This window comes from Pelodiscus sinensis, chromosome 6 (assembly GCF_049634645.1).
Source record: "Pelodiscus sinensis isolate JC-2024 chromosome 6, ASM4963464v1, whole genome shotgun sequence".
Lineage (NCBI taxonomy): Eukaryota > Metazoa > Chordata > Testudines > Trionychidae > Pelodiscus > Pelodiscus sinensis.
Genome location: NC_134716.1, coordinates 107,929,516 through 108,052,861, shown reverse-complemented (window position 1 = coordinate 108,052,861; position 123,346 = coordinate 107,929,516). Strand labels below are relative to the sequence as shown.

The 123,346-nt window shown below is 42.4% G+C and overlaps 1 protein-coding gene and 1 long non-coding RNA gene across 4 annotated transcripts in view; both read right to left on the bottom strand.

Moving 5' to 3' along the window:
* Positions 1 to 2,541, bottom strand: part of LOC142829977 (uncharacterized) — a 20,566-nt gene extending 18,025 nt beyond the window's left edge. The window contains exon 1 of the long non-coding RNA XR_012904959.1: positions 2,402 to 2,541. This is a non-coding gene — a long non-coding RNA (uncharacterized LOC142829977). The remainder of the gene's footprint in view (positions 1 to 2,401) is intronic.
* A 44,390-nt stretch (positions 2,542 to 46,931) lies between these two features.
* On the bottom strand, positions 46,932 to 114,371 carry NPR3 (natriuretic peptide receptor 3). 3 transcript variants are annotated; one of them, XM_006116523.4, is made up of 9 exons: positions 114,137 to 114,371; positions 113,355 to 114,022; positions 104,215 to 104,337; positions 100,606 to 100,772; positions 66,464 to 66,599; positions 61,753 to 61,847; positions 56,784 to 56,919; positions 54,778 to 54,865; positions 46,932 to 51,478 (listed from the first exon to the last, which is right to left on the bottom strand). In XM_006116523.4, the coding sequence occupies exons 2-9, from the start codon at positions 113,995 to 113,997 to the stop codon at positions 51,367 to 51,369; spliced, it is 1,500 nt and encodes a 499-aa protein (XP_006116585.1). In that variant the 5' UTR covers positions 113,998 to 114,022; positions 114,137 to 114,371; the 3' UTR covers positions 46,932 to 51,366. The 3 variants fall into 3 exon arrangements, with proteins under 3 accessions (XP_006116585.1, XP_025037178.1, XP_025037179.1); XM_025181393.2 differs by having other exon boundaries at positions 113,355 to 114,371; XM_025181394.2 differs by having other exon boundaries at positions 54,778 to 54,862; positions 113,355 to 114,371.
* Between the last annotated feature and the right edge of the window lie 8,975 nt (positions 114,372 to 123,346).

The following is a 123,346-nucleotide window of genomic DNA, read 5'->3' as shown; positions in this document are numbered from 1 at the left end:
GTTCTGTACTCTGGTTAGATACATGGTGATCACACATAAAAGTAAGTACATGCTGTACTTTGTGCTATCTTTTGCACATGGCACACATTTCTGTTCTCCTCAAAAGACCTAGTTCTAGTCACTAATCATAGTCTCTTTCATAACAGTCAACCCTTGGTTCCTACTCATACCGTAGGATTTCCATCTACACAGCTGTCTTCTGAAATTAATAGTAGTTATTATTATCTAGTACCTTTCATGAGAGCAACTCAGCATGCTTTTCTGAGATTATTTAGCTATCAGCATGCCTGTGAGGAAGGTAATACATTATTCCCATTTTACAGATTGGGAAACCGAGGGACAGATGTTAAGTGACTCTCAAAAATACACCAAAACTACTGGCTTCTAGTCATGCCCTGAAACAACTGTTCCTCCCCTTGTTAAGATCTGTTATGCCACAAAGGACATGTCAGGATCCTTGGTGCCTCCTCTGTGTAACCAGATCATTCCTTGAAGAAGTGATTGTGATTCTATTTAACACCACTAGCTCTTTCTATTTCACCTGCTCTAATCTAGAGATTGGGTATCCAGCGTGACCTGAGATGCAGGACTAGGTAATGATTTGTTTGGTCTACATTCAACCAGGGCAATTAATCTGGCCACCTTTTCACATAAGGGCCACCATGTCCCAGATTATCATTCTCACCAGCACCACTGTTGTCAAGAGGTGGCTGATGGAAGGAAAGTTCGCCACAGCTCCTCCTTTGGCAGACTGAGGCTTCCTTTCCTTGCCAGGCTACTGCTCACTCATTCAGACAGGAGTCCTTACAGGAGGGCGGAAGACACAGACTCCACACGAGAGACAGACGCCACTTCATAAAAATTCTGGTGTGTTGGGTGGGGGGAGAAAGTTGGGTCAGTATCCCCACTTCTGGGATTACAGCTGCTAGGGGGAGGAGTTAGCAGGCCAGTCCCAACCCAGAGGTAGACAGGGAGGTGGTCTGCTAGTCCTGTAGTGGGGGGAGGTGCATGTCTTACTGACTGCTGGCCTGAGGTACAGATGGGGCAGCTCACTGCTTCCTTTCTGGCCAGTAGGGTGAAGGGCTGATGTTAAGAGTATGGTGATTAGAAGACCCAGCTTGGCTGGCCCCACAATGGCCTGAGATATTGGCTGATACCACCGTGCCAGCTGGTGATGAGCTATGAAAAGTTGAGGAGACAGGCAAAAAACCGAAGGGGGAGATAATTGTCTTCACTGCCCCATAACAAAAGACACTCACAACCTCTAAGGGTATGTGGATCCCCACTGCTATCTCCTCAGTGGAGAGTGGAATGGTGCTGGTTGCCATGGCTGGCAATGGTAGGAGCTACTGCAGGGCCCCTCCTGCCTAGCAGCATGAGATTTTTCCTCCAGAGCCACAGCACTGACAGGGTGGGCACTCATAGCAGCAAAAGACTTGTTCTGCTCAGGTGGTAGTATAGAGTCAGGCAGTTTCTTCCTTCTCTTCCAGCTATAGGAGGCCCTCATCTCTGGATCAGCAACTTTCAGTTCACATTTTCAAGTTTTTGCTTGCAACCAAGTGGGCTAGAAATGTAACTTTTAAAATAATATAGTTTAGGTTCTTCCATTATCATGGGCCTCCGGGAATTGTTAAAAAACAACTATTACACCTCAAAGACTGAATAGTTAAAAGAGGCTGATAAGAACCACTAGTTTGCACTAGGAAAGGAAGAGTACTAACGCCAGATTCTACACAGACATCAAGAACCATTGGCTTCTTCATTGTTTGATAATGTGTGAGCCATCCAATATCGCAATTTAGACCATTTGCATGAGAGTTAAACTTGAGAATAAAGTGGAGTTCCAATCCTTCTCTGTGTATTTGGCTTCTGGAATTGGTCTGAAACAAAACAGAAACTTGTAGATCCCTTAATGACACTCATTAAGGGTGGTTAAAGTGTTCCCCAACAGATTTTTGTGTGTTGCCTTTTCGGATATCTGATTTGTGTCCGTTAATTCTTTCCTGTAGGGACTGTCCAGTTTTGTTTTTTTTTACTGTAGTTACTGTTTAGCTCTTTTTTGTTTGGAATGCACTCGTTAGCACTAAGGAGATATCAGCTGATATATTTAAGGTGAGGGTCAAGTCTTTTGTTTTGGATTTTGTCAGTCATTTGGCTGAACTGCTCTGTTTGAGTTTACTTATTAATAACGCTTTATGCTAGGCATGAGGAGAAACACTTTAAGGAGGTAAACTACAGGGATTAGTCATCATACAGCAGATAGTTATGTCAATATTTACCAAATAAAAGCTAATATTAATGCAGCAATAAGAAGACTGGTATTAAGCTTGCAAAAGTCAAAGAATTCAAAGCCAAGGTTCTATAACATAAAATAACCCTAAGTCACACAGAGCAACATTACCTTTAAGCTGAGTTCCCAGGAGACGTTCATATGCCACCCAGATGATTAGCAGAGCACTCAAAGCCGTCAGCATGTGTTTTTACTGATGATGCACATCCACACATCCTTCCTTGCACATAATAAAATTAAGTCCACACAGATGGAAAAATTAGAGGGAATATTGCAGAACAGTCGATTACAGTGCAAAAGAAAGCAGCAAATAACCACCCTGGGAACTCCAAGTAATTGACAAACCTGTCACTCCCTACTAATCCCTTCTTGTCTCTTTTGCCTGACCGCCTCTCACTGCTCCTCCAAGGAGTCCAGCCTTGACCAGCATTTTGTCTGGTTCTCCTGCCGTTGTCCCCAGACCTTCTTTCTTGCTGACCTTTTCCCATGGAATGCCCTCCATGAACTGATCTGCAAGGCTACTACCATTTCTGCCTTTAGATCCCTTTTCTAACCCCACTTCTGCCAAGACATCAAACCAATGATAGTAACTGGGAAGAAAACCCAACAAACCAACCTCCCAGTATTTCTGAGTTTGACATGATTCAGAACTATCAATCATTAACTTATGTAATCATATGTTCTTATAACTTGCCCCAAATCCTACCATCTGTTATACTCACTAATTATATCTTGTCTTGAAATAGATTTGTAAGTTTCTTGGGGCAGGGACCATGTCTCTCAATGTGTTTGTATTGCATCTAACATAAACCTCATTGCATAAACCTCATTGTCACAAGTCCCTTAGAGAGAGAGAGACTTATTTCTATTGTCCTACTCACCATAGCATGTAGATATGTCATTACTTTAAATGGGCTACATTTTGAATTTAACAAATTAAAAGCCAAAAGCAAGTGTCAAATTAAAGCATATTAAGGAGATAGATTCTGCCACTGGGCATGTACAACCAGACAGGAAAACAAAGAAGTATAAACTATTGAGAAGTGAAATGACTTGTGAGGGCTTATTTTAGGGTTTTATAGTGCTGCCCTTTACCATGTCTGAATGCCTTCCATGAAAAATTGACAGCAACAGTAAAGTTACTGGTGACCTGAGTTTCACTTTGCGAGTATTGTTGCTCCATGATAAAGAACAAACAGAGTTTTTCAACAGCAGATCACATGTTAATAAAGAGATCATGTTATGGATATCTCCTCTCCTCTTCTTAATCGCATGCACCACATGTCCTCTCATTCACAAGTTCATGGACCACCTCAACTTTTATCTGTCATTATAGAGATCCTGCAGCAACAACTACATGAAAAAAATACTATTAGGAAAATGTGCATTTTTAGCTTTTCTAATGTAAGCAGGAGAACTGGCACATATGACCAGCTTACTCTCTGTGGACCACCAGCAAGTGCTATATGGACCATGGGTTTGGGAACCTGTGATTACAGAAAATTTCTGCGTTGGTGTTATCATTGGTGGTTTTTGTAATGAGAGTTGGTAGCATTTATAATGACATGTAGGATGATACAGCAATTCTGAATTTTCCAGGCAGATTGCTGTGTGGTTGGCATCAGAGCACTGCACAGATACGTAGACTCCCTAGAGCTGAATTGCTGTGGATAATTTCACCACTTGTAAAGAAGCAGTAGAGAAGATGAATGTTTGTTTGTTTGAGTCTTTAATGACTATAAAGTGTTATCTTAACTAAATGAGGGGAGTTATTTACAATCTCAGAGCATGGGAGGACAAGGAGCAATGGCCTGAAACTAAGAATTGAAAAGTTTAAGCAAGACCATAGAAAAAGGTTTTTAACTCTAAAGCAATAGCATCCCAGGAAAGATGACTAGGACAGTGTCATTACAGATCTTCATAAACAATTTAGATAAGGCACTAGTGAGAATGATCTGTGGTAGGAGCTGGACTTGAATACACAGGAGTAACACTAAACAACTCAAGTGAGGATTTTTTTCTGATGCTTCTTCCTATGAGGTTGTCCAGCATATTTCAAATATACAGCAGCACTTTTTTTTTGAAAGACCAAAGGGCAATAAAAATAGAAGAAAATGAATAGCCAAAGGCATATGTATAGGGCCAGATTTTCAAACCTGCTCAGCACCCCTCCTCACAGCTCTAATTGAAAATAATGCCCCAGTTATGGGTACTAGGTACATTTGAACATCTGGCACTTACTTAGGGGCCTAAATGGGAGCCGTTGGGTGCTGAACTCTTAAAACTGTGGACCAAAAAATTTATTCCTTCACATGTGTTCTAGCAACATTTAAGTATTTGATTTAACAGCATACCAGAGAGGATTATAAATAAATGGGAGGGGGAGAATGATTTGTTTAAAATAACGTGTCAGTACCAAAGCCAGAATTAAAACTCATTGGTTCCTGGACTGCACCCTTATGTTCATTCTTCTGCTGGGTATAAAAGCACATTAATGAAATATTAATGCACCCAGGCCCAAGCAAATTACCATATTTAAGGAAGCAACAGAAGCTTTTCAGCACATTTACAGAAAGTTTCCTGTATAAGCCAGGACTCAGGTATTTTATTTTCTACAGAGCAATCCAGCTTTTCCAAATTCAGTTAACTACACTTTGCAGGAGCTGCTGTAGATTTTCACTGATGTAAGTAAGATCAGAATCCATCTCCTTGAATGATGGATTTGGGGTTGTCCAGCTCCATATAAGGTGATATACCTTTTGTCTGTTGCCATATCTAATAAAAATAATTTGGTGTGTAATAAGCATACCTCCGGATTAAAGGAAAAATCCTTATAATGAAACAAATTAATCCCAGGTTTACTCCACTGACTTTCCAAGAGTTACAGCAAGGGGTGGATTTGGTCTCTAACTGCAGAGTATACTGCTATCAAGGCAGAAAGGACTAACTTTCTGATGTGGCACAAATCTTTAGTGATTGTGGTATGTGTCCACCACTGGAGAAAGCGTAAAACTAGTCCCCCTAGTGTACTGTTGCTGTAAGAGGTGTAGGGTCTTTTAAAGCTGCTGTAGCTATTTTGTTTTCCCTAGGTCTATCTTATTTTATTTTTACTATGTCCACCCTAGTTGCAGATGAGAAGAAATTATTCTTTTATGTTGCTCTTGTGAGCATTACTGTGAGGAACGGACACAATAACAATCCAACTGATCATGCAAAAGTTCTTAAAGGAGGATAGAACCAGATACCATTTCACTCCCACTAGGTGAAAGGAAGTTGTTAAATATTTAAGTTATTGTTATAGAGTAAAATAAATCTTTATTCAGAGATTTTTTAATACTGACATATTTTTTTAAAAATGAAATCCACCAAATCGTCTCAACTTTTGTGTTATTGTGAATATTACGTCTACCACCCTAGAATAAATACTTCTTAGCTAATACAGGATTAGATCACATATACAACATATAAGACACTGGTGCCCAAACTTATTACACAGGAGGGCCTCATAAGCCTAAAGCACAACCCTGTGAGGGCCAATCAAATTCTACACATTATAATAAAATTTAAAGTCACCCATATTGATTTATATTTTAAGTTAAGCTTGTTTCATATGTATTTAGATAGGTTGTTTCTATGTACAGTATTGTCTGTTTACACACTTGTATAAACTAAAATGATACAAACATGCCCACACAACACTCATGAATTAGCCGTTAGTATATTGTGTTAAAGTGGGCCAAAAGCCTTATGAAATGCTCTGGTATGCTGTTAACTTATCCCTGATATAATGGGAAGAGCCAATAACCAACTTTTATATTTGCAAGGGATTTTTAAACATTTTAAAAATTCAGTTCTACCTATTGGTATTACACAAAAAAATTTATTGTGTAATACCAACAGGTGGAACTGAATCTGGGACCTCTACAGCTTAGAACAGGCGCCTCTACACTGCATGAGCTAAAAGCCAGCTGGTGCTCAGCTAAGACTGTAGAGTAAAATCTTTTTTTCTCTCTGAAAAACCACTACATGGGACAGTATGCCACACTCAGCAGGTGTGTGGGTTACAATTGCTCATATAATTGCCTCAGTTACACTTATAATGAGTTAGTGTGCTGTGCCTTCAGGGCCCAGGGTGATAGAGTTGCTTTATTAATAGTCATAGTTATGATCTTCATGATGAGAATAAGTCATTTGAATAAAACTAGCTATCCCTTGGATTACTGTTTTATTGGAAGGTCACTCTAGGACTTCTTTTTGATTTAGGGGTAGGTTGGGGATACTAAAACTTGCTGACATAGGGCCAGATGCTGCATTCAGCTACCATTAATCCAAACCACCTCCACAGAAGTCAATAGCTATTCCTGATTGACATGGCTGTTTCTGTGTGTGGAATCTGGCCCCAAGCTCTGTCTAAGGTACCCTAATTTACAGTATGGGACTGAGCATGGGTTTTGTAACAGACAATAAGGAAATAGTGTTTATATTTCAACGAAGAATATAAATAGGTGGTCTAAGCCAGGGTGTTTTGTGGGAGGGTAATTCATAGGGTGACCATCCATCCCATTTTTAATGGGACACTCCCATATTTTAGCTCTTGTCTTAAAAAAAAGAAAAAGAAAAAAAAAGGGCAAATTGTTGCACCACAGGGGCCTGTTGTTTAAAGAGCCAGCTGGGGAAAGCTGGGGCAGGCTCTTTAAACGGAACCCATGTGCTGGGCAACCTACATGCTGTCCCTGGTGTGCGCTATTGCCAGTAGCCCCTGAAAAAAATCCAAGGGGTCTCTCACACTGCTGCCAGTTTCCCCGCAGCAGTGCCCCCACACAGACAGCCCACACCTCCCTTGTGGCAGCAGGTAAGGTAGGTAACCTGGCCCCAGAGATCCTCCACATTCTCTCACCTCCCACCCCCAGCCCCATACCTTGATTCCTGAGTCCTGCACCTACCCCTCATGCCCTCCCCCCCACACTCCCAGTTTCCTGCCCTGAGTCCTGTACCCCCCCACCCAAGCCTCTTTTTCTTCTCCCATACCCCCAGTCCTGACTCCTGCAACTCCCCCTCATACTATCAGCATTCATACTACCAGCCCACACTGTGGTAGACAGCAAGATGAGGATGAGGCAGGCACTTCTAAAAGAGCAGTAACCGCTTAATTGTAAGTGTATATTTTTAATTTTTTAACCTGTTTTAGTTATAATAATGCAGTGTCTTTTTAATGGGGCTCAGTCGACTTAATGTTATTTTGACCATTTGTACTGCATAGTTCTGATTGATTGCCGTTGAACTTGCTTAAATCCAAGCAATTTTACCAAGTGTCCCATATTCGACATAGGGAAATACTGCCATCCTCGTAATCCAGGGGTTAGAGAAAAGGGATCTGTACTAAGAAGGATGAGTGTGCAGGCAAGGTGTAGGGATAGGTCCGGAGACAGAAAAATCGGCACTGGAGGAAGGGCCAGTGGGGTGATCTCTCTTTGGAAGGTGGATGTTACGGGGTCTGTACAAAAGCCTGCACTGAGGATGAAGGATGTTTGTGGATCTGCAGAGAAGGGACTATGGACTGGGGAAGAGTTTGCCTAGATGTTGGTGGAGGAGGCTAGTTAGAGGCCTGGACGAGGGATCTGGCCTGGCCATAAAGCATCTCCACTGTAATTTGTTGCTTGTAGTGTAGCATCCTGCCTTAAGTCCCAGTTTGTTCTCCCCTGCTATCAAACATACCGTATGCCATATAATTCTAAAGTAAAAGCCATCCCAGTATTTGCAAAAATAACTGTAAGTATTGAAGTGGCAAAATAAACACCTAGAACTTCAGCAACGGTGAAGTGTGGCTTTTCTACATTACTTTGTAACATGTGCAAGGCACATAAAAGCCCTTTACAAAGAGCCTTCAAGGAAGAAATGATTTCTTTCTTTCTTTCCTTCCTTTCTTCCTTCCCTGCCTATGTCTTATTACTAAATGGGAATTCCAACCACCACAAATTATTTTTAGGAGGATATTTTGGCTTTAAGTTCTTTCAAATGCATTTCTTGGAACTTGCCAGTTCTATAAGCAACAGGTTTGCCTAACCCACTCTTAAATTGCTATCCTCAAACATGGCTAATAATACCTGGAGTTTTTGGCATTCAAGATGCAAGCCATCTGCTAACCCTTTCTCTCTACATTCTCTACTTAGCATAGCTCAAGTAAACATATGGTTTGTATATTAAGACCCTCTGAGTCTTGTCTTGGTCATATCTCAGAGAAACTCCCATCAGTTCTCAAGAAATCTTTCTGGTCAGAGACTTCCGTGTGAGGAATCATCCATTCTATTGCATTGCATTGTAGATGTTGGGAAATGTAGACTGTGTTTCAATAAACTGATTTGCTATCTTTGACTGTGGTAGGCTTTATTCTTACAATTATTTCTTAGATCATATATCTAGGTTGTTTAATTTAGAAGAGGTATTACGTGATGAGACTTAGGATGCAAAAAGCTGAAGTTTCATAACAGGTGTATTGCATTATAATCTTTTGGGTTGGATTGTACAATGCAGTGTATTCTAATATCCTGTAACAGATCCTTAGCTGGTGTCAATCAAAGTAGCTCCATTACTTTTCATCAGCTCAAGGGTTTTTTTGTTTTTGTTTTTGTTTTGTTTTGTTGACTTATTTTACTCTTAAAGTTAAAAAAAATAACTCTAAAACATGTAACACCAAGATCCACGTGAGAGAAGCAAAGCAGATAAATGCCTCCTGTCAAAGTGACATGTCCAGTATTAGAGAAGGTAAGAATATAAACCTGCATTGTGCAGGTTTATAAGATGCAGTCAATGGCACATGCTTTTCATGCTCTACACTAAAGCTGATGGTCGTGTTTCATGAATACATGGGCTGCAGCTTGTTTATGCTTCTCGGGGACAAGCAGGGTAAGACTAAGCAAACATTCAGCCTGTGCGTGGTAAATTATATTAGCAAAATATAAGCAATACATTCCTTGGAGAGCTTTCCTTCCCAATTGGCATTTAGTGTACAAAGAAACAATTGAGAGAGAGAATGCAAAGAGTAGTTGCATGAAAAAGAAAAGAATGTGAAACACAGCTTGCATGTAGTTTTGGGAAAAGAACAAAGGCTAAATTTGGGTCTCATTTACTCCCTTGCAACCCTTTGAACTCAGTGGGGTTGGATGGATGTAAGTAAATGAATTCTGAATTTGACCCACTGGTGGACTCATTTTGTACAGATGTAAAAGATGACCTCAGGTGTAGGAGCAACAGCATGGTAAGTCAAATAACCCTGTCAGCTCCTCCACATCACAGCCGTTGCTTCTGGGGAAAAACAAACAGCTGCACAGACCCACAAATCCAATCCCTACTGTGCATTTGCATCCATGAAGATCCCACCCCCTTGGCTGGGGAACTGGCATAGATCTGCAGGGCCGGGGAGTCCTGGAATGGAGGAAATCTGCCCAGTATACATGCACGCCTTTCATGCATGGAGCTGGGTTCCAGAGCAGGAATGAGAAATGTGGGAATGGGCAGATGGGGGGGTGGGGAGGGGGGTGGAAGCAGGATATGAGGGTTCATTGCTACTTGAAACTTCCCGGCCTCCACTTTATGGTCCCAGCTGCTCAATGCACTTAAGCATGGGCTTAAAATTAAACATGTATTTAGGTGGATTTAAGCACATGCATTAAGTGCATTGCTGAATGGGGGCCTGTAAATTGGTATTGGCTTGAAGCAGTTTCTGTGTAGTGGCATATATTGAGGAAGAGGCAAATTCCTTTAATCTCTCTGGGTATGTCTAAACTATAGAGACTTTCTGGGATACCACCAGTATCCCAGAAAAGCTCTACCACATCCAAGGAATGTGTCTGCTTTTCCAAAAAAAATTCGGAAAAGCAGAACTTTTTTCGGCATCTCTGTAAACCTCGTTTTATGAGGAAGGAGGGATGTTCCAAAAGAGGGTTTTTGTCCAACATTTGGCCATGTGTAGACAGGCCAAATGTCCGAAAAGCCTCTTTTGGAAGCAAAGTGGAAAAAGATTGCAGTTCGCAATTTGCTTATCTTTTCCCAACTTTTCTTTGTAGTGTAGACACAGCCTCTGTCCACCTGAGCAGTGCCCTGCCCATGTGCTAAATGGGTGCTAGGTAGATGGTTTACTGCTTGACAAACACACTACTTAAAATTGATCCCAATGTGGTAACATTAGCAGTCGAAATAGGAACATAGGAATTTCCACACATCAGAACAATGGGCCATCTAATCCAGTTCTTTGTTTTTGAGACAAGCCCTGGCACTGCTCTAGCTATGTGCAAACTAGGCAGCTGCCTAGTGGCAGGGTGCAGATTTCTGGGCAGCTGCCTAGAGTTGCAGACCTGTCCCAGATGCCTCTGCATAATGATGGAAGAACAGCTGAGCCAAATCTGTGGCTCTGGGTCTAGGAGGAGAACAGGTCTTACTGAAATTTTGCCTAGGACAGCAGATTGTCCTGAGCAGGCTTGTGGATGCCAAAATGAAATGGTCTGAGGAATGTACAAGAAATAATGCAGAATAACCTGCACACATGGAAAATTTCTCCCTCAGACCCATTAGTTACAGATTGTCATTAGAATGGTGTTTTCAGCTGACTCACTGCACATGAAGAGGCATGATGCATTGCATTTTGTTTTACAAAGCCCTGCATACATTCACAGTGCTATAGAAATCTTTAATAGTCAGAAACTTACTAACCTACATCAATGGCATCAGCTTAAATACTCCACAAGATGTGCCTTTTTCTCATAACTAATTTTGGTTTTAGCAATTTTCTTGTTATAGTAGTTTTTGCTGGAAAACCTAGAAGTTAATTGGTCAGTAAACTTTACCGCGGTTAGCATCAAACATACAGACCAATTTTAATGAAGCTGGGAAACAATCCATGTTTAGAAAACACAGAGAGTCTCTCAGAACTCAGACTAAATCATTAGTGCTGAAGTCAGGTTAGTATCAGACTCTTGATCAGGGATTTAGTGTACCGGTGTTTTATTTATATTGATGGTAGATTCAAGTACTATTGACCTTCCACATTAGTATACTACTCCCAATTAGAATGAACAACTGGGGGGGGGGCTTGTCCTAGTAAACTAAGAGGGTGAATTTGTTTTGGCCATCACATCATAGCAGAAACTTTTCAGATGATATGGCCAATACTAGAAACAACATCACCCAAGAAATCTCTGTCTTTATTTCCATTGTTTTTTTCTGTGTCTTTTTTTTAAATGTATGATGTTTGCAGTCTTAGAGGGGTATCCATGTTAGTTTGTAACTTTCAAAACTATGAGCAGTCAGTTCTATTGCACCTTAAAGACTAACAAATTTATTAGGTCATGAGTTTTGGTGGGTAAAACCCACTTCATCAGATGAGTTGGAGTGGAAATTACAAAATCCAGAGTATATATAAGAACAAAAGAAGTTACCTGTCAATTGTATCCACTTCATAAAGCTAAATGCTACTAAGTTTGGGTTTAAGTAAATTTTTAATGCTGCTGAGAGGTGTTGCAGAGGCAGCCTTGGAGCTATTCAAATAACTAGCAGAGTATGGTGGGGTCTTGTCTACAAAGAGGGGGGGGACCAGTTGGTGTAAATCAATGTAATTCCATTGCAGCCAATGTAAGTGGTGTAAATCAATGCAATTCCATCTCAGCCAATGGGATTATACTGTTTTATACCTATGCGGAATTAGCCCCCTACTTTGAGGCCTTTGGCTCATTTCACACAGGATATAAAACAGCTGTCAGAAGGAAGTGACTATTGATCACTAACATGGACCACATGCAGACTTGTGGCCTGGAGGTGGGAGGCCCTGTGTTCCATTGCCAAGCCCCAAGGCACTAGCCAGTTCCCATTCTCTTTCATTCTTAATTTGAAGAAAAAAATAGTCTGCATCTGAACTTTGTTCTTGGTTTGCTGTTGATCAACTCCAGCTGAGTTACCTTTTAATCTCCGCTTTTCCTGTATTTCATCCACTAACTAATGTATACAGATGTTCCTTCTCAACTAATTCCCCAGTTTGCACTGGTTTTTCCAGTGAATTTTCTTAATATGTTCTTTGAAGGAAAATTAAGGAAAATACCGAAGGCAGTTAGCTGCTGTCAATTGACATACTACATACAATTCTTGTTTAGCATGTTATAATTTTGTAGGTTATTTGCTTACTTAAATTAAAATGCTACAGAAGCCATAAAACTACATGAAAGACTCATTTTGTTGGTAAACACTGGAAACTACAGAATTGCTGTAGTGTCAGATTGGTAAAGGGCAATTGTGTTTTTCAATCTGCTTTTCAATTGGCTGTTTGCTGAATTGAACCAGGATGTGGGGCTATCAGAAAGGGAAGGCCAGGGCTATATAAAGACTGTTAGTAAGCAATTAGGGAGCCTTGTGAACAGAGCAGCTAACAGGGAGTTTCATGAGAGAGTTTAGAGGGGGAGTTGGAAGAGGGCTAGATACACTTGGCAGTCTTTAAAGCTTTTAACCTAAGCTAAAACCAAAGTTACCTCATTTAAATAAAAACCCTATCAATAATCTAATTATCTGTAGGAGAGAATGCAGGCAGAAGCCCAGCAGCAGAGTAGGGGCTATCCTGTTTATTGCATCCACTGTAGCATATGTAATTACCTGCCTTGTGGGTGAGTGGCGTATGTGTACAGTCACTGTAAGAAGCTCCGGGCCCTCAGAGACTGCGTATGGTCTTTGGATGCCAGAGTGGCTGAATTGGAGGAGTTAAGGGAGACAGAGAGGTACATAGATTAGGCTTTTCGGGACACTGTAAAGCTGTCCCACCTCCAGTCAGACAGTTCCTGTGTTGTTAAGGAGGGTAAAAGGCTCAGGGAAGGAGAACATATGGAGCAGAGGAAACCAGTTTGGACCCTCCTTCCAGATGATGTTGTTGTATCCTCTCGCACTGAGGATACCTCTCCTGGGGAGGAAATTCCAGTCATTAGGAAAAGGCAGATGTTGGTGATGGGGATTTGATCACTAGAAACATAGACTGCTGAGTTTGTGATGACTGGGAAAACTGTATAGTGAGTTGCCTGCCTGGTGCAAAGGTTGTAGATCTCGCGAGACATCTAGATAGACTTGTGTGTAGTGCTGGGGAGGAAGTGGTGGTTGTGGTACATGCTGAGCTGCAGTTCATCTGCACATCTGACACCATCAGCTCAGGATTAAACAAAGACTGTGAATGGCTAGCCAATTACAAAAGTAGTTTCTCCTGTCTTGGTGTTCACACCTCCAGATCAACTGCTTGAAGTGGGCCTCATCCTCCCTGACTGAATTTACCTCATTATCTCTAGCCTGATTCTTGCCTGCATATTTATACCTGCCTCTGGAAATTTCCACTACATGCATCTGACGAAGTGGGTCTTTGCCCATGAAAGCTTATGCTCCAATACATCTGTTAGTCTATAAGGTGCTTATGGAGGGGTGCGGCGTCAATGTGGCCCTCCCCCGAGGGCCACGCAGGGTCCTTCCCCCCTCCCCTCCAGCTTCCCTCACCTGAGGTCTTGTCCTCTTCGTGCTCCGCGATTACCCCAGTGTCCTGCCCCCAAGTCTAGCAGGGTTGGTCCACGTTCAGTCAGCAGTGAGTGGTGCCCACGGGGGGAAGGAGGGGTTCGGGCCCGCCCTCACTCCGAGCCCCGACCCAGGGCCCTAAGGTCTGGGGGAATGCGCTAATCCCCTCAGTCCTGGTTGGTGGGGGACGGAATCCCCTCAACACACCAACCCCCCGGGTTTCCACACCCTGCCCTGGGTCGCTTCCTACCTCCCCCGCCGGGCTGCCGTGACGACTGGGTCTCGAGGGTCTGCACAGATGGGGGCCAAGGTGCCGCTGTCCGCCCGTCCTCCTCCTCCCGGCTGCGCATCTTCCTCCCCTTGGCTCTGGCGGCGGCGCCTCTTTTAAACATCCGGCTGCCCTGACGTCCTCCGTAGCGGGGCAGGCACGCCCCCTCCGCTGGAGCGGCCAGCCCGCCAGGGCGCCGGTGCCGGTCGGCGCCACGGGCCGTGTCAGCTGGGGAAGTGGCTGGGGAAGTGGCGGCGGAGTCGAGCGCAGCTGGTCGGGGCTGCCGCTCGGCCCCGCCCACGGCAGAACAAGCCGCGCAGGGTAGGAGCCAGCGCGGGGCTGCCACTTCTCCCCAGCAAGCCGGGGACCTGGTTAGTGCGGGGCGCAGGGGCTGCCCCGTCACAGTGCTACAGGACTCCTTGTTATGGTACATGTAGGTACCAATGACATAGGGAAGGGTAAGAAAGAGGTTCTGGAGGCCAAATGTAGGTTGCTAGGAAAGAGATTGAAATCCAGGACCTCTATGGTACCATTCTCTGAAATGCCCCAGTTCCACATACAGGGGGCTAGGTAGGCAGGCAAAGCTTTGGAGTCTCAATGCATAGATGAGACAATGGTGTAGAGAGGAGGGTTTTTGATTTATTAGGATCTGTTCAGAAAAGGGCTACATATGAAGAGAGATTAAAAAGACTTGGACTTTTCAGCTTAGAAAAGAGGAGACTAAGGGAGGAAATGATAGAGGTCTATAAAATCATGACTGGTATGGAAAAAGTGAATAAGGAAAAGTTATTTACTTGTTCCCATAACATAAGAACTAGGGGATCACCAAATGAAATTAATAGGTAGCAGATTTAAAACAAACAAAATCAAGTTTTTCTTTACACAGCGCACGGTTGGCGTGTGGAACTCCTTGCCAGAGCATGTTATGAAGACCAGGACTTTAACAGGGTTCAAGAAAGAACTAGATACATTCATGGAGGTTAGGTCCATCAATGGCTATTAGCCAGGATGGGTAAGAATGGTGTCCCTAGCTTCTGTCAGAGGCTGAGAATGGGTAACTGGAGAGGGATTACTTGAAGATTCCCTGTTCTGTACACTCTCTCTGGGGCATCTGGTATTGGCCACTGTTGGAAGTCAGGACACTAGGCTATATGGACCTTTGGTCTGACCCAATATGACTGTTCTTATGTACAATGAATCCTTGAAACTGTTAAAGTTAAAAATCATGGGCCAAATTCTACTGACTTTCACCAGTTTAAATCTGGGGTTACTTCACTGATTTCAGTGGACTGATGCCAAATTTACAATGGGCCAGTATCATGTACTGCATTATGTTATATGTAGCAGCAGCAGATGGCACAGAATTAAGCAATGTTTCCATGACATTGTACACACACTTCCTCCTTATATGCTCTGAGTTTTTGCCTATGTAAGGTTGTTTATTAAAGTTTCATAAACATTCTTGACTACTTACTAGTAACAAATCAAATAGCGACTTCATAAGAGATTGTTAAAGAAAGAGTAAATATCAAGGGAGGTCTTCATGTTTAACTCAGGTCAGTCTTGTGTTGTCAAGTTATTCAAGGTAATATTTTTCTCCAGTGCAGGAACATACTTTCAGACTTCCTGCTGTGCTTCCTCCCTTCCTCCCCACCCCCCAAAAAAGCACCCCTGCATAGGAAGAAGAGCAACAATTTCACTTTGACATGTGGTTTGCAAAGTTCAGTTACTGCTGTTTATAACAAATCCTCTTTGGTTTGACTCCTCTTGCCATGGACTCTCCACTTGTGAAAGAAAATATGGAAATCCAAATATACAGTTTCAGGCTTGTTTTTTGCCCACTACAAAAACAAGCCATGGCAAAGTTTAGCTCTTTTCTGCTTATCTCAGCTGGATGCCTGGTTCCTATTTGCAATACCAAAGTGAGGCACAGTAATTAAGCATCATTTGTTCTAAATTTTAAATACATTTCCACTTTTCTTCTATTTAAGGACGACTTTGTAATTTATCTAATTTAAAGCTCCCATTGATGTCTATGTTGCAGCATTAAGCCTTTGGACTCAGTTTAGGTCTGCACTGCAGTTGCAGGTTTCATTACAGCTCAGAGAGATATATCCAAAAAAGAGAGATTTTGCAGAGTACCAAACATCATTAGGGTTAAGCCTGTGCCAAAATCGTAGCCATTGTGACTTCACTTCTGTTTTAGCTGCTCATGCTAGATTAAAGGTAGTGTGGGGATATCTACGTGAGCTGCAGTCACACCGGAGTGTAGCTATACCTTCAGGTAGCAGCTTTGTCCTTATGTGGAAACAAAGGAATATATGAGATGAAACATTAGGGATGTGAACATGTACCCATTTACACAATTAACCAATGAGCCCGGGCTCATCAGTTAATCCTAATGGTTACATGCAACACCCTCCCCCCCCACACACACACTGCCTCTGTATCAGAGGAGGGGTGAGGCAGGTGCTGCCTCCCCACTTCCCATGCTGCTGCTTTCCACAGAGGTAGCTGGCAGGGGGCAGGGGAGAGCTGGTGCTCCTGGGAAGCTGGCTTAAAAGCTGGCTCCCCACAAGTTCTGGCTCCCACCCTACATGTAAACATGTAATTGCTGTACATTTCCGTGGTTACACATTTTATAAAAATAAACACATTTTAACACCCCTACTAAACATCTGAATGTAAAGGCAACCTTCAAATTATTCTGACAATATTGTTAACTAGGTTTAGGGAGTATCTTTCAGAAGAAGTAGGTAAGAATGTGTGGATATGTGTCTAACATAGTTATTGAAATATTTGCTATGGTCTTTTATTATGATTATTTGTATTACACTCTAGCCCTTTGGCTTCGTCAGCATTTGGAAGTAGGGGTGTGATTCCCAACTCGCATCAACTTACTCCATATGAGCACTTATTGAGCTAGTGAGTTAAAAGTAGTAGCGTAGCACGAGGACTGGCAGTTCATGCTAGTTACTGTGAGACGTATCCTGCCAGGACCTTGTGAGTATATACTAGGGGGCAGCTAGGCCATGCTGCTGCTCACCATGTTTGCCCATGTGCCATTACTCTGCTATTTTCAGTTTGGCGAGAGTTAGCAAGAATACTTCTACAAAAGCGGAGACTCTTACCCCTCCCCAAGTGTCGTTATATCCATAAACACCTCAGCCAGTCGTATGGGGCCCCATTGTGCTAAGGAGCCATATGTATCTATTATAAGAGTTGGTAGTTCTTACCTCAAAGAGCTTTAATCTGAATAGTCAAAGACTGTATTATTATCTCCATTTGTAGTGAAAGAGTCACAGAGATTAAATGACTTGCCTAACGTAATACAGGAAGTCTGCCAGAACAAGAAATTAAATCCTGATTTTCTGAATACAGTTCAGTACCTTCACTACAAGACCTTTCTTCCCTGCTAGACTTATCCTTACGACAATTTTTGAGAGTCGATATCTAATATCTTCAAATTGTCAGGTCAGATGATGCAGCCTTAGTTTAGAAAAGCATATTAAAGGCCCATATGCTAAAGTCCTTTTCCACCCTACTAAGAAAAATGTCTATCAACTTCGTTGGGAATTTTGCCAGCATAAAACCTGCGGTCTTGGATATATTATGATCTTACAAGAAGTAATAGCTAGTCTAAAAGTTCTGAAAAATTGGAATATTAATTTCTGTAACTGAAATTTCATGCTTTACTTTACATTTTTACTTTCATGCTGGTAAATACATCTAGTTAAAATATTGACAAAAGGAATATTGATGGTAAATGACAATATTGAAGGTTTTTTTTCATTTTCCAATTAGCTCTATTAAATCTACATCAATGCTATAGTTTTCAATTTATTTGCTATGTGCATTATTACCATTTTGACTTGATTAATCAAGGTGTTTGCTAAAAGCCACATCTGTTCTGTTCTGAGATATGGTACCTTTTAATCATGACAAAATGCCATAGCTGAAATTAAATTGTTATATGTTCCTTGTGTGATAGTAGATATTCGTAATACCCACTATAGTATTGCTAAGTTCCAACTTCCATTCTAATCAATGTGCAATTGTTCATAATTTTTTCAAAGTAATTTTGTTTGACTGGAATTTTCCATTCTTGATCTTAGTCCCAATGTGATGTTTTGTGTGTGGTGCTGGTGTTGCTTTTTGAATAAAACTGAGGGGTAAAAGCCACTTTTGATTTACACCCGCATGAAAAATTACACATAGCCCCACGGGCAGCCCCGGCTCCAGCTGGAGTAAAGCGGCAGCTCCACAAGGCCTGCTCCATCTGGGACAGCCTCATCAGAACAGCCTCACCTCATGTACCCCAGCTTCAAGTGAAGCAAAAGGGCAGCTGCCTGCCACCGGGAACCCATCAGACTACTGGCTGCTGCCACCGCCTCTTACCTTCCGTTCCAGCAGGAAGGGGAGCAGTGAGTGCTGCTTTGAGGCTCTTACAGTGACGTGGGTGGACCTAACATTGTTAGTGTGCAGCCATGCTGGAGCACAGGTTAGAGGGATACTAGTTTCGAAGCGTTGCATGTTCCCCTGTCCCTACGCCCTGTTTGGCTTGGGGGTGGGGAAGCAGCAGGACTTCTGCAGGCCAGATCAACCCAATTGATGGGCCGGGTCCAGCCTGTGGAGGCCCTTTTGCCCACTCCTGATCTAATGGGTAAGCATAGGAGTATGAATCAGGATTTCTGTGTTTTATTCTCCAGTCTCCCATAAATCTGTGTATCCTCAGGCAAGTAACTTCCACTTTTTTAAAATGAATCTGTATCAAGTGTCTTTGTGCATTTTTTGTTTTTCTCAGGGCACGTCTACACAGCAGGGCTACAGTCGAATTAAGCTACGCAATTTCAGCTATGTCAATTGCATAGCTGAAGTTGAAGTTCAGCAATTGCATAGCTGAAGTTGAAATAGCTTAATTCGGCTTTTGGTGCTGTGTCGACAGCAGACAGTCAAAGGTCCTCGTGAAATGAGGGTTACCACGAGTCAGAGTAAGAAGTCCTCCAGCACGACATTATTTCGAAACACGGGCTTGTAGTGTAGACACACTCTTTGTTATTTCAGAATCATGCCAGTTATTCCAAAATAACGCAACTATCAAGTGACCATATTTGATAGATATCCCATGGTATGTACGTTCATGTTCATACATACAGGAGAGCCGACAAGCTCTGCTGGCCCCTAGACAAGGTGGGAAGGGCAGCTCAGTGCTCCCAGAAGGGGTGGGGCCTGGGGAACAAGGGACCGGTGCAGTCATCCCTCAGTACTACTTAAAGTGCACCATGTGGCACTCCAGTAGTGATTTAAAGGGCCCAGGGCTGTAGCTGCGAGTCCCAGACCCCTGCTGGACCCTGAGGCAAATCCCTCCTTTGCCCCACCCATCAGTGGGCTAGCATACATAAATATATTCATGGTACCAAATCACAGCATGCAGCTCTGTTACTTTTACAGGATTGGCTGGCTGCACCTCTATCCTTCTCTATCCTTTTTCCTCATTTCTGGGTACAAAAGTGCTTTTACCTGACTTGAGGTGGCATTTTGCAATTCTCTTCCTCTTAAACCAAAACCAGGGCTACAGCACCTTGCGGATTAATTGTTTAGTGACCTGTATGTCTGACTAGGTTTAGACATCAGCAGTTCTTCCGTTAGGTGCCAGTGATCAGTGGTGCATAGTGACCTACCAGCTTTCTTAAAAGTATTGCTTATTTAGCAGTAGCAATAAACCTAGAAAAAGATTTTTAAAACAATACATTGTACATATGCCTGTGTGTCATATGCAGAGTCCTTCCACCCCATAACGGTGACCTAGGCAGGCTTAGCTTCTCCTGAGGCTCCTGAGGCTCATTTCCCCCCTGAGATTCCTCTTCCCCTGAAAGAGTGACCCCCTTTAAACCATGCTAGCTAGGATCTTTTCTTTGCCTGAATTTTCAGACCTTGCCTTTCATTTCCTGGTCATAGGCTGGCGGGAGCCCCAGAGACAAAATCAAAGCTAATAGTTCTAATGGTTTTCCTTAACAATTCAAGTACTTGCTGATAGGTGGCTACCTTGAGCCATTCTTCTCTTTCCTTCCTGTGTTTCAGACAGCACCTTCTTGATATGGTGTGTACACAACACAAAGCCAGAACTGATAAAATAGGTAGGTGAACCTTATGGGTTGCACCTGGATGAGAGTCAGGACCTGAGAAGGCCTTATGACTGATGAATCCCAACTGGGGGAAGAGTGGGGCTAGGCTTATAAAGAGAGGAAGTTGGTGGTAAGATGAGGCTGGCAGGGAGGAGTTTTGCAGTCACATCCTAGGGAGGAGTGATGGTGGCTAAGCACAAGTGGGAATGGAAGCTCTGGGATTCTGCCTAGGGCTACAGACTCTTTCAAGAAGCCAAGTGGGGAGGGGTCAGAAGAGAGAGATGAAAGAGCCCAGGGAAACAGCAGCAGACTTGGAACTTGAGCAGATGATGGTTGCTGAGCATGGGGCCCCAGAGTAATTGGAAGGTCTGGATTCCCCTAGGAAAATAGGAGAGTTGGAAATGGATTAGAAGAGACCAGTAGAGAATTGGCCAGTGAGACTTTGAGGTCCTGAAAGGGGAGGACTATACTGACCTGACTGGAGGATGGACTCACAAAGAGAGAATGCTCCAAGTCCAGAGAGAGACCATAGCATGAGTCTCTGAAGAAGGGAGTGCCAGACCAGGTGACAGCTGATCCCTAGGCCCAGCCATGAGGAAGCTTCACAATCGTGAGTGTCCCATTTTGTGCCTGCGAGTGGGGAAGGGAATGGGAAAGGGGGGCAACTGCCCCAGGGCCTGGTAATTCAAAAGAGCTTGGGGCTTTTGACTGATGCTATTGTGGCAGCTGGAGCCCTGGGCCTGTTAAATTGCCACTGGAACCCCATGTGCCCCAGTGCTCAAGCTGCCTGGGGGAAGTTAGCTCCCGCCCTGCCCCTTCACCCTCAGGCCTTGCCCCTTCTGGGGGTGCAGAGTTTGCCCCTCCTTCCCCCCGCCTTGCCCAGGGCCTCGTGAGGCTCTTGGCCCCACTGCCATTATACCTCTATTGAGTAAAACCAATAGATTGATACAGTAAACACCTCAATAACCAGGCCAACATACAGCATTGATACACTACTGGTTCAATTACATCCATATTTGCCACAATTTCACATTTTATCATTATGTGAGCTTCTCCAAACTTCCTGCCCCCCAAGAGTTTCCAGTGTGAACATGAAATGAGCAGCCAAAGGGTGGGGGAGGAAGGATACTGCATACAAAGGAGATGGGAGTACTATCTTCATTCCAGCCATCTCCTCCTACCTAATGCATTGGACACTGAACTGTCCAGACACACAGAAGAAGGTATGTTCATTCTGTGTAGTGGGAACTAGCTACTGTGAACTGAGACTATGCTCCTAACAGAGCTCACCCCAGGATGATGCAGCTGCATACTGACTCAGGGCTGTTTCTTATTGGAAGAAATGACCCTTTGTTAGGAAGGGAAAGCCAAAAATACCAGTCATGGTTATGTCTAGACTACACGCCTTTTTCAAAAAAGAGCGTCTAGTTTGCATTACGCAGATTGAAAAATTGATCCACTTTTTCGAAAAATAGCATCCAGACTGCTGGATGCTCTTTCAGAAAAAAAAAAGGCACCCAGAACAGCTTCTGGCAGGGCATTTACTTCCCAGTGCTGCTCCATTTACTTCCCAGTGCTGCTCCATGCCCTTTGCAGAGACGTAGGCTTAAAGGGATCCCCCTGGACAGCTGTTGCTCTGCTCCTGCTTCTGGCTTGCCTATCTCCTATAGGGAAAGCAAAGCTGCTGCAGTGCTTGCTCTGGTTGCCCTGCTTTCTTGGACACCACAGCAGTTTCTTTCCTGGTTGGTTTTTCTGCTTTTCATTGTGTTTTTGGCCATGGAGCTGGAGCTGCCCCTGGTCAGGCGATGGCCCCATGCTGCCATGCTGCAGCTTTTGCTGCATCTTGATGACTCAGTTATGAAGCTCCTGCCCCATATGGACCTGGACCAGAGCTACGAAACCTTTGTCCAGGATGTAGGAGCTATGCCCTTGCCTCCAAACTTTTCTGGGGGCAGGCAGATTTGGAGGCATGAGATGAATTCGGACTGGTGGGACCGGCTCATCATGGAGCTCTGGAATGATGAACACTGGCTCCGTAACCCGTGGATGTGGAAGGCCATGTTCCAGGAGCTGTGTGCCTGGCTCGTTCCTGCTCTGCAACACCAGGACACCCACCTGCGGCCTGCCATCCCCCTGCAGAAGTGAATCGCAATCACCCTTTGAAAGCTGGCCACCCCTAAGAGCGACCGCTCTGTGGGAAACCAGTTTGGCGTGGGGAGGTCTACCGTCGGGGCCATTTTGATGGAGGTAAGTCAATTTTGGGGGATAGGCCCTGCTGAGTAGGAGGGCTGCCAGTCAAGGGCAGGTTGGAGTGGAGTGGCACTTGAGGTGGCTTCTCTGCCAACCCTGTGTAACTACCACCAGGTGGATTTGAACCTGGGATCTCTGAAGCAGAATATAGGAGCCTCTACCATCTGAGCTAAAAGCCAGCTGGCTCCCAGCCCATGCTGTAGAGATCTCTTGGTCTTAACTGTTGCTGTGGTCTAGGTACCACTTGCATTGCTCAGTAACCACACTAGGTGGGTGGGTTACACCTGCACTGATGAGGGGGAGGGGGCATCCTGAGAAGGGTAAGGGTGGGGAGGCGAGGGGGTGGGTTCTCATCCCAAGGTCTTAGGTACCCTGTCTAACTCCCTGGTTTCTGACTGTCTATTTGTGTCTTTCCGCAGGTGGTGAGGGCCATCAGTGTGGAGCTGCTGAAGAGAGATGGTAAGACCTGAACACCATCATTGCTGGCTTTGCTGGTCTTGGCTTTCTGAACTGTGGAGGAGCCCTCGATGGGACACACATCCCAATCCGTGCACCGCCCCATCGAGCAGCCCAATTTATTAATCGCAACGGCTACTTTTCTGTGGTGCTGCAGGCCCTAGTCGACCACTGGGGCCAGTTTATGAACATTTGTGTCTGGTGGTCAGGACGGGCACATGATGCCTGCATCTTCCGCAACTCGTACCTGTACCGCAGGTTGCAGGAAGGGACATTTTCCCCCACAGTGGGACCTCACGTTTAGGGATGTGCAGATGCCAGTGTGCATCATGGCTGTTTAACTTTGACACCCTAGGCGACTGCCTAGTTCGCCTCTATGGACGGGCCGCCCCTGCATAAAGGCAAAGACTCCCCACTTTGCCCCAAGACCACCTCACAAACAAACCAAGGAAGCCTTTGACGGAGGGAGTATTGCTCTTGAGAGCTGAAGGGTTTTTTTTAACTGAAAGATTTATTACATTTTGAGAGCTGGAGGAGTAACTTAAAAGCCTATCTTGCAATATATAAATGCATGGAGGAGGCCATTAGTGGTCAGCAAACTTCCAAAGTTTTGGCATTTCTGTTCATTTGGATAAGTATCAAAAATTTATTTGCTTCTGTTGAGCTTATCTGAGTTAACAAATCCCTTGTGTCTGCAAAATTGGGCTGGAAATTTTGCAAGAAACAGTATCTGTCATCTACTTCAGGCAACAGGCAGAAATTGCGTGAAATGGGGTAAAATTTTCAGACTCATTAAGCTCCTTAAATTAGAGTTGGGCTTGTCTCTGTGGTGGGGTAATACATATTCAGGGTGGTGTGATCTCTAAAGTGCACTAATGTGATGACGTTAATTGATATGGGTAGACACTACTGGTGCACACCACGTTTTCCCTACAATGCTTTAATGTAGTGCTGTTTGAAATGACCCTGCACAGATTTCTGGATACATGCTTGGATTAATAGTTTCACCAACTCCTGTACTGCCATGTCTTCACTGCTGTTGATTTAGCTATTGGTGCTACAGAGGCATTGCAATGGCACTATAACTCCATAGTATAGATCAGGGCTACTCAACTTTGAAAGCCCCAGAGGCTACAGTGATACAGCACATGCCAAGGGCTGCAACTGAAGTGTGGTTGCATATACATGCAAATAGATATGCAAATAACTTCTTTCACACTGATGGGCATGAATACAAACATTAAGGCAAGACTACACAACACGTGGGCCCCATTTAAGTCAGTTCTGCTAATATTAATAAAATGCAATATTTACCCGATGTCCACTCATATGACAGCACTTTTAATGAGCAATGTCAGTCCAGGAATTTAACTACTAAAACACATATCTATTATATGGACTACTTTTTTGTTTTGGCTTCATAATTTTAACAAATTAAACAAACTGCTTCTTATTAAAAAGAAAATTGCATACCAATTTTTTGGGTGTTTAGCTTGAAGCTTCAGGTTGTGCATTTCTTGGAGTAATTTTACTGTAAAAAGAAAAGTTTCCAAGCCAGAGCACTCCAACCTGTGGCAGGCAGGAGCTGGGCAAGTGAGGCTGGTCATGAGAAACAAAAAAGGACAGGTGCCTGGGAGCCCCATCCTGTATTCCCAGCAGGGCTGATGTCCCCATGCAGGAGTCATCACTCCATGCAGTATGGAAGCAAGGCTGCCCAGCTGTGGTGCTGGACCCAAACAGGGCCAGTGTGAGTGAGCCAGTCAGCACCTCTCAGGCTCTGCCCACAAGGCTTAGCAGCTGGCACTTACCACAATGCTCTGGCACTCCTGGCTCTTCCTCCCTGGGGGCTAGAAATGCCAACTCTCTGTACCTGTCTGTTCCAGCCATTTGCTTGCATCTTTCAGTGCTCTCCCTGCGTAGGAGATGCCTTGCCATTGCAGAGCATGTTCCCAGTGAAGGCCATGTTTAAAGGATCCCACCCATGGGCAGCGTGTTGGCCCTGTGTAAACCCAAACTTCACCGCGGGCTGCAAACAAATAGGCTGTGGGCCGCATGCAGCCTGCAAGCCGTGTGTTGAGTAGCCCTGGTGTAAATAGATATTTTCATGGTAGGAACTCCATGTCTTCAAGTCAGCTAAGTCAATGAAAGTGCCCTGCCATAGACCTCATTGTGTCTACCTCAGGGTTTAGACTGGCATAGCTGTGGTGCATAAGGGTGTGGAAAATCCACATGCTTTCCAGCATAGCTATGCCCTTTTAAATGTAAAGTGTAGACAGGCCAAGGATCAATCAATGATTGCTGTACCTTCAACAGTTGAAAGGACCTTGGAGTAGAGTAATTACTCGTTTAACACGTGCCCGCTTAACATGTTTTTGCAATAGCATGATTTTTTTTAGGGAACGTTTTTCGAATAACACAATCGTCCTTGAAATAATACAAAAATAATCAAGTGGCGGACTATTTCGCATGGCGGTATAAGTTGGTGAAAATAGTGGTAATACTCATGAGTGGATGAATCCACGTGGTCACAGCACTCATCCTTTCACGTGTTTATCTTTGTGTTTTAACAAACCGCGGTGACTTGTGTTGCTAGATGTTGACGTTGACGACCCAGTACCAACAAAAAATTGACTTTGCCACCACCACCTGAAATACAACCCCCACCTTTTCCATTATTTTTAATGGGAAAATTGACCCTGCATAGCATGTTTTCACTTAGCACGAACATTTTCAGAAACACATCTATAGTGTTATATGAGGAATTACAGTATTCCTTTTATGCTCCCAGAAACTTACCTGAAGGGGATGGGGAAAATAGTCTTTGACGTTGTTTTCCAGAAGATTCTGAACTCACAGATGATAGATTCAGTTGTCCCCAATATGGAGGTCCAAAAGGGACCATTTTTGTAAGAAATCTTAGAATCAGGATTGCAGAATAGTACTGATGACTAAAAAAGGGCGTATCACAATTAGCAACTTGAAATTCATGTTCTGTGAACATTCTGCAATATTCACATAAGCTTCAAGCTTTCGGCAAAAATTTCTGCCACTAGACTGCTCATGGATGTAAAAATAAAAGGAAGGTGAAAAAGACATAGCAAACACATTTAAAAAGTCATATAACTTGCAGTAGAGGCCAATTCAAGTTCTATTTTTTTTCTAAACTAACTTATCCAAGGAGCAGGCTGAAGGGTGGAAAAGGATAGAGAACATTGGGCCCAATTCCTGTGCAGGGCCATTCTGAGTCATTCACTTGATGCCCAATCTAGCATCCACTGAGATTGGTAGAAATGCTCTCAGGGTACGTCTGCACAGCAGTGCTATTTCAGGATAACATCCGAAATCCTGAAATAGTGTTCTCTGCGTCTTAACAGCATGTCCATTATTTTCAAATACATTCGACATAATGGCCGCCTTGTTCTGGCTTTATGTAAAACTTGTTGCATGAGGACTAAGGAAGATGCCAGCATAGTGATTTATTTCAAAATAAGCAAGGTGTAGACTGTGCCAAACTTTGAAATAAGCTATTTTGAAATAAGTTACGCAATTTGTGTTGCTCAAATTGTGTAGCTTATTTCAAGGTATACGCTACTGTGTAGACGTACCCTTATTGACTGGAATGAGTGTTGGAGCAAGCCTTTGGTGAGGGTGCATAAATGAGATTCATACGATTTGTCTCCACAGTTCATTTGCTGATTGAGACTTTGTTCTTTTACTCAGCACCAACTTAGACCACAAGTTAATCTCCTTCCCAAATGTTTCTACTAGAAACACTCTCCTCCTCCTTTAATTTGGTTTTAGGTTTCATACATATCTTTGTGGGCAGATAGGGAAACCAGGATTGGGTACAGGAAAAAAGGAGAAAAGGTAGGCAGGAAAAAGGGAATAGCACACTGGGAATTTCCCACATGTCCAATCTCTCCTCCATGAAAGGCACCCATTGATTATTGAAAAACGCTTGCAGGGTCATCACGTTTGATGTCACCTAGCTTGATTGGCGTAGAAGCTGGATTTGCAACCTTTTCCCATGACCTCAAGCATTAAAAGGGTCAAAATCTTTACCATGAGTATAATTAGAGGTGGGGATGAGTGGCGTGTCCTTTTCCCCCAGTACTCTGAATAATGGATGTATGAACTTGAGGTTGTTCTTCAAAGGTCTGCCAGAATCTGACCATTTGCTAGACAAAATAATCCATATTCACTTGTGTGGAATTAGGCTCATGAGAGTCAACATGTTTAGCTATAGTAAGTAATCAAAATGCAATAGTTGACAAAAGCTGATTTCAGCAAGAAAAAAACACTTGATATTTACAGGCTTCAGAGAGGTAGCTGGGTTAATTTGGTTTTGGCTAAAACAACAAGGAGTCCAGTGGCATTTTACAGTAACAAATGTATTAGCTTTCAGGAGATACAGTTCATTTCAGATGCTAGAAGAGAAAAGGAAGGGATACAGAGATGGGAGTGTGATATCAGTGCTAATTAAATCACAGTAGATGTGGCTCCCCTCCAAGAGTGATGAGGTGAGTGTACCTGCAAGGGGAAAATACCTACTGTAAGGTGAGAACCATTTCATGTTTTTATTTAAATACCTTTTGATGGTGTCATATCATTTAATATCTCCTCTGTGTACCAAGTATGGCTTCAGACTGTGTGGTATAAATGATGGATAGCAAGTGGCATAATTATCAATATGGATCACCCCTGTGTAAGAGTGATTTCCTGTGATGGTATGGGTACAGTATAAGGAGTGCTTTGCCACTCATCCACCCTGCTGCTTGCAATACACTGAGCCGTGGTTGCTTTTCTGGCCATTCTGAATGTTGTTAGATGGCATAAACTAATTAATATCTCAGGCTGCTCTAATGAAGAGCAAGGGAATGGGTGTTAACAGAACAGTACCAGGATCTGAGGCATGCATAGGCCAGATTTAAGCTTCCTATCCACACAGATTTGTGACTTACTCTCTGTTCAATGTGGCTGCATGCAGGTATCTGGCCCCTAATTATCTAGGAGCTCGAATCTGTGAGGTGCTGATCCCACTCACTTCCTATGGTCATTAATAGTCATTATGGGTTCTCAGCAGCTCTCAAGTCAGTCTATAGGGGCCTAATGCCAATAGCTCCCAGAGATTTTCAAAATTAGTGTTTCTATTGACACCTTGGATAAAATACTATTATGAATAAATAGTGAGTTAAATAGGCTTAAGACATAGGTGAGATGCGAAGATGGATGCCACAGCCACAAAGAGACGCTTAATATTCTGAAATAGTAGTGCTTGTTCTGAAGTGAATGACCAGCCTCAACTACCGGCATTTTTACGGGAATGTGACAAAGTGCAATTTAAGTATCATTTAAAATAATTTATGGAGTGGAGAAATATGGGTAAAGAAACAGTTTAGAAATGCACAGCTGAAAGATGTGAAATCATCTGTCAACTTAACTCATGATATCTCCCAGCAGTACAACGCAGTGGTGTATAGCTCAGTCTTAAGCAGGCCTGATGATGAGGTGGGGGAGGGGAGGAGAAGTGGCTGGTACGGGATGGTGGTCTAGGCAGCACTGAGGGCTCTCTGCCTTCAGCCCGGTCCCCTCTGGGACTATGGTGCCACTCCCCTCTCCCCACATCTTGCCAAGAAGTCCAGAAAGTCTGTCAGACGCCCTGGTCTTAAGCCTTCTGTTTCGTACATAAAGCTCCCTATCTCTGGCTTTCAAAGTAAGTAGGCCCATGGGAAACTTCTGTCTCCCATTCATTCATAAGTTTAGCAAATGATAGAATTGTAGTAAGCATTATACCTCACCAGAGCACATATTGACTTTTTAAGGGCCTTCACTGTACCTATATTTCCACTGATTTCAACTCTGTTTATGACAAAATTTCACTCCTAAAAACCCAAAGTGCTTTGCATCAGTCAAACAATTCTTCTACTACAAATCAAATTAAGGCTATTGGCCCATTATGTAGACTGAGACTCCTCTATATTCCAGAGATTTTACATTGGGTGTAAATGTACACTCACGTCACAGTCCCTTTACACTGCAAGAAGGTACCAGCAGGTAAATCTGGTTTGAACCTAAAGTTTCCAAAGGATGCATGATGTAAGCCACTTCTGAATTCACAGATTCAATTACTTTCTGGAGGTGACATACAAAGTCTGTTGCAGAGACAGGAACTATTCCTTAATTTCTTGTGTCTAAGTCTGGTGAGTTAGCCACACAACTATTTCATTTCAATTAAAGTGAATGAAAAAATTCCTATTTTCCTGAATTGTGCTGTATCCAGCTTTTTGTCTACAATAGTTTACTAGAGGAGGTGACAAAATTACCAATAACTTAGCCAGACATCATGACTGGGGAAATAAAGATATCGTATGATCTAGATTTACAGGTGAGAAAACTGAAGCACTGAGATTAAACAGCGTGTCCTAATTCATAAAGTAAGCCAGTGGAAACACTGAGAATGGGACCAAAGTATCCCGAATACCACTGTCCTGTTCTAATCCACCAAGTAGCATGAGAGCCTGCTACTCACATCAGTAGAGTGGTATTTTTGAAAACTTCTCCAAGAGCCCATTATTCTACAATGCAGTTTGTCATCTGGCAAAAGAAGGTGGGCTATTAAAACAAGGCCGATATATCTGCATGGCTATTAGGGAAAAAAGTTCTCCAAACACAATATACCATGTGAAACTGTATTTCATATTGTAAATTCTTCCTGAGCACCTCCAGGGAATTTACTGCTGTCAGAAATATCTGCTCTGCACATGAAACAGAACATGCTGTTTTGAACAGTACTGTTTCTGTGTTAGGGCACTCTTGTAACCCCTTAGCTACTATGCCTCTTTTATTCCACTTAATGTTCCATCTGTCTGGTAGGAACCTGCTATTGCTTGCTGAGATTCAGGGCATGCAGTTCTGGTGGAATTTTGCTGCTTTACCATTAGTGGTTTCATTTACCACCTCTATTTCTGAGACCTAGTAGCAACCAAGAGTAATCTAACACACTACTTGCATGAACAGCAATCTGTGCTAAGTGACACTGCAAAGGACCAACAGAAATAGTTTGTCTAAGGGAGTCAGGCTTTTAATAAAGGCATGGCAGAATTACCTTCAGTATGTTCAAGTATCTCTTGGGGTGGTCTTTTTAAAAACAAGAGATTGTCTAGAAAGGTTAATCTCACCAATTAGTTTCTCAATCTTTAAATTGTTTTGGATTTTGGTTTGTGTGTCTTTATAACTGAATGTAAGGGCTTCCTGATCATTTAAACTATTAAATAGCTAGAAATGTATTCCCTTATTGCAAACTGTAGAATAGCTAAAGGAAAGAATGTTCATTACAGATCTAAATATAATGGGTCACCATTTATTATGTCCAAGCTCTTGAAACTCTCTCAGGCAATTGCTAGTTTTGTTTTAAAACTAAAACTGCTGCCCCCCGAGGGTGTGTTCCACCTGCCCAACTCCTAGTCTTAACATGTTCCAGCTGCAGGGTAGTGTTGGCATGTTTGAATTTCTAACTTTTTAAAGTGGGAGTAATATTTATGACACAAGAAAATGTCACACCTCTGAAGTATGTAACTACCTTTTAGTTTTTGGAGAAAGCTCAAGATGAACACCTGAGAAGTGTATTTCTTTTCTTGGCAACATGTGACCCAGATTGAGAAGTGGTGGGGTTTTGGGTTTTTTGGGTTTTTTTTAATGAATGGAATGCTTTTCTTTTCTTGTAGGTATTTAAAATAAGTGATCTTAATGGATCACTAGGTTGAATTCACTGTCCACGCAACTAGACTCAATTCCATTGACTTCAAGGAAGTTATTCCCACCTATCCCTAACCCATAAATCTGCATTCACATAATAAAGAAAAATGCAAATGGAAGTACATTATTCAGATCACAGAGATTTTAGCGAGTGAAAGAGCATGTGGTAAATCACTAGAGGTGCAGTGCAGGTTGATAATCAATTAAATACACAAGCAAAAGCTGAATGTAAAGTAAAAAAAAATTTCAGACTAAACTTTACTTTACTCCACTCCTGCTTTGCGGCCTGGGAGAAGATTCCTCCACCTCTCTCTGCATTGGAGAGCTAGTTACATAGGCTAGGTATTATGGAGATATATATGCTATTGGGCCAAATTAAGCAATATAATGAAAACTCACTATATGGTTCTCACATTATCATTTTGCCCTAGGAATCTAAATGAAGGAAAGGCAAAGCCTGGAAGAATTTAAGAATATACTTTCAAAATAATTTATTTCCTGAGCTCCTTCAGACTGTTCCCTTTTCCCTCCCTAGTCTGCAATCAGACATTTTCATCTGCATGAATCTGAAAAAGCATGGAGTGCTGTTTCTGTCCTGGAACTACACCAGATGAACATCTGGACCGAGCCAGTAGGTGAGATTGATGTGTTTGTATTTTTTCCCCAAAATATTAATATGGAGTTGAGTCCAGCACTAATAATAATAAAAAAAACCCTACCACCGCTTTCTAAAATATCAAACTCCATAGACTGTGGAACCTCACTAGACAAAAGGATGAAACTCTCTGGCCTTTGTCCACACACAAGAATTGTACCTCTTCAACTCCCTGGTCTGGCATTCTGGAGGGAGTTATATCAGTAGAGGTGCTTATGCTGAGCTCTACTGGTATAAGGTACCTCTATTTCCGGATCATCATCCACACTATGGTTTGTACCAATTAAACTACTTAATCAGAAAAATCACACTGAAATAGTCAAACTAGTACAAAAACTATAGATCAGCCCAAAGTCCCGTGCAGCAGAAGCATAACATTCCTTTAAGAAATCTTTAATGGCATGTAAGGCTATTTATGACCTGTCCAATAAACTGCAAAGACATTGTGAGTTAAATATTTGTGTTAGCTGTAACTAATAACTTAGCTGTTTGGATGTATTTAGAGGTACTTTCAGTTTTCCACACCTATATCATTATGCAGCTATGTAACATTCTGAAGTAATGCACCACAGCTGCTGTGAAATGTGGGATAATTCTGAAAAATGCATTTATATTAAACATTGATTCATATGTATGTGGGGTCTTGGCCTGAAACAAATTAGTGGTGAGGCCAGCTCAGTGCCTTAAAAGGAAAGGACATAAGCATTTCCCTGAGTTTTTCCTCAGGCTGAGAATTGGAGTGAAATCCTGGCCCCAAAGAAATCAATGAAAGTTTTGTAATTGGCTTTTGTGGGCTCCAGATTTCACCACAGCCTCTCTGAGAAATCTTTTCACAACAAATCTTGGAGACAATGAGGTGAGAATAGAACTGAAAGGTATGTTTAGGTAGACTGAGTATGTCAAATGCCCGTCAATTTTAACAAAACATAAGTTCATTTTTGACTAGGTGCCATGATGAAAGCCTGAAGAGATTTTCAGAATGTTTCAAAATACATCATGGCAGGTGATGGATAGCCAGTCCAGATTTGGCTTTAATATATTAATCCTGTATGGAGAAAATTCACTCCTGCTTGAAGAGCCAGCATAGGGTATGTCTAGACTATATTGTTTTTTCAAAAAAACAGCCCTTTTTTGAAAAAACTTCACCTGCATCCACACTGCAATATTGTTCTTTTGAAATTAAATTGAAAGAACGCAGGGGGGTTTTCGACATTGGTAAACCTCAAATTATGAGGAAGAATGCCTTTTTCAAAAGAGATCTTTTGAAAAAAGGCATGTGTAGACGTAGAACAGGGACATTTTTTGACAAGAGAGGCAGTTGAATAAAGCACAGGTGGCCTGGTGGCCATTCTGTGAATAGCAATCAGGGCTTTCTTTCAAGAGAGCGTCCATACAGTCTGGGTGATCAGGTAGATCACTTTTTCGATCTGGTTTTGAGATGTGTTTGCTCTCTTTCAAAAAAAAGCTTTTTCTAAAGAAACTTGCAGTCTAGACGTACCTATTGAGTTTCTGGGCTGGATTCTTAAAGGTATTTAGGTGTCTATCTGTATCACTAGTTTCTCAGTGGCATTTTCAAGAGAACTTAGATGACTAACTCAGGGAGGTTAGGCACACAGATGCTTTTGGACATCCCACTGGGTGCCTATATGTATCTTTAAAAATGTGTCTCTATGCCCCCCCAGAATTTTCAGAAGGATCAGCACGCACAATTGAAAATGTCAGGCCAAAAAGATAACCACTCTCATTTTGGCACCTAAAATAAGTGTTCAGATTTTCAAAGTAGCTTAGCACACTGTGAGGGGATTTTTGAAAATCTGGCCATAGTTGTCACAGTGGCAGTGCTTGAGTGCTACGCACCTTTAAGCACTTAAGTCTGACATTGAGCTCTTTTAAAAACCATATTTAGAGGGGTTAAGTGGAACATAAATGGTTGCATAGGTCCTGTGCAAGCTCTCTGCATGGGGTGGGGGGAGAGGGACTTTCACCAAGAAAGCGTAATTGGCTAGGAGGAAGTAGACTTCTGATGGATCATTATTTATTATCTGAGTACCCACAGTGGCAGAGACATCTCCTTTGGGTTTCCCTTGCCATTTCTGGCAAAAAGCCCTTCCCATGCCAGTTCTTATGAAGATGCGTCAGCACAGTACCACTGAGGTCACTCTTTTCCTTTGTTCTTCTTTTTGGCCCTCTTTTTCAAATTAAAAACTGTTCTAGAGCTAACCGGATTTTCAATCATCTAAGTAGGGACATTGTATTTCCATGCATTTCAGATGTGCGTGTTTGTTCTATCAAAGGAAGAACTAATAATAACATTTTCACTACATCAAAGTTGAAGCAGAGGAAGCCATTTCAACGAATTAATCATATTCCAGTCCTACTCAGCACTGTTTATAAAGAAACGTAGGTAGTTTATGTGTGTAATTGTTCTAAGGAGTCAGTTTGCATAGTTAAAATAATCAATGACCATTAAAAGAAATATTTAAAATGGAGGTTTAATAAACGAAAAATGACAAAGAGTAAGTTACTAATCTAACTTATCAATGTGAGGGACCTTTCAGAATTGATCAGAGGTTTATGGGTGGATTGCAAAAGCATGCTTAAGATACCAAAGCATCCAGCATGTTTTTGGGAAGTGGTCTGTATTTAATGGCCTGCTTTGTTAGAAGAACTAGTAATCAACCCAATTTGATTTGTTAATTTATGAACCATACAGAAAAGAACTAATGTATGCCATGGAAAAACATGAAATTCCAGCTTCGCTATGATGAATGGCATTTTTGTAGTTCTGTTTGTACAAGAGATATTAGTAAAATAATCCTGAGTTATACTTTTGCTTTTCCCATTTTAATTCTGGCCTACCTGATAATGGCCACTATCCAAGGACATAGAAGAGCTAGATTCAGTTATGTTACAGAGGTGCTGGTAATGACTCCATGGTTGGGGATGTTGGGCTTTTTAAAAAATTTAAAGTGCAAATAACATTACATTTATTTGTTTCATAAGAAGAATGCAGTGTCTCTCTTCCAAATTTACTCCTGTGAATAAATATTGAACTTGGAAGATTTAAATACATCTGTTCATTGAGGGCGCCCATTATTCCAAAATAACAATGAGAGCGTCTACACATCAATTCCGTAATTTTGAAATAAATTCAAAATAATGGACAGCTTATTCTGACTTCTGTAAACCTCATTCCATAAGGAATAACACCTATTCCAAAATAGCTATTTTGGAATAGCAGTAGTGTGGATGCTACATTGCTGCTATTTTGAAATAGCTCTTCCCCAGGGCATTCAAAATAATTACTCCCCAGTGTCTCATGGGACTCTAAATCGAGGTAGCATGTCCACATTAGAGAAGCCTGTCTCAGACTAATTTTGAGGTGTCTCTGTAGTGTAGACGTGCTATTTTGAAATAGCTATTTTGAAGTATGTCTTCTGGAACAGCTTATTTCTAAATAAGTGTGTAGACTTACCCTTAGTGTGCATTAAAATAGACTTTTTTAAAAGAATGTAAGAAATCACATTTGAGTTTCATTTTTACTTAGACCCTTCTAACTAACAAATGCTACTTATTAGCTCTGTAAATTTTCCCTATGATTGAAAACTCTGGGGCTAGACACATGAAGAAAGCCAGGTTACAATTAAGCCAGGTTATTCATAGGTGGTGTTAATGACCATTTTAATTACATTCAGTGCCAGTTCAACATAAGCCCTGTTGTGGCATCAAATGGGAACTCCTATGCATCGGCTTTTGCACCCCTCAATCCACTCCAGCTCTCTTAACTCTCATCCAGAACCTGCACCCCAACCTCCTACCAGAGGTATCTCCTGCACACCAAGCCCGTCAGCCCCACCCCAGAACTTGACCCCCCAGTTGGAGCCCTCACCCTCTCTTGCACCCCCAATCACTTGCCCCAGTCTGGAGACCCCCTATGCCCCGAACCTCTCATTTTTGGCCCGAACCTCTACCTTGCCCCCACAGGCCTGTCTGTATTTCGGGGGGGGGGGGGGAGATCAGTGGTCCTGGATAGGAAAAAGGATCTGAGTGCAAGACAAGAGAGGACATGTGGGTCAAGTCAAACAACAGACAAGAACAAGGAAATAAGGAGACAATGTTGATCACCAGGATGGGCAATGGCCTCAGCACATCAGCATCCTAACTCTTAGCAAGTCTGCTATGACCTGCTCTAGTAGCATAGCATCTAGACCTTCTACCCAGTCATTCTGCCTTTGCAGAGCCTATTGAGAAAAAGAAACTAAGATGAGAGTGAAATTCCTGTGTTTATGTGAGAGCTATTTAATGGAAAGAAAGTTTTGCTGCCATACCTTCCTGTTTTCAGAAATTATCCAGCCTTTTGCTTCCTAATCAAAAGAAACATGGCAGCATGCCACAGAAATTAAATTTTGCTTCCAGAATGTAGCCCCAACTGTTTTCAAAACCTGTTTTGTCTTTAGAGATGCTTTCACAAGGGAAAATAAGGCTGAACAGGAATACATGAAATACATTCTTGGTCCCATTAAAGTCAATGACAAAACTCCCACGGGGCCAGGATACATACTTTGTGTTCAATAACTGAGTGCAATCACATGGAGGAAATATTTCATAAAATTATACTTTACCACTGATGTGTATTTAAATCAACATAAGAACACTTGTGTGAATGTAGCATACTATTTTTTCCTCAACAAAATATGCAATAGGCAGTCCCAGAGGTTAAATTAAAGGGATTCACTTTCCTTTTTGGCTGGGGGAGCAAGCACTCCCTCTCTTCTTTTATAAAAGTAAAAGGCCAATGAGAAGTGAAAGCAAGACTCAGAGTGCTCTGGAAAGTAGGCTGCCTGGCTTTTCTTTTGAGAGATAATAAAATATTCATTCTTCTTAATTTTTTAAAACTAAATATAAAGCAAAATGTCTTAAAGTCCAGAGAATATGTTTTAGAAACAAGAGAAGAAAGAATCAGAGATGTAGCTGTGTTGGTCTGAATCTGCACAAATAACGAGAAATCCTGTGGCACCTTATAGACTACCAGATTTATTGGAGCATAAGCTTTTGTGAGAATAAGCTTTTGTCAGATGCACGAAGTGGATCTTTACCCATGAAAGCTTATGCTCCAATAAATCTGGTAGTCTATAAGGTGCCACAGGACTTCTTGTTGTCGAAGAAAGAGGATATCATACGCTTTCTCAAAACTGAACTTCTTTTTATAACCACTGGAAATTCAGATCTTCCTTGATCTAAGAAGGTATTTTAAATTTAATGAATAAAATGGTAACTAAATGTCACATATACTAAAAATTTAGGCTTTCCTAGTGCAGCAGTGTTGTAATCACCTTAGCAGCAGGTGATTACAAATGCATCAAGATTTCAGGTGTATGGGAACTTCAGCCCATGCTTTTGAAAGTTCAGGGCAGATGAGATTCTGTACAGTCAAACTGGCAAACTCTCCAACTCTCTCTGCTTTACTCTCCCATATGAACCTCAGGAGAAGCCTCAGGAGCCCCTTTGTGTATAGGTCTGAGGTAAACTGAACTAGAATCCATGAGCAAATCTTCAGACTTCTATCCATAGTACCCAGCCAGGGCTGGATTAAGGGGGGTGGATAGCTGGGCAGCTGCCCTGGGCGCCAACCTATGGGGGACACCTGATGGCAGCTGTAAGGGGCGTTGCATGCCCAGCCACATGGCGCCCCTTAGGGCTGCAATCAGGTGCCGTGTGCCCGGGGCTAGAGGCTGTGCAGTGCCCCTTAGAGCTGCAATCAGGCGCCTTGCACCTGATTGCAGCTGTAAGGTGCGCAGCGTGCCGGGGGGGTGGGGCCACACATGCGCCGTGTGCCTGGGGGCGGAGCCATGCATGCATTGTGCGCCCGCTGCCTGGGGCACAGGAATGGCTCGAGCCGGCCCTGTACCCAGCTACAGGCTTCACTTCACTACCCCCTTAATGAATTACCCTCATTTGTTCCTATTCCTATTGAAAGTGGAAGCAAATACTGCATATCTCTCTCTCTCTCTCTCTCTCTCTGAAGTTACTATCATTGTAAATGCAAACTGGGCATGTATCCTGGGCTCTCAATTTTCAAAAGTGATTACTGATTTTGGGTATCCTCCTTGAGCACTTTAAAGAGATATGACTTTCAGAAAGTCTGACACCTTACTTCTGACACCTTTTTAAGGAGCTTCTAGTTGAGAACCCAAAAAACTGATGTACCCAAAGTCACTAAATGCCTGTGAAACATAGTCCCTAATTTGTGTAATCAATTCTGATCAATTTTACATGTATTTCATACTTCAGGATTTGAAAATTGTTTTCTATTTTTTTATTCAAAAATAAACTGGCACTTCCAAATATGCAGATTTGGTCATAAACTCCCAGATTTTGCAAGTGAGAAGTAATATATGCAGAACAGGACACCCTCTGGACCCCATCATTCACTGTTAGAGGAGAGGGATCTGCACTTCTGCAGGTTTAAACTTGACTCCTTGCTGGTCAAGGGCTGATTTATATGAGTACTACCAGATACAAGCAGGTTTGCTTAATCCCCATAGAATGTAATTTAAATCCTGATGAATGAGTATGCAAAAGATTTAAGAAATAACCAAACATAAAAAGCCAAGCCCCTAAGCTATGCCTGGATGATTTGCACGCAGCCCAAGCATGCATGAAAAACCCAGGTTTTCTTCATAGCTCTTCCTGAAGAAGAGCTCTGTGTAGTTCGAAAGCTTGTCTCTTTTACCAATAGAAGTTGCTCCAATAAAAGGCATTACCTCACCCAACTTATCTCTTATGCACAAAAATAAACATTTGTGTGTGATAATGTTCATTGGTGGGAATTTGCATGTCCAAAAGATATGTGCTAATTCTGTGTGTGTGTGAATCTATATCTATATCTATATCTATATCTATATCTAGGCAGCCCATTACTCATGATGAGGACAAAATTGTTGCAATTCTCACTTTTGGCTCTGCATATGACTCCGCAGTCTGAATCCTGGTGCACAGAGTCAGCCGCACTGAGGACATGGGAAATCTGCATCTATGATGTTTGATAATGCAGCTCTGCGGTGCCTTTCATGTACAGCTTCGAGATAATTTTGTTAATCCTGCCCATACCTGTCTCATACTGATCTTATCAGAGACCAGTGACTGTAGTACTGAGCCATTTGCTCAAGTTTGTTGGGATTCATGCCAAGCCGCTGGGCACCGCTCATTAGATTATCTTTGAAGTGCGTGTATGGAGGCCCTGTCTTTCTTTTGTCCTGACTCCGCTCCCCAGGCAGCATCTGTTCTTGGAGTCGATGGTCTTTGTTTTTGATGATATGCCTGGTCCACCTAAGTTGTGCTCTCAGTAGCATTTCCTCAGTGGTGGTGATGAGACTTTAATATTGGCAGTTCTGTCCTGCCACTATTGATTTATGCCTCTGGTTATTATTGATGTGAAATTGCTCAAGCTGTTCTGTATGACATTCCTTTAGAGTCCAAGATTCAAATCCATACAGAAGAGATGTTAGAGCTGCTGATCTCATAGGTGACATATGAGGGGCACATGCCCCCAAATATCATGGGTGGGAGGAGCAAGGGGTCAGCCAGCAACCAGCAGGGAGACTAGTTGGGAATGGGGGAGGGTCTGAAGCCACAGAAAGGTTCTGCCCCCTACAACATTTCCTGACAGTGGCAGGGCAAGTGGAACATTGGCCCTAGCTTGTGCTCCTCTAGCTTCATCATGCGGGGGAAGGGTGAAACCATCCCATACTCATCCACGGGAAGCAAAGTGATGCCAAAGGGGGAGCAAAGTGAGCTGGGGCCACATCGCTCCACTTGCCCCACTACAGCCAGTGAGTGCAGGAGAGAGCGGACTCCTGCTGCCAGTGTTGGTCCCCGGTCCCACTAGTCCCCGGGGTCACATTGCTGTAGGGAGGAGGAAGAAGCAGGGCAGAGGTGGGGAGAGGGTGGAGCAGGGGCAGGTAAAGGCAGAGTAGGGATGGGGAGAAGTGGGGTCTGAGGTGGAGGGTGTTGTCCCAGCCCTTCCCAGGATGGGGGAGGTCACATGACTGATGGCCCCCTCTGCCACCCATCACTAGTCACCTCTGACCACTCCCTAGAGCAATGTAACCCAGAACTGTAGATCTTCAGTGTGGGGGAGAGACCAATGTATTGGTTAAGATCTTTTGTTTGCCTTCCCTTGCCTGTATTACCTGCCGCCCATGGAGCCAATCCTGCTGTACCCTTTCTTTGGCCCCAGCACTGATCTAGCTGCGTCAACAATCAAATGTTTAAACTGGCTCTGTTTTTCTCATGGGTGCCAGTGTTTGGGGGGCCTGAAAAAAGCTTGTCATTTAGTGACTGCTGAAACTGCACCTGATAGCTGATGTGCTTGAGCTTTGTGTTGTTGAACATTATTCGATTAAATTTGGAACACTTGTGGGACACTTGTGCTGTGAAGGGACTAGCTGCAGGTTCAGCACTGCTCTTACCAGTTTGTGGTCTGTCCAGCCTTCTGCACCATGTATGGATCTGGTAATTCTGACATTGCAGCTCTCTCATTGGCAGGTGACAACCTACTCAATTAGGTGCCAGTGTCTGGACAAAGGGTGCATCCATTTTGCCTACAGATAGGGTTAGTGATGAGCAGACCATGTTCTGTGTATTTGTTCAAGAGGAAGAGTCCAATGATCATATTTCCCACTCCATCTTATCCTATCCCCCCTCTCCCACCACTGCTGTCTCTTCCAGCTCTACTGCTAAAGTCTCTTAGAAGGATGAGTTTGTTAAAGGTAGGAGCTGATCTGATGATGAAGTCCAGACCACAGTAAAACTGCTCCTTGCTTTCCTCTGGTCTGGTCTGTGGACTGGCCTGAGTGTTAAACCGTAGGAACTGCCTCTGTACTTCAATGCCCGGACTCAGATGTAGCTCCACAAACTGCTGCTCAGCCTATAGTCAGGCCTGAGCTTATAACTATTTGTCTGTTCGTTGCACCGCCCTGAACTAGGGCTGTGGCTACTGAACTTTATAACTGTTTGCCTGTTTGTTGCCCTGTCCTGACCCAGGAACCGGAAATTCCCATTTATCCTAGTCACTGTAGGGCGTCAGTCCCCCCGCCACCTCCACTGACCTGGACTGTTACAGTAGGATATTCTATCATTGCCCTGTATGGAAGTTTTTACAGCTGTCTGTAAAATATATAGCCATTGTAGAACTTGGAGTTGTGGGTTAGATGGACTATTCGTTTCATTCATTATGACAATTCCTGTGTTCCTAATACATTTAATGAGCGAAAGCCATAGCAAACAAACTATTCATTTCTCAGTTTATTGCCTTCTTGGTAAATGCATGTATTTCTGATTGAACATAATGGAAGCAATACAGCCCTCAATAGCGGAACACACCCTTCTTTGGAATAAGATTAATTCCTAGCTAGTCATAGAAAGACCTGCACAATTTCTTTATCCTTTAGATTAGAAAAAAAAAGGCGACATTATTTCCATGTTGCTTTCAGGAATGTTTTACCTTAGCTTCACAATTACTGAGTTCCCTTATTGGTAGAACCAGACATCCATACACAAAACACAGGGGATCTTGTTTCACATTGCCAGCGTAACCCAACTGACTTTAATGAAGTTACTTCTGCTTTGTACTGCTTAAAGTGACCTCTGGCATGTTTACTTAGTATTTCTTTGACATGGAAGATCAGTGGTCAGAAACATCAGTTAGCAGATTTTCCTCATGATTTTTAAAAATCAAGAGCCAGTTAATTTTAAAGAATTTTAAAGTTTCAAACTAAAGTTTTAAAGTTGGAATTTGGAACCTAACTGATAAAATAAGGTTGCCTCACCCATGGGAGAGAGGAAAAGCAATTAACAAGCTTCCCTTGTCAGAATGTGCTGTCCAAAACAAGGAACACCACTACATACCAAAAAAAGCAACATTCCAGAACTGCTACAGGAAAGGGAAGGAACACAATTTTGTGGGGCACGTTATGATTTCTCTGTCAATGGTATAAAACCTAAGATTGTTGATATTCAGTGTTTTCATGAGTTCTTGTCACTTCCTGACGTACCAAGTCCCTTTTGCATTTAGGCCCCTAACCAGCAAATATTTTAGGTGTGTGCTTATTCTTAATTTTGACTTCATTGGGATTATTTATGTGCATAAAGTGGTTTGGTGGCATGCTGCCAGATGTTTGTGACTGTTAAATGCCTTTATTATTCTTGTTCGTAGACAGATGGTGATTAAATAGATAAGGAAAACGGACCTGATTATGAATGCATGCCACCTTTGCATAACTCTATTAACTTGCTCCAGACTTACTTCTGAATAGGTGAGCCTAGTATCCAGTTCTGAGTTTGGGGGGAGGTTAAACCACCCGGGAGATGAAATTTAAAAGTATTCCTGTTAGATAACAATGTGATAGTTCTTTTTTTTTTACTCTCCTATCTTTTTGAGTAACAAAAGTACCAAATGCTGCACAGTAGGTTAGCTTTATTTTATATCAATTCAGAGTTAAACAATTCTCTTTGGGAAGCCTTGAGACTAACTGAGAATGATAGGAAATCATTTATCACAATGACAACATACTCTGGCTTCTGTGTGGTTTAACTACATCTGGGTTTCATGAGTTCATGTTTGTGTTCTCTCGAGCCCTATGGGAAAACATATTTGGATATATTTCCCTCCTTGCAGTATAGATCAGGATGATGCAATATACTTGTGGGTTTTTTTTTTCAAAGAGCTTCTGCCTTTTTCATTCTTTAACATGTTTATTTCATAGTGAGCTCGGGGTATTTCCTAGTCTGTCAACAGCATCTTGCAAAGTCCTCTCACAAACAAATTTATAATTCAAAATGCTGCATGGAGATAGTTTCCTAAGCCTTAAGGAATAACTGCTTGTAAACATTTGTCACTTTTTTTCATACATTCAGGAAGCAGTTAACTCAAACTAATATTAGGAGATGGTTAACATATTTTTGATTAATTTGTAATCAATTATTACAAAGCGGGGGAAACAATATAACTTACTGGAATTTTGGTTGCTGGTCACAAATTGCCCAGCATCAGATTATGTATTGATAAAACAATGTCATCACACCATCTGTTCTGCACACATTTGTGCACCATGGCCAAGAAGTGGTATAAATCCCTTTAAAATGGTGAAGTGACAACAGCTAAATAGTTTATCCGAAGCCTGATTTAGCAAAATACTATCTGAGTTATTCAGGGCTCAATCCTGAAAAGCCTAAATTTCATGCTTAGTCCCATTGGACCACTTTTTCAGGGGTACTAGAGATGAGTGCAATCATGTTATTAGGACATCTTAATCTTCCCTAATCCTGAGGTTGATTGGAAAGATATCATCTGCAGCCCTAGGGTAATTTAGAGCACCTCATACTTATTCCAAATCATTCTCAGCTGTCACAGCCCTGGGGCCATTTCATAGTCTGGGATTGCCAGGCGGGGTGTTGGCTGCTTTCTCATGACAAGCACAGTTTCTGCAAAACTGGGTCTAGCTATATCATTTACCTCCTCACTGTAACTACATCTACCACATTCTTGGACATTTCAGAAGGATGTTGGGGGGAAAGCTTGGTATGAAGGATGAAATCATGTTCAGTATGTTTCTGGTATTCGGAAAGTGGAAGATGTTTTGACAAAGCATTGTCTGTGATTTTAATAACAGAAAGAGAAGATTACTAAGGAGGTAAAAGAAAAGGTCCTAATAGCAGAATTGGAACATGAGGTGGGAGCGGGATTAAAGATGCTTACATAGGTATCTAACCCCAAGTAGTCCATTGGGCTACAGAGGCTCTGAAATCACCAAAGGTTTACTGTTTGTTCTGACATGTAGGGTTGCCAGGTGGCCGGTTTTGAACCGGACAGTCCAGTATTTGAGCTTTCTGTTCGGGAAACAAATCGAGAAAATATAAATGAGAAAATATAAATGTCCGGTATTTTCTAAGTAAGATGTAATGTAGATTGTAATGTAATGTCAAGTGTGTCCGGTATTTTTGTTGAAACCATCTGGCAACCCTACTCACATGTGACAAAATCTGAAATTATATATTGAGCTAAAAATTGTTTATTTTATTGCATTGTGGATTCCTATGCAATTTCCAATTAAATAAAACCAGTATTGTTTTCAGAAAACTGGGAATGTTTTTAGATGTTCAGGAGTACTTTAATGTGGAAATCAGATAAGTGATAACTAAGGATTCAAGATCTTTATCTCAGTCACTTAAAGTGCTGACACAAGTGTCTGTCTAGAGGGTGAAAACTAAGTTCAGCAACAAATCTCAGGGAGAACCTGAAGTGAATACAATGGTTTCTGTGTCTCTAGTTTTTCATGTCAGAAGAACACAAAAGTCATGGGAATTCCTCACAGAGACCTGAATGAACCTTTCTAATCTAACAAAGTAGCTAAAATATCACTCTAAATGTAGGAAACTACAATTTAAATAGTGAAAAACAGGCAGTAGTTTAAAACATCCCCTTTTAAAGAACATTAAAACAAATCTGCTCTCATAAGTGAATAAGATATGAAACTTTGCTGAAAAATTCCTCATGGATTTATAAGTTGCTGTAAATCCCAGCAGAGATGGATTTTGAGCTTTAAACCTGTCCTAGGTACACACATCTGCATAGTACAGTGAACATTTGGGAACTGACATCTTCCCATAACAAAGATACCTCTGATTCTACCTGGATGTTTTTATCCCGTGTTAAATCACACATGAGTGTAGACTTAAATACATATTAACAGTTATTTGCTTTAGGAAGAGAGAGTTTGTAGAATACAGTGGGAATGTAAAAATTAAATGGAGTTATTCTGAAATTAGAAAATTTGTACAGCTTTCTTTTGTGTCCCTTTAACTATGCACATTCCTGAAAAAATGATTTAATGTTCATTGTTTGGAAAGTATTTTGCAAAAATATTTATTTCTCTCATTTTATCCTTTCTTTGGCACTAAAGCAAAGAACAGTAATTATTCCAGTCTATAATACCATTCAGAATTTTTATTGTGCAATACTCTCAGATGAGCTGATACGATTTCCTGTCAGAGCATAGTACAGTTTAAAAACAGGGCCTGAATTTGTTCCTATTCTTCACACTAAGAAATAACATAGGGCTTGATCAAAAAGCTACTGACCACAAATGAAATCTTCCATTAACTTTCATGGGCTTTGCATGAGGACCATGTTATGCAAATAATCTCCTTGTAGAGTAAATTACTACTCATCAGAAAGTAAGCAGAACTGGGCCCTTAGGTTATAAAATATTCTCCTTTGAGTTTACCAGGGAAGTAAAATTTCCAGGGGGGTTTTCTGCTTCTTCAGTGCCTGTGTTTTGAAGGCAGAACTGTATCCTACAACTAGGTTCTCTTAATTACACTGTTAGAGTTGCATGGTTAAAAATAGAATTGGTCAGAAAAATAAGGATTTTTTTCCTAAAGAAAATGTTGACTTTTCAGAGAAATATTTCAATAGAAAACTGAAATAATTCAATTCAGAATGAAGCTATGGTACTATGAAAGTTGTAGATTTGGGATGCTTTGCTCCTATTCTCTTCCTTTGAATGGATTCTCTGGCCAGACAATACACTATTTTCTCCATCCGGATGAAGGACATATTGGGAAATGTCCTACTGCCAGAGACCTAGGGTTACAACCTTTGAAATGCACAGAAACAAAAGCATCCCCACACACATGAACAAGCCTGCCACAACCTCTACCTCAACTCTGCTCCCTCCTCTCCTCTTAGCTGAACACAGAATCTTTTAACATTCGACATCCCAGTATGATCATGCAAATCTTTAGCCCCATGTAAGGATAACTGAGCTGGCATTCTATAGGAATGTTACAAAATTCTCTGGGGCGGCGCTGACCATTGTGTAGGTTAATGTTTTGTGCAGCACTTTTTGCATTTACAGAGAGGGAACTGTAAAAACACAGCACAGTAAGTGCTTTTACAGTTTTTGACTGCCATGTACCTTTTTTGGCTGGTTGTTCAGTGCTAAAGATAATAAAATAAATATACAGCATATTTTCAATGAAAGATTTCATTTGATTTCAGTGGCTCTTGAGGTATGTGAAGATGTCTTTGCCTCCTCTTTCCATTGTCTTGTTGATAGTGTATGGTTGTTATGTTAGGTACACTATGTTCTAGCTGGACATGATCGTTTAACAGCATATTCTTGACAGTACATATTATTTAAGGTCAAATCGTCAATGGTGGCCCAGGCATAGTTGAAGGCTGCAAGATTACAGTGTAGCTTTTCATTTTCCCTCAAGGGTGGAAGAACAGAGTTCAGAGAGAAGGCAGCAACATCTGGGAAAATTCAGAATACCCAAATCAGGTTTATTTTATCTTCCTAGTAAGAGTAGATGAAAATAATCCACATGATAACATACTACAGTGGATCACATATTGAATGAGTCAACAATGTGATAAAGTTACAAAAAAGGCTAATATTTTGGAGTGTTCTACTCCACTTGGCACTGAGTAGACTAAGCTGGAGTACTATGTACAATTTTGGGTGTCACATTAAGAAAGACGTAAATAAATTGGAAAGATAACAAAAATGATAAAAGGGTTAGAAACCACGGACAGGTTTAAAAAATCTGGGTGGCTACGTCTAGACTACAGCCCCTTTTTCGGAAAAGGGATGTAAATTAGACGTATCGCAATAGCTAAAGAAGCGGGGATTTAAATTTCCCCCGCTTCATTAGCATAAAAATGGCTGCCGCTTTTTTTCCGCATGGAGCTTTGTTGGAGAAAAGCGCCAGTCTAGACGCTGATCTTTCGAAAAATAAAGCCTTTCCCGAAAGATCCCTTATCCCTTATTTCATGAGGGATAAGGAATCTTTTGGAAAAGGCTTTATTTTTCGAAAGATCAGCGTCTAGACTGACGCTTTTCTCCGACAAAGCTCCATGCCGAAAAAAAGCGGCAGCCATTTTTATGCTAATGGAGCGGGGGAGATTTAAATCCCCACTTCATTAGCAATTGCGATACGTCTAATTTACATCCCTTTTACGAGCAAGGGATGTAGTCTAGATGTAGCCAAAATGTTTCCACACCACTGTGTATGTTGTTAAGAAGGTAGACCAGGAGTGACAGGATGTCCTGATAACAGTATTTTGAAGTCCCAGAAATAGTGACTGAATTACTCTGTCCCAGTGTCAGAGATTTGATACATATCCTGGAGTGCATTCTTGGGGGAAAAAAATCTTCAATGCAAGTTTTGCCTGACTGCAAAATTTTTCATGTAAGAGGTCTAATAGCCAATTGATTTAAATAATTGAGTCTGTATTTTATATCTCATTGGAGAATCCAAGAAATGTATCCAATATTTTAAATTTATTTTATGTGTTTATCAAAGACTTTTTTGGACTTTGAAACAGTTATCTTTCTCCTGAAGCAATTAAAATGAATTACTGAATTTATTTAATACTTCACCTTTGATATCTCCTAGTCATTATTATAATTAAAGTTTCATTCGACATGTTAAAACCAGAAGACTCTTTTTATCATTCACACTACACTCTGATGGCTCCAACTTTAGAGACTAAGAATAAAATCAACAGGTTTAGAGAACAGAGAAGGAAAACGTGCACTATCACATTTCTATTTCTTTAATGGGAACATTTTGTTATAATTTGGATATGTGACATTCTTGCCTCCTTGACATGTTTACAAGAAAATGTACATAATTAAAATCAGTGGGCATTGATGAATGTAGATATTTTAAATGGCCAACTTGTAAAAGAAAGAAATACATTACACAAATAAAACAGAGGTTATATCCACAGTCATGAATACACGTTCTCCTTTACAAAAAACAATAAATAAAATCACATTATATGCATATAGTTCTACTTACATCAGTACAATATACTGTGCAGCTTTCCATTTATTTTCTACTAGACTGATACTACATTTCTGTGTTGTCCAGTATTTTTACATTGATAATGAATAGTATCACCCCAAAAAAGGGGACAAAGATAACTACCACAGTCTCTATCCTGAGTCCTCTTGGTTTTGTGATAATTGCATACTAGGCACAAGGAACACAGCAAATTCATCCCATCACCTTCCTCTCAGTATTCAGCTTTCTATACTTTTAGATGGGCCCCAAACACTCTTATTTAAGTAAGCACTTCACTTAAGTGGCAAGATTCACCACTAGTAGAGGGTCAGCCCAAATCCTATGGGTCGCCTAAATTTAATTGAAGCCATATTTTTAAGGTCTTAAGTGGAATTTAATTGGTGAAAAGGCCTTGGGCTGGACCTCTGAGTTTAAGTATAAAATAATATTGCCCACATCCTGCGTAGAAAGCAAGAGCTTGATCCTGCTCGCATTGAAGTCAGTAGCACATCAATGGGAGTACAATCAGTCCCTGAGTATCTTTCTCCTTTTTCCCTAAACTCAATGTGCAGGTATTCATTTACTCTTTCTTCCCAACACACCTTTCCACCTGGAAGCTTTTACTACATTAGAAGCCATTAACACTTGCCAATCATTACCCAACACTCATCCCAAGTATGTACTAAATTTAAAAAAAAAGCTTTAATGATCTTGTGTACTACTCTGTGGTAACTGTCACATTTGCTTTTAATGGTGCCTCCTATAACAATGTGGAAAAACACCCATGCAAGTGGTTCATAGGGAATAAGGTGTCAAAGAAATTAACCAGATCCTCGGCTGGTACATATCAGTGTAAGTTTACTGAAGTCAATGTAACTGTGCCAATAAATGTCAGCTGATTATCTGGCCTAATGTTTGTAAAACCTGTGGTCACAGACTTTGGTGTGTGAGAATTGTGCAGTTATTCCTTGTGCATATCAGCTTAGATTAAGAAAATAACAATTAAAACAAGATATTTTAAAATGCCCTAATAGGTACATTTCCTCTGCTTGCTCAAGTGTCTAATAGGAACATTCACACAACAAAAACACTAACGACCATTTACACACAGTCAGAATCTTTAACCTTCTGAAGTTTCAGCACCTAATGAATCCATGCATGGTATTTGATGGGTTGTAGCTTAACATAGAAATTTCAACAGTGTCAGATTCTTCAGAGTATTTTGCCATCGATGCAGAATATTAACATTAGTGGTTAATGAGAATTGTTGAATGAACTCTAGTCCAGCACCTCTTAAAAGTCACTTTTCTAGGGTCTAAATGTGGTATACACCAGTCAGAGGCATTTTGAAATGTGCATTCTGAAAGAAGCAATTCTAGGTTTTTAAAAAATCTATGCAGTTATTTATAATTAAACACTAATCCAAGAAAGTCTCCTAGTCATGGCAGTATTATTTTCCTGGTGAAAAACCATCAATATCCTTGTAATATACCAGAACCTTCCCTTTAACTCAGATGGGTAAAATATAAAAGGATGGTGTCTATTTCACATGTATGCTAGATTTAAAAAAAACAAAAACAAGTAGTCCTATAGCACCTTGGAGACTAACAAATATATAGTGTCATGAGCTTTCTTGGGCAAAATCTTAATCTCTATGGTGCTAAAGGACTACTCATTTGGGTTTTTTTTAAGTTATAGACTAACACAGCTACCCCTCTGAAACTTTTAAATATGCTATATATAAGACTGAATCAAGGACAAAAAGAAGTGCATAAGTTTCTTGTGATTCCCAAGAGAGAACATCACCATAGCCAATCACACTACTTGTTAAGCCCTTCAAATGGTCCAGTCCTGAAATCTTTCATGGGAAATATTTCCATTGACTTCAACAGAAATTTGACCTGTATATGGTCGACAAGATCATTCTCATTGCCTATTTTAAAGATATATGTGGTCTAAAAATATAAAGACCACATACCATTTAAACTCCTTTCTGCCTAATATTTCTATAAGCAGAGATGTGCAAAGTGCAAATATTTCAATTTTCTCATGTGAAATGGTTAATTTAAACAAAAGCTCCTGTAGTTAGTTATAAACTCTGCCTTCAGATATCCAGATAGACAATGGGAGTTAGACACATATCTGAGGGCAGATCTTTCCCCACTATCTTTAACTGCTACCTCCTCCCCAAAAAATTATGTACTTATTCCCATTGCTAAAACTCTGCTGTGAAACAACCATAATGCCAGAATGCTGCCAAAATACTTTGTCATTTGCTATCAAAGGTCAAGTTATCAATTTACTGTGTTCCTGAGAAATATAACATAAGTAATGTACCAGTTTTTTTTTAAAAAAAGAAGCTAATACTGTATTAGCCCACTCTTTTGGAGTTCTTTTACTATCCTACTTTATGGAGTTCATTTATTAGTAATTAACACATAAATTAAGCTAACATCATTGTTCATATACATACAAGGGTGTGTCTAGCCTACAGGGTTTTTTCGAAAAAAGTAACCTTTTTTCAAAAAAATTTCCCCTGCGTCTAGCCTGCTGCCACGTTCTTTCGAAAGTAAATCAAAAGAATGTGGCAGTTTTTTTTTATCATGGAAAACCTCATTTTATGGGGAATAACGCCTTTTTTTGAAAGTGCCCTAGTCCTGGTCCAACTGAAGTCACTGTTAAAATTAATTATATAATTACCAGAGATATCAATGACAGCAGGATCTGGATCAGATCTCACAGCAGCATCTTAAAACCCTAATCCTGAAGATGCTTTACTTCACCCATGTAAACCGCCAGTCTTATTGACTTGAATGTGTGTAAAGTTAAGTATTGACAGGATTTGGGAATAAATTGGCAAAATAACTAATTTTTGGCAACTTTACAATTAAATTATCAATTGTATTTTACTTTAGCTAATTAATTATTTGCATTCTGCACATATTGGGAAAGAAGGCAGGCATGAGGGAGAAAAATCTAGTTAATATTCATAAACCAAAATAACTTTTATTTACATCGATGACTTCCTGTGCACATTATTCACTCTTGTAAAAATATTTCTTCAAACCGTCTCACCTTGACTTTTAATCTTACCAAAGCAAAAATAGACACTTTCTAATAGAAAAATACCAGATAAAAATACCTACAAATAAAATGTTAGCATGGAATGTCATTTTTATACAAAACAATCTTTTGAATTACCGTTACTGTACAAACACTCATATCATTAATATTTACAGAGTCTAGGGTCATACCTTGCTCTCACTGAAATCAGGGGGACTTCTGCCATTGACTTCAATGAGAGCAGAAGCCGGTCCTTTAGGTACTGTACACTAGCCTTTCTAAGAGGCGATGATGTGGGGAGAGAGAAAAGGATGATGATTCTCCTGGGATGTTTTGTTATAATATAAAAGCATATATAAGGCTGAAGAAAAATCCATTCCACTCTAGAGCTCTTCTGACCTCCCCTTGCTTATGTTTCATACTAGTTAACCTCCACTGATTACAATGGAGCTAATCTTGATTTACACCCATATAAGTGAGAAGAGATGCAGTCTCTGTATTTCCTGTATTGATTTTGATACTGTACGTACAATGAAAAAATGACTTTGAGTGTTTCCACTCTCTTCACTTTCTCAATGGTTATTTACATTACGAGTGCCAACTCCCTCCTGAGATTAAACTCTAGGGTTCTAATCGTGCACCCACTGAGATCCATGGCAAAGTGGTCCATTGGTTTCAGCAATGCAGGACCACACCCACAATAAAGACATTTTTTATTTTAATGGCAAAGCAGCACTTAAAAAAGGATATTTTGATATCCTTGCTTATGATGTAGCTAAGGAAGGAGGCACTAGAAGTTTAAAAGAAGGGGTCAGGAAGAAGCATCCCCAGCCCTAAGCACAAAACTGCTGTCCTCAAAAAATGTCTTAGAAAATACCTTCACAAAACACTAAGAATGTCCTACAATGTGAAACTGTCTTTTTCCCCCCCACAAGATGAAAGGCCATATGGCATAATGTGATCAGCAATTCATTCCTGAGTTTCTGAAAGAAATTAAGACAAAATTACTCTACTGCTTAAAGAATGAGTTCTTCAAGAGCCTCTTCTTTTACACTAATGTCTTTGGTTTTGTCCGTTTCCCTAAAGTTTTTTTTCTCGGAAATAATGGAATTTTTTTTCTTTTTTATGCAGCAGAAAAATGAGATCTAATGGAGTCTTCACGTAACTGCCGATGCTTGCCCATATTACATTCTTCCTGTTGATTTCGTCTCTCAATAGTTATTCTGTATTTCTTTCTGCATGAAAGGAGAGGAACAGAGTAAGAAATCCTCCCTCAATAACAAGATAATAGGATGTCTCTTTCAAAAAATGCCTATAGGAAACAACTGGGTTTCTGTTGAGAAAGGAGAAGTAACAGACTGTAAAACCCTGGTAAAAGATTAAAGTAGTTTGCCTTGCAGCATTTTGCCCTAGCCCTAGAATTCTGTGTAAAAGTTAACAGGCATTCTCAAAGGACTGAGACAAACATTTTCATCTTGGACAATTTGTGGATTAAACGATTAGGACATTTTTGTAGAGTGTCATGGGAACTATGCCAGATAAGTCTCCTTGCATTGAAATTTTAGAAATGCTATGAATATTTTTAACATTACACCTATGAAGTCAACGGGCTTCAGGGCTGATTATTGAAAGGGGCTTCAAACCAGTCCCCTTTGTGCATGCAGTTTTTTACCATACTGCTTTTGCTCACTGATCACAGAATGGTCACCTACAAGGGAAATTTGCATTCAGTTTCCATGAACAAGTGGGATTTAGGTCTAGCAGTTTTGAAGTTAGGCTTCTGAAGATGCAGATAGGCACCTAACCTGAGAAGATGCTTTAGCAAATGCTAGTAAGTGCCTAACTCCTATTGAAATCAATGGGACTTAGCGACCTACTTTCTTTTGAAAATCCCACTAGCCATCAATCTGAATCTTCAGGTGTCTAAATACCTTTAAAAATCTGGTACTTATTGGATGTATATTTTATGTGCAAATAACAGCATGGATGTCAGTTGCTCAGGCACAAAACCAGGACATTTTTGGAAATGTAACCCTGGCAGCTCAGCTTAATTCCTGTCATGACAACATATCAGAGGGACTGAGGTTCAGATTTGCAACGAAGTGCAGTGTAAGAAAATGATCAGGTAGTTGTGTAGCTATATTTGCATCCACATTAGCATAACTACTGCACCACTGAGCTGCTGGCCAATGGGAGCTACGGGATGTGGTGCAGGCTGGGCGGTCATGTTTAAACAAAGCATCTTTCAGCCAGCTAGCAGCCTACCCTTACAAGCCACAACCCCAAGTTTGAAAACTCCTGATCTAGACCATCCTTGACAGGTATTTTTCTAAACTGCTCTTAAAAACCGCCAAAGATGGCGCTTCCATTCCTTCCCTAGTCAATTTATTCCAGTGCTTAATTACCCTGACAAGAAATGTCCAACCTAAACCAACCTTGCTGCAACTTATGCCTTTTGCTTCTTGTCCCATCCTCAGAGATTAGGAGAACAGATTATGTCCCTTCTCCCTGTAACAAACTTTTATGTATTGGAAAACTGTTATCATGTCCCCCTCTGTCTTCTCTTCAGACTAAACAAACCCATTTTTTTTCAATCTTCCCTCTTAGGTCATGTTTTCTAGATCTTAAATAATTTTTGTTGTTCTCCTCTGGACTTTCTCCAATTTGTCCATATCTTTCCTGGAATGTGTCACCCAGAACTGGACACAGTATCTGGCTGAGGCCTAATCCGCAAGGAGTAGAGTGTAAGAATTACTTTTCATGTCTTCTTTACAAAATTCCTGTTAATACATCCCAAAATGATGTTAGACTTTTTTTCCAACAGTAGCACACAACTGACTCTTATTTAACTTGTGATCCAATATGACCCCTAGATTTCTTTCCATAGGCTCCTTCCTGGGCAGTCATTTCCCATTTCATATGTGTGCAACTGATTGTTCCTTCCTAAGTGGAATACTTTGCATTTGTCTTTATTGAATTTCATCCTCTTTATGTCAGACCCCATCCCCAGTTTCTCCAGATCACTTTGAATTTTAATCCCATTCTCCAAAGCACTTACAAGTCTCCCAGCTTGGTATTGTGTGCTGACTTTGTAAGTGTACTCTCTAAACCATGGATGAAGATACTGAACAGAACCAGCCCAAGCTCTGGTCCCTGTGTACCCCGCTAGATATGCCCTTCCAGTTTGACTGAGGGAAGTGACAAAGGAGGAAAGAAAGGGCACAACAGTTCAACCAACCAGTACGTCTTCTCCAAGACTACACCTGTCACTTCTGTAGGGAAAAAACACAAGGCACGATTTGGACACCTAAGCCACTTACAGGCTCACCAATGAGCCCCCTTGACCTATCATCATTCTCACATCAAGGTATAGCCATAGAAAACAACTCTCTGGGAATAGTTTTGCAACCAGTTATCCACCCAAATTATAGTAGCTCCCTCTAGTTGTATTTCCCAAGTTGTTTGTCGGGAGGTCTAGCCTTCCTAGAATCAAGATATACTACAGCTACCACTTTTCCCTTATCCACAAGTCTTGTTACCTGGTCAAAGGAAGCTGTTAGGTTGGTCAGACACAATTTGTTCTTGACCAATCCATGTTGTTTATAACTTATCACCTTATCTTATAGGTGTTGATTACTTATTTGCTCCTTTATGTTTCCTGGGGTTGCAATTAAGTTAACTTATCTGTAATTTCCCAGGTTGTTCTTCTTTCCCTTTTTATAGATTGGTACTATATTTTCCCTTTACTAGTCCTCTGGAATAACGGCTGTTATTTCAAAATAACTTTGCTGTGTAGACGTATCCTTACTTATTCTCTTCCAAGCATAAGAAAATAAAGACCTCCTCATACCCTAACCCCCTTTCTCTGGGAGGAGTACTGGAGGGACAAGACATGACAGCAGGCAGAAAGGGTGGAAGTGACTCCCACTTGTCCTGACCCAAGCCCTCCATAAAATCCTCCTCCTCCTCTGTTTGTTGTTTGACAGTATAAAATTTAAAAAATAGACAGCCCAGCAATAGAGCCTTTGGTTCTGTCTTTTGGAACCCAGTGAAACTCAATAACTCCCTTTGGTCAATCATGCTAAAGCAGTCCTTTGAAATATCTCCTGGGTTACCAGTATCATTTTTTCAGCAATTAATTAAATACATTTCTTAACTCTTCTAGGCAGCTGGTGCTGGTCCACTGCATGATCAACAAATACACAATGTTAGAAAATTGCAGTCGGAAAGCATTTCACGCCTATGAGTGTTACTGAATTAGCCATGAATTCACTGACATGAATAAAATTACTTACAAGCATAAGGGATTGGAGGATCAGGGCCTAAGGAAATAAAGCTGATTTGAGCATACAAAACAGCTATAGAAATAGTGAAAATGAATGAACTGGCTTCTGTGGAAGTCTTACTACTGTGAAGTAGTCCCTTATTTTAGCACTTGTCCGTCTCCTCTCCTCATACCAGAGCCAGGTTTGCCAGGAGTAGAGAGATTTGGGCTCTGTAGGTAGCAAAGGAACTTTTAGTAACTGGGACTAACCTGAAAAAGTAGAAAGCCATTAGTAATCCTGCTCCAAGTAGAGCACCAACTACAATCCCCGTAACAGCTGATTCTCCTAGGCCACCTGCTTGAAAAAGCAAACAGAAATAAATGATCAGCATTCATACCAGAACTGGAAAATACATGTTAAAAGGAATGACCAGCACAAGAAAATAACTAGCACTGTTCAGAACCCACTTCTGAGGGATTTGGGGCAGAATCTCTCCTTTGGTTCAAACTCATGTGCCTTTTTTTACTCTGAGTGCTGGGTTCACCCGCCTCCCAAAGTAACACTCTGTCACCATTGTAATAAAAGTGTGATACAGAGGCATGCTGGTAAGAAACAAGTGTGTATGGCCTACCCACAAAACAGAGGCTAGGCTTACAAAAGATCACATGGCAGGAGTCTTGGTTTAATGTCTGCTGCAGCTACTCTTGCAGTAATAAACATATTTCACCTGTGTTAGCATCAAAACCCAGACTAACCTAAGGCTGGGCTCATCTCCACTTCATAAGTGTTAGCAAACCTATTGAATAACCAGGCTGAGTTTCAAGTTAAAATCATGTGATTTTAGTTCTGTGCTGAAAGTTTTGCAGATGATGTTACAGTAAATAAATGACTATGTGACCATAATTATAAATCAATATTCAGCTGAATGGAGAGAATCCAGCACTTTGCCACAGAGTTGGGTAGGGGGCAGGGCAGAGATGCAATGACCCAAGGGAGTTCAGGGAGGAAAGCCCCTCCAGGAAGCAGAAGGGCAACATGGTAGCTGCATAGCTTAGGGATAGCATAGCTGGCTTCTCTTGTCACACTTGGTCCACTCCATGGGCTGGTGCGGAGGGATGGGCAAGCCATGGCCCTGTCTCCTTTTTGCTTTTCCTTGACCCTTTGAAGGGTGTTGCTGCCCCTCACCTCAGGGATGCTTGGAGATAACAAGGGAGCACAAATGCACTGTCTCCCTCCAGGCTATGCAGGGACTGTCTGGGCTAGAATGGATGTATACAGAAAAGTATGGAGTACAGCTAAACCTTAATGGAAAGGAAAATTGCCACGCTGGGGTAGTTCCTGACTCCAGAGCTAGCGATTCATTTCCTGCAACACCCTCCTTATAACAAGGGGGCTCATTGGAAATGTCCACAGCAGAGGGAAACCTGCCCCAGAAATACTGCAAGCACCTTTTCCCTGTCACCCTTCCCCATTGTCTCCTCTGGGAGGCGCAGTCTGTGAACTCAGTGAACTGGAAAGAGGCGGGGCTGCTCAGACTGAGCCTCCTTGAAGGGCACCACCTGAAACTCCATGATCCTCCAGCCACAACCGTAGAGTAGAGATTGCCTTTCCACGCCACCTGCCAGCAACCTTTCCCCCAGTGCCTGTGCTGGCTCTGGACCCAGGCTGCTTTTGCCTTCCCTGCTGTGCTTGTTCATAGTAACCCCAATTTTCCCTGGGAAATTCATACTGTCCTGATGCTGTTCTGACCAGCGTCTGTCAAAGGTGTGTGATAAGATAACTCCTTGTCGTGAGGTACAAGCCTACACATTCCAGCTACTCACTGTGTTTGCTCCCTTCTGGCTTGCAGAGCGCTACCTTTTGATTCTCCTGGAAGGGGACTTCCATGGGATTAGGGCCAACATGGAGTAAAACAACTGTTTCCCTGCTTCTGAATATGCTGCCTCAGGTCCCTCTGTGTTAGGTCCCCTCTGCCCACATTCAGTATCTGTAAAATAATGGCTGGGAGCCCAACAAGAAGTTGCATATCGGCTTGAGCTTTTTGTTCCCAGCAGCAGCATGCAATGTCTGGGAATAAAGATATGAGCCTGCCGTGTTAAAGGGAACTGTTTCACTACAGCACAGCTGTCAAGGAACTGTTGGCATGTTCAGGCCCAGCAACCTTGACTGTGTTTCCATTAAGATTCGTGTGTGTAAACAAGGAACACTGTAACACAGCATATGCTGCATCCTCTGTCTTACAGCTTGGAAGGAAACATTATGTCACTAAACTTACATGATTTACAAGGTGTATTGTTTGTGTGCTCTAGAACTCTGTTTTCATCTATTCTCAGCTTGCCAGGACCCCAAAGATACTTCACGTTTGATCGAATTTCAAAACGCCCTTGCTTTCCATAATAGTCCCCAATCACCTGTGTAAAAATAAGAAATGACAAGGCTTTTCTAATGAATTTATTTCCAGAAAAAAGAGAGAAACTGAAGAGCTGCATGTGCTTGGAGCATACACTGATTATCCACAGAATTTCAATGAGTTGCCTTATCAGAATCCCAGTGATGAGATTATTAATTAGCAGTGCTTATGACCACAGTAAAAACTCTAGATTATAAATCTAAGGCTTTCCATATCCTGCTCCACTTTAGTCACTGCTGTTTATAAATCGTGGCAATTCTCTGCACAGAGTTGGAAGCTCGTATTTGTATTCATACTATGTTGGATAAAACGTGCAGTTAGAGCTACAGCATTTTGGTTTGCGAGGGTCTATGCAAATGCTATCATTATACTGGTTCATACAGCTTTGTACCTCTCAGCTTTAAGTTTGAATTAACTCAAAATTCAGAGGAAAACGGAACACAAGCCATAGTCAATTTCATCAGCTTTCTGCTCCGAACAATAAATGGTCAAGTCTCAGAGAAAATTTTGAGTCAGCTTGCTTAAAAATTTGTGATCGTTTTTTAGATGGCTCCTGTGACAAGGTGTACTAAGCCTTTGGTAGCCTACTGCTGGAGGCTCTACAATCCTACAAACACCTCACCACAGAGAAGGAGCAGTAAAGGTGGGCTCTCTTGAGCAGTGTTTCTTAAACTTTTTAAGATCAAGGAACACCACACAATAATTTCTTTCACCAAGGATAAAAAAAAAAGGGGGTTGGGGGGGAAAGTTATTGAGAAAAACGTAAAGGTGGCCATTTTGAACTCTGTTGTGCTTTGCGGCACACCTCCAACTGCCTCGCTGCATACCGGTTTGAGAAACACTGCGCTAGACGTGCACAGAAGCAGCCAATCAGAGCCCAAGAGGCTTACATAAAAAGGAGCTGCAGGGTAATGACCAGGTCAGTACCGGGACGCAGGAATGAGGAAAGGTGCTCCTCTATGCACAAAGGAGCTTGAGGGACAACCCTTAGTTTGGTTCTGACTGCAACAGGTTAGGCTAAGAGAAAGAGAGAGGAACTGAGAACTTTCACCCTAAGATAAGGGGAGTGAAGAGGCCAGATGAGAAGAGGTTTAGGGAAACTGCAGCAATGAATACAGTGAGCATTACGTGGCTGCTGCCTTTAGGGCCTGGAGCTAGACCCTGGAGTTGTAGGCAAGCCCAGGCTCCCGTATCAGCCACTGGTAAAGTGGTGTAAACTCTAAAAAGGGGACAAGACTTGTTTGGGAACCTGACTTTAAAGTGCCTGAGCTAGGACTGAAGGCCCTTGTTTGGATTCTCTTGACACCCTAGATGGGATTCAATTTGACTGTGATCAGGCTGGAGGACTGAGCCAGAGATGTTACACTCCTAACAAAAAACATTTAATCTGGTCTCCCACAAACTTCTTTGCATTTGAAATCTGGACTCAGATCCCTACTTTCTTGCCTGGAGACCATCCCAAGCATGAACCTAAGTAAATCAGGACCAAGGGTTTTGAGTTGTAAAGAAACTTAAAAGCAGGAGAGCTTTGCCAAAATTTGGGTTACAATCTGTAAGGTTCTGAGATGTTTACATGCATTTCTGTTTTCTGTTCAGGATTTTGGACTCAAATATAAAATTTGTAAATCTAAATTAGTATTCTGAACTTCCTTAAAATTTGAGGCAGTATGTAAGTTTGTTTCTTGCATTAATATTACATGACCAAGGGGTTGATTTATGTTGCATCCAAATAAAACACCCAGAATATGGTTTACTACTGCATCAATCTAGTTTTACTAGCTACGTCTAGACTGGCACGATTTTCCGCAAATGCTTTTAACGGAAAAGTTTTTCCGTTAAAAGCATTTGCTGAAAAGAGCGTCTAGATTGGCACGGACGCTTTTTCGCAAAAGCACTTTTTGCAGAAAAGCGTCTGTGCCAATCTAGATGCGCTTTCGTGCAAGAAATCCCCGATCACCATTTTCGCCATCGGGGCTTTTTTGTGCAAAACAATACCGTGTTGTCTACACTGGCCCTCTTGCACAAAAGCATTTGCGCAAGAGGGCTTTTGCCCGAACGGGAGCAGCATAGTATTTCCGCAAGAACACTGACAATCTTACATGAGATCGTCAGTGTTCTTGCGGAAATTCAAGCGGCCAGTCTAGACACAGCCCACCAGTGTAATGCCAATGGAACAACAAAGCTACATCGACATACAGATGGAGTAATACAGTAGAGAATCTGACTCAAGTTGTCTTTATACGTAGCCAAGTATGAGGCTGCTTCTATCTAAATAATGGGATTTATAAATTATTTTAGACCTCCCATTTATGGATGCACCCACAAAAGAAAATGCAAGAACAAATCTGAATGTCTGCATTTCTACCTGATTAGTGCCTCCAGTCAAGTACTTCAGTTAAGAGGGTCAACTACCCAGATATAGGGAGGAGGATATTTTTGTGGTATGCATGAGAGTTAGGTGAAGGGCAAAATTCAAGTAATATCCTGAGCCGACAGTGCAGTGCAGACAAGCCCTTAGTAACCAGTTCTGTACTGTGGTTTCTAATAATGGATTAGAACATGTATTAACACAGAGCCAAAACATGGGGAGGCCTATGATGCCCTCAGTGATGTTACTACCATCACTTCCTGCATTAATTTTGCTTTGGGGGTGTCACATTAATGGATTTTAAGGGGAGCAGCTAGATCATTGCTGCACCCATGGGGGGGTATTTTCTCAAAAGTGTATGCAAAGGGGGCCATGTGAGGTGTTACATGAAAGCTTGTGTTCTACTGATTCTGCATATGCTATTCATGTACTTGTATGATATCTGTATATGGAGTTATAAACATGTACTCTGTAGGGATGCTGGAAAATTCTGTCTGTGGCTGAGCAATGGGCAAGGAATGCTCAGCCAATAGCTATGATAATTAGCAAGGAGACAATGAAGCTCTAGGTGCCAATACACAATTCAGGAATGTGACTCATACCTGCAACCCAGGTAGGGCCTAAGGACTACCAGCATGGGACGCAGGGATAGGTTGTTGGACCATGTGACCATGTCTGGCCAGGAAAATGCCAGGAGAGGGATATAAGTGCCATGTGGCACCCTCCATCTTGTCTTCAGTTTAGCTCCTGATCCCAGATGCAGCCTTGCAGGGAACAATGAGCCGGAAAGAACTGTGGACCCATCCTAACATAGGATATACACTTTTAAGATAGCAGTGTATAACATCTCTGCTAAGAGCCTGTATCGAGAACTGGGTGGTTTGATGCATGTTATATATTTTCTTTAACAACCTTACTCTCATGCTTTTCTTTCTTTTAGTAATAAACCTTTAAATTTTAGATTCTAACGAATTGGTTCAGCATGACCTTGTGGGTAAGATCCAGAGTGTAAATTCACCTGGGAACTGTGGCTGGTTTCTTGGGACAGGAAGAACCCATTTGGGTTAGGTGAGATTGGGTTCTATAACCCCTCACCTGTGTTAGGCCCGGGGCTGATTGGGGCACAGGAAGAGCTGGGGTGTTAGAGTGGTTTTATTTGTGAGGCTTCTGCCTGGCCAGATTGGCAGCTGAAGCGCTTGGTGTGACTGGTTTGTGGCCTATTTGGGAAGGTCCTAGGTCTGGGGCTGTAAGGAGCCCCAAGTTTGAGCAATATGCCCTGAGCAGATGCCCTCAGCTGTGCCCAGACCAGACCTGTCCATCACAGGCTGACTAATGACTAGACTCCCTCCTCCCCCCCATCACAGTCCTGTTGACTTCCAAAAGCTATGACTACTTATGCAGGTTAGAGTCAGAATTTTCAATCAGTTGTATAGACAGAAATGAATTAGTGGCCCAGCCCAGCCCTATAAATCATTACTCACATAATTAGGCCTTACTCATTGGAACCATTCAAATGAGGTCATTGAAACTACGTGGGTTACTAAGGGCTTGTCTGCACTGCACTGTCAGCTCAAGATATTACTTGAATGTTGCCCTTCACCTAACTCCCATGCACACTACAAAAATATCTAGCTTGAGTTAAGTGGTACTTTAAACTCTAGCTAGCTGGACTCTGTGGTGAATCAGCCACAGGCAGTGGTTTAGCACTGACCTCAGGTAGTTTACCTCATGGTAAAGTTAAAATGTCTTGTCTTCATTGTGTCTGTGTCTTAGGGTAGTTCATGTGTTTTAGCCTCCCTAAGGTAAAAACACTTCTTTACCACTGAAGATGGTGACGTAGTCATTTTAATCTTCAACTTCTCTTTTTCAAACTCTCTCTCAGGACTAGCTAAGATACAGATCAGGCATGGCCACATCATGACTTGCAAGCCACAGGCAGCTCTTTTACAGTTAACGTGACTCGCCTACCATACTTGGGGTGGGGAGCTTGGGGTTTCTGCCCTGCGGCAGGGTGGTGGGGCTTGGAGCGTCTGGCCAGCAGGGAAGGAGACATTGCTGTAGCTTGGCACCCCCTCACCCCACAGGGATGGAGCCCTTAGACCCAGCAGGTGCCCCCCCCCCCCCACCACCAGAGGGCAGAAGCCCCTAGTACTGGCAGGCATGTCCAGCTCTCAAACTTCTTGTTCGTGTCTCTGAGAATCAGTAGGTTTGGTCACCACAGATTACAGCTTTTAGTTCTGTAAACTCTTACACACAAGTAATCCTTTGAGTGAGAATGGATTTGTACAATAGGGTCTTATGCTTTAAGATTACTTTTACAAGCAGAATTTGTACTTTGGGTTTGTAGCATTATGTTACGACATGTTAATATTCATAGTTAAATAACTAGATGTTGATGGTACAAAATTTGGACCCTAGTTGGGACATCTCATAAGTAGGCATTTGAAATTTTGTTTATTTTCTTACCTCCTGTGTGCCTGCTTCTGGGTCAGTCATTGCAATCACTGAGAAATCCCCAAACCGGTCTCCATTGGCATCAATGGATACCTGCCCTGCAATACCTAGGCAATGGCATGTAAGGAATTGGAAAGTTAATTAGTTAAAATGCTGGACCCTTCCAAGGAAAACAAAAATTAGAGTGGACAGATTTTTACAGACTGATACATGGCAGGAAATCTCATCAGTCTCACAGACTTTTATTGGCATTCCAGAAGAAATTGTAATTTCATCTCAGTGTCTGCATTCCTAAATTCTTAACATTTCTCCTTTTGAAATATAAAATATATGAGCCTGTTTAGGGAATATGTGAAAAAAATGTAATCCAGAAACCCAGAGCACTGGAATAAAAATAAAAATGCTTTTCACACAAATTAATTTAAGTGGGGCTCTGTCCTGAAATAGACAACAAAGCCCAAGTAAAAACAAAGGTGCTTGTGTGAAACTTAGAACTAGTGAAGCAGAGTTCAAGGCAAGAGTCAGGAACTCCAACATGTGGTGCACATGTGCCGCCGATCCTGTGCTTTCTTACTGGACATGAAGTGTGGGAATAATGAATATAGCTGCTTCACTGTGGACTAAATCCTGCCCTTGCTTAGATTCCATTGTCTTCACTGGGGTTGCAAAATTTGAAACTGGAGTGAAGGGGGAAAGCTAATCTGACAGGCTTCTGTTCAGTAAAGCATTTAAGCACGTGGACTGATTCCCACAGACAGCTTAAACAAATGTGTGTTTACATGCTTTGCAGAATTGGGGCCACATTTTTTTCTTTTCCTATTGCAAGTTGAGATAAAGGACACTATTAAACATTAATTGAAATCAATGAGATCCTTTCCTTAGAATTCAATGGCACTGAAGTATGCACCACTCTAGCCCCTCCCCTGCAAGAATATACTGTATGGGTTTGACGGCTCATGTTGACTTAAATCATAGTTTTGGGTAATCAGCCTTTCTTAAAGTCAAGGTGCGGTACAAACTCTGTATATGAAATTGGGTTCTAGTTCCTATATATTTCAATATTTTTGTATACAATTTTGAAAAAAAGACACATTAAATACTCTCCAACTTCTCAAGTTTTAGCATGACATCTGCCCTCCATGACTCATCTCCAGTGAAATGTAGGATTAAGTCATCCATTGGTGTAAACTGAGGTAGCTCTACTAAAGGCCATCGTCCAATTCCAGTTTACACTCCTGAGGATCTGGTTCAGAATGTATACAGTGAGAGCCATCATCCAGTATTTCTGTAAGAAATACTGCAGAACTTTGCTAATACACACTCTTGACTGGGAAACTGTGAGCCAAATCCTGAAACTATTCATGAGATTTGCTTCAGGTTTAATTCAGGCAACAACTCCACTAAAGTCAGTGTGCCTGATTCTTCTCCCATTCCAGTTATACATCAATTTGCCTCTACTCATTTCAGTGGAGTTAGAGTGATATAAGCAACAGCAGAATCAGAAACTGGGAGGTTTCCCTGACTGAGTAAAAAGTGAGCAAGGTTGTCATGATTTGACCTTGGTGAACAGACCTGCCAATGGGAGGATGGAGAGAGGGGTATAGGGGGCAGTTGCCCCAGGGCCTGGCAATTCAGTGGCGGTGGCTGGAGCCCCGGGTCCCTTTAAATTGCTGCTGGAGTGCTCTGCTGGGTGCTCCACATGGACTGGTGTGGGGGGAAACACTGTGCTCCCAGAGGAACTAAGAGTGGTCTGCCCTGGCCCTGTCTGTCCTGCCCAAGGTTCCACCGAGTCCCCCGCCTCCATGCCTTGTGCTGGCGTGGTGGCTGTCAGCCCCACTGTTGGTGAATGACCAAATTAAGCAACTTTGACAGATTTTAGCCCTTTCTCTCTTGTTCATGTTGATAAGTATTCTGAATAGTCCTACAGAAATCAGCAGACCTTCTTGTGGAGTAAGGTATTATCCACCATGCATAAAGCTGGCAGAATCATGGTGGGAGTCAACAAGCTGAGTTATAAAGCAGGATAATGCAACATATAGTGTATTGTGCTCATTTATTTTATCAGCTTTCATGTAGTTTAATGAGTATGCATCATACATCCCACTATGCTAGTACATGTAGTGTGGCAGTTTGTGAAAACAATGAAATCATAACACACGACCTCCCTACAGTACCAATTCTTTGAGGGGGGAGAGAACAGAGAAGAAAAAGGTAAAGAGCAGAGTTTAGCAAGGTCCTATTGCAGCTCTTCAGTCAGGGGATGAACGCCATGGGCCTGATTCTCTGTTGCACTGTGCAAAGTGAATGCACATCAGAATGGCAGCAATTTTACACCCATGTCACAGAGATGAAAAGTGCATGGCAGTGGAGAATCTGTTCCCAGGCTGCTGCTACAAACCAGGAGAGAGATTTCAGCGACTCAGTACCAGTGTACATTTTCTTAAACAAACCAAACCTTCCCAAATGCTCAATGAGCAAATGTGCCTCTGTTTACTTTTGCTCTTTTCCTATTAAAATGGAGTGACTTTAGGAAAGGTTAATCCAAATTTAATTGTAGGCCTACTGAGTAGGGAGTGGACCAAACCCAGCTGCGGCTCTGTAATTTAAAACATAGTAGGACCTGGACAGTCTACCCCCTGGAGATTGCAGAGCCACAGTGGGGTTTGGTCCCACACCCAGCACGAGCCGGAATTGAGCCCAGCTGCCTGCCCAGGCAGCAGCAGCCCCTGTGTGAGGGGGTCCCAGTGGGGATTTGGCAAAGCAGCCCCATCTCATGGCTGGGTCACCGTGGACCGGGGCTACCTTTGATAGTGGCAGCGGGGGGAGGGGAGACAGGGAGCACTGTGGAGATGTTGCTGGGGGAACCAGCTTTTAAGAGGGTCCCCCCAGCACTGGCTCCTGCTCCCCCCTCTTACCACTGATACAGAAGCAGTGGGGGGTGGAATGTGAGGAGTAGTCTACTTGACTACCTGATAAGCATAGGCTTATCTGGTAGTCAACTAGTAGACTACTCCTTTACATCCTTACTACTCAGTATGTACCAAATTGCTTACAACCAGATGGTTGCCTTTAGGTGCAGAGGTACAGTAACCAAACAATCAGAAATGTGTGCTACTATCCTGGCTAGACTGAAGGATTAAAGAGTGAACACAACCAAATGGCAATAGCAACACCTTAAGGTCACTACCTACTTGTCTGGCATGGCAAGGCTGGCTCCCAGAACGGAAAGGAAGTATTTATTGGAACAGATAGCTTACTGGCTCAGGAAGCCAAGACCATCTGGCCTGAAGTCATTATTAGAGCTAGTCAAAACTTGTAATTTCCATTCCAAGGGATATTCTGAAATTTTCTTTCATCCTGAATTTCCCTTAGCACAAAATTTCTGAAATTTTCATCTGGAAATACTGAAATAACTTAATTGAAGCACTTTGTTTTGACTTTATGTTAGTGTTTAGATAGTTTCAACAACCTTGGGGTACGTCTAAACTACATGGCTCCGTCGACGGAGCCATGTAGATTTGTTTATTTGGCAAAGGGAAATGAAGCCGCGATTTAAATAATCTCGGCTTCATTTAAATTTACATGGCTGCCGCGCTGAGCCGACAAACAGCTGATCAGCTGTTTGTCGGCTCAGCGCGGCAGCCATGTAAATTTAAATGAAGCTGCGATTATTTAAATCGCGGCTTCATTTCCCTTTGCCTATCTGTCCAATCTACATGCCTCCATCGACGGAGGCATGTAGTCTAGACACACCCTTGGAGTGTTCTCCTGTCCATGATGGTGCTCCACCAGGATGAGAATAGCCTCTGCTGACCTTACTGCCCATGATAAGTACATTGACTTCAGCTATGATATTTGCACAGCTGAAGTCACATAGATTAGATTGACAGCAGGAGTTAGTAGAGACAAGGCCTGAGGGTAAGTCTACACAGCAGCATTATTTCAGAATAAGTGACATTATTCCGAAATAAGAAATTGCACATCTACATTATAAGCCTTTATTCCAAAATAATTTCGAGCTTGAAGATTTTATACTTCAGATTCCTGTAACCCTAATTTCACAAGGAGTAAGGGAAGTCAAAAGACGAGTGTTATTCCTGCGACTTCCTGCTGTGTAAACAGCGGCAAAAGCCGAGTTAAGCTATTACGACTTCAGCTAAACGACTGACGTAGCTGAAGTTGTGTAGCTCAATTCAACTTTAGCCCTGCTGTGTAGACATACCCTAAGTGACTACGCCCAGAAAGTCAGAGTCCTCTTTGGATACTGTATCTGGGATAACAAACAAAGCTCTTAAAAAGAAGGGAAGAAAAACCTTCCAATGCTCAAAACAGCATCAACGAGAGAGAAAAAATTGGCACCCGTGAGCTTTTATCGAATCCAGCTTGTTAAGATAAAAATGGAAAAATGGAAAAAATGAAGCAAGCTCAAGCGCTAGTAGATGCACATGAAGTAAGACAAGCTGCTCTAATCTTTACAAAAACAAAGGAGCCTGAGAAAGTTATTGGCATTTCTTTTCACTCTAATGAAGGTCATTAAATTATTAGGCATTCCTTTGAGCAGAATAATACCCAAAGGGATGTTATGAAAAATGTGCAGTGATGTAAAAATGCTGTATGTGTTTGTGAAGAGCATATATTCTGACTATTGTTTACACAGCACAAACAGTCGAAGTGAGTTGAAACAATACCGATACAATCCAGTATTCAACTAGCAGACACCTACCTTCATATGTCCTATTCCGTGTATGAAGAACAATTTTATCCCCATTCTTTTTGCTAAAGCCATATTTCAGGACCTCACCCAAAGCCAGAGCATAGAGGAGAATGGCGTCATGGAACCCTTCCACAAACATGTTAGCCTAAGAACAAGATGACAACATTAATCATTAAAATATCTATGGAAAATTATTTATTTTTACTAAGGCTCAAAACCTGGATCAGGGAGACCAGACTTGGCTCAAACTTCTTCAGAACTTCTACAGAATGATCAAAAGAACCCATTTTCTGGTTTTGACTCTTTCTTTCAAAGAACTGATTTTGTTTTAATCTCTGCAAATCTGGAATTAAAATGTGCTTTATTATTACATCTGTAAATGTTACATCCTGATTAGCCTGAGGGCTCTTGTTACCTTGCAGGACTGTTCTCTTACATCATCTTTTATATTCAGGCCAGATTCTACAGCCCAAGGCTGGGTAGCATTTACACCTATAATTCATAGATGTAGTAGACAAGTAGAACTGGATCAATAGTTTAATGCAGGCATGTGCCTGTTCCAAACCCCCAGAAGAGCACATCTGGTTAATTGTCTATTTTACACGGCACACTTCATTGGATATGAAAATATCCTCTCCCCATTATGTTTATGGAGAGAGGAAGTTTTTCTGACTTCGCTGACAGATTTGTTTGTTTAATGATTATTCCCCTCCATTTCTGCTGATTCTGGATCTTACTCAGCTGACCATTTCTTCACTAGCAAATGAACAACGGAGCAAGATGTTTACCTTGTACTATGTAACGTTCTTTGGAGCTGCCAGAAAACTAGTTTCCCATCTTTTACGTCTGTTTCAGTAAATGGCATGAGCTAAATGAAAAGCCATTTTCCAGTATAAATACAAAAAGCAAATACTGTATTGTAAACCAGCATTGCCCTTCAATGAGAGCAAGTGTGATTTCTCATTAGAGCCACACTTACGCTGCTCTCCCACTGATCTCAACAGCATTTGTGAACAGAGCAGTGCAAAAATTGGTAGGTTTGGTTAATTGTGGGGTGGCAAATGTAAAAGTAAGTCATTTGGGGTGCTATAGCTTACTTTTTATTTTTTCAACTTTTGGGTTCAAACTGAAAATTTAAACTTGGTTGAGGTCAGCAAAGTTTGCCTGATGCAAGGTCAAAACCTAGACATGAGAGTGGGTGGCAAAGTTCAGTGCTAGATCCAAACTTCTCCAGAATTCAGGGAGGTTGGAATTGGGGATTTTGGTTCAGCTCCCTGTAGAGAAAGGGACCACACATGAACTCACATTTGGGTTCATTTTCCCTGAAAAATCTGGGATGTTCAGTTCTGAGGTTTTAGATCAGGCCTATTTTAAGTTGAAACAATGTGAAGCATCCAGTTTTCCTATGGATTCTAAACTAAAGCATAAATTATTGCCTGGCATCTGTGGGAAGGAAGGGATTGGCTGGAAATCTTCCTCCAGAAGCTGCGGGAAAGTTCACCCAAGTTGATCCTCAACTAACACTTTGCCAAACCCACTGAACCTGAAAGGACTTGGGCCTGATCCTGGCTCCCATTGAAGTCAGTGAGTGTGTTGTCATTGACTTCATTAGGAGTGGGTTCCAAAGTATCAGCTAAACCCAAACCTGAGTCAATTTTGCCTGCTTTCCTGGGAGAGGTATGCAATACATGCCAGTTATTTTATGCACCTAATTTGGAAGTAATAAAGACAGAAGAGAGGAGTGTGTAGTAGCATTGGAACAATTTTTATGAGGGGGTGGTGAAAGCCATTGAACAAAACTGAAAGTCTATATATAACGGAAACCACTTCAATCTGGGCAGTGCCAGCACCTCAGTTTCAACACCTCTAAGAGCATGTCTGTATACTGCATAAGCAGTATGCCAACCATGCCCACTACATCATGGGCACAACTTGCACTGACTTCAATGGGAATTTCACATAATGGAGCTCAATTCACGAGACTGAGAGATGCTGCTTTTCTTCTGCCTTTTAACTGCTTTAGCAGTTTAACTAATAAGTTCTTCAGGGCCTAAACTGTCTCCTACTGTCTCTGTATATATGGAGTGCCAATACGATGGGGCCTCTGGGAGCTACAGTCCTACAAATCAATGATAGTAACGAATTCAGTGCTGACGTGGAGCTCCTGCAACCTTGCAGAAGCTGTTGCAGCACTTTTCCTACATACAAAAGGCAAGATTCACCATCGATTCAATGTCATGGAGCAGACGTGCTATGCCCAACTGAACACCTTGGTGCTACTCATTTTAGGAGACCACAACGGTTGCACCTCTGGGTCTGTTTAGTTCTGCTGGCCAGCATGAGTTATGCAGACAGTGGGGATGTAAAAGATTAACTGGTAAGCCTCACCCTTATCAGACGAGGCTTACCAGTTCCAGTGAACTGGTAGGACCTGGAGCAGCTCCCCACCCATTCCAGGCAGGGGGTTTCTCCAGCCCCATGGGGACTACCACTGGCAGGGGCTGCTTCAGCCAGAGCAGCCCCTGTTTCATGGCGAGCCCAGCCTGGCCCCCCTACCACAAGTTACACACTGGCTCCCCAGGGAAGCTTCACTGCAGGCTCAGAAGAATAACTTTACCCATGTAGGCCTTGATTCAGGGGAGCTGGCTTTGCTGTGGGTTCTGCAGTTTATATATAAGCTTTCTACTGCAGAGCCCACAGCGCATGTAACCGTGTAACCACTAGGATTTTCAGTGGTTGCACGGTTATATTTTTAAACAACCTTTTATATCCCCACTAGCCACAACTGTACCGCTTGATAGCTCCCAGCACAAGAGTCCTGGAACTACAATTGGGGCTAGACTCTGCATGGAAGATACATGGGGACACTCACGCCAGGCCCAAACTCCACCTGCACTCTGGCCCCCAATTTGTGTTCAATGTAAACAACAAAAAATGCAACAATAGAAAGAAACAGCTAGTGAACAGAAGGTGACTCTGACCTCAAAGGGACCACTCATGCGAGTAAGTGCTCTCCGATATGAATAGTTTACACCAAGCAGCTCTAAGCTTGCACTCCCCTCTGTGCCTCTTGTGCATCGTATCTTATAGGTGCCCAAATCTTAGATTGAAAGCTCCATGAGGCAGAGGCTGCCTTTACATTTCTGTTTTGCAGAGAGCAACAATGCTTCGCAAATGACTACATACTCCTAAATAACAACACCGGCTAATGCGGTGAATTTATATTAGAAGCCTGGATTCCAATATGGATCCTATTGTAAGGCACTATAGCTTAAACTGTACATATGTTCCACCCCTTTAAGGAACGTTTCAAAACCACAACACGTCCTGGCTTGGTGTACAATAATTCACAGTGAATTATCTATTCAGCCACAAGGAGGGTGGTCCCCTTCACTCAGTTTAGTCATATTGGAAAAGTGCCTGCCTGGGCTGCAACTAACCAATGAGTAAGTAAAGATTTCACTCCATTGTAGGTCTCTCCTTGACATTTCTGGTGCCCTCCCCACCAAACATACTGCATGTATTTACTTTACCATTATTTTAATTGCTTTTGAACACTCAAAAATCTGAATAAAGTGCTGATAAACCTCTTGCAGTTCTAGCTGGATATATACAATGCCAAAAGATAACAACATGTAGCCAGTTAAATAAATAGCATAGATAATAAAGAATTACATAGTCGATTGGCTGTGTTACGATAATCAAGCTCTTAGTTACGTAACTACACAGAAGACTGTCTTTTGCCTTTAAGCCAGCTGTCTGCAATAAGCATAATTCATCTTGTCCCTAGAGCTCATAGAATCAAAGTCAAAATTTCTCTGGCATGTTAATTGGGCTGCAGATGTTTCTAATTCTCACCTGTGCTTCATTTAACAAAATGCATTAAAGGTTTAGAAAAAGGAGCAAATGCCATGGAAGAAGCAAACAGTTCACATGAATGAACCTCAGAAACATTAAATGAAAAGGTTAAAAGGAAGCTACAGAGTAAAGATCAGGAAGACTGAATTATTTCTACTTTGAAAGACATTAGACTCTCTCCTGCAGCTGCTTGTAGAGCCCTGCAAATCTGCAGACATCTGCTTTATATCTGTGAGTGGCCATTCCATGGATGTGGATAAGCATATCATTGGCTCATTTTTGTGGCTACAGGTGAGGATGTGGATACAAATTTTGTATCTAGAATCCTGCAAATTTGTGGATATCCATTTTATATCTGCGGTATCTGCATCCATGGATGTGGATATCTGCAGTTCATTTTTGACAATACAGATGCCAATTTTATATCTGTAGGGCTCTAGATGTTTGCATGGAACTGTAGGATCTGTGTATGGAAAAGCTCACCTTATGACAGTCCCTCTTTATATGGATATTAGAGGGATTAGTTTTTCATGTCTTTTTTTAATAGACAAACAAACGACAGACCTGGGCAACTGCATTATAGGCTAAGATTGGACTCTGCCTCTGGAGATTTAGCTGATCAAAAGGTAGGTTTTCATGGAAGTGACACTCCTTCTCTTCTGCAAAAGAATGGGTCTCTCTTGTCACTCTGCAGCCTTGCCGATTGATTTATAGTTTGAGGCTGGCAGCAACTCTGAGGAGCACTATTTCTCTTCTTTTGTACATTGCAGAGCCATCCCATGGTAACATATTAACTTTGGTAATTGTAATTAGCTATCAAAACCCAGTTAGTCAAATAATTGCTCAATTGGAATTTTACTCACACAATCGGTTTGAAACCATTGCTGTAGAAACTGAGTGAAGCAAGAGTTTCATATTCAGAACTCAGATTTTGATGGTGGTCAACTCAACCAGCCATTCACCTCTGCAGACTAAGCTTTGAACCCATCTTATCCCGCAAGATGAAACGTACTGACTGGGTTTATTTTATATTTTAATCTTCCTGCTTGTCTGTCTTAGCTCAGCTCACTAGCAGCTGTCTATTCTGCAGTGAAGATGAATGACTTCTAAAGGTAAGGGTTAGAGATGGTCTGAAAAAAAACCCCTCAGCTCCAGACATCTCCAAAATTTCCAGCCTTCTGAATCTGCCTTGCAATTGGCTCTCTTAATCCTGCGCTTCCAAGAGGCCCAAGGGGCACAAGCTACTCCTCCATAAAGAAGAGGTGAACACCAGCTGTTATCTCTCTGCTTAAACAGTGCTTGGGATAAGGATTGACTTTTGATTGCTAGGGAGATGTCCTAGAGAAAATGCCTTTGGAAAGGTGAGTCTCCACGTACACCTAAGATCACAGCACTGGACTGAATCCCAGAGTGGGAAGTCCTTTAATTGTGTGTGTTTATTTTACTTTGTTATTCCACATCATTCCTTGGGGGGGAGAGGGGAAGTCCTTGTTCACTGAAACATTTTTTCCCTGCAGAGTCATTCTATCATATTATGGGGCTGAGCCAAACACTCCTGAACTTTGGAGAAGCCTGGATCTAAAATGTATGGCTTCTAGTGGGTAGGAAGAGGCATTGGCAGAGCTCTGCAAGGAATTTTGCATCACATCTGCCTCCATTAGATATATAGCACTTCTCTTTCACAAGGAGCAAATTCACCCCAGAAAATTCAAAGAAAGAAAGAAGTCTGTGGGCACACTACATACACTGGAAGCAAAAAGAGATACAACAAGCATTGTATAATAGGCTGCACTTAGCGTGGCTTTTCCAATTTGAGTCCTTCATTGTGGCTCATTTCAATGCACAAGGTCACTTTTAATGATTTGCTTTAGCTGTTCTGTTAGAAAAGTTAGTTATTGCTTGTCTTTATAGACTAGTGGCTTGTGTTTTTGTAAGGCATGCGACTGCTGATGTTGGGCAGGGAGATACTTTGTCTGACTCTGGCTATGGCTAAATCATATGGGGGGACAGAACATGTCAGGATCTGATTGTTACAATAAATCCTAGCCCCACTGAAATCAACGAGTGTTCTGGCATTGACTTTGATGATGCCAGGATTTCTCAACTGGATTTGGCACCAGGATTTCTCATTTCATTATCTCCTGCCCTAACTCCTTATACACAAGCTATTTGATGGTTCCTATCTTTTCTTCCTGTGCTTTCCTCATTTCTGTTCTACCAGCTAGTTTTAGCATGAGATCTGTCTTCTTCTAAAACATGCTCTTTTACTGTACCAACTTCTGATACATGTGCTCTTTTGTAAGTGGCATGAACATTCCCAGTGCCCACTAGAATACTTATACACAGTGTTACCTGTAAGCTGAGCATGTGAGTGGCCACCAGGTGAGATTCAAATGCTGCCCAAGTGAGTAGCAGAGCACCCACAGTGCTCATAGCGAGCAGCATGTTTTTCTACTGGTGGTGCTCATCTGCATGTGGCTTGGTGCACGTAACAAAATATATTCTGCACATGGGTGGAAAAAATTAGAGAGAGAACATTGCTTATAAAAAAGGGAATAAGAACAACCCAGGAAACTACAGACCGGTCAGTTTAACGTCTGTCCCAGGGAAGATAATGGAGCAGGTAATTAAGGAAATCATATGCAAACACTTGGAAGGTAATAAAGTGATAGGAAATAGCCAGCATGGGTTTGTGAAGAACAAGTCATGCCAAACTAATCTGATAGCTTTCTTTGATAAGATAATGAGCCTTGTGGATAAGGGAGAAGCGGTGGATGTCATATACCTAGACTTTAGTAAGGCATTTGATACGGTCTCTCATGATATTCTTATTGATAAACTAGGCAAATATAACTTAGATAGGGCCACGATAAAGTGGGTGCATAATTGGCTGGATAACCGTAGTCAGAGAGTTGTTGTTAACGGTGCTAAATCCTGCTGGAAAGGGATAACAAGTGGAGTTCCGCAAGGGTCTGTTTTGGGACCCATACTGTTCAATATCTTCATCAATGATGTAGATATTGGGATAGAGAGTACGCTTATTAAGTTTGCAGATGATACCAAACTGGGTGGGGTTGCAACTTCTTTGGAGGATAGGGACATAATTCAAAATGACCTTAGCAAGTTAGAGAAATGGTCAGAGGTAAACAGGATGAAGTTTAATAAAGAGAAATGCAAAGTGCTCCACTTAGGAAGGAACAATCAGTTCCATACATACAAGATGGGAAGCGACTCTCTAGGAAGGAGAATGGCGGAAAGGGATCTAGGGGTCATAGTGGACCACAAGTTGAATATGAGTCAACAGTGTGATGCTGTTGCAAAAAAAGCAAATATGATTCTAGGTTGTATCAACAGGTGTGTTGTAAGCAAAACTTGTGAAGTCATTCTGCCGCTCTACTCTGCACTAGTTAGGCCTCAGCTGGAGTATTGTGTCCAGTTCTGGGCGCCACATTTCAAGAAAGATGTGGAGAAATTGGAAAGGGTACAGAGAAGAGTGACAAGAATGATTAAAGGTCTAGAGAACATGACCTATGAAGCCAGGCTTCATGAACTGGGCTTGTTTAGTTTGGAAAAAAGAAGATTAAGGGGGGACATGATAGCGGTTTTCAAATATCTAAAAGGGTGTCACAAGGAGGAAGGAGAAAATTTGTTCCTCTTGGTTTCTGAGGACAGGACAAGGAGTAATGGGCTTAAAGTGCAGCAGGGGAGGTTTCGATTGGAAATTAGGAAAAAATTCCTAACTGTCAGGGTGGTCAAATATTGGAATAAATTGCCAAGGGAGGTGGTGGAATCTCCCTCTCTGGAGATATTTAAGAACAGGTTAGATAGACATCTGTCAGGGATGGTGTAGACGGAGCTTGGTCCTGCCTTGAGGGTGGGGGGCTGGACTCGATGACCTCTCGAGGACCCTTCCAGTCTTATGATTCTATGATTGCTTAGAGGTGCCTTTTCATCCCACTGGGATTAATCCAAGACTGAGTTCCAGAAAGCAGTCAGTCTCAAGGGACTGAAAATGAGTATTTTTAATGATTTCTGGCTTTGGCCTGGCAAACCTAACAAACCTGGAAATTCTGGTGGTTTCATGTTTTCCAGTTTTAAAAAATTACTCCCATTTCTGGTGGAAGAGGCACCCAAACTACTGTATATAGTGCTGATCCTTACATTAGTCACATAGTCCTTTCAAGCAAAAAATCCTTAAAGGTGAATATGGGATGTTATAAAGCATTTACAGTCTACCTGCCTATGATCCTGCTGCATCATCTGGAAAACTCTAGGACTGAGATATTATTTTTTTCACAATGAGGGTGTCACAAAGATGTGTATGAAGAGCCCTCTTATGTTTTCCTCTTTAACGGCTGCAGGTGAACAATACAATGAAAAGGAGAAGACATAGTGATAAGATGAGCATTAATTCTTTATTTTGCTATATAATGGCTTTGAGATAATTCCACAGATTGTGCTGAAGGAACATCTGATACTGGGGACCATTCCATTGTTTTTTGCTAGCACTCATCCTATTTTGCTTTATAGTTCTATAGTTAGAACTGTTGAGGGTGGAAACCCTATCAATACAAAATAATGTTAATATACCGTCTGTCATACTGATCACACTAGTTATGGCTAAGAAGACACTTTCTTACATACCCCCTATTTTCAAATACAACTATTTGAAGCAAAGGCTATTTCATCCAAAATATTTCAGCTTAGTTTTTAGCCCATACATGAATTGCTTTGGAAAGTTGGATATAATTCTCTTTGGCAATGTTTGAGGTACTATACATGCCATATTTGTTGTTTAAAAAAATCAGTGATCAAGATTTTTAAAAACACTAGTAATTTTTGGGAGCCCCACTTTAAATACTTTAAAATGGCCTGATTTTCAGATGGTGGGTCCTCATCATTTTAAGACCCTTTATGGTGTCTCAAATTGTGCATCCAAAGCTTGAGGCACTTCAAAATCATTAATCTCTTTTTAAAATCTTGGTAATTGGTATATTAACAATGGCCAGTTAAAATGATACTGAACTTTACAGAGCAATATTTAAATTTCTTGTGCTTATTCAGATGTTAGACCAATGATGGGCAACCTGTGATTGCGGGCCGTGTGACATTTTGCTGACACTGACCGTCTGCACGCACTGCCTTCCAAATCTCCCAGTGACCATGGTTCTCTGTTCCCAGCAACTGGGAGCTAGGGATGTAAAATCTCAGTTCAAAAGTTAACCAGTTAAATGGAATGTTAAACATTCTGGTTAACCGGGATCCCATGGAGCAGTAAAAGTGGGCCCAGCAATCCTCCACCCACATCAGGCAGAGGTCTGCTCCAGCCCAGCTAGGACACTGGTTGACCAGTTACCAGTAAACAAGGGTGCTATTTACCAGTTACTGTTAACATCCCTATAGGGAGCTGTGGGAGGCGGTGCCTGCAGACGGTCAACATCAGTAAAATGTCTCATGGTCTGTAATCAGATTGCCATGGTGGGCCACATGTGGCCCGTGGGTCAAAAATTTCCACCACTGTGTTAGGTCATCTAATAGGAAAAGCAAAATTCACTAGGAAAAATAACACATCCTCCCTCTCTCTCAGAAGAAAACACATTACTATGGAAAGAGTTAGAAAGTGATGGAATAAGTGGAGATTCAATGAAATTATCCAGTAGAGAATACTATCCTTCTGAGGAGTTCCTTGTAGGGTACTTAAAGGCAAAATCTGGGTCTGCATAGTAACTAATTGTGCAGTTACAGTACTCAAGGAAGAGACACATATTTGATAAAAGCTTTTCTAGGATTCTCTATCTTGTAAGTAATAAATATTTCTGCTAAGATTTAAAAGTTAGAAACGTTTAGGATTGCCAGATTGTTTAACCAAAAATACTGAATACCCCTTCCCCCCCAAAGAAAAACACTGAGGAAAAAAATTCTGTTGAGGGGGAAAAAAAGGGGGGGAGACCAAAGTTGTTGAGCAAAAATTATAATAAAAAAAATCAGCATGGCCCCTTTAAGAAGAGGCTTTTTTGCCAGTGACCATCTGATTTTTCTGCTCCAGCCACAAGACAAGCCCCTGCAGAACCAGGTAAGCGGGGTGTGGGAGTGTCCAGGGAGGCCTGGCGGGAGGATCCAGGGGCTGGGCCCAGTTGCTGAGTGTGTCGTAGGGTTGTCAGGTGTCCAGTATTTTTTTTCCCTCCTGATATTTTTTGGCAGGGAAAAAATATCAGAAAATACCAGACATTTTAGGTGTCTGGTATTTTCTGATACAAAATACAGGACTATGTAGCACTTTAAAGACTAACAAGATGGTTTATTAGATGATGAGCTTTTGTGGGCCAGACCCACTTCCTCAGATCAAATAGTGGAAGAAAATAGTCACAACCATATATACCAAAGGATACAATTAAAAAAAAGTGAACATATACGAAAAGGACAAATCACATTTCAGAACAGAAGGGGGATGCGGGGGGAGGAAGGTACAGACATTTACCTTCCTTCCTCCCCCCCCCCCCCCCCCGCAACCCCCTTCTGTTCTGAAATGTGATTTGTCGTTTTCATATGTGTTCACTTTTTTTAAATTGTATCCTTTGGTATATATGGCTGTGACTATTTTCTTCCACTATTTGATCTGAGGAAGTGGGTCTGGCCCACAAAAGCTCATCATCTAATAAACCATCTTGTTAGTCTTTAAAGTGCTACATAGTCCTGTATTTTGTATCAGCTACACCAGACTAATACGGCTACATTTCTATTGGTATTTTCTGAATTTTTTTTACTGGACAGGAAGCGAAAATACTAGACTGTCCGGGTCAATATCAGACACCTGGCAACCCTAGAAACATTGAAGAACATAGTGTACCCTATTTTCAGTTAGTGAATAGCAAATGAAAGAGAGAAGCTCCAGGTACTGTATATATGCAAGTAAGATGCCCCTTTGACTGTCAGAAAGTGAAGTGGGAGCCATCCCACTCAGACTTCTGCACCACCAACTTCAGATTGTACACCCTTGGTAGGGTGCAGTGCACTGAATGTGTAAGATCCAAAAACTGCAAAATATGGTCTAGGGGCATAGCCAAAGGTCACAGTCAAATAAATGCACATTTGGCCTTTCATTTTCTCATCTTTCCCCTCTATTCCTCATCTTTCCACCCTTTGCAGTCATTTTTCATTATAAAAAATAACCCTCCAAGGAAATTAAATGCAAAAACTACATCAGTGCTACACCATGGTTGTGATTTTTACATGCTCAAAAGTCAGGCAGTTCAAAGTTATGGATCCCCAAACAGCTATAGTATGACCACACTCTCCATCTATACTAAGGCATTAACTGTAACAGAATACAGAGCAATACAAAATGTTACTTATGTGGAAGACTGCCAGTTACAGCTACCGGGGACCCATAACTCTCCATATCTTGATTGCTCTATGTATAGCAAAGTGTTTTACATTTAGGATTGCCCAGAACTGAGCTTCCCTATTATATATTAAAGCCATGGAACATTTTAGTGATGTGGAAGGGTCTAGGCATCTGCTTCACTCGAGTTATTTGGAATGGCTAACATTTATAACTCGAGTGCCTAACATATGAGCAAAGACTATGACTGAATTAACCAATCAATTCATGCATACAGGAATTACCAGGGAAGTGCCTATTAAAAGAGAACAACGAGAAGTCCAGTAGACTATTAGACTAACAGATTTATTGGAGCATAAGCTTTCATGGGCAAAGACCCACTTCATCAGATGCATCTGACGAAGTGGGTCTTTGCCCATGAAAGCTTATGCTCCAATAAATCTGTTAGTCTATAAGGTGCCACAGGACTTCTTGTTGTTCTTGCAGATTCAGACTAACACTGCTACCCCAGAGAGCTGAGCTGCTTCAGATCTGGATTTCAAGATTAAGTGTGTTCCAAGAAAAGCACTAGGATTTGATCACAAAGCTGTCACTAATATTTTGTCTTCTGGTCCAGTTTAAGCGGGCAGAACCATGGCGTGGTGCCTAAACGTGCAGGGAGCAAAAGATAAGGGCAACACAGCAGTTGGAATGGGAAGAACAGCCTCAAAGCAGTTAAATCCACACATGCTGAAAATATTCCCTATTCTCTCCGGCAAAAAAAGGCTACTTCCCTCTTGGAGCTAAGCAGTTCAAAGAAACAGGAAGAAAAGCAGCTTCTGCTAAGGGAAAGAGGAAAAAACAGTAATAGAAAAACATGTCTCATCCAGAAAAGGCCATTTCCTTAATATTCAGTTCACCTTTGAAAAAGAGCATAGTGCACGGCATCATGGATGCAAGTTAGGCAGTATTTAGCCCAGTGGGTATTGAAAGAATGAAATATAGAAATAAACTTGCATATGCCCAAACACTCAGTAGATGGCCACTAGATCAGAATTAGGCAATGGCTTTCAAAACGATAAACAGCATTCCAAGGCTTACTAGTTGTTACGGTATTTTATTATGTAGTGATTTAGGGCTGCATCATGCAACCTTTAATCAGGTGAGTCATACCTACTGAAGTCGTTAGGGCTGCTCACCTAAATTAAGTTGCAGGATGAGGCCCGTAGCGACTTTATGTAACAGTGACGGATCATCCTCTTTTATAGAAATATTCATACACAATTATATTTTTTTCAAAAGATGAAACACCAACTTTATATTTCACACTGAGCAAAGTTCTATCAATGGATGGCAATAACAGGCATCCTCTATTGTGTGTGTAGCTTAATTAGCCTTCCCCACAACTAAAGCTTATACCAGGGCTACTCAACATGTGGCCCATGGGCCGCATGTGGCCCGTGGCCCATTTGTTTGCAACCCGCAGTGTGACTTGGGTTTATATGGGGCTCAACATGTGGCCCACGGGTGGGAGCCAAAACAAAAAAGTAGTCAATATAATGGTCTTCTGTTGATATGCATTCTAGTAGTTAAATTCCTGGACTGTCATTGCTCATTAAAAGTGCTGTCATATGGGTGGAAATCAGGTAAATATTGCATTTTATTAATTACAGCAGAACTGACTTAAATTGGGCCTGTGTGTTGCGTAATTTTGCCTTAATCTTTGTAAGAAGATGTGAAAGAAGCTATTTGCATATATATATATATATATATATATATGCAACCACACTTAAGTTGCAGTGCATGTTCTGTGAGTATCATTGTGGCCGTTGGGGCTTCCAAAGTTGAGTAGCCCTGGCTTATACTATAGATCAGGGGTAGACAATAAAAAAATGGCAGCCTACAGGGTTAGTCTCTGGCGGGCCACCGCTACTATGTTTACCTGTGCCTCTGCAGATATTGGAGGGTCACAGAGGGAAGCGTCGCAGATCAGGACACTGCTTCCCACTGAACAAGACATTTTCTCTAATGTAATCAAAGGTAACTTTTGCTCCAAGATGCATCACTGAGCAGGGTACCAAGACTGCATAGCACTCAACACACACTATGAGTTTTCCGTTAAAAGCATTTTTGGAAAAGAGCATCTAGATTGGCACAGATGCTTTTCCGCAAAAGCACTTTTTGCAGAAAAGCATCCGTGCCAATCTAGACGCGCTTTTCTGCAAAAAAGCCCCGATCGCCATTTTCGCGATCAGGGCTTTTTTGCGGAAAACAAATCTCAGCTGTCTACACTGGCCCTTTTGCGCAAAAGCTTTGCGCAAAAGGGACTTTTGCCTGAACGGGAGCAGAATAGTATTTCCGCAAGAAGCGCTGATTTCTTACAGTAGAAAGTCAGTGCTTTTGTGGAAATTCAAGCAGCCAGTGTAGACAGCTGACAAGTTTTTCCAGAAAAGCAGCTGATTTTCCGGAAAACTGGCCAGTCTAGACACAGCCTATATGATTAACAAGCAGGGAAGAGTTGACGTATATGCTGCCTCCAGTAATATACCTGCTGCTGCTGGCCCTGGACACAGTTACCTTTTACCCCAGAGGGATGAGTCAAGCCCAGGATTTGTCATTACTGTTTTGCCTAGACAAATATAATTAAATAGCGAGAGTATTATCTGCAACAAACACTGAGCCATGTGCTACCTAGAACTTGCTATCCATGAGAGTTCTGCATGTGGACTCAGGGCAGTATTTAACCCATGATAGCTACCCCATGATATATTTTAATATCACACTTGGGCCATAACTGGCAAACTGTTCAATAAAACATCTATTAAAACAAAATTTGAAAACCACCCTTGTTAGTGAGCATTAACAAAATTACTCAGATTCCAGGGAACTTAAGCTTTCTGCCTGGGTAGGTTATTGTCATTTAATAAAGACAAATGTATCATAATATATTTATTCATGTATTTCTTTCTTTTAATTCAGACTTCAAATCATTAAACTCAAAGATACGGTAGGAAGGTCACATAGGCAGAAAAGCTCAGAGAAAAAGGAATTCAGGAGAGCTGGCAGTTTCTCAAAGCACAGCACTAAAGACATAGCAGTGAACTATCCCAAAACAAAGAAAAGATAGACAGAGACATAAAAAGGCAGTACCAGGAGATTCTACAACTACATTAGGAGCAAGAGAAAGCTGAAGGAAAACACAGATCCACAACTTAGCAGGAATAATGGATGACATCAAGCAGGCTGAAGCATTTAATGCTTGTTTTGCTTCAGTTTTCACTAAAAAGGTTAATTGTGACCAGATGTTTAACACAATTAATATTACCAAGGGGGAGGAATACAAGGCAGAACGGGAAAAGAACAGGATAAGTAATAGCTGATAAATTACATGCATTCAAGTTGGCAGGGCCTGATGAAATTAACCCAATGGTACCTAAGGAATTAGCAAAGCAGAATCTCAGAGCCATTAGTAATTATCCTTGAAAACTCATGGACTGATAACTGAGATCCTGGAGCATGGGAGCTCACTGGTCCAGCAACCTCAGGACCTGACTGCTCCCAGATGAGGGATTTTGTCAGACCAGGGGAGGTCATTTTTGGACCTTTGCCACCAGCCCCCCTGACCCAGCTGCTGGCCTCCCAGCCAGCTCCCCACTTGCTGCTGGCCCCGATGCCCTGCCTACCCACTGGGCAGCCATCCCTGCGGTGGCTACACTCGGCAGCCAAGCACTGGGGCTCCAGGCAGCTGTACACACCATGCACTGGGGTTTCCAGCAGCACCCCAGATGCTCTGTCCCAGGTGTACCCAAGTCAGCTGCTGCTGAAACTGACCAGCAGCTGATTCCAGGAAGCTGGGGCACAGCAGCTCTGTCTCAGGCTTCCTGGAGTCAGCCGCTGGTCAATTTCAGCAGCGGCTGAATCCGGGACAGCTGGGGTGCTGCCGGGTTGGTTCCGCAGCCCCGAGGGGCAGCGCTACTGGACCTACCCGGCAGCACTCTAGCTGTTCTGCCCCCTGCTTCCCGGATTCAGTGCTGGTCAGTTTTAGCAGCGGCTGAATCGGGGAAGCTGGGGGCAGAGCAGCTCCAATGGTCCGGCTGCCCGGAGCACTTCCGGGTTCCTGATGGTGCCAAACCATCAGGAGTTCCGGACCGTCAGATGCCAGACCATCGGAGTTTTACTGTACTGAGAGGATCAGAAGGTGATAAAGGAAAACCCAACATGGATTTGTCAAGAACAAATCATGCCAAACCAATCTACATTTTCTTTGTTGACAGGGTTATTGGCCTATGTGAGAGGTGGAAGCAGCAGACATGATATATCTTGCTTTTTAGTAAGGCCTTTGACACAGTCCCACAAGACATACTCATAAGCAAAGTAGGGAAATGCACCTATAGATGAAAATCTCAGGAATCAAGGTCTGCTGCAAAGCCAGTCTATTTAGTACTCGTCAGGCCTCCCCGCTTGAGGACTGTATCCTGTTTTGGACCCTGCGCTTTCAGAAAGATGAAGACAAACTGAAAAGCACCCAGAGAAAAGCTACAGAAGTGAAAATAAAGGTTTAGAATGCCTGAATAATAAGGAAATGTTTTTAAAAATGGGCATGTTCAGTCTTGAGAAAAGAAGACTTAGACGGAGACCTGATAGAAGTCTTCAGGTATGTTAAGACTGTTATAAAGGGGAGTCTGATCAATTATTCCCATGTCCACTGAAGGTAAGACACAAAGTAATCTATTTTATCTACAGCAAGGTACATTTAGGTTAGATATTAGGAAATATTTGAAAGCTATAAGGATAGTTAAGTTCTCGAATAAGCTCCCAAACGAATCCCAATCACTGGGACTATGTCTACACTACAAGGCTTTTGTGCAAAAAACAGCAGAGTGTCCACACCTCAAGTGCATTTTTGCACAAGAAAATTGACAGGACAGAGGGCTTTTGCCGGTAGAGTTATTCCTCTCCCCATGAGGAATAACTCCTTTTTGTGCTACAGCTCTTGCGCAAAAAGGTAGGTGTGGACGCTCCAGAGGGTTTTTGCACAAGAAACCCCTACTGGCAAAAGCACAGGTGCTCTGATGGCCATTCTGTGAATGGCCATCAGAGCTTTCTTGCACAAGAATGTCCATGCAGTGTGGACTCTCTCTTGTGCAAAAGCACATTGCTTTTGTGATGCGCTTTGAGGTGTGGACGCGTTTTTGCACGAGAAGTTTTTGAACAAAAATTTTTGCACAAAAACCTTGCAGTGTAGACTAAGCCTGGAGATTTTTAAGACTAGGTTAAACAAACACCTATCAGGGACTGGTTTACAATTTCTTGGTCCTGCCTCATTGTTGGGGGCAGTAGAGGAGATCCCCCCTGTCTTCCAACCCTATATTTCTATGATTAGTTCTTCCTTATTTTTCATTCATAATCATTAAGTGGTTAATTTACTCTTCATCATCCATCTGGCACATCCACAAGCTCTTTTGTTCCAATTGGGATTTAAAGTATAAATCAATTTCAGTTCTAAGCTGCAGGATACGAACACAGTAAAATGCAGAACTGAACAGAGTACAGCAATGGAAAATTACACACAAGTGCAAGGAAGAATCCCTCCGGCACAATGATTATACTGGTTCCCCATTGTTTTATTTATTTATTGCTTACTCTACTTTTTTACTAGTGCATTCCTTTGGTCTGATTATCTGAAAATAACCTTAAATTTCCATTCACTGCCTGCTGCCAACATACCAAACAGCAGTCATCATAAATATAACCTAAAACTAATCTATGAATTAAGATTACTAAATGCTTAATGGCAATAAGACTCCCTGCTTCAGTAGATTTGGGACCTGATCCCAAACCTACTGAAGTCAATGGGAGTCTTTAACATTGGCTGCTATGTGCTCCATAGAGTCCTCAAGGAAGAGGGTAAATACCTTGGTTATACATCAGGGCTACGTCTAGACTGGCATAATTTTCTGCAAATGTTTTTAACAAAAAAGTTTTCCGTTAAAAGCATTTGCGGAAAAGAGCGTCTAGATTGGCACGGACGCTTTTCCGCAAAAGCACTTTTTGCAGAAAAGCGTCGTGCCAATCTAGATGCGGTTTTGCCAAGAAAGCCCCGATCACCATTTTCGCGTTCGGGGCTTTTTTGCACAAAACAATACCGCGTTGTCTACACTGGCCCTCTTGCGCAAAAGCTTTTGCCCGAACGAGAGCAGCATAGTATTTCCGCAAGAACACTGAGAATCTTACATGAGATGGTCAGTGTTCTTGCGGAAATTCAAGCGGCCAGTGTAGACAGCTGACAAGATTTTCCACAAAAGCAAAAACTTGCCAGTCTAGACGCAGCCCAGGAGTCTCATTATCTTCCAGAATTAGGGAATGTTGGTCAGAGCAGGGAACTGGAAATCGGGGGGAAATCCTGGTTCCACTGAAAGCAATGGGAATTTTGCCATTATCTTCAATAAGACCAGGATTTCACCCAGGACTCCTAGATTTTCTATTCCTAGCTCTCATCTAACATATAGTATAATCATGGGTAGGTCATTATATCTCTCTGTGGCTTAGTTATGATATGTTTATTTACCGCCAAGGTGTTGTCAGGCCTAACTAATCAGTAGGGGTATGTCTACACTACAAAGTTAATTCGAACTAACAGACGTGAGTTTAAATTAACTTTGATAGGCGCTACACATGCAAACCGCTAGTTCGAACTTAATTCGAACTAGCGGAGCGCTTAATTCGAACTAGGTAAACCTCATTCCACGAGGACTAACGCCTAGTTCGAATTAACTAGTTTGAATTAAGGGCTGTGTAGCCTCTTAATTCGAACTAGTGGGAGGCTAGCCCTCCCCAGCTTTCCCTGGTGGCCACTCTGGGCACCACCAGGGAAACTCTTCTGCCCCCCTCCCCGCCCTGGAGCCCTTAAAGGGGCACGGGCTGGCTACGGTGCCCATGCCAGGTGCAAGTCTGCCAGCACCCAGCCAGCAGACCCTGCACCTGGCACGGCTCGAGCCAGCCACCCGCTGTCACCCAGCCCTCCGCCTCTTCCCGGGACCAGGCTGGTGGCTCTCGGGAGCCTGCTCAGGTCCGCAAGAGGCGGGCGCCCACCTGGTCTAGTGCGGACATCGTGGACCTCATCCACGACCTCCGCACTAGGCACAGGAAAGTGGCCGTCTAGGGCAGGACAGCTGCCAGCCTGGCCACGCAGGAGCAGGTGTGCATGAAAATCAGGGTGGTCCAGTGAGACCCCCGACCCTGAGCCCTGAGCTTAGAATGGCCGTACTGGGTCAGACCAAAGGTCCATCTAGCCCAGTAGCCTGTCTGCCAACAGTGGCCAACACTAGGGACCCTGGAGGGGATGGACCGAAACAATGATCAAGCCATTTGTCTCGTGCCATCCATCTCCAGCCTTCCACAAACAGAGGCCAGGGACACCATTTCTACCCCCTGGCTAATACCACTCCATGGACCCAACCTCCATGACTTTATCTCACTTCTCTTTAAACTCTGTTATAGTTCTAGCCTTCACAGCCTCCTGCGGCAAGGAGTTCCACAGGTTGACTATTTGCTTTGTGAAGAAGAACTTTCTGTTATTAGTTTGAAGCCTGCTACTCATTCATTTCATTTGGTGTCCTTTAGTCCTTCTATTATGGGAAGCAATGAAGAACTTTTCTTTATGCACCCTCGCCATACCACTCGTGCTTTTATAGACCTCTATCCTGTCCCGCCTCCGTCTCCTCTTTTGTAAGCTGAAAAGTCCCAGTCTCTTTAGCCTGTCTTCATATGGGACCTGTTCCAAACCCCTGATCATTTTAGTTGCCCTCCACTCTCCCAGCCTCTCTCTTCCCCTCTCCCACCTCCTTTTCCCAGTCTCCCCGAGTTTTGTTCAATAAACAGAGTTTCTATTTTTGAACACACGTGTCCTTTATTTTGTACATCAGGTAGGGGGGCTAGGGAGGGGTAAGTGGAAGGGGCTGAGGGAGGAATGGGGTACGAGCCCCCGATGGGGAGGACTGGGGTGGCTCTGCAGGCTCCTCGGGCTGGAAGCTCTCCTGCAGCCCCCCGATTGACCCCCCCCCCCCCCCCGGATGGCAGCCTGCACTCAGGGCACTCCAAGCCAGGACTGCTTTGCAAGCGGGGAACCCCTGAGAACTGTCTGTCTGGGGTGGGGGTCGGGTCCCTTTAAGCACAGCCCTCGGCTAGCCTGAGACAGCAGCTCCACGCTTTAAGTCCTCATCTGATGCCCTGCCTGCACTGCTTCCGGCCATCCTTAACCTCGGTTCAGGGTCCACTCAGTGTGGACATGCTAGTTCGAATTAGCAAAACGCTAATTCAAACTAGTTTTTAAGTCTGGATGTGCTAATTCGAATTAGCTTAGTTCGAATTAACTAATTCGAACTAAGTTAGTTCGAATTAGTGCTGTAGTGTAGACATACCCTAGTACTGTTTGACACCGGAAAGAAATAATTAAATAAATAATTTATTAGATTAATTTTTTCTTTATTTAGCAAATAAAGTATTCATTAACATAAACTAGATACAGCACTAGACAAATACTGGAAAATATTAGATGGCAAATAATGTTTTCCTGTAAACATGGTGAAATTCACCTAACCATGTAGTCAGTCAATAATATTTGAACAACCCTATGAATTAAGTGTCTATACAGCAGTGTTTTAGATCTGAGGAACAAAGTGTAACATTACTGTCAATTGATTATTAAAAACTCATCTAAAATGTTCCACTCCTCTTTTAAAAAAATCATTACTAACTCCTGTAATAACAACATTGAACATGCAAGTATACAGATGTTATATTTCTACCTACATTGGCAAAGTTCTAATGGAAAAAATTATGAGAAATATTTTTTTCAGCTGAATGCAAATGCATCTGAAGAAATTCTTTTGTTTCAAACACATCAATCACCTTCCTGACAGTCTACAAAGGCTACATATAATACTGGCTGTGTGAATGCTTACATTTTAATGGTAAGAAGTTTGAATAGCTTTTAATGTGACCATTAGTGCACTGTGGCTGAAAATGGAAATCTAGTCATCTGGTAACCCAAAGAATAGTGTTTTTATTAGATCCTACATAAAAATTAAAAACTGCAGAAGTAGGCCAGTTTTGCAAGTGTGAATGAATCACAGTTCTTTAGAATAATAAGTAACCAGAAAATTTAAAAGACTCAGTTTCACTTGAGATAAATTAAGTGGTTCAACCCAGGCAGGATAGGACAAATAGGAAGGACACTTTTTGTTAAATATTTACTGTGCTGACCTTGTACACATGTAACATATATTGGGGGCCTGGATTCTGTACTGCTGAATATCACAAAAACAGTTCACATCATTTGAAATACTTTATTTTTATATAGCTCTTGGATTATATCTAACTAGTTCTCATACCAGACTGAGTAAAATCTCCAAATTTGGGGAGGTGTAGAAATGTTATACTGAAGTCAACTCTACTATGCTAAGCCTTTAAATAAACACAGGACATTTATTCCATACAAGCTGATGGCATCTGAAAACTGCTAAGCAAACCTGATACCAGGGTATGACTAGAGCCAATTTATAGCAACGTGTAAAGACTATAGTGTTCCCTCCTGATTCATCATAGCTGCAGAAAGGTTATGCAGAAAGAATCTGTTTTCAGTGCTGTCCAAGCCTTCCTTATAGAAGCTTCCTATCAAATTTCTCCAGGAAATGTCAATAGAATTCTCTTTAGTTTCCAGACTGCCTTATTAGTTTAATTATTCTTAAAATCTACAGGAAATAATCCCTACTCTTGGTGTCTAATGGTTGGGTAAAATATTCTAGTTAGTACCATTCTCTATTAAATCATAAGACTTTCCTATGGAGACACAAAGTTATGAAAAAATAAAGTTAGCTTCAGATTATGCTCTACAAATTGTGTCATTTGGAAGGTTTCATTGTACTGAGGCTTGCCCTGGGTATTGCTACTTTCACCATCTCAGAAGAGGGAAAAAAAACTAACAAGCCCTGGGTTCCATTACTTAAAATATTGTAGGATGTGCTCACGTCTCATGGCTATCTGAAGACCTTCTACGTCAGTGATCTCCAACCTTTTTAAGCATAAGATCACTTTTTGAATTTAAGTGCAATCCAGGATCCACCTCAAACCCAAATACCCCTGCCCTGCCTCCTTCCCATCTCTCCTCAGAGGTCTTGCCCCTGCTCACTCCATCCTCCCTCCCCTATCTCACTCACTTTTCTCATGCTGGGGTAGGGGCTTGGGGTGCAGGAGGGGTTCAGGACTGGGGCCAGGGTTCAGAATGCTGGCTCCAGCTGTGCACCACTTACCACAGGTGGCTTCTGGGTGGTGGTGCAGCGGTCTAAGGGAGGCTCATCCATCCTCTGGCCCTGCTCCACTCCCAAAGCAGCCAGCAAACTCTCTCTATCCCTGCCTCTCCTCCCCCGCTGTGTGGAGATGGGGTACATGGTGGAGGGAGGGGCATCCTGACATCAGCACCCCCTCCTCTTCTTCCTGTGCCTGCACAGCAAGCAGCAGGCTCCCAGGAATGAGGAGCACTTCTAAGGCAGAGGGCAGGAGCAGCATAGCAGAGCTGAGAGAGGCAGATGAAATGCCAGCACTTGACAGCCTCCTGGCCAAACCTCTCAGGATCACCTGTCAAAGGTTCCAAGATCTACCAGTAGATTCCGATCTACTGGTTGGTGACCACTATATTGATATGTGTGTTGCTTTAAGAATGCTCTCTGCACCTGAAGAGCTCACTAAGGCGGGGTTGTCATGGTGAATGAGCTTCTCATTAAATACCAGAGTTAATGGGCATACTATCTTGCAAAACCTGATAGCAGGTAACTAATGCAAATGTTCAGGCTGCTGTTATATATGTCTCTACATTCATATATTTTTTAAATGCTGGGTTTCGGTTAATACGGTTTATTTGGTTGACAGCTACTTCTTTTAACTACAGAACCCAAAGATTCATAAACTGAAGTCCACTAATGTGCAAAAAGAAATAGGGTTTCATGACCATTGGATCTGTTTTCTTTGGCCCTATTTATACCAAGCAAAAAAAGCACTGAAAGAAATCATTGCCTGCAATGACATGAACATATACCACTTGTACAATGACTTGTATCTCACTCATCACAGGCATTTTGCAAGGTTTGGTTGAAAACCATGAAAAAAAGTTTTTAAGCTGTGGTTTGGCTGAACTGGTGCAAGTTTACAATGACTTCTCCTGCCAGGGAGGAATGCAAGCCACAAGTATTGCACTGGTTCAGTGGGCCCTCCCAATCCCATTTCTAAAAATGGTGGCATCAAGTTAGGAACAATTCCTAGAAGCCCTGGTGCCTCAAAAAACATATTATGCACAATGGGATAAATAGTTGACAAGCCTACTGAATGCATTGCTGCAATTGTAGTTGATAGGGGGATGTGTGTGTGTGTATGTGTACATGTACCAAAAAGTTCTTTCAAAATCTGTGCACTAAATGGTTAGAAGTGCAAACAATGCCACAAACAAACTATGCATTCAGTGTCTACAATGGTATCTCATTTTACTATCAACAGGACTCTGAATATAGCAGTCCTTCTTTCACACTTGCACACATATGCAAAACTTGTTAATAACTTAAGGACATAAAAAGTGCTATACAGGATCAAAATGATCATTCAATATCTTCTCTTTAACAATGAACAGTATCGGCTGCCCCATAGGATGGGGGCAAAACCCACTGCCAAAGGTAGATATGGATGGCAATGCCCGTAAGGAAAGTTTTTTCTCAATCCCCATTAGCTAGAGGTTATATTATGCTCTGTAGCTTGTGGGTTCACAGCCCTTCCAAAACTCTTGAATTCTTTTTTATACGCTTTACTATGATAGCTCTGGATAGTCTCAGTGTACAGAGATGATGCATAATGGGGGGGAGGGGAACTGTAATATAAAGGTTTTAGTGGTATGAAGTGAGATTCAGGCAGGGCACAAGAAACTCCGGCAGAAGGATGGGAGGCCTTGTGACCCTGCATCCCTTCTCCCCATATGTTGCCTCTGTCACTAAAAATGTCCCATCCTCTTTGGAATTCTGCTATATTCTTGGCTTGACAGACTAACCAACTAATTGAAAGTTTGGTGGAAGAAATATTTACTTTAATCAGTTTAATGTTCTGCCTATCACTTCCACTGACTGACTGTCCCCTTGTTCTGGTGTTGTGAAGAAAGCTGACTAAAAATTTCCAAGCTGGCCATCTTTCATGTCCCATCTTATTCATCTTCTCTCTGAAGTAAAAAATCCCAGTCTTTTCAGTCAGTCTCTTTTCACATGTTAGGTTTCCCCTTGGAATGAACTGAGCCTTTTGTTTCCCTTTTGGATTCCTCCTCCAAATACTTTAACTCTATTCAAGGGAAGAAGAAAGATGTGGGGAGGATCCTCTACTGGGATTCCCAGACCTTCTTCCATTGCTTGTGTGCACGAGAACTCTCATTCTCTTTGTTCATCTAATCCATCCTAAAAATATATTGCTTCTACCAAACTCACTATGTTAACCCTCCTAAGTCAGTTGTAGGAAGTCAAAAAGGGGTCTGCCAGGATGACCCTGACTAGACTTACTCAGACATTGCCTCTTTTTTGAGTCCCCTTGATCTGTGGGATTTTTTCAAATAACAGGAAATGTTAAGTCAGTTGGCTTGTTACCTATCTCTTAAAACAATAAAAGCCAGCATCCTTCTATGTTAATCTTCTTTACCAGGCCTGGACATCTTTATAATGTTCCATCTGCCCGTTGAGCTCCTAATCCTGCAAGCAGTCATGCATGTGAGTAACTTTATCCCCGTGAATAGGTCTGTTGAATTAAATGGGACTATTTTAAGTGTTAGAAGAATCAGGAACTTACATTATAAACTCTTGAGATAGGAACAGGGTGTGATATGTACAGCACCATAGGTGCTAGAACACGGGGTACTGCCACACCCTCTGGCTTCGAGTGGTTTCCATCACATACAGACTTTATACTTTGATTCAATGGCACCTCCCTCCCCACCACTACACAAATTGCTTTAGCAGTCCTGTACAGCACTGAGCACCCGGTCAGCGCTTGGTAAATAAAAATATGGATATGGCATAAGATCACAAACCCAGAATATGCCTGGATAAAAATCAATAGGGATGTCAATGTGTAGACAACTATATGATGAACCAATGTGTGTAGTTAGGCTTATTGGTTAATTCTGTCAACTACACACATTGTGGGCTTATCGGTTAATTTTGTCAACTACACACATTCTGTCCCCTCTCACCCCCACTTGCTGCCTCTGTCTTGGAGGCAGTGGGGGGGGGGGGGGGGGAAGGGAGTAGGAGCTGATGCCTGTGAGGATCTGACTTAAAATCTATATCCCCAAGAACACTGGATCTGCCTGATCCCCACCATCCCCATGCTGCTGCCTCTGATGGAGAGGCAGCAGCATGGAGGGTGAGGGGTGTAGGCTGGAACTGATACACACACGGAGCTGGCTTTCAAGCAGGCTCCCTGTGCATCTCAGCTCCACGGACTTGCCTGACCTTCCCCCCTTTCCCCCCTTGCTGCCTCCTTAAAAGCCAGCTCCCTGGTGCCACCTTCCCCTCATCCCCTGCACTGCTGACTCTGATAGCGTGGTGGTGGGGCAGGGACGGCTGCTGTGAAGCAGCCTCTGTCCTCAGCAACCTGGACTAACTATAGACAGAGGCTGCTCCATAGCAGCAGCTCCAGTTTGTGGGGAATTCAAGCTCCCTGTGGAAAGGGACTGCTGCTGCGGAGCAGCCTCTGTCCGTGGGGAGCTTGAACCCCCCTATGGACAGGGGCTACTGCCACCCTGTGCTGCTGCCGCCTCTCTATCAGAGGTAGCAGTGGGGGGCAGCAGGCAGCCGATCTGCATGGTGAGCTGGTTTTTAAACTGACTCTCCTCACAGACCTGCTCCTGCCTGCCAACCCACACGGCTGTCTCTGATAGAGAGGCAGCAGCGCAAGGTGGCAGGGGGCGTCTCGGGGTGGGACTGGGAGCACAGTGGCTGATGGCCCTGCCTCTGGGGACTATCGAATAGTCGTGTATCTGCTAAGATTTCATTGGTTACACACCTATTCAATTACATGATACCTAACATCCCTAGAAATCAATAGCATCTATTTAGTCCTAGAGAGCCCCTGTGACAGGTGGTAAGCTCCCTAAGGGTATGTCTACAACTAGCCCCTTAGTTCGAACTAGGGAGGCTAATGTAGGCATTCGAAGTTGCAAATGAAGTTGCAAATTTAAATATCCCGGGCTTCATTTGAATCTTCCCGTCCTTTAGTCTGAACTCTGTGCCCACGGCTACACGCGGCATGGAGTAGGTAGTTCGAATTAGGATCTCTAATTCGAACTACCATTACTCCGCGTGGAACGAGGTGTACCGGTAGTTCGAATTAGAGATCGTAATTCGAACTACCTACTCTGTGCCGCGTGTAGCTGCGGGCATGGAGTTCGGACTAAGGGACTTTTAGAAATGGCGGCGCCCGGGAAGATGCAAATGAAGTCCGGGATATTTAAATCCCGGGCTTCATTTGCAACTTCGAATGCCTACATTAGCCTCCATAGTTCGAACTAGGGGGCTAGTGTAGACATACCCTAAATGCTGAATAGCTGAGGGCCATCCATCCAACCCAGACTACCGTAGAGGCACCACTGGATTGGATCGGGTTGCTACAATGAAAATGGAAGCTCAGGAGGCTGCAGGAAGTCAGAAAGGCTTCTGCAAGGCCCTGACTAGACTTACTGTACATCTATGTTCTCAGTCATTGCCTCTTTTTTAGTCTCTTTTGTCCGGGGGATTTTTTTCAAATAACAGGAAATGTCCACAGTTTTTGCAGAGCAGACAAGCCACAGCTCAGAAAGATCCTGATTGGTTCACTTCCTGATTGGTCCCATCCCTGCATCCACAGCTGACTGCAGCATTCTCCTGCAAGACACAACTGCCAGATCCTGTCCACGCAGACTTTGGTTTTAAGCCCTGGGGGAAAGGTTTCTGTGGGGAAGTACTGACTGATGGCTGTTAATGTATCCTGGGCTTGCGCCAGCCATCCTACCACCATGACAGGGAGTATCTCTGCCCTTCACCTCCAGTAAGTACTTCTGCTTCATGAATCTCCAACTGTACTCCCCTCCAATTTTCCTACTCCAGTAGCATCTTCTCTTTTTGGGAACCTGAAATATGGTAACCCTACTGATACCAGGGGCTTGGAGTGGGAAATCAAACCCAGAGCCTGAGGCTCCAACCAGGCAGGCACTGAGAATAAACTGCCCAAGGAGGAAACACACCAGTCAGGAAGTCCTTGGGAGCTGTGTGGGTTGGAGGTTCGTGGAAATGAGCAGACTCTAGCAGAAAGTCCTGTGCTGTGTGGGGTTTCCATGCCTAGATTAGAGGCAGGACAAGCTGGGGTGTGACCTGATGAGAGGGTAAAACTATGGGCTATGTTTTGGAACTGTGAGTTTTATTCTGGAGCTTTATTTATGTGAATAAACTCAAGACACCCAAGAAAGGATGGTGAATGGGTGAGAAAAACCTGGATGGAGTTTAAGAAGTCCCCTGAGGGGGGAACTGAGGAAGGCTGCTTAAACTATCACTCCAGATCGTGAGGGGCACATAGGAAGTAGATGACCCCACTATAGCTCCCCTCCCCTTTCTGTCAGGGAGTCAGATCCTGAGCTGGTGTAATTTCTGGTGTAAATTAACTTCACTGAAATTAATGGAGTGACACTGATCTAGATCCTCTGCTAGTAAAAAAACCAGACTGCTTAAGAGTTGGCACAGGTAACCTCTTGTCTCCATTTGGGCCTCATCATGGGTGTTCAGGTCTGCCCACATAGACAGATTTGAAGGCCAGGGCCATAATTTTCAACTGAACATTTTCTGTTACATCTCTAAAAAAAACAAACAAACAAAAAACAACCTCAAGCTTTTTGACTCCAGTAAATTCTCTCGTGCTGAAATCTTAATCCAACATAGCTGACTGCAGCTCTGCTCATAAAAGTAATCCTCCCCTGTAGCTGGAATGTGAGCGTCCAGGGATGTAACATCCCTGAATACCCGTTGAGACAAGCACTTATGTCCTGAGGAAAAAAAGGGATCAAATGGCCACCTTGTGTGTGGGGTGTGATGGTTTTGGTTTTTTTTTTGGGGGGGGAGTTGTTTTTGGCACTGGATTGCTATTTGCTACCATATTTGCTGCTACTGCTGAGGTCTTTATCACCTAAATCCCCTCAGACTTTTTGTTCAAATGACTTCATCTTTGCTGGGTTTAGCTTTGTGTGCAGTTAAATAAAGAACTTCTAGTTGAATGTTATTTTTCATAAGCTACTTTGGGACTATGAAATGCAGTGGATGTAGTTATTGGCTTCTAGAAAAGTCAGTCAGTGAGTGCCCTGGATTTTTTAAATGTCAGTTTATGCAAAATGAACTAGAATACACGCTTGGTCTACTCTAGTTCAAACAAAACAAGCCCAACCCTGCACTCCTTTGGAAATCAGTGGCACTATTCCTGTGAATTTAAATGGGAACAAGATCTGGCCCAGTATTAGCTTTTGGTAATGCTAAAAGCATAATGCACAAAAACCTATAAAAAGACCTGCAATTTTCAACATCTTTTTTCCTGGTTAGTGACATATAATAGACATATCTGCTTAGTATTTTAAAGAACAAATATGCTGCCTGCATTCTAATATTTCACAGATGTAAATGCATATGTCTGTTTACTAAAATTAAATGCGACTGTGAAACCAAAGTAAAATGATTGGAGAGAAATATACAAGTATACAAGACTAACTTTCTAAACATGTACATTTCAGTGAGTCTAATGTTTTTATTTTTAAATCATAAGTAAATTTTTGTACTAACTGGTTCATGATTTAACATCTTCAAAAATACCCCGAGATTCTCCGCTCTCCCCAGACCCACAGAAAAACTAAACAAGTATCAATAGTAAGAGGAATATATTTCCTACCTTTCATGGTACTAATCAACTGCAAACAACTTACCTATATTCAATATTTTTTGTTTAAGAAACAAATATGTTTGAGACTAGTCTTTCTCACCATTAGGAAAGCAACAAAGGCAATATCCCCAATTAAAAAAAAACTGGAGTGGCTCCTAAATCAAAAAAACTTAGGTATCAGGAGTCCAACATTGTTCCTATTAAAATCAGTGGGAAAACTCCCACTGACTTCAATGAGTGCACAACTGGGCTCCACATCCCTAATTACGTTTTGCTGATAGAATTAATCTTCTTCTTAATAAGATGGCATGTGAACTCATTTTTTCTTGCTACTAAAAGAAACATGAGGTTTGCTTTTATTTTTTCAAACACAATTAGCAAAGCTCTCTAGACACTGAATAAACCTATTCATTTGAACAAATTATGCCCTGCCAGAGGCATAACCCCTTCTCTCCAAACTCTTTCCTATTCTGATGCAGTCAAAAGTGACACAAAAGCCTGTCTGTGCATTTGCCCTGCTTGGCTGGATCTGAGAAGACAAATGGGACATACACCATTGAATATGTTTTATATTTTTCCTGTTGCTTTCAGTGACTTTACTGAATTGCTTATTTCTCTCTTCCCCCAATCTTTGTGAGTGTACAATCCCAATTAAAGGATGATGTAAGGCAATACACGTGGGGGAAGGGTCTGGCACGGATGTTATGGATGAAGTGATAAATTTTATGACTACTGCTACCTCCCACATAGCTTTTGTAGATAATTGGTGAAGCACTGAGAGTTTCTTTAGAGGTTTCCCTTCTGGGCCTTCTCATTTAGAAGACTTAAACCTTAAAAATAATAGATTGGCACATTGTAAAAGGTAGAGTCTAGCTGATCTAAATAATGTAGCTAGCTTTGCCTTTGTTCTCATTTGTTGGGTGGGAGAGCTTTGCAGGCATTGTCCTTTTTGTGATGCTCATTTTGAATGTTGGGAAGAGGTTAGTGGATAAGAAAAAACCTCACACATCTTTCCCAAAAAACAATGCTGCTGTGCAGTTAACATGGTTGGAATGTTTATTTAATTAGTTAAATTTTCAGCTTTTAAATGAGAAGAAAAAACAAGCCCTGGGTGGCCTGCTAACCTCAAACGAGCAAATATCCAAGGTTATAAAATCATCCCAGCTCAGAATACTGGGTTAGATATAAAAACAACATTTATTGAATTCTACCCCCAAGCCAGGAACAGAGGTAGCATTAAGAAGTTGCAAACTGAAGCCTTAAGCCAATGCATTAAGTGCTCCCTGTTATTTAATAAAATTGGACTGTGAATATACTTGAACTGAAATACTGTTTCTTGCTAAGCATTTTTTACACCAACATGTCTGTCTGAAGTTATTCTCCCCCCAGTACAGAGGCAGTTGCAATTGCTAACGTCAAATAAATGCAAATCACGCCCATCACCATCTCTGGCACATTTATCTCAGAGCTCTTATGTTATGCCTTTAATCCAAACACCTCAAATCACTCTACAAGTGTTCAGAGTGTTCTGTGAGTAGCTGATTAATACCTTGTTTATATCCCAGACAGTAACGGGGCAATATACTAGCTAGTAACATTAGGCTGTTTTACTTTCCCTAGCTATGACTATCCATCCCAGATGGATATTGAGAAGTTTCAACTACTAAGGACCTGATCCCACAGTGCAGAGGAGCAAGCAAGTCCAAATAGACTTCTAAAGGAGTTAAGCGCCTGCTGTAGGGGCTAATCCTACATCTACTTAGTCAATTAGGCTACGTCTAGACTGGCATGATCTTGCACAAAAACTCATTAGTGCAAGAGTTCTTGCATTAAAGTAGTTGTGCAAGAGAGTGTCTACACTGGCATGTGCTTTTGTGCAAGAGATGTGCTTTTGCGCAAGAACATCCATGCCAGTGTAGACGCTCTCTTGCACAAGAAAGCTCTGATGGCCATTTTAACCATAGGGGCTTCTTGCGCAATAAATTCGTGTTGCCTGTCTACACTGGCCTTTTGCACAAGAACAGTTGCACAAAAGGGCTTATTCCTGAGCGGGAGCATCATAGTTCTTGCACAAGAAGCCCTGATTTCATACAGTAGAACGTCAGTTTACTTGTGCAAGAACACACGGCCAGAGTAGATAGGCAGCAAGTTTTTGCGCAAGAACGGCCGCTTTGGCGCAAGATCGCGCCAGTGTAGACACAACCCTGGAGTTTGGCATTGGGTAGCAGGATAGAATGTGAAGACCATATTATCAGAAAATTTTAGTTCCAATATAAGTGACCATATATTCTAAAGAGCAACATGTTGGGTGTTGGACTTTTGGGCAAGTATTTCTGTTATTTAGGTAGAGAAATAACATTTTTTTAGGTAGATAATAACCTGCACCAGATCCCAAGACTGGAAGGAGGAGTCAGGCCCTTAGGACAGGAGCTTTTGCTGCAGAGTTGGCTCATTCTCCAATGACCTCCCCTTGCTGTCGGGGTGAAATTAGGCTGGATTTGCTGGGGTTTGGATAATAAAAAAAGACATAGTGCAGTTGATGGATTGCCTTATTACAAAGTTTGGGAGCAAAAGATCTATTGCCTTCTTAAAAACTCAATCTACCATTTGTTCGTCTGTCACTAGAGTGCGATGAAAGACTGCATAAAGAAATAGGTACACTCAGTCAGGTTGCCATTGACCATTCTTGACTATAGGGATGTCTCTTATCAATGATAGCAACTGCTTATGTGGAAAAGCAACATCAGGAATGTTTTGTGCATTTTTAGCTTCTTTCTGGGCAATGTACCAGCTGCAAACAAGGAGGAAGGCCAGTACCTTGTAAGCATAAAAATGCAAATACTCTTGTTTGCCCGTGTGAGGGAGCCTGCTGATCTCTCACACACATTGTGCTAATTCTGAACTTTATAATGGGAGTCATATTTTCCTGACAGTGTCATTGTAGCCAGGCTGAACTGATACACGCATGGGCCTCTCTAAGGGTATGTCTACACTGCAAAGTTAACTTCCAGAGCGTCTACACAAGCAAACCGCTATTTTGAATTAAATTCTAAATAGCAGAGCGCTTAATTCGAGTTTGGGATACCTCATTCTACAAGGAGTAATGGCAAACTCGAATTAGCTAATTTGGAATAAGCGCTGCGTAGACGCTTAGTCCGAATTAGCTGGCCTCCAGCCTTCCCAGTTTCCCCTGGTGGCCACTCTAAACCAAACCAGGAAAACTCTTCTCCCTCCCCCCAGCCCCGGAGCCCTTAAAGGGGCAGACTCTGGCCACAGTGCCAGTGCCAGCTCAAAGCCTGCCAGCCCAGAGCCAGCAGTCACTGCCCCGACCCAGTGGCCCCAAAACATGAGCCAGCAAGCCACTGACAGCCAGACCTCCACTGCGCCCCAGGAGCAGTCTGCCAGCTCCCAGGAGCCTGCCAGGGCCCGGAGAAGGCGGGCGCCTTCCTGGTCCAGGGCGGAGATCAGGGTGGACCGTACTCAGGTTTGGGGGGTAGCCCCCAATGTCCATGATCTCCACACTAGACAGAGGAACGCAGCCATCTGTGGCAGGAAAGATGCCAGCCTGACCACCAAAGGCCACATGCGAACCCAGGAGCAGGTTTGCATGAAAATCAAGTTGGTCTGGCAAGACTCCCCAACCCTGAGCTTCCCCTCCCCCTTCCTCCCCCTTCCAGCTCCCTCCTCCCAGGTTTCCCCCTCCCCTCTCTCACCCTCATTCCCACCCCAGTTTTGGTCAACAGAGAGAGTTTGTTTTTGGCAAGAAACGTGTTTTTATTTGACATCAGGAAGGGGCGTTAGGGAGGGGTAAGTGGAAGGACGTGAGGGAGGAATGAGGCACAAGCCCCCAGTGGGGCAGACCAGGGAGGCTCTTAGTGCTCCTCAGGGTAGAAGGTCTCCTGCAGGGCCTCCTGGATACTGACAGCCCCCCAATGGACCTCCCGGATGGCAGCCTGCAGAAAGTGCAGCCAGGCTCGCAGCAACACGTTTACGAGAAGCACCAGAGTGCCCAGGGGCAACTCTGGCTCCATGTTGCAGAGTGCTGTGGTGTCCCGAGTGAGGGCAACCAGAGCATGCAGAGACACAAATGCTTTGCTGTCCCTCATCGAGGCAGGCAAGCAAGCAGGGATACCTGAAAACCGGCAGCCACACACAGACGCTCATGACCTGATGCCCTGCCTGACCTGGTTCTGGCTGGCCTTACATCCAATTCTGTGTCCAGTCAGTGTGGATGCAGTATTTCGAATTAGCAAAATGCTAATTCGAGCTGCATTTTGTGTGTAGACGTGTTAATTCGAATTAGCTTAAGTTGAATTAACTATTTCAAATTAAGATAACTTGAATTAACGCTATAGTGTAGACATATCCTAACTTCAAAGTGGGCTCCATGTCCTACAGAACCATAGAGTGCCTCTCCTTCTTTCCAAACTGTCCTTCCCTAGTCCACCCACCTTTGCCTGCTTTTGACTTCACTGACTTCTGGGCTGACTCCCCTGGCCATTGGGCTGCTCTTGCATTCCAAACATTAGTTTAGCTGATCTTGGCAAGTCTTCAGTTCTTGCTGGTGGGAGTCAGCATTTGTCACTTTCCTTAACAGACTTCAAAGGCAGCATTATACTTATCCTCATGTCCTGTGGGAGTTGTGCTCTCTTACAACTACATCTGGAAAAATGTGCAACTTGAACAGGCTTCCTGTGCCATTGACGGGGTACTACTTGAGCTCAGTCATGCTTTCTGTGTCATTGTAGCAGTCAGGTGTGACCGAGGCTCTCTAGGATTCACAGCCTACCTATTTCCATCTGATTTGCATGTTTTCAAGTGGCTGGAATTACAACCCAAACTGTAACTGTAAACCCTCCTCGGTAGGGGTATGTCTACTCTACCCCCCTAGTTCGAACTGCGGGGTGGTTAATGTAGTCATACGAACTTGCAAATGAAGCCCGGGATTTGAATTTCCCGGGCTTCATTTGCATGAAGCCGGCCGGCGCCATTTTTAAATGCCAGCTCGTTCGGACTCAGTGCCACGTGGCTACACGCGGCACGGACTAGCTAGTTCGGATGAGGTTTCCTAATCTGAACTAGCTGTACGCCTCATCCAAACTAGCTAGTCCGTGCTGCGTGTAGCCGCGCGACACGGAGTCCGAACTAGCCGGCATTTAAAAATGGCGCCGGCCGGCTTCATGCAGATGAAGCCCGGGAAATTCAAATCCCGGGCTTCATTTGCAACTCCGTATGACTACATTACCCCCCCTAGTTCGAACTAGGGGGGTAGTGTAGACATACGCTAGCAGTGTCAAAAAGGCCTTACATTCCAAATAACCCTTCCCACTATTTAAAACCACAAATAGGTGATAGATTTTCAATTAGAGCTTCTCTATGGTAAGTTAAGACTACAGTTTCCCAGAAGCATCTTGCTCTAGAGGTGAATGGTAAAAGGAAATATAGTATTTCCCTCCCTCTTTGGAGCATTGTGGTACTTCCAGCCTTACAACACTTGACAGGATTTGTGGAATACCTCCAGTGGGTATACGAACAGTTAAAAGCACACAGACAATTTTAGCATGGTAAGCTTAAAGATCAAGAAAAATGTAATTTAGTTGATATAACAGTCAAGCACAACCTGCTAAGACCCCATATCCCTGAAGGAAAAAGCATGAGGGAGAGCTGGAGTAAGAGAGAATATACAGAGATCAAGAAAAAATATTTTACCAATAAAAGGAGTGTGCTGAAAGATGGACGTGTTAGAGGAGTGTGGCGCCCCTGTTTCTCCTGCCTCTCCCCTGTGTACTGCCTGATGACTGTGGACAACCATAAAGAGCAATTTCTTTAGCCAGAGAGAAAAACATCTTACCAGAGAGTTCACAAAGGTAACAGTGAGTTTCACATCAGAACCAAGGTGTTTTTGACAGTCAGAATAGGCCACTTTGTCACCTTTGATTTAATCAGGAGCCTGTTTTTGAGGATGCTAAAAGCTGTAGGCTCATAATCAAGTACTTACGTAATCATCCTCGTTCAGACCTTCTTTCTGAACAGAACTTTTCACTTCCATGGAAAACCTCTCAAACTCAGGTTTCACTGTCCTCAGTAGTGTGACTGTTTGGAGGGATGAGTAGGCTTGCTTTGCTTCAAGGTCATGTTTGTCTCCTCTCTTCCACGAGCCATTTCCTAAGGGAGAAATAAAAATATTTACAATTCCAGGCTAATTTGCATAAAGGGCTCTCTCTCTCTCTTTCTGTTTAAATATCCCCTATATGTTGCTTGGGGCAGACAGCAATATACAATGTACATTCGTGCAATATGTGTGGTGAAGCTAATGTAAGAATTCAACATACCTCTTGATGAGAGAGAAACAAAATAGGAAGGGGGACTGGCATAATGCCTTTGAAATGATGGTACAGATTATGTTCCTCAGTCAGAAGCCCAGCCTAGAAGAACGGTGAGCACTGAGATTTTCTTCCTATATTTGCTCGTTTATTTTTAAGATCGGGAGTCAAGTGTAGATATGTACAAATAACATCCTCAAATACAGAGAAAAAGGGTGTGTAGGGGCAAGCACAAATGAGAAGGAGACAAATTGGGTTCTGTTCCCAATCGATGTGCCTCTGACTCCCTTTAAACTTTGAGCAAAGTCAGGTCTAAGTAGAGTCAGAGGAGTAAAATAATTACCTGGAATGATGCCATCAGGGCCTGATCTAGCCACTAATCACCCAGCTCTCCCACTGACATCAATGGGAATGCCGTGTGCATAATGGCTGCAGGACAGACCCAATTTCTCTTAGCAGAAAACAAACACCCAACCACGAAAGTGACACTACACACATGGCACTTGCATCTGCTCAATGACACAACAGGCAAGAGACTAGACTCAGGAAACGAATTCAGTAATCTGAAAACTCAATTACAGCTCATTTCTTTTAGTGCCTTTGCCTGCTTGGGCCTGATCCTGTCATGTGCTGAGTACTTCCTATGCATTGGCTGAGCCCAAAGGTCTAAATCAAAGCCCACAGAGGCTAGTGGAAAGGTTCTCAGTGTCTTGGATAGGGTTTTAATCTTTTCTGTGAATTGATAAATTATGATGCCTTGGGGGAATGTCTGCGACCTTAAACAACTTGCTTTTAAATGCTTAACAATAATTTTAAAAGACAGTTTTATTTTTGGAATTAAAAGTCATTTGGGGCTAAAAGTACAAAGATTAGAATGGCAGAACATAAGCAGCTGTTGAGATTTGGAATGTAGAAACACATTGAACCCTGAGATGAGGGAGGATGTGATCATTCAGCCTGGTTTAGGAAACTTGTTGATTTATAGAGTCAAAAAGCAGGTGGGAAAGGAACGGAGGAAGATGAGATGGAGTGATTACCAGAGATTGCAGTGGCCAGATACCAAATATTCTATCTGCCTTGACTTTGGACTATATGCCTGCGTAGGGGGGTGGGATGGGAGCTAAAGATATTACGGCCATGAGAGGGTTACATGGACTCTGGGTCCAGGCATGCAAATAGATGAAATACGGAAGAAGCCTGCTTTGTCTCCTCTGTTCCCTGTTGTGTTGTGATAGCAGCTGAGCCATTGGAGAGATATAGTTTGCTGCTTGTTGGTACAGGCCAATTGCAAGTTACTCACATAGTTCCCCAGTCTCACATATATGCCACATTTGGGATCCTGGCTTTCCCAGAGAAAGCTGAGCATCAGGTAATATTGGTCCTAAATATGAATATTGATCCTAAATGTGTACATCAGTCTGATCTAAACGTGTTTAATCGAAAAGCTGTTTTAACTAGAAACAGAGAAGCTACCTTTACTTAACAGAGTTTCTAAAGTAAATTGCACATCGTTTTGGGGATGGAATCTGGGAGCAGCACTTAAAATACTTTCTGATGTACCACTGTAACTGTTGCAGCTTCAACAATTAATGTGCCTCTTTAGAAATTAAAATAATCTTTAAGAACAGAAAAGAAGTGTGATCGTGTGGCCTTATAGAAACAAAAGCTACTTGAAACCCTGAAATATTCAGTCTTACAGCTCTGTAACTTTTGATAGTTTCAGTAACACAAAGTTAATTCAAACTATAATAGGAGGTATGGAAATTCAGTTGACAACAATTTGTGTACAGTCAGTTTCATTGATTCCTCTTAGTAGTTAGTTTGCCCCTTATTAAAACAGAAGAGCATTCTAATGTTCCCCCCCTAGGAATGATTTACAGAAATGTTCAAGAAATGCTATTTAAACAATGTGGCATCAGAAGTTAGAACTGAAAATAAACAACAACAACAACAAAAACCCAACACATATATTGTGTCAGTCGCCAAGAAATCAGATATACAGTGCTCTCTTATCTCTGGGGTACTAGTGCTGAGTCCTTGGAGAAATATTTACCTAAGCATAACTTTTAGTAATGGATGTGTAGAGCACAGAAATATAAGCACATCACATGTATGTGACTACCTTGTACTGGTGCAAAGTTGTGAACATAACTGCTTTTGTGCACCAGATGATACTACAGGGCTACATATTGCAGTTTGTCTCTACAGGAGTATGTGCTTCAAAAATCTGGAGCATATATTAGATCAATGGTTTCCAGCTACTGGCAAAGGTACTTATCTGGGCTATGTCTGCACTGTACAGTTATTTCAGAATAAGCTATTCAGGAATATTTATTCCTAAATAGCTTATTTTGAAATAGCATGTCTACACTGCAGTGAAGCCTCAAAGTTAGTCTGAGGCAGACTTCCCTAATGTAGACGTGCTATCTCAATGTAGAGCCTCAGGAGGAATAACTTAGAATGGCCCTGGTGACGGGCTATTTCAAAATAGCAGAAGTGGAGCGTCTATACATGCCTTATTTTGACATAGCTATTTCGGAATAGGCATTATTCTTTATAGAATGAGGTTATAGAAGTTGGAACAAGCCATTATTTCGAAATAATTTTGAAATAACAGAATTGCTGTATAGATGTTCACAGAGTTATTTCGGAATAACAGCTTTTATTCTGAAATAACTTTGCTGTGTAGACACACCCCTGCAGTACTCCCACTAATTTCATTTGGGCTAGGATTTCACCCTAGGACTTCAAACTTTTCTGTCTGGTGGTCTAGGCAACCCCTCAATACTTTAACAATGACTCTTTGTGCTGGTATTTGCCATGTCACCACTGCCTACCTCCCAGTCAGCCATATGCACTCTAGCCCACAATGGGAGCTGGGCTATTCCATGCCCAAAACTTTGCAATCACAAGACTGGGATTTAGAGCAACCTGCTGTGAATTAGAGCACACATAAGAGAATAGAAAGTAGTGAGAACAGGATGGTATAAAAATGTCTTTGTTGGAGGCAGTTTTCCCTCAATGTAAGGGAAGTTCTATACTACATCTCCCATTTACCCACATAGTTTCTTCACAGAGATCAGTCCAGAAATAGTTAAATCCAGAATTTCTGGTTTTCTTCTTGCTAATATCATAATTCAAGTTGCGGGTAACCTCAGGGTCAGGGTGAGATAGTGGTGTATTTTAAGACACATCATGGTATATTTTAAGAGCAACAAATCTAAAAATGTTATCATGTTTACTAAAGTTTTGCAACATACTGGTGGGTGGGGGAATAATATTACCATATGACGAGCTGTTGAAGAGTTCAATATTGAAAAAAGCGTAGTCTCCATTGGTCATTCCTTGTCGATGAGCAGCTAACATGATGTTCCTTATTGTGTCACCGCTGGCACACATTATTACAACTGGTGGAGGAAAATGGAAAACAGAGATAAGAAGCTGTTCTTGAAACCTCTGGGAATAGATTACAAAGCTTGTCCGTTGCCAGAGACAGTGACCTAAACTGTGCTCCCAGCATTTTAAGAATCATGGGAACAGGGCTAACAATTAAATCTGGGATTTCCAAAAGGAGCCTCCAGGAGACAGGGCTCCAGCTCTCCTTAAGAACCCGTACAAATACCAAAGCTCAATCCTTTACTCACTGAAGTCAATGCCGAAAATCCTATCGACTTCAGTAGGCAAAGAGTTATACCCACACATGATCTTACTCTTGATCCATGTCATGTGGTTTTTGTTGGTTGGTTGGTTGAATTGTGCATTTAATTTTTATTACAGCAATAATATCTAGTGCTTACAAAGCACTTTTCATCAATAGCTCTTAAAGTGCAATATAAAGGAGTATCACTATCTCCGTTTTATGGCTTTGAAAACTGAGGCACAGCTGTAGAAGTATCTTGCCCAAAGTCACTCACTAGGCCAATTTCAGAGCCAGAAAAAGAAACCAGGTCTCCTGACTCCCTATCCAGTGCTCTAGCCACTGCCTTGTTCTTGCAAGTGAATAAGATATTATTCTAAGATTTAGTATAAGGTGATAAAATTATCTAAAATTTCATTTTGAATATTTTGGAAACAGTTTCAATGTTAAAAGACTCAAGGTCTCACTTATCCATGATCCAAAAGCCAGGTAAAGATTTGGATCCTAAAATATGATCTGCTGTTATCCAGCAGTATTCCATCCAAGTGAATGGGTCCGTGCTAGCAAATTAGAAGAACTCTGCTATCATCCAGTAGGTAACATCCAGGCAATATTTACATTACTTCAAATTCTAAATACAGAGATGTAGCTGGGCACTTGGCATTCTGATTTGTACTGTATGCTGGAGATTAGGACATTACAGGGGAAATCTACCAAATGTCAGAATTGGTGTCAGTGATTTGCCGGACAACCTATTGGAAAGTTCAATGAGCTTAAAAGAGAAGTCTGGTCAAAAACTCCAATGGCATGTTAATAGTCAGTTTTGTGTATGTGATGAAATTCACTCCTTCCCACTAATATTTGAGCAAAGAAACTTTGTTCAGGAAGCAAACTGCAATGGCACAAACTGGAAACTGCAGGGATACACTCTACTCCCCAACCTGCTGCTAATAGCTTACAGCTGCTAGTCCAGTGCCAGCCTATAGGAACATAGTTGCTGTTCAATCATACTGCCTTTTTTGTAGCCATTTGATCTGTGAAAGCATGAATCTAATCCCTGTTTCTCCCTCTGTACTAGCTTAATGATGCTGGCACATAGTCAGTTAAGACATTGAGGATATGCCTAGACCACAGGCTTCTTTCAGAAGAAGCTTTTCCAGAAGAGATTGTGTCCACACTGAATGGACGCTATCTTGCATTTCAGCTGTGATTACTACAGATGGAGTGGCCACCAGGGCACCTGTGCTTTTTCCTCTTTCCTCTTCTTTCAAAAGAACTCCCTCTTCCCCATCCACACGCGCCTTTTTCCGGAAGATCTCTTTCAGAACAAGGCTTCTTTCTCATAGAATGAGGATTATCAATGTCAGAAAAACCTCTCTGTTCTTTCAATTTTCTTTCAGAAGAATGTGACTGCAGTGTGGACGTAATTGAAGTTTTTTTGGAAAAATGGCCATTTTTCCACAAAAACCTCTGTAGTGTAGACATACCCAAAGGCTACTCAACCTCTTTCCCTCTCCCCTTTCATCAAGAGGTGTACTTCCCACTTAGTAAACAGTCTATATTACACACTGCTATACAACTTCAAAACACACCTGAAACTCAATGACCCATTAAATATTTGCACATCTGGGTCCAGAGAGAGCATTCTGTTCCCATTCCTAAAATGGAAAGGATGGAGAAAGCAAAGAAGGCAGTCAAGTGTGATATAAGTATGCTTGTTTAATGGCTTGGCCTATGAGATTTGATCAGAAAATTCAAAAATTGTCAGCATGTTAACTAAAAAGAAACCTAACCTATATTCCACAGACATTCTATCATGCATCGCCAAGCTACAACAATGGAAGCATCTATTTTCATACAACCGATAAAGCTCAATCAAAATCATATTCAATTTTTCTTGTCAAAAGCACTTGTGCTCACATAAAAGAAGGTTGAAAGGAAACCAAATCTAGACTACATAATCCTTCCTCTTCCCACTCTTTTCTGGGTTTATTCCATTATATGAATAATGATCCAAATACATCCTTGGGGTAACCCTACACACGTCAGCGACATTCCACCAGGGACAGCTTGGTCCTAATGTCTTTAGTCAATTAGCATAATAATTTCCAGAGCAAACTATAACTTGTGAGTATTGAGATTCACTTACATGAAGAGGGAAAAGAAAAAGAATTCCTGCTTGGTATAGACTTTGGCATAGGAATTACTGAATCACTATCTACAAATACAACCTATGGGATCAAATTCTTTCTGAATTTACACCAGGAATGAATTTGGCACACTGTTCCTAATTGAAAAGGGGAGTGTTTTTTTCTCTTAAACACTTTCTAATTGCTCTCCCAGTCATCTCTTGACTTTTGCCTTCATAATTCACGTAAAATCCCCATCCTGTAAGTGAAACTGAAGTTATTTCCCCTGCCCTAGTTAATAATCATGACTAACAGGAATGAAGAGTGGAAAAAATTTCTCTTTAAAATGTGTTGATAGGTCATGGCTTGAGAGGTGATAAAGGAATGTACGGGGACTAATGCTCACTATTTTGATGTGGTTTTAGCACAGCAGGAATATATCAAAGATTACATTTTTAAAGTGTGCACAGGAAATACACCCACAAAATCCAAAGATAAATTGTGTGCATCACTTTTTTGCAAGCTTTTAAAAATGCAAATGAAGTAAAAATTTAACTTTTATTTGGGTTCGTATCTGTACACTACAAGAACATATTGTGGATTGTGTATTAAGAACAACTACTTCACTAGGAGAGTGGTAATGCACTGGAATATGTTACCTGTGGTGGTAGGGGTTGAATCTCAATCCTTAGAGGATTGGCAAAGCCCTAGCTGGGATAATTTTGTTGGGGTTGGTCCTATCAGTGTTCCCTGTAAGCTGTGTGCTTGGGCTACCACCCAGGAGAGATTCAGGTGCTACCAGCTGATAAGCAAAGCACCCTCAGCAGACAGTATTTTTCTATTGGAGGTGCACCTCTGTACATGCCTTGTGCACATAACAAAATTGATTCTGCACATGGAATAAAATTAGAGAGAACCTTGGTCCTGCTTTGAGGATGGAGTTGGACTAGATGACCTCTGGAGCTCTCTTACAACCCTAGTTTTCCATAGTTTTATGATATGACTAAATTCTTCAGCTTTCTTCAGTTTAAAATTTACTTATCAAAGTAATTCCCGTATTAGTATTTTGATCCTGCAAGCACTTATACAGTATTTAACAACATGGGCATGAGTAGATTTACTGAAATTAATGGGACTATAGGCCTCCCCACTATAAGTTGCCCCGGTATACATCCATTCCACACTAAAGTCATTGACACTTATAGGAACTGATGCATTATAAGTCCTTCCATTCCCTGCTCTGAAGTCGCGCAAAAAAAAACCCAACCCACCAATTTGTGCAAATGGAAGCCAGCTGCAGGAAAAAAATTCTCTGCTTTAAGTTGTTTCACTATAAGTCCAAGTTTTTGGAATGTATCTTGGACTTATAGTGAGGACGGCCTGTACTCACGTTTTTAAATTAAGCATGAGCTTAAGTTTAGCATCTGGGCCCTTAGCCAGCATTGTTAATAAATGCCTATAGCATTCTTCACAACTAAGTTTTGTTACACTAATTATTGCTGAATTGAAAGCATTAGCTGGTTGAGAAGATCTGAAAGAGCTTTTTAAATAAAAATCTTTGTAATGAACATTCAGTTTTCATTGGAATTGTTGTGAAGATAAGGTTTGGAAGAACCATTTCCAAAGGCTTAGATTAATGTTTGCCAAGATGACTTCCTTTTTCAACCATGGGATAGCTTTTAAAATATGTTGTGCTTCTGTATTAGAGTTTGTTCCTATCCAGGGCACATGGGATAATGTTACTACATGGACGGGATCCCAAATGGCACAGAACACAACCACTGCATGGCAACCCTGCTGATGCAGCTTTTCAGGTGTGCCAGCTGTGGAGAGCTAGATACACATGGCCGCCAGGTAGCAAAGAAGGTCCAAAAACATCTCCAGGAGTGTGCAAAGACAGGAGGGTGTACTCCTTGCTGTTATGGATGTGTGACACAGGAGACTGCAGGTACTGGAATTCTGATTTCCAAACTACAACTTTTTCAAAATTTTATGATGAAAATAGTGTGTTCAGAAAACTAAAATTCAATAACTCTTTAATGCAGACATTTAAGAATGACCGCATAAGCATGTTCTTAAAACATATGTGTAAACCCCACTGAAGTCAATCCCCGCTCCATTGTTATCAAAATGAACGGGGTTACCTGCATGAGTAAAATGAGTAGAATTTGAATCTATATCAAGATTTCAGTTGCTAATAAAAATACGAAAAAATAAGTAAAACAAAATAGTAACAATTGCAAGTGTAATCTTCTAATAAATTATAAAAAATTCCCCTTGGAAACACGAATAAATCTGAAGATAAATTAGTTGAAATGAGAATGCCACTCTCTTTGTTAAAATAAAATGTGTGCATGTGTGTGTATAGATATAGATATGTAAAAATCATGCATTTAAGAAGAGATTAGAAAAGAAATCAAGTTCCATTTACTACATCTGAACACTTTTCTTATCGAAACAGAATTATTGTTCTGTTAAGCATCAAGAAAACAAAGCAGAGATATAAACTTTTTTTAAATAAAAATGCTTATCTCTGGTTGTCTGTTTTATCTAGCTATCATTTGTTGCATCTTATTCATTCAGAAAAGCACTTAAGCTATTGCTTAAATTCTTATCTTTTCAACTTGAGCACTTGCTGAAGTGCTCTACTGAATGAAATATTAACATCTGCTGGTACCAAGGCAATTAACACATAGGCCCCATGACAGTGATGGGCAACCTGCATCTGGTATTCCATTGGAAGTTTGTGAGACATTTTGCTGATGTTCAACATCATCAGGCACAGCCCTCTCTCCCTCCCCCTCTCCCCAGCTCCCACTGGCCTCAGTTTGCCATTCCTGACCAATGGGAGTATGGGAAGCTGCAGCCCTCATTTCCCTGCGGCCCGTGATGCTTCATGCAGCCCGTGATGCTTCCCTCAGCCAAGGCTGGCCTTACCACGAGGCGAACTGAGGTGCCAGACTGTGGGGGAGGGCCCCACTAGGAGACAGAGTGTAGAAAATTGTGTCTGCTGCTGCTGCATATGTAGGTAGCAGAGCAGTACCACGAGAGGAGTAGAACAGGAAGAAGGCAGAATTGAGACCTTCCAAAGTTTTGTCCCAAGTGAGGGAGCATGGGGGTGTCATTTGAGCTCCTCGCTTCAGGTGCCAAAATGTTGTGGGCCGGACCTGCCCTCAGCTCCCATTGATCAGGAACAATAAACAGCAGACAGTGGGAGCTATGGGGAGGGGAGCATTCCAGTGGATGGTCTACCTCAGCAAAATGACTTGTGGCCCACCATTGGATTACCCTGATGCCCACCACTGCCCTGAGTTCAGGAAATTCATGCCAGTGTAACTAGACCAAAGTCCTAAAGCAGATACATACTCCCAATACAAATATATCATATGGAGTTATATGGAGCATGATTTGTATCTGTTTTGAGGGGGGGGAAAATCACTTCACTCAATAAAATTCTGTTAACTGGAGATTTTTAAAAATAGTTTGAAGTGCGTATTTTTAAATTTAAATCTCCAGTCAGTTTAGGGAGGGAGTTTCTTTAATTTGATCCACTGTTAACTAGTGCACAATGGATGCTTTGAATATTTTGACATGTTTCTGCTTTTTCTTGCTGATTTTTCTTTTCAACAATCAATTTAAAAAAAGTTAAGATTAGCATTGTCTGTACATAAATTAATAAGTAATTATTTCAGGTTTGCAATTGATCCAATGTATTCTAAATATATGGGTTATTATGTTTCAAGTTTTCTGTGATGAGATATAACCAATTCATTCCATCTAAAGGTGATTATTTTCAAGATGTTTTACAAGCCACGTCTCTCCCTGTTATTATGCTAACAGTTGGTGGCAATATTACTGTACACATGCAAGAGTTAGGAATTCACAAGTCCTCCTGTAGCTCCTTCCACAAAATGTTTGTGTTATTTATGCAATACTCAAGGGGGTTTCTAAATGAAGGGGGGGAGGAGGAGGAAATCTCCATGGTAAGACTTAGCAGGATAAGAGGAAAACTTCTTTGCCCAGTCTTTGAACATATTAAAAAAAACATGCAGGATAAGCAACAGATTGTTGTCCAATTGAAAATATGCTTTTTAGCAGATATGTGTGTTTTCTCTTATTAGTAGGGTTGCCAGGTGTCCAGTTTTGAACCGGACAGTCCAGTATTTAAGCTTTCTGTTCAGGAAACAAATTGAGAAAATAGAAATGTCCGGTATTTTCTAAATAAGATGTAATGTAGATTGTGTTGTAATGTCAAGTGTGTCCGGTATTTTTGTTGAAACCATCTGGCAACCCTACTTATTAGCAATGCACCTTGTTAAAAGAAATCTGATTTCTACTATAAAATAAAGAGCATCATAATACAGAAGGGTAAAATCTGAAGTACATGGTAATATTAAAATTGATTTTAATAGGGACAGGATTTCACTCAAAGGTGAAATCCTGATTTCATCTAAGTCAGTAGGAGTGCTAATGGATTCACTGGGAACAGAATCATGCCCCACCATGTTAAAATGTGACAGCTGATCAAAATATAATCCCTTTCAAATGTCCCCTCTCTCTCCCCATATTACCCGGTTTCAGTTACCCTTAACTGCATTAATTCCTGCTAATGAGGATGATTAACCAAAAATACTATACTTTCAAATGATGGGTCAAATTCAGCTTGGTGTAAGAAAGTGCAAGACTCAGTATTTAAATGTAACCTTAAAGGAACTATATGCCCACCTTAATTACTGTATGGCAAGTTCCCATAAAGTTCTAAGCAGGTTACTCAGAAACCACATGCAATTTTCATACTCAAATACACCACACAAGCATCCTATGTTTCTTTTACTCTTACGTTTAGATTATTTGGTCTGGTTATTTAGATTATTTGATTATTTATCTATTACTATGTTGTGTGTGTGAGAGAGACATAATATTGCTCAGTCAGTCTTCAAGTGCCTCAGACCAACAGGGAAATCTGCCCTTTGAGATGTCTCTGCATAACAGATGACATACATATGCAATGAGAAACACAGCAGAGCCAGTGTAAAGTTTCTGCAGTGTATATCCCACCCCCAACAACTTGCATAACTGGCTCCTTTGATAGCTACCATAGTGCTGAACTAAAACAACCTAAAAGCCATCAGTGTGAGACCTGAACGGAGGAAAACTTCCCGATCTGAATAAAAACAGGAAACGACACAAAAGATATGCCCTACTGATAGTGTGAGTGGTCGTTTGAAAGCACAAAATAGCCTAGAAAATTTCCTACTTATCTCGAAGTACAAGTAATATTTCTAATATGGACCGTGTTAAGTGAAGCCCTAGAAAAAAATCTGGCATGTCGTTTGCTATTATGTACCTGAGAAAACAACTAGTAGTACCCGCTTGTAAAACAGAAAAAGCAAAGACACGCGAAGAGCTAGCTGAAGAAAAGATACTCGAACATTTAGCTTCAACAGGAGATAAACAACCAAGCAATGCCTGACGGTTTAAATCGTTCTGGACCAATGTTGTTATCCCTTCCTGAGCATTTTCATAATCACAGTCGGGTTTATTCATCATTTCTTGCGCACAGTGGTTTGGATTTCAGATTACTCTGCCCCCGAGCCTTGATAAGCAACTCTGCTTTTATCAACTCACATGCATGTCTCTGTGTTACTTCCCCAGGAGTTTGCTTTGCTTTCAGACAGAGCCTCAATGTCAGCCCGGCTGAATGCAGCTACAAAGAACTGCATCACAGACCAGACACGCTGCCACGTATGTCCATGCACCTACGTCCCCTCTCCCCTAGTTCAGGTGCACAGGGCGAGAACAGCGCCGGAGACATGCAGCTCGCTGCACGCACTAGTTCCCAGGGAAGGGAGCTGGCGCGCGCTCCGGAGCCGTGTGTCTGAGCCGGCGTTACTCAAAGGGACTGTGAGTGAGCGCGTCCAGCAAGCCGCGGGCAGGACTGAATTCCGAGCGGCATGTTTTGCACGCTAGGACGCCCCTCAACGCCCCCTATGTGCAGGCAGTGCGCGTGGGAATGAAGCACTGTGGCACCCGGGCAGAGCAATCCCCGCGCAATGACTAGCCACAAAGGGGATTGGAAGACCATCCCCCTAATCCTCGCACAATGCTGCATCTTTCCTCCAACGGGGGCGGCCTGCGGTCCCAATTCCCGCAGGTCACGACCCGGCAGTGACTGGCTGCCCATGAAGATCTGCTCCACTACACCCCTGGGAGACGGATGTTCAACCCTCTTGACCCGCGCGCAGCCATGTACGCCAGGCGAGTCTCTGCGGACTCGGGTCCAACAGAGTCTCGCACCCGCTCGGAGCTGGTGCAAGGCGGCGGAGCCTGAGCCACAGCGCCTCCGCACGGCCACACAAGGGGGCTAAGCGCCTCCACCAGGCGCTTTCGGCGAGGCTGGCTCAAGGCTTGGGCAGGCAGCGCTTGGGCCAGGTTTTTATGGCGGGTGCCCGATGGGGGAAGGGGGCGATGATTTGGCCAAGGCTCCTCCAGCGGCGCCGGGGGGACTGGTTTGGAGAAAGTTCCCTCTGGAGGCGCTGGCGGGAGCTGGTGAGCGCAGAGGGGAACCGCCGGGCTATAGCCATGGCTGGCTCCTGCTCCAGCGGAGCGTGAGCGAGGGTTTCCCGCCGCAGATGCCCCGGGCCGACGGCTCACTCACCTCGCTCCCCGGCCTGGATGGAGCGCACGATCTCGTCCAGGTCCAAGTAGCGGCCGCTCTCGTCGAAGCTGTGCACGGCCATGTGGAACGCCTCCTCCTGGAAGACCACATGCACCCCCTCCATGGTGAAGTAGCAGTTGCGCTCCTGGTTGTTGTCGCTGTAGAGCAGCGTGGCCCGGCTCCACTTGTGGTGCCGGAAGAGGGCCAGGAACATCTCGCCCATCTTGGAGTAGGCGGGCGAGACGCGGATCAGGTGCGAGTACTCGCCCGTCTTGGTGCTGAAGCCAGTGGCCAGCGCCCCCGCCGAGATCATGGGCAGGTTCCAGTGCGAGGCCAGCCGAGCCACCGGGGCAGCCGCGTACTCGCAGACCGGCCCCAGCACCAGGTCCGGTTTCTGCTGCTTCAGGGCCACCAGGTCCACCAGGCTGAAGAGCGCCCGGTTGCCGCACTCGGAGTCCTCGTAGATGGTCTCGAAGCGGTAGCCCGGCAGGCAGGTCCCGTTCTCCTGCAGGCTCCGCACGGCGTACTCGATGCCTGGCTTGACCCTGGCCACGGAGAACAGGTAGGAGTTGTCCTTGGGCAGCAGCACCAGGACCCTGATCAGCTTCTCCTCCTCGGGGCTGCTGCTGCTTGCCAGGAGCATCCAAGCCGCCAGGACGCAGGGGAGGCTAAGTGAGAAGAAGGATGGCATTGTTTCAATAGCAGTGAGCTCCCTCCCCCCTCTCGCTGCTGCCTCCGAGTCCCCCTGGGTGCCCTGCACAGAACAAGAAAGTGCTACCAACCTCTTCCCCCTGCACACTTTAATACAGGGATCAAACGCCTGGGGTGAGAGGCAGCTGCTGGGCTCTCGCTCCGTTGTTGGGTGGCTTATTTTTAAGGGTGTTTTTCAGGTTAACTGGCCCAGCAACTTGCTAATGGTGGGGCATCTTCCTCCCCACGCGCTGCCTCCTTCCTGATCTTATTGATCCTCCCTGGTCTATAGCCCTGTGTTTAAATAGTGTGGGAGCCAACGCGCCTGTTGCCACACATGGCGCTGCGAGGCCGGGTTTGTGTTTGGGGAGGAGCCGTTCATTAACATTCCTGCAGGGCTGATCCGCCCCTCCGCCCTCCTCCCCCCCAAGAAAATCCCGACTCCCCCCAGCCCGCCACCCCTCTTCCTGTACCCAGCCAGCCGTCCATCCCGTCCGGGAGCGCTCTGATGAGCTGTGACTGCAAATAGGGGAGCAAGGGGAGAGGTGCGGAGGCAACGAAACAAATCGTTCTCCCCCTTTGCAATGCGGACTTTGGATATCCCTGCACCCCCATCGTGCGCGTGTCCCATCAGGGCGTGTAAAAGACGCGTTTAAAATCCGGACCTGGGGATGCGGCGAGCGCGAGTAACACGCACGAAGTTGGCTCGTAATGCTGTAGTAACTGTGGATGGGAAGCGGCTGGGCCAGTGCAAGAGGCAGCCAGCCTGTCCCGGAGCTAAAGCAAAGCACCGGCGTTTAGTAGCGCTGCTCTCCGGACTGCGAGCTGCCCTCCGAATGAATTAATCCCCCAGCCCCACCAATAAAAGATCCTGTCATGCAACAGCAGCCCCCGCTGGAAGTGGCAGAGTGGCTGTGAGAAATGCTCTGGGCAAAAGCACCCTGCAGCTGTTCTGCAGCAAGGGAAGGTAGCGGTCAGCTAGTCAGCGGTCCTGCTGGGATCAGCACAGGACCTGGAAGGAAGAGGACATAGTAGCTGCTTTCCTTGGGCCCCCAGGCAGGATCCCAGACAGAGCAGTATTATAGTGGGCAGTTTGGTACTGCGCTCAGCGTGCCACATGGGCTCCGGCTGAGTGGTACCTTAGTGCGAGAGCGCACCCATTGCCACGAGTGGAGCAACTCCTCGTGGTAGAACAACTCAGCCCCAGAGTGGGTGACGAGCGTACGGGCTACTTCCTGTATTTCACTGGCAGTTCCATGGGAATCAGTGGAGTAGCAATGTGAGTAAAGCTTGCAGTATCTGCCCCTAAATTAACATGTGCTAATTGTGCCCTTGTTTCTGGGGTTGTGTGGGAGAGAAAGCCCTGCTACTTGTCACAGCTTTCTTGGGGAGAAGCATAATTGAAACACTAGCATCCAGGGATTCCCAGAGGATAGATCTAAGAGGCTCACTAGGGTCAGGGAGTAGGTAGGATTTTGGATGTGACCCACAAACTATCCAGCAGAACTGGTCGGCAGCATGAGAAGCAAACTGCCTCCTTTAAAATGATGTAAATACCCCCACTCCATGAAACCGAGGAGATCTGGGAAACATTGTGCCACTCTGAGACAGTGCCCCATGGTGTAACCCTTAGAACAGTTCTGCATTACCCCTCCTTAGGAGCTTAATAGACACAGTTTAATTCCGCAGAAGACTTTGTGTGCCCCAGGAAATAAAGTGTCTAACTAAAAGCAAAACTTGTTTTTCACTTATATTATTTCATATAACGAACTTGTATTTACTGTTCAGAGAATTGCTTATTTAACACTATGCTTTGGTGTGAAAAATTCCCTTAAGTAGTTTGGACACCACTGTCTGACTAATTTACTTAGCTGTTGTCCATGGTAGAAAAAAACAACAATCTTGTTTTTAATATGTATTGCTAGCAAAGAACTATAACTTTTGGAACTGCCACTTGCAAATGGATGATTTTTTTCTGAATAAGAAACCTTTCTCAACACTAAATATTGAAAAGAATTAAAATGATATAGTGAAGGAAGATAGGAACAGAGTGGAGAGGAGAACTAACTGCATTTATCACTTGTAAATGCGAGATCTCTGTGATTCTGCATATTTCATATTGGTCAGTGGTCCTTGTCTGCACGCACAGAGTAATACTGCATAATGTTACATTTTATACTTATTAGGAGAGGCCCCAGGTTATACTGGTGGGTGAGTGAACTGCTTCTAACCTTACAGGAGGGGTCTGTTTAGCTCAGGGTTGAGGTCATTGTCAGGGCAATGTCTATAAACAAATTGTTGCTGCCTTACTGTACAGAGTGCAAATTGGAGACTTTGGTTCCTAGTGGAATCCAGCTGTTTGTCTTTGAGAGCAGTGAAGTCTGAATTAAACACAGGAGGAAACTACAAATGCTTGTAAAGCAATTAAACTAAGCAATGGAATTAAAAATGCCCAATCACATTATTTTATTTCCTGTGCACAGCAACTAAACAAAAATTAAACTAGGATATTTTTCTGGAATATTTATCAAATGGAGATTAGCCAAAAATAAGATGCAGAAGTTCTAGGAGAAGCAACTTGCCTGGAAGATATACATTTCAAGTAATTATGTGATTACTTAATTTGGTTTCAGAATGGTTTTTAAGTTAAATGGGTACATCTGTTCCAATGAAGATAATTTTGTATGCTGCATTGCCAGCCCCTGCTTTCCATTGACCCCACATGTCTGTTTATGACACTGCAACCTGGCAACATCTCTTAGTTTTTTTTGTTCAAAATTTGTCTTTCATTTGTGTGTGCTGCTTTTTGTCTGAGAGCATAAACTGTGCCAATATGGAAGAGATAAGAAGCAAACAAATCACAAGTCAGCCATCCTAATTTATTTTAACTACTCCTCAGGGAATATAAGGTACTAAGTATACAGGACAAAAATGATAAAAAGAAGACTGGAAAATACCAGTTGCTAATAGAAGCTTGAAGGCCAGTTTTGATATATAGATGCAGATTTGGATTTAGGCCTGCCCCAACCTGCAACTCTTATGCACTTGAGCATTGCCATTCAATCTAGTGGATATCTGCTTTAATAAACATTTCTGGATCAGATCCTTAAAGCACCAGGATCTTTTGGAGCCCAAAGTGTATGTATAACAATTTATTGTTGATCCAAATTGCATCTATCATTTAATCCACCTTCTCATGAGTAAAAATACAGTATGGCCACAAATATTTTCCAGGGCTATAAATCTAAGATTGCTTTCTCATGAGCAAACATAAGTAATTTCAGCTACATACACAATTGTTAAGAGGAAAATCTTGTACAGTCCTGAATCTTTTGTCAGGCAACATGCCCATTGGCTACAATAAGAATGAAGATTTCAGAATCTGTCCCTTTAGGATTAAGATAATTATGAAATGGTATTTTCCTCCCAAAATAGCATGCATACCAATCAAGAGTAGAGTCACTGTTCCAACACAAAGCATTACAGTAAATTGTACTTTTTATTCTGGAAGGCTTAATTCCTAAATTAAAGTTCCAGATAACATTAAGAACAGTTTATGAAGCCTCATCTAGTTTAAGAAAGTTCTTCTTGGGGGAGGGTTTGATGAAAACACAGTACCCCCTAGAGGTTGAAAAGATGAAAGAACTTAATACTGTCTGCTGTGCAAATAATTTCCTACTTTTTCAATTTTTAAATTCTTTCCCTGTTTTCCTATGCAGTTTTTATTTTATTTTGTTGTTATATTGTATATTATGGATGTGCTATTGATTCATTATATATCTCAGTGTATCTTTTTCATGTTTTTGTACATAATGTTAAGTGAAATGCAACCAAGCTTTTAAATGAAGATACTACAGCATGAAATTTCATGAAGGACAAAACTCATAACAAAAAATTAAATTAAACAAATTAATATAAGATCTTCTTTAATGTTTTTTCTTTTGTTATTGAAATACATAAAGGAAATTCACCAACAATGAGTGATGTATATTAGGGCCAAAGAGGATATATTAGAAAACCTAGTTTAATAATACAAAAATAATAATTAATAATGAATAACGTTTTGGTTCTGTGGTGACTTCTATGTGCAGATCCCAAGTACCTGGCAGATTAACAAATTAAACTTCACTGTACACCAAGCCTATTTGAAAGATAAGTAAATATAATTAGTTCAGTTTTACAGATGGGGAAACAGAAGGGTTAAGGGGATTGATTATGGCCACACTAAAGGTCTGAGATAGATCATGGGAAAGAACTTGGATCATCTTCCTCCAGTGCTGGATCTTAACCTGTGTCCATTAAAGTATGAGTTCTCAGCTGGTAGATCACAAACAGGTGTTCGGGGTTTATACCTATCCTACTTCCTTATTTGCTAAATGGGGAGCGGAGACAGAGTAGTCCCAGCTACATGGGAGAAAGCTTCCAGGGGTGTATAAAAGGGTATCACAATATGGAAAAGGTTGGGAGAACCACTGAACGAGTCTATTTGGTATTTTCAGAGCTTTTGTTTTAGCATTTTTGAGTGTCAAGAGCAAATATTTTGTCCCAGGAATTCTTCTCTTGAGCAAGTTAAATATGTATCATGCTTTAATCACCTGTATGTATATGAAACCCCAGATATGTTATGCACTTGTTTCAACAATACAAAGTAATATTGACAAAATGAGCAAAAATGGGAAAAATAAACCAGAAAATCTCTCTAGAGGACTGAAAGAATATAATGCTAACTACCCTGAACAGTATGGCTGTGTCTACACTGGGCCACTTATTCCGGAAAATCAGCCGCTATTCCGGAATAAGCTGCGAGCTGTCTACACTGGCCCTTGAATTTCCGGAAAAGCAACGACGCTCTACTGTACAAAATCAGCCGCTATTCCGGAAAAACTATTCTGCTCCCGCTCGGGCATAAGTCCTTATTCCGGAACACTGTTCCGGAAAAGGGCCAGTGTAGACAGCCCAGTAGTCTTTTCCGGAAAAGCACTTCTACATTGGCCTTTTCTGGAAAAGCAGCCTGCCAATGTAGACGCTCCTTTTCCGGAAAAAATGAAAACGGAATAGTATTCCGTTTTAAGCAGTTCCGGAAATTCATGCCAGTGCAGACACAGCCTACAGGTTTCCCTTTGTGGAGAAAATAATAGTATTACTAGATATTTTTGCACAAGTGTTGTAAAACAAGAAACATAGCTTTAGCTAATGCCATGGTGTAGGAAATCATCTTCAGATCTTACAGGATTATGTCAAACTGAAAGGCATCTATCTGGTTTCATGTTAGAAAACTGATATTGGACTCATTTTTTATCTGATGTTAAGAACATTTATTTATTGATTTCCTGAAATTTAATGAAGTTGAGTACCAGCTTTAGTTTAATCAACTAGTCGATTGAATTTCCATCAACTAGTCTATTAGTCAATAAGCAAGGGAGCTGCAGCAGGGTTAGCTCTTGGCCCCAGGAGCCCACCCTGCTGCAGCTCTGCATTTTAAATGTATTAAGATCCAGAAGGCTCTTAATACATTTAGAAGGCTGAAGTGCAGCAGGCTGACCCAGTGTGAGCCAGGACAGCTGATTCCCAGGTCACACTGTGTCCCCTCTGCTGCGCTTATGCTTTTAAAATGTATTAAGAGCCAGCAGGCTCTTAATACATTTAAAAAGCAGAGGTGCAGTGTCTTGGGACTGGGCATGAGCTGTGAATCATCTGATTCCCAGCTCGTACCCAGTCCTCACAACCCCCTGCCCCTGCAGAGATGGTGCTGAGGGGAACTGGCACTCCCCAGCACCCCCCAGCACCGGCTCCTGCTCCCCCCCTTGTTGCCTTTTTTAGAGGCAGCAAGTGCACAGAAGTGACTAGTCAAGGGATTAGTCCACTATACGATGAGCTTATGCATATTGGCTAGTCAACTAGTTGACTAGTAGCTTACATCCCTAACCTGCTGAGAGTTCTAGGACCTGAAGTAAGGGCACGTCTAGCCTGCCCACGGCTTTTAAAAGAAGATATGCAAATTCGGTGCAAATTTTCATATCTTCTTCTGATCCTGTTTTTGGAAGAGTATTTTCTAAAAAAAAAAAAAAAAAAAGCAGTTTCGACACAGTTCTTTCGGAAAAAAGAACCCCTCTTCCTAAAAAAATGAGGAATACAGGGTTCTTTCAAAAAAGTTTTTTTTTCCCCAAAAGAACCAAATCTAGACTTTTTTTTTTTTTGAAAAAACTCTTCTATAAATGGGATCAGAAGAAGATATGCAAATTCGTGCCGAATTTCCATGTCTTCTTTCGAAAGTCGCAGGCAGTCTAGACGTGCCCTAATAAAATGGGGATGAAATTTAGCAGCGCAACTAATGTATATAGAGACTAACAATAAGAATTTTTGCTATACGCTGGAGACATATCAGTTTGAATCAACAGAAGATAAAAAACAGAGTATAGTGTTTGACAACAGGGTGACTATGAGCTGCCAATAAAAATGACGAGACCATTAAAATGCAATCCTAGGATGTATTAGATGAAGCATTTCCAGGAAAGACACGGAAATAATATTACCATTATATAAATCACTGTTGAGAGATCTCATCTGAAATACTGTGTGCTGTTCTTGTCTCCCATGTTTAAGAAAGATGCATTCAAACTGAAACAGATGCAGAAAAGGGCTATTAGCATGATCAGAGGACTGGAGGGCCTACCTTACAAGAGGGAGACTTGAGCAACTTAACTAACCAAACAAAGGCTTGGCAGGGAGGAGATGTGATTGGTCTTTACAAACACATAAACACCAGGGAGGCAGAAGAGTTATTTAAGTTAAGGCCCAAAGTTGTCACAAGAAGCAAAGGATACAAACAAGCTATCCATAAATTTAGACTTGAAATTAGATGAAGATTTTTAACCACAGTTGAGTTCTGGAACAGGCTTTTAAGGGGAGTCGTGGGAGTCATGGGTCAACAATTAACTTTTTAAAAGACTGAACTCCATGAGTTTATGGAGGGGAAGGTTTGATGTGGTTGTATACAATGGTATGTGGCCCATCTGCGGCTCCCATTAGCAAATATTTTCAATGGCTGGAGAAGGAACACTAAATGGGTTCTGAGTTACTGCAGATAATTCTTTCTCAAGTATTTGGCTGGTAGGTCTCGCACGCATGGGGTTGGGAAGGGATTTTCCCTGGCTCAGATTGAAAGTGACCCTGGGCAATTTTCATCTTCCTCTACAGCAGAGGTGGGCAATAATTTTTTGCTGGGGGCCACTTTGGAAATTTTTGAAGTGGCCCTGGGCTGCACAGGAAAGGGGGAGGAGGGCATCAAGCATAAGGGGCGGAGCATCAAGTGGAAGGGGCAGAGCATCAAGTAGAGGGGCGGGACCAATATACTTCCAGGTTCCCCAAACCCAGACAATGATTGATCTGGGGCTGAGGGAGTGCCTTTCCCCTCCCCCCCACATTCCCCTTAGGTGCCCATGCCCCTGGTGTGGGAGGAGACTTCCTGTGCTCCCTCGCTCCTAGGCCATTTAGAGCCTGAAGCCTCCTCCACTCTGCCCCCGCCTTGTAGTCAGTGCGTGGCACTTAAAAGTGCCATGTGCTCCTGGCAGGGCAGGAGGAGGCTTCGCATGCTCCCCTGCCCCCAGGCCCTAATTGGCCTGGGGGCGGGGCAGCAGAAGGGCCTCTGTGGGCTGGATCCACCCACTTGGTGAGCCAAAACCATCCCTTGAGACTCTTTTGCCCACCCCTGCTCTACAGCATAGGACATAGGTTACTTACTGGTTTGAATTAGACTAAATGGTGAAATTCTATCTAACTTGGGGTATGTCTACACTACAGAGAAGATTGAAGCTGCTGCTGTTGATCTTCCAAGGTTTTAATTATTGGGTCTAGTGAAGACCCACTAATTCGAACTGAGAGGGGCACTCTGGTCGATGCCTGCAGTGTGGACAGAGCCAAAAGTTGAGTTAAGGTACTTCAGCTTCACCTATGCAACTAACATAGCTGAAGTTGCTCATCTTAATTAGACCTTATCCCGTAGTGTAGATGTACCCTCAAAGTCCTTACATCAGTAATTCAGGCAGAGGTTATAAGCATATTGCTGGAATGGGTAGAGGAGGGCAGACTAGATCAGTGCTGGGCAAACTAGGCTAGTGAGTGGGCCGCATGAGTGGCCCTGCTTCATCTCAGAGGGCTGCAAGATTGTTGAAACCAATATAGTTTCCTGGGATAGGGCAGTTTTGCTAATGGTGCTTGAGGATTTTGAATTTGTGGGATATGCTGCGTGAACCCTAGCAGCACTTCAATTGGATGCAGAAGGCTCTCACAGTCAATGTTGTATACAATCAGCATGCACCTCACTTCACATGCTCTTACTTTACATACAGGTCACTTTAGTAATACTAGTAGGAAAAAATGGATGGAAGACAGCAGAATCTGGTAATCCTGTGGCATGGGGAACGGTAAATAAAATGTCTTGTGGACCACCAATAGAACCCCAATGGGCTGCATGCGCTAACCACTGGACTAGATCATGGCGGTCCTTTAACGTATGACTCTGAGCCCTGCTCCTGCTGCCATTGTAGTAAATGGTAAAGTTCCTTTGACTTCAATTCCGGGCTGTCAGTTAGGGGATGTGGCTGGGGAAAGAAGGCATAACTGGTGCACTTGTTTCTGGATGTTGCTGGAAGTCAGTACAACTTAAAGCAGCATGTAGACTGCTCCAATGTATGGCTCGGTACTGGTGTGGAATACAGCAGGGTGGAGCAAATGTTTCTTAAAGCAGCCTTTGCACATCCCCTTCCTTTGTTATGCACCCTCTGCATTTGCATCTAGGGATCAGGATGCATATCGTCATTTCCATACCTGTAGCATTGCTGTCTCTTCTGCTGTCTGTTGTGAGCAACAATAACCAGCTCTGAAATCAGGGATTCTTCATTAGCCCTTTCTGGATAGGGTAGCAGTGGCCTTTTCTCTCCTTCCCTTCTTACTCAATGGAATTATGGCGGGGATAAATCTGGCCAGTATATCTTATTAGAGAATCCTGAAAATATGCTATCAATCATTTGTGGTTGAAGTTTCAAGACTAATGTTATTGTGCAGTAGTATTCCATCAGGGCCATATGTCTGAATTATATTTCTTGGTCTTTTTCCAATTTATACTGTATCCTGCATGAATATTAAACTCTATCTAACTTACTCAAATGTTACTCGGAAAACATGGAGGAATAGTTTTTCATTTTTATGATACTAAAATTGTCAAATTTTGTTTATAGCATTTTCAGTTTCTAGTCATTCATCACCAGCTTCAGAAATGCTAAAACTTATTAACTGCATGAAGG

What these genes read in the sequence shown, in the direction of transcription:
- NPR3 (XM_025181393.2), bottom strand. Translation starts at nt 114,045, where the DNA reads ATGCCATCCTTCTTCTCACTTAGCCTCCCCTGCGTCCTGGCGGCTTGG. An exon ending in CATCCAGGCCGGGGAGCGAG is followed by an intron (nt 104,338 to 113,354) that starts GTGAGTGAGCCG and finishes TTCCTCCACCAG; the next exon opens with TTGTAATAATGTGTGCCAGC. An exon ending in ATGGCTTTCTACTTTTTCAG is followed by an intron (nt 51,479 to 54,777) that starts GTTAGTCCCAGT and finishes CCTTTCATGCAG; the next exon opens with AAAGAAATACAGAATAACTA.